General features: G+C 51.0%; 7 protein-coding genes across 8 annotated transcripts; 4 read left to right on the forward strand and 3 right to left on the reverse strand.

Annotated features, from left to right (window-relative positions):
- Window positions 1-2434: 2434 nt before the first annotated feature.
- On the forward strand, window positions 2435-18698 carry Cpne7 (copine 7). The gene is made up of 15 exons (XM_051168632.1): window positions 2435-2696; window positions 4545-4727; window positions 9973-10047; window positions 10253-10327; window positions 11111-11194; window positions 11877-11966; window positions 12268-12366; window positions 13012-13098; window positions 13390-13449; window positions 14116-14249; window positions 15186-15240; window positions 15703-15754; window positions 15822-15955; window positions 17555-17791; window positions 18429-18698. Exons 1-15 carry the CDS (start codon window positions 2529-2531, stop codon window positions 18564-18566), a joined length of 1671 nt encoding a protein of 556 aa, XP_051024589.1. The 5' UTR covers window positions 2435-2528; the 3' UTR covers window positions 18567-18698.
- A 9357-nt stretch (window positions 18699-28055) lies between these two features.
- On the reverse strand, window positions 28056-42174 carry LOC127209181 (sulfotransferase 2B1-like). The gene is made up of 6 exons (XM_051168764.1): window positions 42013-42174; window positions 33681-33895; window positions 32781-32907; window positions 32535-32629; window positions 28903-29083; window positions 28056-28286 (listed from the first exon to the last, which is right to left on the reverse strand). Exons 1-6 carry the CDS (start codon window positions 42152-42154, stop codon window positions 28171-28173), a joined length of 876 nt encoding a protein of 291 aa, XP_051024721.1. The 5' UTR covers window positions 42155-42174; the 3' UTR covers window positions 28056-28170.
- A 21714-nt stretch (window positions 42175-63888) lies between these two features.
- On the forward strand, window positions 63889-76571 carry Dpep1 (dipeptidase 1). Its single transcript, XM_051168978.1, has 11 exons — window positions 63889-64530; window positions 71778-71956; window positions 73931-74063; window positions 74267-74399; window positions 74511-74661; window positions 74839-74908; window positions 75124-75300; window positions 75384-75468; window positions 75549-75624; window positions 75790-75925; window positions 76230-76571. Exons 1-11 carry the CDS (start codon window positions 64522-64524, stop codon window positions 76395-76397), a joined length of 1317 nt encoding a protein of 438 aa, XP_051024935.1. The 5' UTR covers window positions 63889-64521; the 3' UTR covers window positions 76398-76571.
- Window positions 76572-81769: 5198 nt separating this feature from the next.
- On the reverse strand, window positions 81770-89002 carry Chmp1a (charged multivesicular body protein 1A). Its single transcript, XM_051168787.1, has 7 exons — window positions 88821-89002; window positions 86082-86101; window positions 84999-85076; window positions 83875-84021; window positions 83459-83587; window positions 82365-82552; window positions 81770-81969 (listed from the first exon to the last, which is right to left on the reverse strand). The coding sequence occupies exons 1-7, from the start codon at window positions 88825-88827 to the stop codon at window positions 81948-81950; spliced, it is 591 nt and encodes a 196-aa protein (XP_051024744.1). The 5' UTR covers window positions 88828-89002; the 3' UTR covers window positions 81770-81947.
- Window positions 88998-102628, forward strand: Spata33 (spermatogenesis associated 33). The gene is made up of 3 exons (XM_051168788.1): window positions 88998-89138; window positions 89224-89391; window positions 102390-102628. The coding sequence occupies exons 1-3, from the start codon at window positions 89102-89104 to the stop codon at window positions 102599-102601; spliced, it is 417 nt and encodes a 138-aa protein (XP_051024745.1). The 5' UTR covers window positions 88998-89101; the 3' UTR covers window positions 102602-102628.
- A 2773-nt stretch (window positions 102629-105401) lies between these two features.
- On the forward strand, window positions 105402-114608 carry Cdk10 (cyclin dependent kinase 10). Of its 2 annotated transcripts, none has more exons than XM_051169003.1 (13): window positions 105402-105460; window positions 108215-108287; window positions 108964-109035; window positions 109556-109658; window positions 109788-109869; window positions 111140-111207; window positions 111757-111809; window positions 111958-112027; window positions 113046-113105; window positions 113386-113509; window positions 113584-113723; window positions 114102-114154; window positions 114405-114608. In XM_051169003.1, the coding sequence occupies exons 3-13, from the start codon at window positions 109017-109019 to the stop codon at window positions 114500-114502; spliced, it is 870 nt and encodes a 289-aa protein (XP_051024960.1). In that variant the 5' UTR covers window positions 105402-105460; window positions 108215-108287; window positions 108964-109016; the 3' UTR covers window positions 114503-114608. The 2 variants fall into 2 exon arrangements, with proteins under 2 accessions (XP_051024960.1, XP_051024959.1); XM_051169002.1 differs by having other exon boundaries at window positions 105408-105498; window positions 114405-114607.
- Window positions 114609-115870: 1262 nt separating this feature from the next.
- On the reverse strand, window positions 115871-119080 carry Spata2l (spermatogenesis associated 2 like). The gene is given in 4 exon segments (XM_051169001.1): window positions 115871-116277; window positions 116280-116996; window positions 118329-118632; window positions 118970-119080. Coding segments are annotated over 3 exon segments (1281 nt in total). The 5' UTR covers window position 118632; window positions 118970-119080; the 3' UTR covers window positions 115871-116016.
- Window positions 119081-124501: the final 5421 nt, after the last annotated feature.

Here is a 124501-nt window from a genome sequence, read left to right on the forward strand (position 1 = left end):
TCGGCTTCTCTCTTCTCTCTCTCTCTGGTGGGGGGGGGGGAGGCTTTTTGAGACAGGGTTCCTCTGTGTATCCCTGGCTATCCTAGACTTGCTTTGTAGACCAGGCTGGCCTCAAACTCACAGTGATCCACCTGCCTCTGCCTCCCAAGTGCTCCTGCGCCACCACCGCCCAGCCTGGCTTCTCTTTTTTAAAAAATGAACTAAAACGAACTTTTTATTTGTAAATTCATCCCTCTTTCTGTGTGTGTGTGTGTGTGTGTGTGTGTGTGTGTGTGTGTGTGTGGTGTGTGTGTGTGTGTGTGTGTGTGTGTGTGTGTGTGGTGTGTGTGTGTTTGTGTGTGTTGAATGTGTGTGTTATGTGTGTGTGTTGTATGCGTGTGTGCTGTATGTGTGTGGGGTGTGTGTGTGTGTGTGTGTGTGTGTGTGTGTGTGTGTGTGTGCCTGTACACATGGAACTCAGTCCTCTCCTTCTACCATGTGGGTTCTAGGACAATGTCAGGCTTGGCAGAAAGTACCTTGGCATGCACTGAGCCATCTCATCAGCCCAGGCTAAGCTCTTTGTTGTCTCTTCCTTTAAAATGGAGCAGGTGGACGTCAGTGCCTAGTCCAGCAGCATGCCTAGCCACCGTGTGTCTGAGGGACTATAGAGCAGCGTCCTGAACAAAGGGATGGACACTCAGCGATGGCAAGGCAAGAAGTCTGGCTGGGGAACTGGGAACTGCCCAAGGGCAGCGACCTTGAAATCCTGTTGGGGAGACCAGGGGCCCTGCTGGTACTCCTGGTCCTTTGAAGCAGCTGAGTATCTGCTTTGAGCCTGGTCCTTTGCTTGGATCTCTCCCCCTCCCTCCCTCCCTCCCTCCTTCGACACGATTTCTCTGTGTAATAGCCTTGGCTGTCCTGGACTCGCTTTGTAGACCAGGCTGGCCTCGAACTCAAATCCATCCGCCTGCCTGGACCTCCCGAGTGCTGGGATCAAAGGTATGGGCCACCACGCCGGGCCTGGATATCTCATTCTTTTTGCTATGTTAAGTGCTGAGAGGTCAAGGAGTTGACCGAGACCCAGAATAGAGGAATCCCAGGGGACCAGGCCTTGGGAGGACCAAAGGGCCCTGTGAACAGAAAGCCACACCCACAATCCCACAAGCAGTTGGTGGGCTAAAGTTGGGGGTCTCTCAACCCTGGAACATCTGTAAGGCTGAGAGGCCCAGAGCTACACAGGCTGCACTCCACAGAGGGAAGAGCCCTGACTGGGGCCAGCTCTGGAGAAGCACAAGACAGCTGGGGAAGAAGGAAGGTAATAGGTGAGTCTCAGGAAACGGAGCTTGGATGCTGGAGCCCCATGTTCAGCCCACAAGAAGACATGCGGCTTATGGGATAGACATAACAAGCCCGCGGAGGAGGCATTGTCTCCAGCATGCCCTCCCGCCGGTACCTCCCACACTCCACACCCACCTCCCACCACCCTGTATATCCTGTCTTGAGGTTGACACCCTTTTGACACCCCCCCCCCGAATCTTCTGGAGTCTTATTTGTTGACGCTGAACACACCTCCGCCCCACCTCCGCGTGCACACACACTCACACCCAGCCCTGCGCTCCGGATCTCTCGAATCTCTCGTCCTCTCCACCTCAGTCCCCGTCCGAAGTCTCAAGGTCTCCCTTGCCCTCCTACTGCCATGGCTTTTGGCCAGGTCTCTGCCCTATATTTAGGCAGAAATTGGCAAAGAAAATGGGCTGGGAGGTGATTTCTGTCTTAGCCAACACCTCCTCTTCCGAGTGCCTTTCTCTGGGGAGGAGAGGAAGGGTACAAAGAGGGAGGGGTAGTGAAGGTTCCCTTCCGCCTGGGGGATGGTTGTGAACGTGCCAGGTAAGGGCACTCCTAGACCCCCTCTGGCCCCCAGCCGTACACCTGAGACTGGTGAGGTGCTCTCATTACCTGGCCCTGGCCTACAAAGTCGGAGAACAGGGACACCCTTTCTGTTCCCAGCTCGCACCGGGCAAACAGTGAGCTCCCACTAAGTTGCTCGTTGATTCAGGTGATAATCCCAAAAGGGGCGCAGGGCTTTGGTGCGACCCTGGGGTGGGTTGTGCCTCTCTGGGGGCGGTGGAGGGGGAGGGGTTGTCTGGACGACTGAAACCTGGCGCCTAGGTTCGAGCAGTGCGGAGCCTCCAGCACTGAATGAATCCTACAGGGATAGCACAACCCAAGAGCTTCCGCGCAACCCAGACCCTAGCTCTCAGCTCCAGTGAGGGGGATCGAAACCCAGCTTCAGGTGCCCGGGTTCAGCTGCAGGGCTATCTGCTCCCGGCTTGGTCCCTGTGCTTTTCTCCTGTGGCCCCACCCCGGCCCCGCCCCTTCGCGGTCCCCAGCATCCCTTCCCCGCTACATCGCCGCCCTACAGCCCCCACGCTGTGGCGGCCGCCCGAGACACGTGTGCCCGCGCCCGGCGGGCGTGCGGGGGAGCGCGGCCACGCCTGGTCCGGCCACCATTTCTCGGCGCCCACCCTTTCGAGCGCGGAGCCTGAAGCATGAGCGGGGACTCGGAGCGTGCGGTGGCCCCGGGGGTGGTGCCTGCACCCTGCGCCTCGAAGGTGGAGCTGCGCCTGAGCTGCCGGCACCTGCTGGACCGGGACCCATTGACCAAGTCCGACCCCAGCGTGGTGCTACTGCAGCAGGCACAGGGCCAGTGGCTACAGGTAGGGCAGCTAACGTCCTGGAGCTGGGCACCTGAAGACCTACCTAAGTGTGAGTTGAGATTTGGGGTGCTGGAGCTACTAGGGCAAAAGAGGAGGTGTCCACCTGCTGCGAGGAAGGGCAGGGCCACAAGGGAGCCGCGGCAGAAAGGAACCTTGGTGGAAAGTGTTCCCAAGTGCAGCTGAGGGTCTCAGCTTGAGGTTGTAGAGCAAGAGGGAAGCTCCCAGGCTAGACCGAAGAGGGAGTGAGGCTCCGGAGTGGAAACACTGCCTGAGGCAGGTATAGGGGCTGTCTTAGGTCACAGGGTTCCCCCTCTATTGGCTGCAGTAGCCATGAGCTTTTCACCCATGAAGCAGGGTGACCAGTGGCGTTAGGGCTGCCAGCTAGACCTTCCTGGTTGGGTAGAATGGAGATGGGCAGGGCTGGACAGCGACTCCATAGCTCAGATCAAGACGTCCTGATTAGAGGACTCGGCAGCCTAATAATACCTGTCTCCTCACTGGTTAGGGGAAATCGCAAATTACATGCATGTGACTCCAGCTGAGGACTGCAAGCCCCTCCCCACTCCTTAAAGCCCCCTGCGAAGCCAGATCTACGCGCCTGCCTCCAGCACGGGGCTTTTCCCAATGGACACCCATAAACCCAGGCTCGCCAGGGCCGTCAGGAAAATGGGCTTCTCTGTAGTCACCAGCTCCCTCTAGCCCCCAGATCTTGGTTCTGAGCCAGTGTCAGGACACTGCCCGCCGGCACTCTGGGCTGCACAAACACCTTTTCAGTTACCATCTCCCATGGGACACCGGCTTTATCTCAGGAGTGAGAAACAGGGGCACACCTTAGTTGGGAGGTGTAACAAAGACTTGGACCCGAGTTCCTACTCAAGCAGGAGTCACCCCACCCCACGGCTTGGCTGTGGCAGTCACGTGCAGGAAACAGGGAGACTAGACAGCCTGTGACTATAGTGGGGGTAGCCAGGGCGCCTAGGATGTGCAGATCCAGGGAGTGAAGGGGAGGACAGATCATGGGGACCCACAGTTGATGCATGGCACCTCACTAAACACTAATTCTGTGTAGTCCATCTGTCAACTCTGGGTATTTAAAAGTCTCTAGGGCTGAGAAATCTCATGGTTCAGTGCCCTAGAAGATAAAGGGCCTTCCCCAAACTATAGGTTCAAGGCCCTAGAAAAAAGTGGGGGGCTGTGCCACTCCAGGCTATTTCAGGATCATCTGTGACCCAGGCGCTCCCATAGCATTATGCTGCTTGGTCTGATTCCTGCCTGGTGCACATATTCCTGGGAAGGGCCCAGACTCTTGGTGAAGGCACTTAACAGTCTTCTAGCTACATTTTGCCATTGGTATATGTAGTGCAGGAGGGTGCTGAACTCAGTGGAGGAGACTGGCGAGCCCACGTCGCTCCAGCAAGCAGAGCCCTTTGCTGAGTGCTAGGGGCGGGCGGGGGTGGGGGAAGGTCTCCACATCAGACTTGCCCCGCCCAGGGCTGGAATCTGCTTCTCTCCCTGGCATCTTCGTACTTGAGCAGGGCCCTGCTGGCCTCTGAGCCTCGTCTGCAATGCTGGCATAGGTAGGCAGTAGCGGCCACAAGACAAGAGGATGCAGGGGAACTTCAGCCTGTGACTGGCTGGGGGAAAGATGTGCTTTTCACAGAAGTGCCATTGGCCTATGGAGTGACCCTTCCAGGCCTCCAGCCTGGTACACACGGTGGGAGCCGGGCCACGTGGATGAAAGCAGGCGTGGAGTGGCACAGATGAGTGGGAGAGGGGATGGCAGGAAGGCAGGTAGCTCTGTGGAGAGGTCCCCCTGTGGGGTTGGCTCACAGAGGGGGCTTGTTGCAGATGGACAGAACCGAGGTGGTGAAGAGCAGCCTGCATCCTGCGTTCTCCAAGGTCTTCACTATCGACTATTACTTCGAGGAAGTGCAGAAGCTACGATTTGAGGTGTATGACACCCACGGGCCTAGTGGGCTGAGCTGCCAGGATGATGACTTCCTAGGGGGCATGGAGTGTACCTTGGGTCAAGTGAGTACCCATCACCTTGGAAGGGGGTGGGGAGGAGTAGCTTTGAGGGCAGCGATGCCCTGGCCTCAGGGATTCTGTGGGGGATGAGCTTCTGGCTCCGCCCACCTCCACTTCTCTTTGAGACTGCCAGAGTCTGCACCTGAAGTTGAGATCCACCTGCCTCAACCTCCTGAGTCCCGCTGTTACAGGAGTGTACCAGCATGCTCGCCTTTGTTTCTTAGTTGTTGTGTTGTCTGTTTGTTTTAGACAATCTCATTAGTAGCCCTGGCTGTCCTGAGGTTCATAGAGATCCACCTGTCTCTGCCTCCCAGGTGCTGGCATTAGATGTGAGCTACCAACCCTGACCCTTTTCAGTTTTATTGTTTAACAATTCACTTATTTATACGTTTGAACGTTTTTGGTTTTTTTTGTTTGTTTGGTTGGGTTTTTTGTTTGTTTGTTCTTGTTTTGGCTTTGGCTTTTCAAGCTAGGGTTTCTCGGGCTAGGCATGGTGGCGCATGCCTTTAATCCCAGCATTTGGGAGGCAGAGGCTGGCGGATCGCTGTGAGTTCGAGGCCAGCCTAGTCTACAAAGTGAGTCCAAGATAGCCAAGGCTACACAGAGAAACCCTGTCTCAAAAAAAAAAAAAAAAAAAAGAGGACAGGGTTTCTCTGTGTAGCCTTGGCTGTCCTGGAACTCTCTTTGTAGACCAGGCTGGCCTTGAACTCACAGAGATCCCCCTGCCTCTGCCTCCCAAGTGTTGGTATTGCAGCGTGCACCACCACGCCCAGCGTATATGAACTTTTTGCATGCAACTAATATGTCTGTGTGCCACATTTATTCTGTGTCCTTGGACCTCAGAAGATGGTGTCAGAACCTCCAGATGGCTGTTAGCCTCAGTGTGGGTGCTGGGAGCCAAACTTGGGTCATCTTGCAAGCAGCAAGTGTTCTCAGCTGCTGGGCCATCTCTGCAGCCCTCAGATGTTTTATTTGTTGTTGTTGGTTTTTTTTTTTAAGGAAAGAGAAGAGCTGGAGAGCTGGCTCAGAGGTTAAGTGCACTGCCTGCTCTTCCAAAGGTCCTGAGTTCAATTCCCAGAAACAACAAGGTGGCTCCCAACCATCTATAATGAAATTGGTGCAGGCCTTATATGCAGGCAGAACACTGTATGCATAATAAATAAAAATAAACAAATAAATTTTTAAAAAGGAAGGAGAGAGGTATAAAAACAGGATGCCATATAGCTCAGGCTGCCTTGATCTCCCTCTGTAGCCAAGGATGACACTGATTTTCCAATCCTCTTGGTTCCATTTTCCAATCGCTGAAATTATAGGCATACAAAACCATACCAGTTTTAGTTAGTTAGTTTGTTTTCCCGAAACAAAGTTTCTCTGTGTAGCCCTGGCTGACTCACTCTGTAGACCAGGCTGGCCTCTAACTCACAGATTTGCCTGCTCAGAGGGGGGATTAAAGGCGTGCACCACCGCTTCCCAGCTCAGTTGGAGTGTTTCTGGACTGGGTTATATGCTCCTATGTTCCCAGTAGGCCCGTTCTAGCATGTCTCCCTCCAGCTGCTGTCCAGTCCCATCGCCAGGTCTTTGTGCCCATTCTAGAGACCGGTTCTCACATGAGTGAGTAAACACACAATTTTTCCTTAAGAGTAGCTCGGTAGGAATGTGCCCCACTTAATACAATGTTGTGTACAAGCCCGGGTTTGATGTCCGCAATACCACACAAAAGGAAGCAGAAGCAGGAGGATCAGAAAGGTAAGGTCACAGCTGGGCAGTGGTGGCGCGCACCTTTAATCCCAGCACTCCGGAGGCAGAGGCAGGCAGATCGTTGTGAGTTCAAAGCCAGCCTGGTCTACAAAATAATTAAGATCATCCTCAGCTATCTGGTGAGTTTGAAACCAACCTGGATTACATGACATTTTCATTTAAAAAAGGGGGGGGGGCGCTAGAGAGATGGCTCAGTGGTTAAGAGCACAGCCTACTCTTCTCAAGGTCCTGACTTCAATTCCCAACAACCACATGGTGGCTCAACTATCTGTAATGTGATCTGATACCCTCTTCCAGCCTACAGGTGTATATGCAGGCAGAGCACTGTACACAGAATAATAAATAAATAAATCTTTTAAAGAAATACCTTTAAAAAAAGGGCCAGGCGTGGTGGTTCATGCCTTTAATCCTAGCACTCAGGAGGCAGAGGCAGGTGGCTCTCTGTGAATTTGAGGCCAGCCTGGTCTACAAAGAGTCCAGCACAGGCAGAGCTGTTACACAGAGAGGCCCTGTCTTGAAAAAGGAGAAAGAACCTGGGAAAACAGCTCACCTGTTAAGAGTTCTTGTTGCACAGACATGAGGACATGAGTTCAAATCCCCAGCTCCCACAAGCTCTGAGAGGTAGAGACAGGAAAATTACTGGAGCTTGTTAACCAACAATCTAGCTCCAGGATCAGTGAGGGACGCTGAGAAAGGTGGAAAGTGACAGGACTCCTGATGTCCTACTCTGGCCTTCATGCACCCACATTTACATGCATACACACACCCACATCTACATGCACACACACACCCACATCTACATGCACACACACACCCACATCTACATGCACACACCCATCTACATGCACACACCCATCTACATGCACACACACATACATACATGCACACACCCACATCTACATGCACACACACATACATACATGCACACACCCATCTACATGCACACACACATCTACATGCACACACCCATCTACATGCACACACACATCTACATGCACACACCCATCTACATGCACACACACATACATACATGCACACACCCACATCTACATGCACACACACATACATACATGCACACACACATCTACATGCACACACACACACCCATCTACATGCACACCCACATACATACATACACACCCACATCTACATGCACACACACACACCCATCTACATGCACACCCACATACATACATGCACACCCACATCTACATGCACACACATACACCCACATCTACATGCATGCACACATATCCACTCCCTCCCCCAAACCAGGCATGGTAGTACATGCTATGATTACAACATTTGGGAGTTGAAGAAGGCAGGAGGGTCAGGAGTCCGAGGTCATCATCAGACAGACACATATCAAATGTGATATGTTTGAGCTGCTTGAGATCCTGTCTCAACAAAACAAGAAGAGGAAGAAGAGAGGAAGAAGAGAGAAGAAGAAGAAGAAGAAGAAGAAGAAGAAGAAGAAGAAGAAGAAGAAGAAGAAGAGGAAGAGAAGAGAAGAAGAAAGAAGAAGAAGAAGAGAAGAAGAAGAAGTAAGAAGAGAAGAAGAAGAAGAAGAAGAAGAAGAAGAAGAAGAAGAAGAAGAAGAAGAAGAAGAAGAAGAAGAAACCCAAGCAAGCAAAAAAGAAAAAGAAATCCACAGTCAGAAATCCACAGTCAGAAATCCACAGTCAGCTCACTACAATCCCAGCCCTCAGCAGGCTGAGGGGACAAGGGCTGTCACTCACTCCACAGAAGCCTGAGCAGCAGAGTAAGATCCTGCCTTAACCACCCCCCAGTTCTCCTCCCTTATCCCCCCCCCCCCCACACACTGTTCTGCAACTTGTTTTGTTTTGTTTTTTCTCTTCTTGATTCTTTCCATATCTTCCCGAGCTGACAGTGCACAGCTCAGTGGCAGGGTTTGCCTCTAACACCTGTGGTTCTAACCCACACAAGGCAGGGGGAAGTCTCCGTGTTTCTCCCTGCAGGGCGTGGGAGGGGAGTTAGTGCATGGGGCTATCTGGCCTAAGGGACGCCTCTGGCAACCAGGAGCCACTGCTCTTGCCTTTTCTCCTCTGTGGCCCATGTGACCAGCACGTTGCTGCTACTAGTGGCTGTGCTTCTGCACTGAGCTGCGTGCTGCACCCTTCTTGTGATGTCCTTTATATTAAGGGCTCTGAGACAGACAGTTTCATGTGACTGTCTCCTGACTAGATGTCATTTCTGTCACCCTGCAGGCTGCCCTTTCCTGCCAGTCCCTTGGCTGTTTCTGTTCTTAAGTTTCCTCTGTGTGGACCACATGGCACGTTCTCAGTGTCTGATTCTCCGTTCCAGCATTCTGTGTGTGACTCATGCCCACCGCTGCCTGGTCAGGGCTCTTTCTCTTTAGATCTTTTTGCCATCCCTACTTTTGCATAACAAAGGCAGGGATGAAGTGGGGCACAGTCCCTTCCAGGTTCCCACGGAAGATGGAAGATGGCACAGGCACAGAAGTACGCAGATACAGGCACGGACACCTTCACATACATGCACACATGCACCACAGTCCAGGCAGGACTGAGCTACATGAACATATATAGACATTCAAGGCCACATGCTGATACATGTATGGCCACATACAGGTTCTGTGCTTGAAACACATCTTTGTGCACTGTCTGCACTGCAGTCAGGTTGGCTGACTCATCAGATGCCACAATCTCTTTTTTTTGTTTGTTTGTTTGTATTTTGTGTTCAAGACAGGATTTCTCTGTGTAATAGAGCCCTGGCTTTCCTGCACTCACTTTGTAGACCAGGCTGGCCTTAAACTCACAGAGATCCACCTGCCTCTGCCTTCTGAGTGCTGGGATTAAAGGTGTGACTGCCTAGCTGATGCCACCATCTTTAGCTCTTTTTACCACCAGCCAGTAATAAACGTGAGTCAGAGGGTTCTCTTAGGTGTCAAGGTGACAGCTACCCTGTAAACAGAACCATCCTGGGCCTTCCCACACAGAGAGCCACTGATTTTTCCAGGGAGATGTGAAGGCCTGTTTCAGACTAAGACATGCTACCCAAGAGGGTTAACTCCATCTTGCCCCTTAGACTCTGTTCCGTACTGGGCAGGTGATAAGCCACGTGCAGCCCAGGCCTATGTGATGTCACCTCCTTCCTTAAGTTAGGGGTGCATTGCTCTATGGATGAGCTATCTACCCAGTGGGACAGGCAAGGAGTTGAGTTCTCCAGGATCTGAGCATTGGGGCCCACATCTGCATGGCTCTTTTAAAGCAGGCACCTGTGCAGAAAAGCCAAGTGTCCTCCTTCTGCCATCCCAGTGCCATTCTGACTCATTTCGGACAGTAGGGGTCCAGAGCAGGGCTCAGAGCTATTCAACCAGCCACCCGACCCCAAGACCAACAAGTAGAATCAGGCCAGCTGACTAGTGAGATCCTGGCTAAGGGTTGATGTCCTAATGCGTCTGTGTTCTCTTTCTCCTTTCTCTCTGCCTGACTTTCTTGGTTTCCAGATTGTGGCACAGAAGAAAATGACACGCCCACTGCTGTTGAGGTTCGGCCGGAATGCTGGCAAATCCACCATCACGGTGAGGCCTAGGGCTGAGGTTTTCCCTTTCCCCTCGTGGCTGCGGGGAGGGCTGTCTCGGGAGGAGGTGAGTGAGGGTGGCACCAGTTGGTGTGCTGCTGTGTAGCTGCTGGGAGAAACCGCAGCCGCCTCAGGGTCAGTGGCAGCTGAGGCAACCGGGTGAGACTGGTGGCCTGGAGCCCATGAGTCCCGTGTGACACACTCAGGTGATAGCAGAGGACATCTCTGGGAACAACGGCTACGTGGAACTCTCCTTCCAGGCCAGGAAATTAGATGACAAGGTGAGGCTAAGACCCACTGCATGTTGGACTCCGAGCCGCCTGTGAGCTGGCTCACTGGGGAAAACCTACTTCCCGTCCAGCACTGGCCTCCAAACTTCAGAAAGCAAGTGACAGAATGGCTGTGTGTGGAGTCCGTGGCATGCTGCTGTCACAGTCTTGGCTTAGACACTATGTTCATCGTTACTGTTGCATTTTACAGCCATCACTGTCATCGCCGTCACACTCCCAGCTATGTACACTTACATTCTCGCTGTGTGGGTAGAAAGCTTTTGTTTTGCACCGCAGCATGGCATGCGATCATCAAAGGACCGCTGGCAGAGTACACGTTAAGTGACAGGGAGATGGCCCCGGAGAGGACAGGAAAGTCACGGTCTTAAAATGGGACCGAGCCTGGTGCACTGGTTCTTCTCCTGGGGTGGGAACGGACCCTGCATAAGTATCTGTCTCCCTTGAGATATTTAAGCCTGGACAAGCAAGGGTGGGTGGGGTGTGACCAACTGTTTAGACATCAGGCAGCAGGAGTGAGGAATAGCAAGGGCGGGAGGCAGTAAAAACACACCTCCGGAGAGGCCAAGGGCGAGGCACATCAGAAGACAGTGTAGGATTCAAATGGTGAGTCCTTATCACTGAGGCCTCTCAGGGAATGTTTGCGACTTATTTTATGGCTGGGGAAATTGAGGCTGTGGGGAGGGGGTGAAACACTAAACTGTAAGGGATGGATGGAGCCAGCCCCAAGCCCAAAGTTGGCTAGCCCCTTGGCCAGCACACCCTCTGCTGCCCCAGGACCTCTTCAGCAAGTCGGACCCCTTCCTGGAGCTGTATCGGGTCAATGACGACAGCAGTGAGCAGCTGGTGTACAGGACAGAGGTGAGGGTACCGGGGCCTGATGACAGATGGCTTCTGGGGTCAAATGAAGTGGCCAGACATGCACCCAGCATCCTCCCAGACCGGGGGGGGGGGGGGGGCGCGGGGGAGGGGAGAATGGGGGGACGGGAGGTGGGGGGAATACCCTGGTCCTCTGGCTGTGCGGCCTTTACTCCCAAGACCTCCTCTACTCTCTTTCGATGGATGGAATGGCTGGGTGGACTTGGCTCTCTGTTCGCCCAAATTTAGCGTGGCAGCTTTGTTGTCACCGGTCCTATTTTTAGGGATACCTGCTTCCTCCTGCAGGGAAACAAGATTTTAGTTACAGCGGGGAGAGAGTTTTCTTTTTGAGACAAATTAATTTGAGTGAAAAGAATCTATTTAAGGTGCCCAGGTGGCTGGAGCGAGGCAGGCGATATTTGGGTCGGGGGTCGGGGGGTGGGAGGGTCGGGGGGGGGGGGGGGGGGGCGGTGGGGGGTATAGGGGACTAGGGGAAGGAGAGTGAGAACGTCTGTAGCAGGCCTGGTCTCCTGATACTCTAGTCTCCATGGGGCAGGATACAGGCTGCCACCCACGTGCCCCTTCACTGCTGTTTAGCTCAGGACCTATGACTTAAGGACTCCAGAGCTCCCTGGGTCCCAGCTCCTTTGGGGTTCCCACCCGAGCCGGTCTTTTTGGCTCACAGGTAGTGAAGAATAACCTTAACCCAGTGTGGGAACCCTTCAAGGTGTCCCTGAATTCACTCTGCAGCTGCGAAGAGACGCGGTCTCTGAAGGTAGGGCGGGATGAAGCAACGGGCAGGACTGGAAACGGGGTCAGGGTTAGGGTGGGTGGAGGACTAGGGACTTGGCCGTGGGGGGCGGGACCAGGGCCCGTGGGGGCGGGGCCATGGCCCGTGGGGGCGGGGTTAGGGCCCGTGGGGGCGGGGCCATGGCCCGTAGGCAGGTGTCCAGTTCCTCCAGACCCACTGAGGCTTTGCAGAGTTAGGATTTGTGGATGAGGGGAGACCCAGGAGGGAAGTGATGATAAATGACAAGGCCGGAGGAGCAGCCCACTGAGAGGCCTGGGCTCTCCAGTGCCTGGTCTGGGACTATGACTCCCGAGGGAAACATGACTTCATTGGCGAGTTCACCACCACCTTCGCAGAGATGCAGAAGGCCTTTGAGGAGGGACAGGTAAGTTGCTGGCCCATCTCGGGCCACAGCTTTTGACTTGTTCTACTGGGTCTCTGGGAGGCTAGCCATTCTACCCCACCCCAGAGAAGGCATGATGGTGACAAAGTGCAGTGACACCTGCCACGTGGCCAGAACAGGGGCCTGCAAGCAAGTGACCGTGTAAGCAACCATGTGCATCTCTGTGTCAAGATGGGAGGGGCACCATTCCTGGGACCTGCCTGACCCTCTGTAGCTGGGTGGGTGTGGTGGGAGAATTGCCCTGGGTTCCTTCTTGGGCCCTGGTGTCCTCCAGGAAGGACTACAGGTTCAGACTATGGCCGACCTACTGTGGTGCCCAAGGCTGCAGTGTGTGCACGAGCCGAGCTGGGCCCCTACCTTGCCTCATGTTCTCATCTACATGACTCTGTTCTATTCCACTGTGTCCTTGACTGCTCCCTTGTGAAATGGGCATGTCCCCCAGAGAGGCCATCCTGACCTCCATGGCCAGCATGGGCTTGTGCGCATGGCTGGAGACAGTCTTGTGGAGGGTGAGGTCACCAGCAAGATGGGGACTTCCAGGGGCTCCTGGCCCCACTGCGGGAGGGACCTGAGCACTGCTGCTCTGGGTGGGGTTTCTGCCTGTCCCTGTCCCTGTCCCTGTCCCAGGCCCAGTGGGACTGTGTGAATGCCAAGTACAGACAGAAGAAACGCAACTATAAGAATTCTGGAGTGGTGATCCTGGCAGACCTGAAGGTGAGCCTCGGGCCTGCTCGGAGCCCTTAGGGAGATGGGTTGCTGGGATTAGCTTCTCTGTTGTCGGATGGTTTTCAAGGGCAGAGTTCTGGGGTCTGGTGGGCTTCACTGTCGGGTCTTGAAATACCCGGGAAGACTGAGGGAGGAGGCATGGGGAAGATGTCCCCACAGACTGCAGTGCCTAGGGGAGAGATGCCCAGTAGGCTCCCGTTAACACGGGCCTGCTTTTCTGGGCGGAGTGGGGCGGGGTCAGGAGTCATGAGTGGCTTTGCCAATGGCATTGCCTGGAAGCTCCACAGGGTTCACTCCTTCCTGGATTACATCATGGGTGGCTGTCAGATCCACTGCACGGTAAGCCCTTGGTCCTGCCACGCATGCTGCCCGCAGCCAACTGGTCGGGGACTGCCGTCAAACCCCTGAGCGCCAGCTGATAAGGAAAGGATGCAGAAGTTCAGGACCAGCCCGGGGCCACCCTCCCATGGCAGCTTCCAGGCCTTACCTTCTATAAAATTATAGGGACAGGAGGGGGGGAAATTAAAGAGAAAAGACAGGAGTGAGTGCTTAGCTAGCAAAGGCTGTAGAGCCCAGTTGGCTTAGCCTTAGGCAGACCACAGACAGTAGTAGGCTGGACAGATGGTCCATCACAGACTCTGCTGCCTGTGTTCATGCACAGCTATGCTGGGCGGCTGAAAGAGCCACGCCCAAGGTGGCCTTGAGGGTGGTGAGGTGGAAGGCATAGAGGGGACCACAGTAGTTAAGAAAAGTGAGCATTTCCATACCTTGTGTCTCTAAAGGGAGCTTGGCTCAAAGATTCTCCTAGAGGACAGGGCCCAGTCGGCCTGGGATTCCAGGGGACAGTGAACAGTCAAGCTTGCTTAGAACTAGGGAAGCTGTGATGCTAAGTCCTTGGCATCAAGCTGGGCTTGGGTACCTTTTGCCTATCTGTTGTGGTGGGGGTTGGGTGGGGAGTGGGAGGGCACGGGTGTACAATGACGTTCATCGACCTGGACGTTGCAGGTAGCCATCGACTTCACGGCCTCCAATGGTGACCCAAGGAACAGCTGCTCCCTCCACCACATCAACCCTTACCAGCCCAACGAGTACCTGAGGGCACTGGTGGCAGTGGGCGAGGTCTGCCAGGATTATGACAGGTGTGGCCCCAGCCATCTCTCTGGGCCAAGTGGGGCTTGGGGGCTCTTCTGAAGTGAGACTATGATTGACACACAATGTGCCAGAGAGGTCATCTCAAGCAAGAGTGGGGAGGATCTCCACAGCAGTCCGCCAGAGGCAGACAGTTTACCCAGTAGACACATGCAGCTCAACTGACCCCGGCAGTGGGTACAGAACCTTCAGGGGATGGGTGATGTGTCGTCTCTAACATGGCCACACACATCTTCACCATGACACAAACCTGGCATCAATTGGAAACCGGTGGTTTGTTTTTGTTTTTTTTCCTGAGACAAGATTTCTCTGGGTAGCCTTGGCAGGTCTAGACTTACTTTGTAGACCAGGCTGGCCTCGAATTCACAGAGATCAACCTGCCTCTGCCTCCCGAGTGCTGGGATTAGAGGCCTGCGCCGCCATGCCCAGCCCTGGAAACCATTTTATCGAGCAGAAGACAGTCATAGAGGTTGGGGTGACTGGCTAGGCAGGGGCTGAGAGCAAACCCAGGTAGTCTGGCCTCTGAGCTCCTTACTATGGCCCAGAGCCCCCACCCAGAGCCACCCCCTGCCTATGGAGCCCTCCCTCTCTGTGGGAGAGCAGAGGATATGGTGGGAGGAGGGGCAAAGTAGGTACTCTTCAGTAGATACAACCTTGTGTCAGGAAGCCACCTAAGCAGGGTCTTCAGGCCTCGAGGAAAGACGAGGGAGCAGCTCCCGGTCTTCTACTGTCAGCTCTACCTTTTCCCGCCTGTGCTCATGGGTGACCTCCCATCGCAGTTCCTCGGTTTCCCCTACGTAGCACACCTATGATCCCTACTCCTGACCCAGCAAGGCCCAGGCCTCCTAGTCTCTCTTTAGTGCCTACCGTGACTCACTGTGGGGGCGGCCAGGTTCCTGAAGCCAGCAGTTTTGCCTCTTTTCCAGTGACAAGCGATTTTCTGCTTTGGGATTTGGAGCCCGGATCCCTCCCAAGTATGAGGTAGGAGGGTCCTGGGCTGGGCCCCTACCCCTATACCCACCTATCTCCCTAGACCTCCGCCCTCCCCAGGAAGGAATGTCTTGGGTACAGGAACCCTGGGTGCCTCCATTCCCTTTTGGGAGAAGGACGGAGGGAGGGGAGATCCTGGCCTATAGGCCGGAGAACAACTGTTGGCTTCTTGGGGGATGGAGCTATAGGCACGACACATGCTCTAATCGGAAGACCAGTGACAAATCAGTATAAAGAGATGGTGCTGTCTAAAGAGAGAGGGCTTATTGGTTAATGTACTTTAGAAGATGCAGTCGCTGTTGGGTCCAGGCGCTAAAGTAATTGCCCAACATTAGTCTGGATGCCTGTCTGCCTCCCCCATGGGCCCCAGAAGCTACCAACCAACTTCTCCCACTGTAAGTGGGAATTGAGTGGTTCCTGGGAAGGTCCTGGCTGACTCTTGTCCCCACTCAGGTGTCCCATGACTTTGCCATCAATTTCAACCCTGAGGACGATGAGTGTGAAGGTAGGAGCTGGAGGTGGGTTTGGCATACCACTGCGTTGGGCCAGGCTCACCCCTCTATCCCCTACAGGAATCCAGGGCGTGGTAGAGGCCTACCAGAACTGCCTGCCTAAGGTCCAGCTCTACGGCCCCACCAACGTGGCACCCATCATCTCCAAGGTGGCCCGCATGGCAGCAGCTGAGGAGCGCACAGGGGAGGCCTCTGTAGGTGACTGGGAACAGGGGCTGCATGCATCCAGCTGTGGCACCAGTTAACTGTGTGTGTGTGTGTGTGTGTGTGTGTGTGTGTGTGTGTGTAGTAGCAGTGAGAAGCTGGGGGCGTGGTTATCTGGAGGTGCAAAGGCAGCCAGGCAATATGGGGTGGCATGAGGGAAGAGCTCAGCTTGTCAGCTATGGCTCCCTCAAAGCTCCAGGCAGTCAGTTTTTATTTTGGGCAGAAGACTGAATTAATCATTCAAAGTCAGCCTTTGGCTATCCAGGACAGACACTGGTTTACCTCAGTTTCCCTGCCTTGTGTCCCCTCAGACCAGACCACAGGTGTCATATAGCTTTTTTTTAGGCATCCTCGAAGTGCCTTAAAACGTTTCCTTAGGATTGCATTCTGCTCTTTGTAGCCCTGTGTGTATGCTGCTGAGACACAGCTGGCCTGTCGCTTTCTCTTAATTTTTCATTTTGGAAAAAAAAAATCGAATTTACAAGTGACCAGACTAGTGCACACCTTCTGGCTCTCTACTTGGTCATAGTGTCTGCCAGTTTGCCACTCTCCTGTCCCTCCCTCCACCACTGCAGGCTAGCTTTGGGTGAGTTCTTTCAGAGCAGATTGTAACTTGACCCCCAGACACCAGCCTCTCACAGGCACCAAGCTCACTCTCTCAGGAGCATCACCCTCAGGAACTTCACTTTTATTTGGTATTGGGGCACTGAGCCCAGTTTTCACACAGTAGGCAGAAATGTAAACTTCATTGCTAGACTAGGAAAGTTTTATTTTGTTTTTAGTGGTTTTGCTTGTTTTTTAAACAGGTCCTCACTCTATATATATCCCAGGCTGGCCTGGAACTCACTATGTAGTCTAGGTTAGCCTTGTACTTGCAGCAGCTCTCCTGCCTCAGGCTCCTGAGCTGCCACCACACAGTTTCTTTTTTCTTTTTTTCTTTCCTTTCCTTTTCTTTTCTTTCTTTCTTTCTTTTCTTTTTTTTTTTTTTTTTTTTTTTTTTTTTTTTTTTTTTTTTTTTTGGAGGCAGGGTTTGTATAACAGCCCTGGTTGTCCTGGACTCACTTTGTAGACCAGGCTGGCCTTGAACTCACAGAAATCCTCCTGCCTCTGCTTCCCAAGTGCTGGGATTACAGGCATGTGCCACCATGCCCAGCTGAAGTTTTTGTTTATTTGTTTGTTTTTAGGATTTGTTTATTTATTATGTATACAGTGTTTTGCCTGCATGTGTGCCTGCACTCCAGAAGAAGGCACTAGATCTCATTATATATGGTTGTGAACCACCATGTGGCTGCTGGGAATTGAACTCAGGACCTCTGGAAGAGCAGGCGGTGCTCTTAACCTCTGAGCCATCTCTCCAGCTCAAGCAACAGTAATTTACCATTAGGATTGTCATGAGTATTGTGTTGTACTTCAGCAAAGACAGTTTTAGCAAAGCATGGCTGCTGCAGAGCTACACATGGAAGGGGCTCCTCCAGCAGGAGGACTGGAGCTGGCTATGGTGTGTGTGTGTGTGTGTGTGTGTGTGTGTGTGTGTGCGGCTTTGAGAGAACCCAGGGACCAGCACCCTGACTTCTTCCCTCTGTCTCTAGCAATACTACATACTGCTGATCCTCACCGACGGTGTGGTAACGGATATGTCAGACACTCGAGAGGCCATTGTGCGTGCCTCCCATCTGCCCATGTCCGTCATCATCGTTGGGGTGGGCAACGCTGACTTCACGGACATGCAAATCCTGGACGGAGACGATGGTGTCCTGCGTTCCCCGAGGGGTGAGCCTGCGCTCCGGGACATCGTCCAGTTTGTGCCCTTCCGTGAACTCAAGAACGTAAGTGGCTGGAGAGCGGGGATGGCATTGAGAGGTGGGCCCTCCATGCATACATGGCTTCCCTGCTAGGATGTGGCCCCACCCTGTTTGTGTCCAGCCAAAGAGCAGCCCCTGGGGACAGCTCCCTAGTTAGGCTGAGCAGTGGGCTTCTGACCCTAAAATCTATGACATAAAGAGAGCAGTCGGGGGTGAGGGATGGGAGGGGGTGGCGGGCTCTGTGGACCTAGCACTCTGCTCTCCATGCCCACTTCACAGTAAACACAACACACAGATTCTCTCTCACACACACACTGCATGTGTGCATAAGGGAACATACGGATGGATAGCTGGGCCTGGTGGCCCCATTTCACCTTCAGCGTGTGCCGTTTCCTACTTACTGTACTGGGAGAGATGAAAGGGCTGGGTGGGGACCCCAGCAAAGACATACTTGGGACAGTATGGACATCTCCATCGGCTCTTGTTAGGACAGTCTAGGGGTTTAGTGGTTGCATTTTCAGTCTGCGTCCTCAGAAGCTCAACTGACTGCTAAGTCACGTGTCCCTTAAGTAGATTTGAATCCTGTGTCTGTGACCCAGATAGGAAGGAGGCCGAGGATATAGAAGACCCTCAGATGTAACCACGTTGTCTCTAAACCCAGGCGTCCCCTGCGGCTCTGGCCAAGTGTGTGTTGGCTGAGGTGCCAAAGCAGGTGGTTGAGTACTACAGCCACAAGGAACTGCCTCCACGCAGCCTTGGCAACCAGACTGGAGAGGCTGGTCCCAGCTCAGCACCATGAGGAGGCCAGGCGAGGGGCTCTGAGCAGCATGTGTGCCTACAGCATCTCTCGAGCCCCCAGAGTTCCCTCCGAAGCATCACCCAGCCCAGGCCCCAGCCCTGCTCCTAGGATTTGCTGGCCTGGGTCAGTGGCCTGTTCCCCAACACGAAGACATCCAGGCCTTTTGGAATGGCAGAAATGAGAATGAGCAGCCACCCCTCCTCCCCTTTCCCCCTCCCCCCTCCCCCCATGCCTGGGCCTCCCTGCACCCAACAGGCATGGAGCAGGGTGTGCTGAGAACTGGGGGGCTCCTATGGCAGGGGTAGGGGTGGAACTGGAAACTTTGGCCATTTGATCCCATGGGAAGAAGCAGCAGCCCAATCCTTGAGGACGCTTATATCTAGACACTTTGTCCCCGTAGGTTTCTCTGTCCTGTCTGGTGCCAGTCCAACCTGTAACCATACCTGAGACCCTGAGGCCTGTGGGGGTCTGTGGGAGGTGGCTTTGGGTGTATAATAAAGTAACCCCAGATCCTCATAGCCTTGTGCCTTCTCCATCTGGTGTGACTGTCCCTAGAACTGGGCTCACCAGGTCACACACACACACACACACACACACACACACACACACACACACACACACACCCCAGTAAGGATTGTGGGTCTGGTCTCAGCTTCTGCCCTGAGTGACTATGGCTTGCACTCAGGACTCACCACACACCGCAAGCTGTCTGCCGAGGGCAGCTTCCACCTGTCTGAGTGGGGGTGGATTTCTAATTGAGATTTCCTCTCAATTATCTTGTCTGAGAAAAACAAATTGTCCCAACTCCGAATCAGACCCACCCATCTATCAATCTATCTATCCAGTCCGGGTCTATTTTTAGCTACTGATTCATCTGCTGTTAAGCCCAGATAATAGGCATCACCATGGCAACCTGGCTACGATTCCGGAAGGGCCGGTGGATGTTTGCTTTCTTTGGGGACAGAGAGGACAACCAGAGAAATGTACTATCCGTAGAACCCCAGCAGGGCGGGAAGTTCTACTGGGTCTGACCCAGTCCCCACAGTGCAAGAGCCGGACAGTTCCCAGAAGCCTTTGCCATGGTTCTTTACTGATGAAGCCAAGGTGTCTGGGATCCCAGCAGCAGCAGCAGCAGCAGCAGCAGCAGCAGCAGCAGCAGCAGGTGGCAGAGAGTCGGGGAGGGCTAATGCATATAGGAGAGTCAGTGTGGAAGGCTTGGGACAGCCACTGCGCTGCCCTGAGGGGTGAGGAAAGAGAACCATCGTCCTTCCAAGAGCTGGCTCAGATCTCAAAGCAAAGAGGAAGCGAATTTCATTCAGCACTTGAGAAACCTGGGCCAGACATGTGTCCCAGGCTCTTGCTTTCCAAAGGAATCAAGGCTCAGATCAGTGGAGGGGCTTCTCTGGGTCAGACCCTGATGGCAGCAGGGCCAGGACTTGCTCTGCAAAGTTCCTGTTTTCACACCTTTTGCTACATTAAAGTGTGTGAGCCATGTGATTTTGGAATCCAGAGGAGCTTGTGTGAAATGAAGCCCTGAAAAGGCAGATAGAATGTGTTCTCAGATATTTAGAATCTTCCAAGGGTAGGGCGTGGTAGCGCACGCCTGTAATCCCAGCACTCAGGAGGCAGAGGCAGGCAGATCTCTGTGAGTTCGAGGCCAGCCTGGTCTACAAAGCAAGTCTAGGACAGTCAAGGCTACACAGAGAAACCCTGTCTCAAAAAACCAAAAAAAGAAAAAGAAAAAAAAAAATCATCCTGCTTAAATCGGAGGCCTCACTCTTGATCATGGCAAGACTCCAGGGTGAAGAGTTTCCAAGTTGAACTATGGGCCCTTGAATGGCCAAGAGCCACAGAGCCCACCCCACTGGGACGTGCCCAGGAGGTTGACTCCAGAGTGCTGTGGGACCAGGTCTCCTCTACAGGCTTGGAGTCAGGCTAATAAGCTACAGCTTTTAAACACCTGTGGGCTTTCTTTCTTTCTTTTTTGTTTTTTGAGACGGGGTCTCTCTGTGTTAGCCTTGGCTGTCCTGGACTCGCTTTGTAGAACAGGCTGGCCTCAAACACACAGTGAATCCACACCTGCCTCTGCTTTCCAAGTGCTGGGATTAAAGGCATGCACCACCACGCCCTGCCACCTGTGGACTTTCAACAGTGGTTAGCCCAAGATGAGAGGGAGCGGGCCCCTCCATGTGAGGGTGTCTGATCCTTGCTCCTTGTCTGTTAGAGATGAGTATGGCTGCTTACTAGGGTTTTGAGTTTATCCCACTGAGAGCTGGGCTTACATTCTGTCTTATGACCTTGGGTGGTCATGGAGTCCAGTGTTACTTCCACAGCTAGGTCATAAAAATACCAAGTGTCAAGTGGTCCCAGAGAGCAGAAGCAGTCGATCTCTGTAAGTTCAAGGCCAGCCTGGTCTACATAGTGAGTTCAAGGTTAGCTAGGGCTACATAGTGAGGCCTTGTCTAAAAAATAAAACAAATGTTGGGCTGTGGTGGTGCACACCACTAATCCCAGTACTTGGGAGGCAGAGGCAGGAGGATCTCTGAGTTCAAGGCCAGCCTGGTCTACAGAGCTAGTCCTAGGACAGCCAGGATTACACAGAGAAACACTGTCCTGAAAAACAAAAACAAACCAACAGGCACAACACCCCCCACCCCACCCCCCCAACAGACACACACAAATACCAAGTACCGTCTTGCCCAGTTGAGATATTAGCCCTCAAGAGCAGCCCATGGCCTGTGTGATGAGAATAAGCCTGTGGGCCCAGTAGGCTCCAATCCTGCACTCAATATATCACAAAATGGGCAAATGGCCTCAGAGACCCCCCTGTGGCTTCCCCCTCCCAGCCAGCTAAAGCTCAGCCCTGACAGATGCCACTGTTGACAGAGGAAAGACCGCAGACAGAGCCACACAGCTGCGCAGGCAAGACTCCTGCCTTACAGAAAGTTGATTGAGAGGATCCATGTTCCTTATACCCAGAGCACTGTGCTTCAGCTTGACCTCCCAGGCACTCTGACACAACAGCTAAAGCCTTCTGTAGGAGGCTGGGTGGGTGGCATTCAGTCTGGTCTCTCAGTCTAAGGGACAGCTAGCCAAAGTTCTGTCCTTGGAGTTCTAAATGTGCTCCCACCTCACTGTCTGTCCCCCTCCTGTGGTAGAGCATGGGGCCTGGGAGGCCAAGCTCTGCCTGGCTGGCCTGTTCCTTCCCCGAGCTAGGAGGGATGGAGGGGGTGGGAAAGATTAGCCCGTCAAGGCTGTTCTTTCTCCTGCTGCTGCTGAGAGGAAGTGCGGGCAGGAACCTGTGACTAAGTGCCTGTAATTGGTGTGGGGGCTGCAGAGCTGTCAGACAAGCCCCACGCAGTCCGGCCAGTCGCGCTAGAGCTGTGAGTGAAGCTGTTTTCCTCCACCACCTGCCCCTCGCCTGTCCTCCTGCTGGGTGGATACCCTTCACTGTGGGCAGTCGGCTGGCCCTGGGGGGTGGGGGGGGGATGTCCTCCCTGCTCCCTCTCCTCTCTTTTCTCCCCTCCCCCTCTCACCAGATCTTGCACCTGTACACAATGAAGTATTCCTCTCGTCTCAGTACTCTGTAAGCTTTTGTTTGAATTCCCACAGCAGCCCCACAGGATGGCCTACTATGAGTGCGCTTCATGGGACAGGGAGTGGGGAGGCTGAACTCAGAGAAATGTAGCAGTCTGGGCAAGAGTACACTGCAGAATCATGAGCTGGGCCTTCCAGGCTGCAAAGCCTTGGTTATGTGTGCATGTGTGTTTAGACATGTGTCTGTGCGCATGCAAATATGTGCATGTGTGTTGCTGTTTCACAACGTGTCCGAGTGTGCGTGTGTGCATTTGGGAAGGGCCCCAGTCTTTGGTTGCTTCGCCATCGAAGCCTCTTGGCAAAACTCTCCCAGCCACACCTGGGGTTGGTCTACTCTGTGGGGTTTTATTCCAACAGCAACATCCAGATATAGAGAGTGCTATTTGCAGGGTCTAGGTGAAGCCTGCTTCTCTCTTGAATAAGTATGTCATTGCCCACGGTTTGCAGATGGGCACTGGCCTCTGGAGGCCAGTACAAAGAAAGAGCATCAAAACCAGGGATTAGCTGGGTGTATGGAGTTTGCCCTGGGTAGCCTCAACCCCAGAAGGTTCCATTTCAGAACTAAAGACAGAATCTCAGCCAGAGGAGGTAAGGTAAGAAGTCATCTGTTTGGGGTGCTAGGAGTTACACATCCTTTTGGGCTGGCTGGCTGCCTCTACTGTGGGGTAGGGGAGCTGATGGTCAGGGGCTAAGGACTAAATCCTCTTAGCACCACTATGTTGCACTGAGAAATAACCTCGGCATAGGGAAAGGAGGTCCCTGTGAGGCAGGGGTCGGGAAGAGGCTCTTCCCTTGTTCTGGACTCCATCTTTGAGGGCATCTACTTTAGCAACTAGGATGAGACTTGGGGACATAGTCCTACCACACCTCCACCCCCTTCTCAGTGCCACTCTCAGCCAGGGTCACAACCCTGACCCTGTGCAGTCCTGAGGCCTAGACTTCAAGGCAATCTTTGGTGAGATTTCAGGATGATAGAAACCAAGCAGATCTCAGGCATCTTGTGAGCGATGCACCAGGTCTCTTTCTGACTCAGTGTTTTCTCTTTCCTCCCAAGACTAGAAGTGGTCCAGGCATCCGGCCCCCAAGTGAGAGTCTGGCACAGGGTCAGTGTGTCCTTTGAGACTCCATACCATTCCCAATTCCAGCCTATACTACTAAGAGAATCTGCTCTTAGTGGCTCGGCACCATCCTAAATCCTTGCTGGACTCATCCAAGAAGGCCATGGGTCCATCCTCCATCACTAGCTATTGGGGCCCGAGACAAGTATCTATGCCTCTTTGTGGCTTGGGAGCACTTCCCTAACTGGTCACAAAGTGCACCAACTGTTTTCACTAGGCTTTAGGTCTTGTTTTTTGTTTTTGTTTTTGTTTTTGTTTTTCGAGACAGGGTTTCTCTGTGTAGCCTTGGCCATCTTGGACTCACTTTGTAGACCAGGCTGGCCTCGAACTCACAGCGATCCGCCTGCCTCTGCCTCCCGAGTGCTGGGATTAAAGGCGTGCGCCACCACGCCCGGCTTAGGCTTTAGGTCTTACATACATGGGGTCATGGTGCACTCACTGCCCTGCGGAGACCAGCGTGTGTGTCACTCCTTCCCACTGTGGGCAGGTCTCTCCTGTTGTCGCATCTGTGTCATGCATCTTTCTGTAATTAGGGGGCTGCTCTGGACATCCCCGAACTCAGTTTTATCAAGCTGACCTGTTGGCCCCGGAGTGAGCCCAATTCATTCAGAAGAGCTACCCTTCCAGAACACTTGCTGCCCTTTGTGCTCTCATCCCAGCCCTTCTGAGCATGTGGCAAGTCCTGGGACTTGGCTTGCTTTTTTTCTCTGCTGCTGAGGTCCAGTGCTTGTAGGCCACTGGGGCCTCCTTCAACTCCCAAAGATCCACCTGCCTCTGTCTCCCAAGTCCTAGGAATAAAGGTGTGCTCCGTCACTACAGGCTGTCTCTTTGGTTTTGAGGCAGGGTCTTATATAGGCTGCTTACTGGGGGGGGCGGGGCGGGCTGGAAAGCTGTGCAACTGGGGGAGCCTGTCTGGAGCAAGAGTGAGGTCCAGAGGTGCCCAAATCCTTGAAATCATGTCCTGAGACTGGCAGGAACAGGACAGCTTCTTCCCTGCTCTGGGCTTGCATGTCCTGGCACACGCAGCCTTGAAACCCCTACCTCTGCCATCTTTGAGGTCCCTTGGTGGCCAGGTTACAGGTTAAACTTCCTTTCTCCTTTTTTTTTTCCCCCCCTGGTTTTTCGAGACAGAGTTTCTCTGTGTAGCCTTAGTTGTCCTGGACTTGCTGGCCTCGAACTCACAGTGATCTACCTGCCTCTGCCTTCCCAGTGCTGGGATTAAAGGCAAGCGCCACCACAGCCTGGCCAATGTTTGCAGCCATTGTAGAGAGCATCTGTAATGAATCTGGGAACCCCTCCCTTGGCTATGGCCAGTCAATAGTTGTTTGAGTATGAGGGCTTGGGTTGTTAAGGGCAACCCTGTGGCTAGGACCGGTCCTCCTTGGAGCTCTTACATACTTATCTTTCTTTTGTCTTTTCTTTCTTTCTTTCTTTCTTTGAGACAAGGTCTCTCTACATAACCCTAGCTATTCTAGAACTCACATGTAGACCAGGCTGGCTTTGAACTCATATCCACCTGCCTCTGCTTCCTTACTGCTGGGACTAAAGCTGTGTGCCACTATGCCCGGTTTCATGCAGTTGTCTTAATGGTTAGACAGTGGAGACCCTGCTCTCTACTGTGTGGGGGGTGGGAACACATTTCTGCCATACCTTTCTGCTTGCTCTAAGCTCTCTGAAAACGGCTCTTCAGGAAGCTGGGGAGATGGCTCAGTTGGAAAAAAAAATAGCTTGCTGCACAGGTATGGGGCATGTAGCTTGGATCCCTAGAACTTGAATAAAAAGACAGGTCCACTTGTGGGCATTTCTAATTTCAGCACTGGTAGACAGAACCTGGTCATGGAACTCCAGGTTTAGTGAGAAACCCTATATCAAAAAATGAAATAGAGATGCTGAGACATAGCTCAGCAGTTAAGAGCACTTGATGTACCGGGCATGGTGGCGCACATCTTTAATCCCAGCACTTGGGAGGCAGAGGCAGATGGATCGCTGTGAGTTCAAGGCCAGCCTGGTCTGCAAAGCAAGTCCAGAACAGCCAGCCAAAGCTACACAGAGAAAAAAGAAAAGAAAAGAAAAAAAGAAAGAAAGAAAGCACTTGCTGCTCTTCCAGAGGACCCAAGTTCAGTTCCTGGCACCTAAGTTCGACAGCTTGTAACTGCCTGAAACTCCAGCTCTGGGGATCTGATACCTTCTTCTGGCTTCCAAAAGTACTCACACGTGTGCATACACATAAATAACACATAAGTAAAATATTTTTCTTTCTTTTTTTAAAATTTATTTATTTATTTATTATGTATACAATGCTCTGCCTTCATGTACACCTGCAGGCTAGAAGAGGGCACCAGATCATATTATAGATGGTTGTGAGCCACCATGTGGTTGCTGGGAATTGAACTCAGGACCTCTGGAAGAACAGCCAGTGCCCTTAACCGCTGAGCCATCTCTCCAGTCCAAGTAAAATATTTTTCAAAGGCTTATCTTAAAAAAAAAAAAGGGTAAGGACTGATTGAAGAAGATATCTAATGTTTTGTTGTTGTTGTTTTGTTTTTAATCTAGACAGGGTTTCTCTGTGTAGCTCTGGCTGTTCTGGACTCACTTTGTAGACCAGGCTGGCCTCGAACTCACAGAGATCTTCCTGTCTCTGCCTTCCGAGTGCTGGGATTACAGGTGTGTACCATCATGCCCGGCGAAGACACCTGATGTCTCTGGCTTCCATAGGCATGGACATATAGTGCATACATATTTATATGCACATGCACACACATACAGACACACGCAAAGGGCTCTGTAGGATGGGACATGCAAGGTTGAATCAAAGAAATCAGGAATAGAGTGGACCTGTGGGATTCAGGTTATGTGAAGTTCTAAGGTAGGGGTGTGAGAAAGTCTCGGCTGTAACAGGACCCCAGACCTTAGCACAACTGAATCCATGATAGAAGAACCATTCAGGGCCATAAAACTCAGCATGTAGACAACACACCAAAATGAAAACAAAGACCCTAATCCATCGAAGCCCGCAGTTTTGGTAAAGTCTCTAAATGCACTAATCTTGCTTTTTGGCTTCTGCAGTTCTGCTTCTGGCTAGCTGTTCATATTAACTAAAGTATGTGAACCTGGCATTCAGTATGTAGGCCAAGCTGGCCTTGAACTCATAGAAGATCCATCTGCCTCTTCTTCCTGAAGGCTGGGATTAAAGGTGTGTGCTGCCACACCCAGAAGATATAGAATTCTTGCTAAGCATGAGTGAGTCCTTGGCTTCAGCGCCCTGTGCTGCAAATCAGCCTTGCTTCCCCTCTGCAAGGTGCGTTTGATGTCTCCACCCTCAAGCTCCATTTACCCCTGGTCATTCTGGGTAGTGTAGTCACTCTGGCCTCTTTTTTTTTTTTTTTTTTTTTTAAGCGTGAGGGTGTCAGAGGCATTGGAACTGGAATTACAGACAGTTGTGAGCTGCCATGTGGTTGCTGGGAATTGAACCTGGGTCCTTTGGAAGAGCAGACAGTGCTCTTAACCACTGAGCCATCTCTGCAGCCCCCCAGTCACTCTGGCCTCTTGGCTGGACTGGCAAGCCTACAAGGATTTGCATCTAAAATTTCACCCAAGAAAACAGAGAAGCAGGGCTTGTTCCTTCCCTGCCTCTCCCATGGCACTCTCCATTTTGCCCCTGAATTTCATTTCCGGGCTGTCTTCCTTCCCAACTCTATTGATGGCCCCTGGGCTTGACTTTTGACACCAAGACCCTGAGGGAGACAGCTGGCTGGTCACAGTACTCTAGCAGCCTGCCTCAGGCCTGGTACATCCCTGCTGGGGTGCACGGCTAAGGTTAAGCACTAGGCACATGTGCCACAATGTCCAGGATGCCAATTCTTGGCATCTGGATGCCTTCGTGTCCTTCCATGCTGGCACAGGCAAAAGTGGTGCAGCTTCCAGCCCTGCACTCAGACCCTGAAGGGTCCCCACTCTCTTGTGGCCTCATAGCTTCTCTTGGCTGAGCTGTCGCCTGGAGCAGGAAACTACCAACATCACACTGCCCTATCCCGAAATAAAAAACAGGGATCCTTTCCAGTCGTTGAGCCAAGGCCAAAGGTCTAGAGAGGGTTGATCTCATTGCGGTGTGTGAGCAGACAGCTTGTAGGACAGGCTCTAAATGAAAACACGACTGAGCTCTGAATCAGTGTGTACTGGAGCCAGCTACTTGGAAGAAGGCTCTCCTTGGCTTCCAGCCAGGACTGGCTTTTTGTCATATTGCCATTAGTGTATTCCATGGAACGGAGGCAGACGGGCAGCAACGCGGAGGACTAGAAAGGACTTTGCTGGCACCACTTGGGCCTGGTTATGCCCAGGGCTGCCATCCCTCCTTCCCAGAGCAGAAGCTGGCTGCTGCGCACATGTGGCTAGGACAGCAGATATCCTGGTGAGAGCCCCAGTGAGTGGGCCGAGATTCTCCCATTACTCGGGTTGGTTGGTGTTTGTTCCCAGTGTTGAAATGACTTCTCTGGTCTAGACTAGGTGTCCCAGGGTACCCCACAGGTGCTCCCTATTTTCTATATCTTTACTTTTACCCTCTAGAAGAATGACTCTGGGGTATAAGGTCTAGGGAAGTCATGTGTAGAGGTTCTGAAGAAAGCTTTGGGACTGTAGCCCAGTGAAGGGCTGTGCTCTTGAGGTAAAAAAAAAAAAAAAAAGAGGGTCCTGTGGGTGTACCTCAATCTTCGCCCTCAGGTCCCAGGGTAGGGATGTAGGACACAGATTTGGGTGGAGCTGAGACAGAGTCTGCACAGCATGGCCCAGAGCTTTTATTGCTAGACCAGGGAGTAGCCCAGGAGGACAATGGGCCAGCGGGCCAGCGGGCCAGGGGGCCAGGGAGGCAGGACTGTGGGAATCGGTCAGAAGGGTCAGTCCATGTGCCAGGGCAGGCAGAGGCCAGAGTCACCCATCTCGGACTGGTATACAGCGTTGAACCTCTTATCCAGCTCAGGAGTAAAGTGTTCCTTCCAGCTCCCCACAACACCTGGAGGAGTAAGAGCAGACGGCATGAGTCAGGCAAGGAAAGGAGATGACAAGAATACACCACAGCCAGCCCCTGAGAAACTGGCTGCTGTCTCTCCATCACCATATTCGGAACTGTGTCCTGTAGGAGGCACGTGCACCATCTACCTGCTACCTGGGAACATGACTGGACTTAGAAACCGGGGTAAGCGGTGATGATGGTGCCCTGATCTAGTGTCCTGGGAGAGCGTGGGAGCAGAGCCCATGCTGGTTTGAATAGGTAAGATCCCCATAGACTCAGGTGTGTGAGTGCTTGGCCCATAGGGAGTGGCACTATTAGGAGGTGTGGCCTTGCTGGAGTGGGTGTGGCCTTGCTGGGGGATGTGCGGCCTTGTTGGAGTGGGTGTGGCCTTGCTGAAGGAAGTGCATCACTGTGGGGCAGACTTTGAAGTCTTTTATGCTAAATCTACGCTCGGCGTGTGGCACACAGTCTCTCCCCAGTTGGCTGTCTCAAAGAGAATCCAGGACAGCCAAGATAACAGAGAAACCTCTTGAAAAACCAAAAAATTGAAAAGTGAATGTTCACTGTTCCAAGCTGGGCCCTTGGCACGTGGATGGAGGCTGGGAGGGCGGCCTACCTTTCCTCAGGAACTTGCTCTGGCTCTGGTCCATGATCTCCTTGCCCAAAAGGCTGTAGTTGACCATGTTGCTCTCACTCATGAAGGAGAAGCTGCAATGCTCCAGTATGGTGTCCACCTCTTTGGGCCCCAGTGTGCGCCCCAGGAATTCACTTAACTTCTGAATGGTAGGGCGAGGCTCCTGGGCCCAGAGGAATGGACACATATTGAAGACATAAAAATAATACAAGTAGGGACTAGAGACACAGCTCAAAGGTTAAGAGTGTATACCGCTCTTGCAAAGGTCCCAAGTTCAGTTTCTAGCACCCTGTAACTCTAGCTCCAAGGGATCCAAGGCACAAATATCCACATATATGCATACATATACACGTGCATTTAAAAAAAAATAAACTGGGCAATCCCAGGACTCAGGAGGCAGAGGCAGGTGGATCTCTGTGAGTCTGAGGCCAGACTGGTCTACAGAATGAGTTCCAGGACAGTCAGGGCTACACAGAAAGGCACTGCCTCAACTCTTCCCCCCCCCCCAATATATATTTATTCCCCCCCCCAATATATATTTAAAAACAGTACAAGTAACTAGAAGTGTGAACAGTCATGCTCAATTCAATATCATCCATTATAGGAAGAATTCAATATTATCCATTATAGGAAGAATTCAATATTATCCATTATAGGAAGAATTCAATATTATCCATTATAGGAAGTAGCTGGAAACAGCATAAAATCCAAACATGAAGGGAATTATTTTAGCTATGTCTGTAGCACAGAATATTTCCTAGTCATTAAGAATGCATAGGTGGACACCAGGCGTGGTGGCACATACCTGTAAGCCCAGCACTCAGGGAGGCAGAGGCAGGCATATCTCTGTGAGCTCGGGGCCAGCCTGGTCTACAAAGTGAGTCCAGGACAGCCAAGGCCACACAGAGAAACCCTGTTTCAGAAAAGAAAAAAAAAATTGGCTTGCAGGCAAAAAGGAGGAGTTTTTTGTTTTTCTTTGATTAATGATTGGTGTGGGAGAGCCCAGCCCATTGTGGGACACAGAAATTAAAGCCCAGAGAGACACAGAGGGCACTGAGGGTGGCTGGTCTCAGTTCCTGCCAGGAGCCTTGCCTGAGCAGTGTCCAATCGGGCCAGCACCACCAATTCCCAAGGACTGGAAGCAGGGTATAAAAATCTTGAAAAATCAAATCTCACGCATTAACATATTTTTATGTTTATATTGAGCTTAAGAAAAAAAGAAAACTGAGCTTTAATTTCTGTGTTTGTATTTATTTTGTATTTTTGTAAACTCATTTGGTTGCAAACGCCTAAACCTATTGATAAAAATCTATTCATGGTCATCTTTGTTTTTCTTGTTCTAATGTCTTAAGGCCAAACCAGCGCTGTCTGCTGGGGGCAAATGTGTACAGTTTCTAAGACCCAACAGATCTTCAATTCCCAAAAATCCCTTGGCACACACCACCTCAACAGCTGGAGCCAAGGCTGCAAGGAAGGAAAGGTCAGCCTTGTGGATGTAATTTAAAACACACTGTGAAGAAGTGGATTTCGCCTTGTTATTCCGAGTTTAAAAATCTTGCTGTTTACACATAATATTGGAACAGCTCAGAGAACTCAGGGTTCTCCAGCACCGGGCATGCCTCTGCTGGCTGTGCCAGGGTGGGGGGAGTAAGTGGAAGGCCTGTCTGTTCCTTTAGAAAGTGCAGGGGCTGAAGGGAGAAGCAAATGGGGGGGGGGGGGGGGGAACGGGGAGGGGAGTGTGTGCATGCGCCAGGGCTGCTCAGAGGAGCCTACCTAAATTTTCAAATGCAGTCAAATACGAATCAGAGATTACTTTGAGGAATAAACACAAAAAAATCACATTAATAGACTGAATGTACAGCTTAGGGCCCAGGGGGAGATCAAAGAGGACAGTTAGTGCTCTACTTCCACCACGTGGGGTTCAGGGATCGAACCAGGCCAACAGATGCCGCTATCCACTGAGCCAGCTCTCTGGCCCCCTACATGTTTTGTGGTTGTTGTTTGTTTTCTGGTTTTCGTTTCTATTCAGTGTGTGTGTGTGTATGTGTGTGCATTTAGAGGCCAAAGGAAAATCTCAGGTGCCATTCCTTAGAGAAGCCCATCTTGTTTTTTGAGAAAAGGTCTAACACAGGTGTTCAACTCACCAGACTGGGCTGGCCAGGCAGTGAACCATTGGCATCTGTTTGTTTTGGGCTCCCCAACATGTGTCACTAAAGCCTGGCTTTTTAATGCGGGTTCTGGGTATCAAACACAGATCCTCATACATGTTCCAGGAGCACCTTAACAACTTAGCTATTTCCCAAGTCCCACACTATTAAAATTGTAAATGTACATCAGAAATTCTTGGGGCTGGAGAGATGGCTGAATAGTTGAGCACTTGCTGCTCTTCCAGAGGATACAGGTTCAAATCCCAGCACCCACGTCAGGCAGCTCAGAATTGCCTGTAAGTCCAGCTTCAGGGGATTCAGTGTCTTCTTCTGGTCCCCACTGACACTGGAAGATGCATACACACACAAATAAAATGAATTAAAAATTCTTGAAATTTAGCCAGGCATGGTGGCATATGCCTTTAATCCCAGCACTCGGGAGGCAGAGGCAGGCGGATTGCTGTGAGTTCAAGACCAGCCTGGTCTACACAGCAAGTCCAAGACAGCCAAAGCTACAGAGAAATCCTGTCTCGACAAAAAAAAAAAAAAAAAAAAAAAAAAAAATCTTGAAACTCATGTTGGAGAGCTAAGAATACTCATTTGTAGAAACTGGAGAGGTTGCTCAGAGGTCAAGAGCACTGGCTGCTCTTCCAGGGGTCCTGAGTTCAATTCCTAGGAACCACATGGTGGCTCATAACCATTTATAATGAGATCTGGTGCCCTCTTCTGGTGTGCAGGTGTACATACAGGCAGAATACTGTGTACATAATAAATAAGTAAATAAATCTTTAAAAAAATTTCATTGTAGCCAGGTGCAGAGCAGCACACCTGTAGTTCCAGCACTCAGAGAGGCAGAGACAGGTGGATTGTTATGAGTTTTCTCTCTCTCTCTCTCTCTCTTTTTTTTTTTTTTTGAGACAGAGTTTTCTACCTGTAGCCTTGACTGTGACTGTCCTGAACTCTCTCTGTAGACCAGGCTGGCCACGAACTCACAGCGATCCACCTGCCTCTGCCTCCCAAGCGCTGGGATTAAAGACAAGCACCTCCGGCTTGCTATGAGTAGTTATTATTCTTGCAGAGGACCTGGGTTTGATTCTCAGCACCCACATGGAGGCTACAACTCTCTATAACTCCATTTCCAGGGGATCTAATGTCCATTTTCTGGCCTCCTTGGGCAGCAGGCACACACATGGTACATAGTCATGTTATATATATGGAGACAAACACTCATCACATAAGATAAAGTAAGATTTGCTTCAAAGTCCTACCAATATGTCTTACGAGGGCTGTTACTTTCGGAAAGCTGAAGGCAGGAGAGTTATGAAAGTGTCAGTATCGCTGGCAGTCCTGTCTTAGGAAAACAAGCCCCACAGAATGTTCTGGAAGAGCTGGGGATGCCAGGGCTTTCACTGAGGGGGAGTTGGCTGTAGGTGGTGGCCTGTGGGATATGTGGAGGGGGCAACCCACCTGCTTCAGCTCCTCATAGGTGATAAAAATCAAATTCAGGTCTTTCTGGAGGCCCAGCCATCCCTTCACGTGGTCAAACCAGGAGCCGAAGAAACCTGAGGAGGGAGGAAACGGAGGAGGCGCTGCAGCTGCGGAAGCTGGGCTGGGGCCCAGGTGGAACAGGGTGGCCTCTGAGGCACTGCCCGTCAGGTGGGTGATGGGGCGGGGCGGGGCGTCTCTGAGAGCCCCTCAGTGCCTGAGACCCACCTGTGCCCTCGAGAAACTCGTCCACAAACTCTTCAAAGGAGCCGGGATTGGGCAGGAAGCCGGCTATTCTGTGAAAGTGGTAGTAGGAAACCAGAACGTCCTTAGGGTTCCGTGCCATGTACACCACCTGGCGGGCAGAGTCGTGAATCTCAGGGCTCTCTGAGGTGCTCCGGACTTCCCCAGCTGAGCCCTGGGTTAGAAGTGGGGCATGGGAAGAGTTGCACAGCGCTGTCCTGGAGCCCCCAACACAGCAATGAATGGTAAAGTGGATGCCAGGCATGGGCCACACCCAGTCACTGAGTGGCAACAGGCTGGGGTCCTGTCTGGCTAGTGAATGAGTGCCTTCTGGGGGCATATTTTGGTTTCTTTATTATTACATTGAAATAGTTTTGTTTTTAAATAGAATGACACTGTTATTTTATTTGAAATAAAGTAGCGTTGTTATTCGTTCCCTCTGGCTCCAGGCAGCTTGTGGCCCCCATCTCCCAACAGGTTTAAGGGGGCCTTTGCCTACCAAGGTTCCACTGCTTTCCACTGTTAGGAGGGCGGGTGTAAACCTGTGTCTGAAAGACCTACTTGGGTCTCTCTGGCTCCTTCCCACCAAGGGGACAGGGTAGGAAGAGCCAGCCACTAGGTCAACATGGGCTACTCTGACAGTCACTCCACCTGGGCCAGGAGCTCTGGCTCACCCCACCCCCTCCTTCTGGCCTGGAAGAGGCTTCCTACTGCACAGGCTACCTCAAGTCTAGCCTGGCTCTGACGCTGCTGTGATCTCTACTCACCTATGCTCCACGCTCTTCACCCCAGGGCGTGAAGGTAAAGTCTGGATCCTTCAGACCCTTTTGACCCCATCTTGACTCTTATGAAACGCTTAGGAGCCAGAAGGCGCCTGTTCCTTACCCTGGCCTTGGACTTCATCAGAGCTGGGGCCAGGCCTCTGGCATTGATGTGGGAGGTGAACAGGCGAGGCCAGGAAGCGTTAAGATTGGACAGGAAGCTGCTGAAGGAGACATGCTCTATCCAGGGCACTCGGGCCCAGTTGGGGAGGTGGTGGATAGGCCATAGGTCGCCCTCACAGAAGATCAGGCTCAGGATCTGCTGCATCCATGTGGTACCTGCAGGGCCGTGGGTGGGAGTCGGGGTGGGGCAGGTGAGGGGGCGTGGCCGCTTCTGCATAAGACAGTCACACTTTCTCATTTTCTCCTCAGAGTAATAGATCTATCGGATGCATTTACTTACTTATTTTGGTTTTTCCGAGACAAGGTTTCTCTGTGTCACCCTAGCTGTCCTGGACTCACTCTGTAGACCAGGCTGGCCTCAAACTTGGAGACCTGCCTGCCTTTGCCTCCCAAGTGCTGGAATTAAAGGTGTGTGCCACCATGCACAGCTGGTTGCATTTTTAAAATTTTTATTTATTTATTTATTATGTATACAGTTCCCTGCCTGCTTGTATCCCTGCAGGCCTGAAGAGGGCACCAGATCACATTGTAGATGGTTATGAGCCACCATGTGGTTCCTGGGAATTGAACTCAGGACCTCTGGAAGAGCAGGCAGTGCTCTTAACCTCTGAGCCATTTCTCCAGCCCTTGGGTGCGTTTTTTAATGGTGTAAAGAGGATGGTGAAGATGTTTTTGTTTTTGTTTGTTTGTTTGTTTTGTTTTGTTTTGTTTTGAGACAGGGTCTCTCTATGTAGCCTTAGCTGCCCTGCACTCACTTTGTAGACCAGACTGGCCTCAAACTCACAATTATCCGCCTGCCTCTGCCTCCCGAGTGCTGGGATTAAATAAAGGCGTGTACCACCATGCCCGGATAGGATGGTGAAGACTCTTAAGCAGGTCTGGTCCTGTACTCTCAGTCTATCTTCCACAGACCACAGAACCCAGAGCTGAGTGCTCTGCCACTCTTTTCCATGTTCCTCATCCCAGCTTGAGACCTTAATCAATGCTTGTTTGTTTGTTTGTTTAGACAGTCTCTCTACATAGCCTTAGCTATCCTAGAACTTACTCTGTAGACCAGGCTGGCCTTGAACACAGAGCTACACCTGCCTCTGCCTCCCGAGTGCTGGGATTAAAGGCGTGCGCCACCACACGTGGCCTTCTGTCGAGCTTTTATCACCTGTATTTCTGCTTTCTGTACATGAGCACTGGGAGTTTCCTAGCCCCCCCCCCCCCCCTTCTCAGCCACAACTAGGCAACTCCAATACAGGGGTTTTCTAAAGAGCTTGGGCTTTCTACACAACCCCCCCCCACACACTTACATCTTTTCCCTTCCTCCCTTTCTTGGGGTCCTACAGGTGGAGCCCTGGGTTAGTATGAATCAAGTGAGAACTCTACCACTGAGCCAAACCCCAGCCGCTGCTTCTTTTTTTCTATGTCTTCACCACAGAATTGTCTGCTTGTGGCAATGCAGGCTTTTCTTAGCAAATCTCTTCCATGCATTCTCACATTTCTTTTAGGTATTTTTTATAATAGAACCCTAGTTTTTAGTATGAATTTCTATCTTACAGCCCTAAAACATTATTAACAACCATGTTTTGTTTTGGGCATAGGCTCAGTAGAAGATCATGAAGCCCTAGGTTTTAGTCTTTGTGCCATGGGGGTTACGGGGGTGGGAAAGTAAGAAAGGAAGAGAAAAGAAAAGCATGGGCTGGAGAGATGGCTCAGAGGTTAAGATCACTGGCTGTTCTTCCAAAGGTTCTGAGTTCAATTCCCAGCAACCACATAGTGGCTCATAACCATCTATAATGTGATCTAGTGCCCTCTTCTGGTGTGCAGATGTACTTGCAGACAGATGTACTTGCAGACAGAACACTGTATATATAATAAATAAATCAAAAAGAAAAGAAAAGAAAAAAAGCATGCTTTGGAAGAAAATCACAAGTCTTGGAACTGGAGAAACAGTCCAGTGGTTAAAAGCACTGGCTGCTCTTCCAGAAAATGTGGGTTCAGCTCCCGCATGCAGCTCACAGTTCTCTGTAACTCCAGCTCCAGGGTGTGTGACCACCTCTTCTGGCCTCTTCAGCACCAGGCATGTATGTGTCATAAAGACAAGCATGGTGGGGCATGGTGTCACTCGCCTTTAATCCCAGCACTTGGGAGGCAGAGGCAGGGGGATTGATGTAAGTTCGAGGCCAGCCTGGTCTACAGAGAGAGTCCAGACCAACCAAGACTACACAGAGAAACCCTGTCTCAAAACAAAATGAAACAAAACAATAAACCAACCAAACAGAAAAGACAAAGTAGCTGTCTACATAAACAAATCACAAATAATGCTTTTCTTTTCTTTTCTTTTTTTTTAATTGTTTATTATTTATACAGTATTCTGCCTGCATGCCAGAAGAGGGCACCAGATCTCATTACAGATGGTTGTGAGCCACCATGTGGTTGCTGGGAATTGAACTCAGGACTTTTGGAAGAGCAGTCGGTGCTCTTAACCGCTGAGCCATCTCTCCAGCCCCCAAATAATGCTTTTCTAATGCTGGAGAGATGGCTCAGTGGTTAAGAGCGCCACCTGCTCTTCCAAACGTCCTGAGTTCAACTCCCAGCAACCACATCTCGGTTCATGACCATCTGTAATGTGATGTGATTCCATCTTCTGGCCTGCGGGTGTGCATGCAGGCAGAACACTGTATACATAATAATAAATAAATCTTTTTTAAAAATTAAAAACAAAAAAGAAGAAATCAGTTGTCCTCATGCGCCCCACAGTAGCAACTTTGAGGTGTAACAGTGGAGAAAAGCCTACTACAGCAGTGACAGAGACCAACAGGAAGGAACGGAAAAACAGTGTGGGAAGAGTGTTCCCGCCTCTGTGAAGATATGGGGGTGGGCTGGGCAGATGGAGAATTCTCTGTCCTTAGACAGGATGTCTTAGCAAAATAAACCGACCAGTTCTCCCATGTTAATCTGTAAATTAAACACAATTCCAATAAAAATACCCTCAGGTTTCAACAGTTAGGCAAATTGGTGCTGAAATTACACTGAAAAGAAACACACGGCAGCCGGACCTCAGAACACAAGTGGAGCTCAGTGGGGAACAGCACGTGGCTCCTGTGGCAGCCAAGTGACAGACACAAGTGTGGCCGGCAAGGGGCAGCTCAGAGCTGTGGTCCAGTGTAAGCCCTCTGGCTCCCAAAGTAGCCATTTGGCAAAGACACCACACGGGTATAAACTAAATGTGAAAGCTGCAAACAAACAGACAACTTCTTCAGTATTTGGTGTTTTGGTGTTTTGGACAGGGTCTCACTATGGGGCTGCAACTGTAGCTGTTCTGGCACTCAGTATGTAGACCAGGCTTGCCTCAACCTCATGAAGATCCACACGCACTGCCACGTTCAGTGGCAAATTCTTTTAGCACGTTCCTACAAAGCAAAATATCACTGACCCCACTCAGACTCAGGCAAGCAAGTCTGACAGTCCTTGCTGGCCAGCACAAGAGCTCGAGTCTAAGTATCTCTGAGAGGCCTGTGTATTGGCGGAAGGTGGGAGGCTAAAAGGACAGAGACTGCAGGGAGGTCTTTGGGTCATGAAGGGGTGTCCTCTGAGAGGACCCCAGTCTTTTCTCCTTTCTTCTGAGATGAGTCTTGTGTTAAGCTTCTGGTTTCCGTGCCTCCATCACGTGAGTGCCTGAGTGCTGGGATTACAGACACGTGCTGCCATGCCAGCTTGATTTGTTGCCAGGCTTCAAACTCTGAGCCTTGCCCACACTTGTGAGCATTCCTTCCAACTTACCTGTGGTTTTTTTTTTTTGTTGTTGTTGTTTTGTTTTTGTTTGTTTGTTTGTTTTTGAGACAGGATTTCCCTGTGTAGCCTTGCCTGTCCTGAATTCATTTTGACCAGGCTGGCTTCAAACTCACAGAGGTCCACCTGCCTCTGCCTCCCCAGTGCTGGGATTACAGGCATATGCCACTGTGCCTGGCTTTTTTGTTTGTTTGTTTGTTTGTTTGTTTGTTTCAAGACAGGGTTTCTCTGTGTATCCTTGGCTGTCCTGGCCTCCCTTTGTAGACCAGGCTGGCCTCGAACTTACAGAGATTCGTCTGCCTCTGCCTCCCGAGTGCTGGGCTTAAAGGCGTGCGCCACCTCCCTCTTATTTTTTGCTACTTGGGATGGATCTCGGCGCCTGTGCATGCTATGTGAGCCACTGTGTTGCTAGGCCACACCCTTGTCCCTTCCTCTTCTTCCTTTTCACTTCTCAGTCTTTGCTTTTGTTTTTTTGTTTTTCGAGACTGAGTTTCTCTGTGTAGCCTTGCTGTCTTGGACTAGCTTTGTGGACCAGGCTGGCCTCGAACTCACAGTGATCCACCTGCCTCTGCCTCTGCCTCCCAAGTGCTGGGATTAAAGGCGTGTGCCACCACGCCCGGCCTTCACTTCTCAGTCTTAAAGAGTGAATTTGCTCTGCCAAGCCCACTCTACCACGATGCTGCACAAGACCAAAGCCAAGGACATGATTGGGATCTCTAGTAAACCGGCTTTATAATCTGATTATTGTAGATGTTTTTCAGAGTGAAGGAAAGCTGACTCATTCATTCATCAACTGCTAGCTGGTCAATGCAGAATGATGATTTAGAACATCTCTGCTGGGCTGGAGAGATGGCTCAGAGGTAAGAACACTGACTGCTCTTCCAGAGGTCCTGAGTTCAATTCCCAGCAACCACATGGTGGCTCACAACCATCTACAGTGAGATCTGATGTCCTATTCTAGCCTACAGGCATACTTGCAGGCAGAACACTGTATATGTAATAAATAAATAAAATCTTTAAAAAAAAAAAAAAAGAAAAGAAAAAGAAAATCTCTACTGCCTGGAGTAGTGGAGCACAACTTTAATTCAAGCACTTGTGCAGGTGGAGGCAGGAGGATCTCTATGAGTTCAAAGCTTGTCTGGTATATAAAGCAAGTGTCAAGACAGCCAGAGCTACATAGTGAGACCCTCTCTCAAAAAATGAAAAAAAGATAAGAAAACAGTTTTAGTGTCCTCACAAGACATTTTCTTTCCTTTTTTTAAAAAAAATTTTTTATTTAATTTTAATTTATGTGCACTGGTGTGAGGGTGTCAGATCTTGAGTTACATACAGTTGTGAGCTGCCATGTGAGTGCTGGGAATTGAACCCCGGACCTTTGGAAGAGCAGACAGTGCTCTTAATCACTGAGCCAACTCTCCAGCCCATAAGACATTTTCACTGCAGTAATGCCACAGTGCTCATGTCGGCAACACTAAAGTAAGGCAACTGTAACAATGAAGCAACAACGCTCCCCAACAGGGCCATGTGAACACATTGTTATAAAAGCATCTTAGGCCGGGGCATGGGGCACATGCCTTTAATCCTATCAGAGGCAGGTGAATCTTATTGAGTTCTATGCCAGGCTGAGTTCCAGGATAGCCATGGCTACACAGACTCTGCCTCAAAACAAAACAAAACAAACCCATAAATAAATAAACACATTTAAAAAAATCTAAATAAGCAGCCTGGTCTACAAAGTGAGTCCAGGACAGCCAAGGCTACACAGAGAAACCCTGTCCTGAAAAACAAAAAAACAAAAAACCCAAAACCCTAAATAAGTAAACAAACACACCACATGCCAAGATAAATGGAAACACGCAGCCATCAATCATTTCTTCCATCTATAATTTAGTGACTTTTTTCTCTTTGTGTCTCACCTGGTCCCAGGCTGGGGACCACTGCTTGTTTCCCACGCCAACAAAGGCTACTCTGTCCCTTTATTCTGGGAGCAGTGGAACTGGGAGGGGGGGAGCTTGAGGGGGCACAAGCCACCCTGACACCACCCCACCCCCCCACCTCCCCACCCTGACACTCCCAGCCTTAACACCCTTTCCATGTTGCCTGAATCCTGACCTCACTCTGTGCCAACAGCAAAGCTGGCCTGAATTGCTTTCCCTTCCTCATACTTTCACAGATTTGTTTTTTCCACAGACCTTGGCAACCTGAGATGACTTTGGCTTTTCCTTATTAAGTTGAAAATGCGCCTTTTTAGGGAAGGAAGCTCTTTCTGGCTTCTCTGGCTTGGACAGCATCATTGCTCATGCTTTGAGGCTTGAGGGCAACATGAATTCTGGACTCTGTGGCCATGGATTTGATAACTGGGAGCTTTGCTAAGAAATTAACAGGGGGGCAGTGACTTATGCAGCGTAGATACAACGGAGAATTCAAATTCTGGGTTGGATGAAGCAAGCAGTGTGAAGTTTTCATAGCACAGTTTAAAACAGGACTTAGTGATTTCAAGAATTTTCCCTTTAATATTTTTAGACATTACTGAGTACGGGTAACTGAGATTACAAATAAGGTGGAGCCATTGTGTGTATGACCTGACTATACCAAGGAGATAGGATGGCTATAAAAGGCCTCACTGAGGGCTGGGCATGGTAGCACATGCCTTTAATCCCAGCACTCAAGAGGCAGAGGCCGGCGGATCGCTGTGAGTTCGAGGCCAGCCTGGTCTACAAAGTGAGTCCAGGACAGCCAAGGCTACACAGAGAAACCCTGTCTTGAAAAACCAAAAATCCAAACCAACCAACAACAACAACAAAAACCAACAACAAAAAGAAGGCACCCTTTGCTGGGGTCACCTTCAGGGATAGCAAATCCTCTAGGGACCTCCCTGGGAATGGGAAGGCACAGGGCTTTGCTTCTCTGGCTTCCAGGATAGGGAGGGAAAGTGTGCCACCTTTTCTAAGTCAGACAGAAGCAGTCTAAGACAAGCCAGAAAAAGACTCTTCAGAGCAGACATGGCTCCTCTCCCTCTTCTCTGCCCCCCTGCACCCCCCTGCATCCTGCCTGGGCCTAGTTGAAGGACTGGTGACAAGAGGCAGTATTGTAGCCTACTTCAGGCCAGGGTCAGCTCTGTCTGGATCTGCTCATGCAGCTTCTGGTGCTCTGTCCCCTCCCCTCTCCCCCATACAGGGACGCTGACCCCTCTCTGACCCCCTGGATCATAGACTCAGAGCCCGTAGCTCTGCAGCTCTGCTGCCCTATCCTGTAGGAGAATAGAGAGGGAACTGTAGGCACAGCCTAATGGATCCCAGCCCACCCACTGCATTCCTGCTGGTGGGAAGCCCAGCCCACAGACCAGCAGGTGACAGGAGGGGTCTGATCCAGAGAGCAGGGGGGCAGGGACAGGGCAGCTGGGAAGTGGGATAGCTATGCGAGTGGAGGGGTAGCAGGGCTGATGAAAGAGGAAGAGGCCGCAGGAATGTGGAGAAGGGGTGCTTGGCCCCTCTCTGCTGAACTGTTGGTCATTGGTAGGTAGCCCAGGTGGCCAAATCATTAGGCGGATCGTGATTTTTTTTTTTTTTTTTAAGACAGGGTTACTCTATGTAGCCTTGATTATCCTGGACTTGCTTTGTAGACCAGGCTGGCCTCGAACTTACAGCAATCCATCTGCCTCTGCCTTCCATGTGCTGGGATTAAAAGGTTGCGCCACCACCGCCAGGCCCCAGATCTTTTTTTTTTTTTTTTTTGAGACAGAGTCTCTCTGTGTAGCCTTGGCTGTCCTGGACTCACTTTGTAGACCAGGCTAGCCTCGAACTCACAGCGATTGGCCTGCCTCTGCCTCCCGAGTGCTGGCAGGCCACAGACCTTGCTCTTAATGGATATTGTGCCTCCACTGGGCTGTGCTCAGGAGACAAAAGCAAGCAAGCTCTACCCTGGTGGGGCTCCTCATCCTGGGTGCCTGGCTTTATTGCATTCAGGATGAAGAGGGTAGCCGTGCAGAACCACACTGGTACCCTGACCACACTAGAGAGGAAAGAAGACCAGGTTATCTTATGGTACTAAGGGGTTCCCATCCCCACTTAAACATACTTCTCTGGGCAAGGCAAAGCTAGTCCCCCGAAGATCACAAGCCTAAAGCACTGTAGATGAAATCCAGTTCTCAGCGCACACCCCACATCATACCCCGCATTCTTCTCACAGGCTAAGAAACGTGTTCAGGCAAACGCAGAGAGATTAGAGAGATTATGAGGAGTTGGGGGTGACAAAGGAATGGGGAGGCGGGGACTGCTGGTGCCCAGCGTAAGAACACTGTGCAGCTTCTGAGGTTACCAGGTGGAAGAATGACTGGCCAAGGAGGGGGGCTTCATGGAGCTGGTGGGGTCAACAGGCAGCTCTACATCTCACCAGATTCCCAGATTACAGGGAGAGGCCCCAGGCTCTCCACAGCAGTCACTACAGTGCCCCGGGCTCTACACAGCAGTCACTACAGTGTCCCAGTCTCTCACCTGACTTGGGGAATGTCACCAAGAGGATGTCCGTGTCCTGGAACTGGAGAGAACAAGCCGCTCTCAGGGACTCTGAGGTGTGCATGAAGCCCGGGAAGCGGATGCCATCGAAGATTTCAGTGGTGGTCATGCGTTCGGTCATGCTGGTGCTGGCAGCGGTGAGGCTGGAGATGAGAGTCGGTGACCCAGGGCCAAAAGCTTTACAGCAGGTGCAAGCCAGTCTGCCTTTCTGAGAGGATAAGAGGCCTAAAAGATTTTTTTTTAAAAAATTCGCTAAACCCTGATATAAGAGACAAGCAGGGCTGGAGAGATGGCCCAGAGGTTAAGAGCACTGTCTGTTCTTCCAGAGGTACTGAGTTCAATTCCCAGCGACCACATGGTGGCTCACAGCCATCTATGATGTGATCTGATGCCCTCTTCTGGATGCAGGTGCACGTGCAGATAGAGCACTCACATACATAAAAGTAAGTGAATAAATATTAAAGAGACTGACAGACAGACAGGCATACTGCACGTAGGAGGGGGCCGAGCAACCCATTCATTTATGGTGATACCAGATTGCCTCTACCCCCTGCTGGGGAGAGACCTCCTAACTAAATTAGGAGCCCCATACACACATTCTCCTCAAATGGCATCGAAATTTTTCTTTCTTTCTTTTTTTTTTTTTTTTTTTTTTTTTGGCTTTTCGAGACAGAGTTTCCTCTGTGTTAAACAGTCCTGGCTATCCTGGACGTCGAAGTTCTTGACCGACAGGGGACCCCAGTTCGCATCCTCACCACCACCTTAGCAGATAAATACAGACTTCTCAGTCTAGCTGTAAAGCCAGACCAGCACAGAGAAGCCTGGCTGAAAGACTTCCCCCAGGCAAGGGCAGAGATGAGAGGCATAGGTCTGGCAAAACACAAAACACTGGATATAGCCGAATTAAAACCAGGCACGGATCCAGCCAGGGTTCAACAATATCCGATGCCCTTAGAAGCTAAAAGGGGGATCACTCCTCATATCCAGTGGCTGCTGGTATTGGGAGTCCTCAAACAGTGTCAGTCAGCCCGGAACATGCCCTTGCTGCTAGTCAAGAAGCCACGCACAAATGACCTGTACGGGACCACAGAGAGGACAACAAGCAAGTGAGGGACATTTATGCAGCAGTGGCCAATCCGTACACTCTCCTGAGTGCCCCGTCCCCAGAATATCAATGGTATACTGTCTTAGATTGAAAGGCTTTTTCAGCCTGCCTCTTGCCCCAAAAAGTCAAGAATACTTCGCATTCGAGTGGCATGATCCAGAAACTGGAGTGAACGGACAATTGACCTGGATGAGGCTGCCACAAGGCTTCCAAACCTCCTGAGAATCTTCGATGAGGCCCTGCATGAAGGCTTGAGTGAGAACAGAGAACAGCACCCCCAAGTTACCCTCTTACAATATGTAGGTGACCTGCTGATAGCAGCCTCAGATCAAGAAATATGCCTATAAGGGACAAAAGACCTGCTCCAGACACTGGGAAAACTCCGATATAGAGCCTCTGCAAAGAAAGCCCACTTATGCAAATCAGAGGTGGCTGTCAGATGTCCTGCAAAGAAACAGTCCTTAAGATCCCAGCCGCTAGCCAGGCATGGTAGCGCATGCCTTTAATCCTAGCACTCGGGAGGCAGATCTCTGTGAGTTCAAGGCCATCCTGGTCTACAAAGTGAGTCCAGGGCAGCCAAGGCTATACAGAGAAACTCTTTCTCGAAAAATCAAAAAATAAGTAAATAAATAAATTAATAAATAAAAATATGCCACCCCCTAAAAACCCAAAGCAAGTGCGGAAATTTCTGGGATCAGCTGGACTCTGTAGATTCTGGATACCAAGTTTTGCAGAGCTTGCAAAGCCTAGACTAAGAGCTCTTTACAAATCAGGTCGTCCACCAGAACCTCATTGGTTCCAACCAGGAGATTGAAGACATCGCCAGGGGTCACTGGAACCACATTGGAAGGGACCATATGTGGTATTGCTGACAACTCCATCTGTATTGAAAGTCAACAGCATAGCTACGTGGGTCCATCACACGCATGCTAAGATGGCCAACTCAAGAAGTCCACTTGACTCCTGCTGCGACAGAACAGGAAGCAAAAAAGGGACCTTCACCACTCAAACTAAAATTATCACGTTTGTGATAGGAACGTTAACAGTATGTACCACTGTTGGGAATCCACACACCCCTATAAATAATACCTGGGTCCTGTGGGACAAAAATGACAATGTTTTAGCTATGGCATCTTGGGTAGTTCCTTCAAACACTTGGTTCCCCAAGTTAAGCTTCGTCCTGGCCCTCACCACGCCATCAGAGACACGAGTAAGACATAGGGCTGAAGGCTCCAGGGTACATTTTTATATGTGTCCTTCCCCCTTTGATTCTCCTTGGTGGTAGGGACACTGTGGGACCGTGGTTGACGTGTCCCGTGCAGAATGGGCATGTGAGGAGTATGACGCTGACTGGAAACCTATTTCCACTCTCCTAATTGTTCAGAGACCCCAATATGATAAATATATATGATCAGTCACTGATAACATTCGAAGTAACCCCAAGCCCTGCAACCAACTCATATTTTCTTTTACTGACCAAGGTAAAAGACAAACTAATTGGCTACAAGGCAAAAAATTTGGGTTACGTCTCTGGATGGTAGAACGGCTTGGGGGGATAATATGCCTTAAGCTTCTTCTTTCAGAAAAGGGTCCCAAAGCTATAGGCCCTAACACCATCCTAAAAGGGGCGCTCACAGGCCCCAAAACCATCCTGCATCCCCCCTTATAGGCTCCGCTACTTCCAAAGTGCCCTGAGCAACAGAGAGCCTCAGCTGCCCATATACCCCTTCTCCAAAGCTTTACCAAGACAGGAAACCCCAGTCTGATCCCCTCCGAGAATTGATGCTCAGTTCTTATAAAGCTGGAAATGAGACCTGCCCAGACCTCACCACGTCTTGTTGGTTATGTTATGATGCACGGCCTCCTTTTTATGAACCATAGCAATTGTCAGTAACTACACTCTTGCTGCAGATATGACTGGTTACAGATAGCATCAACTCCCACAGGCCAGACTCACCCTCCAACTGGTCTCTGGAAGCGGAACTTGTGTGGGAACAATCCTGGACAGCCAGGGGAGCCTCTGTAAACAGTCCTTTACCATTGGTGTAGGAACAGACCAATATTTGGTACTTCCTAACAATACATGGTGGGCCTGTACCTCTGGCCTGACCTCCTGTGTGTACAGTAAGCAGCTCTCAGATTCTTACTGCCTGCTAGTACAATTGATTCCCCGGCTCATTTATCACAGCCACGAGGAGTTTCTCTTGGCCTTTTGATCCATTTAGCCAAAGTCACATGAGAAACAAAAGGGAGCCTATAACAGCTACAACTCTCACAGCACTACTAGGGCCTGCAGGGGCAGGAACAGGCATCCCCTCGCTGGCTTTTCAGGACAAACATTATAGTCAGTTAAGGGAATCTGTTGACTCGGGCATCCAACGATTAGAGAGCTCCATTTCAGGTTTAGAACAAAACGTTGATTCCTTGGCAGAGGTAGTTAGTTCTTCAGAACAGAAGGGGGCTCACTTGGTGTTCTTACAACAAGGAGGCTTATGTGCAGCACTCAGAGACGAATGCTGGGTTTTTGTTTTGTTTTTGTTGTTGTTCTGTGTTTTTAATATATTTTATTAATTTATTCATATTACATCTCAAGTGTTATCCCCATCCCTTGTATCCTCCCATTCCTCCCTCCCTCCTATTTTCCCCTTACTCCCCTCCCCTATGACTGTGAATGAGGGGAACCTCTTCCCCCTGTATATGCTCATAGGGTATCAAGTCTCTTCTTGGTAGCCTGCTATCTTTCCTCTGAGTGCCACCAGGCTTCCCCATCCAGTTAACCCAGAAGCAGAAAGACTCACATGGTATATACTCACTTATATCTGGACACTTGCCCAAGGGACATGGCCCATGAAAGCCTTCACTTACCAGGAAAATGGGACAGAGGGGAGGACATCCTATTGGGACTCTAGGTGAGAGAAGCATGGGAGAATGGGGAAATAGAAGGATCCAGAGGGTCCTAGAAAACTACAAGTAGAACATTATGACAGGCAGATCTGGGCCCAGGGGTCCTGCTCAAACTATGGCACCAGCCAAGGACAATACAGGCGGTAAACTTTAAACCCCTACCCAGATCTAGCCAAGGGACAGGACATTCTCCACAGTTGAGTGGAGAGTGGAGTCTGACTTTCACACGAACTCTGGTGCCCCATATTTGACCAAGAATGCTGTTTTTATGTCAGTAGGTCTGACCTTATAAAAGAGTCCTTGGCTACAGTCAGGGAAGGTCTAGGGAAGAAAAGCCAAGATGGGTTGACACTTGGTTTAGTGCTTCACTTGGCTAACAACTTTGATATGCACCCTCCTGGGCCCATTAATTATTCTACTACTGTCACCTTCAGGCCATGCTTGCTAAATAAATTATTAACACGTATTAAACAAAGGCTGAGCACCATTCAGCTAATGGTGCTACGGTCATATAGCCAGAGACTGGCCCCTGATGAAAGTGTTCATGACCTCTACACATTGCTAGTCTCCATACTCTCTGGAGTATGATTCTGAGAGCTGCCAAGAGATGCAAAATACTGGACCCCCCCGACCTCCCGAGGCTTGAGAAAAAGAGGCCAGCCTGGCAAGATTACGGCTGCACCTCATCCCCAGATGAAAACCTCCAGCCCTCTAACCCCCAATGACAACAACCCTATGCCAGCATGGAAGCAGCTACGGAAGACGAGACCTCCATCCATATTCCCAATTAAAGGACTAAAATAGACTAATTGAGTGCATCTTGAGCAGTCGAGCTAAGTTCCCTCTTAGAAAGGGGGAATGAGAGAATGAGAGGCCTAAAAGATTTTTTTTTTTTAAATTGGCTAAACCCCGATATAAGAGACAAGCAGGGCTGGAGAGATGGCTCAGAGGTTAAGAGCACTGTCTGCTCTTCCAGAGGTCCTGAGTTCAATTCCCACTAACCACGTGGTGGCTCAGGACCATCTATACTGCTCTCTTCTGGATGCCGGTGTACACGCAGATAGAGTACTCACATCATAAAAGTAAATAAGTAGTATTTTTGAGAGAGAGAGAGAGAGCAGTTAGATAGACTCAGGGAGTAACCTGGGGGTGCATTCCCTCCTGAGCTAAGGGGATACTGTTCCCTAACAAACCACCTGGATGGCCATTAAAACCAAGGCCACTGGAACCACATATGGCCTTGGCACCAATCTAAGAGTCACAAAGTTCTTTGAAGAAACAGACTTAAAAGGTAGGAAAATGGATAACAATTGAGTTGTAATCTGAATAAATTAATAATAAAAAAAGGTAGGAAAACAGCTGTAAGGAGATTTGAACTCACAACTGCTAGGAAGAGCCCCACCAGAGATAGCGTTACCTAGCAACTGACCTGAAGGGCCCCACCAGAGATGGGATTACTAAGAAAATAGACACTTCCCTGGGCACAGTGGTGAACAAAGAAAAGAAAGAAAGTTAATCCGTGGGTGATCTTGGTGCCTTTCTCTGTAGCCTGTCACCTTTTGGACATTAGACTCCCTGTTACTCAACCAATAGATGACTGCCAAACTAGGATTCCCCCTGTTTTAGGGACATTGGGAGGAAAGGGACTTATAAAAGGCCCCCAGATCAACGCCCCGGGGTCGCTTCTTGATACTGTTGATTTGGTGTCGGGTGTGATCCAGCCCAGTGCCAGCTGAAATATTAAAGATTCCTCTTGCATTTACAGTGGTTTCAGGTCTTTCTGGTTCTTTTTTTGGGGGGTCTCAAGGTCTGGGCGGAACAATTCCATCACTAAAATGTGGAGATAGGTCCACACGAGGTGGCTGCTGGTTTTGCTCTCAGATGTCACTGCAGGACCATCTCACAACTTTGGTCAAACTTGCCTGTCATCTGGGCCAAGGAAGGTCCAAGTCCCATCAGAGGGTATAGATCTCTGTGCTCTGGCCTTGGACTAGCTAGCAGTAGCATCTATCTGACCTTGAGAGTGTGGCCCATTGCTTGGCAGAATTCTGCCCTAGCCACCAGCTCTTGGCCACTTGTACACAGGGGTGCACCTCAGCAGCGGACTTGTGTGGTTGCGACATACTGTGAGCATCCTTGTGGACTTGGGAGCTGCTTGTCTCAGCCCCAGGGCAGTAGTGAGAATGGTCCAAACGCCCCATCCGAAGGCCCCATCCAGCAGCCAGACAGTTCCCACCCACAGCCCCTCTTCAGTCTTCCTACACAGCTGCTCAGCCTCGGCTGACAGGAATGTTCTTACAGAATCCTGGAGCAGGGTTGTGACAGGAGCCCCACCTCCCCCGCCCCCAACCCGGTCCCTTTGGAATTTCCTACTCACCACAAAGTCTTTCTCTGCAAATTTTGCTTTTCTCTTTGCACGCAGGCCAGTGCTAGAAAACGTGGCTCAGGCTCTACTTGGGCAGCTCTAAAGAGGCTCCACCCTGGCGTTGCAGGGCCCTGGGGTAGATGACTGCAGGGTGCCCCGCCCCCAACCAGACCCATTTGGGGGAGGGGCTGGGAAAAGAGTGCGTGCATAGGCAAGCAGTAAGTAATGTTCAGAACCGAAGTAATTTTTGAGCAGACCAAGTTGCAGTTTAACAGTGACTAGGCATAACACAAATCTGCTGTTTCAAAATGCTCCCCTTATGGAGGCAGGGGCCAGGGAACAGGGCAGGAGCAGGGCAGGGCAGCATCCCTTTCTGGTATTCTGACAACAAAAGAGGGCAGCTTTCTCTGCCGCCCTAGAAACCATGCTGTTTGCGTGACTTTGACACTTGTGGTAAACAGGAGACACACACAAAGCAACTAGAGAGCTCTAACAAAGTGTGTCCATAAGGACTTCTCCATCCTCTGCCACCAACAGCTCCAACTACCGAATCCCTGGCCTCACAGTCTCACAGGGTATCTTACTGCCTACAGTGCTACTTGCAACAACCAATGTCCCGGAGACTTGTATACAGCAAAACAAAACTTCCATCTGCTCAGGAGATTGGTTTGTCTGGGTTTTTTTTGTTTGGTTTGGTTTGGTTTGGTTTAGGGGGGTATTGTTTTTGTTTTGATCCGTTATGCTGCAGGGCACTGAGTACCTGGGCTCCACCCTCTTTGTCTTATGATGGTATACACTGACCTGGTACCCACTTGTCCTTGCCTTTCCCTTAAACAGTAACTCCATCTAGCCGGGCGTGGTGGCGCCTGCTTGTAATCCCAGCACTCGGGAGGCAGAGGCAGGTGGATCGCTGTGAGTTCGAGGCCAGCCTGGTCTACAAAGCAAGTCCAAGACAACCAAGGCTACACTGAGAAACCTTGTCTCAAAAAACAAAAACAAACAAACAAACAAAAGAGTAACTTCATCTCCGATGCCTCTTTTTAGATTTTAACAGGGAGAAATTCACTCAGAATCTCAAACCCAGAGAGACAAAAGCCATGTTCTCCAAAGGTCCAGTTAAGCAGATTCACTCATTCACATACCATGTGATTACCACGTGCAGGACTGAGACACACGACAGTTCAGAAACCCCCCTTGGCCTCTTGACACAAACCTGTGTCCTCCCTATATAACAAGGAACACAAGCTTGTCACCATCCCTTGCTTCATTTGTTCCTTTTTTTAAAAAAAGATTTATTTATTATGTATACAGTATGCGTCAGATCACATGTGAGCCACCATGTGGGTGCTGGGAATTGAACTCAGGACCTCTGGAAGAGCAGTCAGTGCTCTTAACCACTAAGCCATCTCTCCAGCCCCCCCCCCTTTTTTCTAAGATTTATTTCTTTTTCATGTACACAGTGTTCTGCCTGCATGTGTGCCTGCAGGCTAGAAGAGGGCAGCAGATCTCATTATAGATGGTTGTGAGCCACCACGTGGTTGCTGGGAATTGAACTCAGGACCTTTGGAAGAGCAGTCAGTGCTTTTAACCTCTGAGCCATCTCTCCAGCCTGGTTCATTTGTTCGTGAACCTCACATGAATGGGCATACAGGCGCACTCTCTTACGTCTGGGTTTGTTCCCTCCACACAGCTTCTCCACATGGCTGTACTGTATTCCGTTGGGCAGAAACTTGTTCACCTGCTTATGTTGTGGTTATGGGCACCAGGGCTGTTTCTGGTTGTAGTAGCTTTGTTGATTCATATAGTGGACTGCGGGATGGAGCTCAGTTGGAAGAGTGCTTGCCTGGTGTTACACACACGGTGACACACGCCTACAATCCCAGCACTTAGGAGGCGGAGGAAAATAAAAAGTTGAAGAAAGCCTGCGGTGGCGGCACACAGTCATCAGCCATACAGTGAAGTGAGTTTGAGGCCAGCCTGGGCTACATGAGACCCTGTTTCAAAAGAGGTATGGGATTAGAGAGATGGCTCAGCAGTTAAGAACACTGACTACTGTTTATTTATTTCTTTATTTTGGTTTTTTGAGACAAGGTTTCTCTGTAGACCAGGCTGGCCTCGAACTCACAGAGATCTGCCTGCCTCTGCCTCCCAAGTACTGGGATTAAAGGCATGCGCCACCACCGCTTGGCCGTACTGACTACTTTTGCAGAGGACCTGGCCTCAGTTCCCAGCACCCACGTGGTAGCTTTACAACTCTCTGAACCCCACTTGCAGGTTTTGTTTTGTTTTGTTTTGTTTTTTATGGCTAGGATTCTCTTCTGGTCATCAAAGTTACTGCACCCAGAAGGCACAAATACATATGTACAGGCAAAACACTCACACACACACACACACAAATAAATTTAAAAATTTTTTAAAAGATTTAATTAATATAACTTCTGTTATGGAATGAATATTTGCATCCTACCCTCAAATTCATATGCTGAAACCCTAAATTCCCATACGATGGTACCAGAAGGTGGGGCTTTGGAAGGCTATAGCTGTAGGTGTGACACCCCCTTGTGTCAGTTGGGAACGGGATTACTGTATTTATTTGCTTCTTTGTTTGTTTTCTATCTTTTCTTAGTTTGTGGTTGTGGTTTTGAAATGGTGTCTCCTTATGTAACCCTAAAACTCACACTCCTCCAAGGAAGTGCTAGGATGTTTTCGTTTTCGTTTTGTTTTTCGAGACAGGGTCTCTCTGTGTAGCCTCAGCTGTCCTGGATTCTCTCTGTAGTCCAGGCTGGCCTTGAACTCACAGTGATCCACCTGCCTCTGCCTCCAGAGTGCTGGGATTAAAGGCGTGCGCCACCACCGCCTGGCGGAAGTGCTAGGATCACAGATGTGCACAATAAAGCCCGAACACTAGTGCTCCTTTAAGAAGACGCACGGGACCTTCTGGCCCCCCCCCCCCCCCCCCCCCCCCCCCCCCGTCCCCCCCCCCCCCCCCCGTCCCCCGCAACACTGCAACAAGAAATGGTTGTTTGTAAACCAAGAGGTGGGTCCTCCTTCTAGGCCCTTCTAGCTCACGCAGAGCTTGAATTTCTCAGCCCTCAGAAACAGCTAGGCACGATGGTACAAGCCTGGAATCTTAGCTCTGAGGAGACGGAGGCAGAAGAAAGGTAAGTGCAATGTTGTCAACTACGTAGGGAGTTTGAGGACAGCCCGGGTTATAAAATACCCTGTCTCATCCGGGCATGGTGGCGCACTCCCGTAATCGCCGCACTCGGGAGGCAGAGGCATGAGGATTACTGTGAGTTTGAAGCAAGCATGGTCTACAGAGTGAGTCCAGGACAGCCAAGGCTACACAGAGAAACCCTGTCTTGAAAATTTAAAAAAAAAAATAATAATAATAATAATAATAATAATAAATCATTAAGAGACCCTGTGTCAAATAGGGACTAGAGAGATAACTTAGCAGTTAAGATCACTTGTTGCTCTTGGAGAGGGCTAGGGTTTCAACTCCCAGCACCCACGTGGTGGCTCACAGCAGTCTGTAACTCCAGTTTCAGGGTGTCTGACATCCGCTTCAGGCGTCTGAGGGCAACAGGTGTGCACGCAAAGCGCATACACGCATGCAGGCAAAACACTCACTCACATAATAAAATAAACGAGCCTTTCAAAACTGTTAAGTACATTATATAATATATGAAAATGTCATAATAAAGACCATTATTTTGTGTAGTTAATGTATGTTAATATATGCTAATAGAAACACAAAGAAGGTCTGGGGAGATGGCTCAGAGGTTAAGAAATGAAAAAACTGAAAAATAAGCACACTGCTCTACCATGGCGGTTAGTTACAGCCACTCAAGGTAACCAAGACAGAGGCTTAGGAGCTCAAAGTGTTTCTACATGAACAATACTTGAAGGCTGAGGTTTTAAAATTTTTCTTCTTTAAAAAAAAAAGGGGGGGGGGAGGGACCTGGAGAGATGGGACAGTGGTTAAGAGCGCCACCTGCTCTTCCAAAGATCCTGAGTTTCAATTCCCAGCAACCACATGGTGGGTCATAACCATCTATAATGTGATATGGCGCCCCCTTCTGGCTTGCAAGAGTACATGCAAGCAGAGCACTGTATACATAATAATAAATAAATCTTTAAAAATCTAAAAAAAAAAAAGAGTCATGATTTGGGTGCCTTAAAAAAAAAAAAAAAAAAAAAAAAAAAAAAAAAAAAAACACACAGGCCAGGCGTGGTGGCGTACACCTTTACTCCCAGCACTCGGGAGGCAGAGGCAGGCGGATCGCTGTGAGTTCGAGGCCAGCCTGGTCTACAAAGTGAGTCCAGGACAGTCAAGGCTACACCCGGGGCTGGAGAGATGGCTCAGTGGTTAAGAGCACTGCCTGCTCTTTCAAAGGACCCAGGTTCAATTACCAGCACCCACATGGCAGCTTACAACTGTCTGTAACTCCAAGATCTGACACCCTCACACCAAAGCACATAAATTAAGAAACTAAATTAAAAAAATATTTTTTAAAAACCACAAATCTTTTTTTTAAAAAAGGATTTATTATGTATACAGTAATTTGTCTGCATGTACACCTGCATGCCAGAAGAGGGCACTAGATCTCATGGATGGTTGAGAGCCACCATGTGGTTTCTGGGAATTGAACTCGGGACCTTTTGGAAGAGTAGCTGGTGCTTTTAACCTCTGAGCCGTCTCTCCAGCCCTGGTTTTAAAATTCTTTTGGCACTTCTGCAAATTGTCTCTGATCTGGTTAGACCCAGAGTCTGTTTATAGAGTACATACCGAGTTTGTAGATAGTCTATAATCTGAGCTGGCAATAAGACATGAAAAATGTCCACATTGACTGACTACTACTGAGTAAGTCATGAGGAATTTAGTGACTGTGCATCCACTGCGTGTGATGCAGTGGAACTCGGGAGACTGGTGAATGCAGTAAGATTGGTGATGTTGCTGGACAAAGCAGTACAAAAAAAAGAGTGAGCTCAGAGATTTGAATTTCCAGCTCAAGCAATATACGAATCCCAGCACTCAGGAGGCAGAGGTGGGAGAATCTAGCCTAGGCTACATAAGAAGTTCCAGGCCAGCCAGAGCTACATAGAGAGACCCTGTTCCCCTCCTCCGACAAAAACTGATTTAAAGGCGTGTGCCGCCACCACCAGCCGGCCCTTTTTTTTTTAAGATTTTTTTTTAAAATTGTTTACACACAGTGTTTTGCCTGCATGTGCCAGAAGAGGGCACCAGATCTCATTATAGATGGTTATGAGCCACCATGTGGTAGCTGGGAATTGAACTCAGGATCTTTGGAAGAACAGACAGCTCTCTTAACCTCTGAGCCATCTCTCCAGCCCACCCTTTACCTTCTATACCCAGTCTCAAGGCATACAAGTTCATGAGCACACTGACACTAGTTAATTAAATATTAAAAATAAGAGGGCGGTAGATGGGCACTGGAAACAGGGAGACACAAGAGGATCACGAGTTCAAACCCAGCATGGGCTAGCAGTATGACCCAGCGTATTTGTTTGTTTACTTGAGACAGGATCTCTCTATGTAGTCCTAGCTGTTCTGGAACTGGGTTTGTAAACCAGGCTGGCCTCAAACTCACAGAGATCCTCCTGCCTCTGCTTTCTAAGTGCTGGGAGTAAAGGTGTGCGCACCACACCTGGGTCAAGACCCTGTTTAAAAAGAAAGAGCAATAGGAGGCATCTGTGAGCGCCTAGGAGTGCTGAGGAGACTCTTACCTACCGAGGGCAGACATTGCTAAAGGTGAAATCCGGACTCTAGGCCTTTGAGGGAGGGAGAATAGGGTCCTGTGCTGAGATGGGAACATGCAGAAACACTCTGTAAGCTGGGGGCGCTGGGCTGCTAAACTGGGACTCTTCCTGACAAGTGAGGGGCCAGGTCTTTCCACTCCCAGTGGGATTGACCTTTAATCGGACGTTTCACTGCTGTGGCAAAATGCTGAGAGAAACAACTCCAGGAAAGAAAGATTCAAGAGCAGTTTCAGAGACTTAAGTCCATCAGAGTAGGCAGGTATGGAAGAATAGGGCAGCACACACCATGACAGCCAGGTCATGCACATGTGTACACACCACACACACACACATACACACACCACACACACACACACCACACACACATACACACACACACACACACACCACACACACACACACCACACACACATACACACACACACACCACACACATACACACACACCCATACCACACACACACACCACACACACACATACACACAGACACACACACACACCATACACACACACACACACACACACACACACACGGAGGGACTGCTGGCCTTGACCGCCTGCTCTAATGGGTATTCTTCAGTTTTCTTTTTATTCCACGCAAGCTGTCAGTCTGTGGGATGGAGCTGCCCACTTAGGATGGTGTTTGTCTACTTAGTTTGACTTCCCTGTAACTAGACTTCAGTGCCAGAAAGAGACAAAAGAGGCCCCACAAAGGCACATCACAGTCCCGAGGAACCCCTGAGTGTGGATGAAACAGTGACCCACGATGGAAAAGAACAGGTCTGCTTTGATTTAGGGAGGAGAGACCCACACGCATCAGGCCACTGGCATGTCAGTGTGCAGTAGTTATGCAGGTCCTTGGTTACACACTTGGAGAGGCTGCAGAAGACATGCTGGGCTCCGCTGCTCTACGAGGGATAAGTCTGAGTACAGACTCACAGTCTGAAGAGCCCCAGTCACTGACTGGTCTAGGAAGGGTGAGCAGGAAGGCAGAACTGTGTAGACACAGGTCATTGTATTGGTTTGGGGTGTTTTTTTGTTTGTTCGTTTGTTTGTTTGTTTGTTTGTTTGAGACAGGGTCTCTCTGTGTTAGCCTTGGCCATCCTGGACTCACTTTGTAGACCAGGCTGGCCTCGAACTCACAGCGATCTGCCCACCTCTGCCTCCTGAGAGCTGGGATTAAAGGCGTGCGCCACCATGCCCGGCTTGGTTTGGGGTTTTTGTTGTTGTTGTTTTGTTTTTGTTTTTTTGAGACAGGGTTTCCCTGTGTAGCCTTGGCTGTCCTAGACTCACTTTGTAAACCAGGCTGGCCTCGAACTCACAGTGATCTGCCTGCCTCTGCCTCCCGAGTGCTGGGATTAAAGGCGTGTGCCACCACACGCCCAGAGACACAGGTCATTGTAGAGGACAGGTAGGCGGGGAAAACAGTGTGGACTCTGGTCATTGTAAGGAAATTCCTGGCTGAGGGCCTCGAACCCTTCACCATAGAAGGTTAAAACTATAATGTCAGAATCTGGGCCATTTTGGGTAACTCGTGCTCGTTCAAGAGCAATGCCTCAAGGGCAACTGGGCTATGCTCCTGAACACTCCATGGCCTGTGGCCTTGAACAGACAATCATACGGCCTGAACTTTATCCTTCAGACACAGTAGGTAGCAGCTGTGCAAAGGATGGGATTTCTCTAGGGCAACAGGTTTTCTGGCAGCAATAATTAGAAACACCCCATGTGGGTGGGGTAAGGTGACACAGAATTTTAATCAGTCAGGAGGCTAAGGCAGGGTGCCATAACAAGTTTGAGTCCAGCCTGGGTTACAAATGAGAACGTGCCTCAGAAAACAAACAAAAGGTGCTGGACAGATGGCTCAGTGGCTAAGAGCACTGTCTGATCTTCCAAAGGACCTGGGTTCAATTCCCAGCTCCCACATGGCAGCTTACAATTGTCTGTAATTCCAGTTCCAAGGGATCGGACACCTTCACACCAATACACATAAAATAAAATTAAATAAATTATTATTTTTTTTTTTTTTTGAGACAGGATTTCTCTGTGTAGCCTTGACTGACCTGGACACGCTTTGTAGACCAGGCTGGCCTCAAATTCACAGCCATCCACCTGCCTCTGCCTCCAAAGTGTTGGCATTAAAGGTGTGAGCCACCACCACCCAGGCGAGCAGTTTCTTTTCTCAGCCCAAGACATCTTGTCTCTACTTGGGGCAACACTGAACAGTACTGCTATAAACATGTACAGTATCCATGTGGAGCTGCACATGTGTTTTAAATACCCCTGTGTACACACACTGTAGTCCCACAGTTAAAACATTTACTACAAAGACTGAAGAAGGCTTGCCTGTCTTTATGTGGCTCAATGCTAAGTTCAACTGGCAGACCAAGGCTCCGACACCCTAGGAGGAAAATGCCGAGCGCAATGCTGTCTGAAAGACCATCTGAGGTATGGCCACGGGAGGTGTGGAAGCTCATGAGAGTGGGTCTGTCCTGGGCCGAGGACTGGTACTGTAGTGTGTAAGGAGGGGACAGGAGCACTAGGTTCCCTTCCCTGTCACCTCTTCTTTCTCCCTGGCCCATGCGCATGCCTTCTCTTTCTACCCCTCCTCCCCAGCAAAAGAACACAGGGCAGAAATGGGGCTAGGAGAGGTCTGGGAGGAAAGGCAGGTGGTGGGGGTGGAGCCAGCATCTCAGAGGCCCGAGGAGCTGCGGAGGCTAGGAAGGCCTTTCTGGGACAAACCTGTATATTGTTGGGGTGAGTGGACTGGGGGGCTCAGAGGATGGGGGGAGACTCAGGGCACTGCCCTAGAGAGGCATTGTCTGGAGGGGAGAGTTGTTCCTGTCAGCAAGGCACTTGTTGGAGCCTAGAAACAGATGTGCAGGGAAGGGCTACCCACTGACCACCGGTTCCAGGCAGTGGGAGAGCCGGTTCGGCGCTCGCCTCTCATAGTCTGATTGTCTTTACATCGGTGAGTCCTGAGCTCTTTCTTTTTTGTTTTGTTTGGAGTTTTTTAAAAAATTGATTTATTCAGATTACATCTCAGTTGTTATCCCCTCACTTGTATCCTCCTGTTCCTCCTTCCCTCTCTCCCTCTTTCACCTTATTCCCCTCTCCTAGGCCTGTGACAAAAGAGTCCTATGCCCTTTGGCTCCATGGCTGCCCTAGACTCTTTTTGTAGATCAGGCTGGCCTTGAACTCACAGCAGTATGCCTGCCTCTGCTTCCTAAGTGCTGGGATTAAAGCATGCGCCACCACACCCGGCACCTTTTTTGCTCCCTTTGGATTCTCTAACTTGTCCCTTTGTTCCCAAAGCCTTCCTGAAGACATGGTGAGGGCCAGGTGCGATTGTCACTCCTGTTCTGGAATGTTCTGCACAATTACCTCTCTTTCTTACCCGACCGGAAGGCAGGCCCTCATCCTGCCACTACGGTTTGTTCATGAGGAGCTGTTTGTCGGACGTGGGGGTGTTTGAAGGGAAGAAATCAAAGGGCTGTTAGCTGTGTGGAGTCTCGCTGGGCTCAGAATGTTCCGTCCTCCTGGCAGCAGTAGTCCTGCAATCGCAGTGGCACAAAACAGCATCAGGCACATTCAGGGGACCTTCCTTGTATTGAATGTAAAGGGACATCCTCTGCTGTGCCTTCCTTGACATTCCAAGCCTAAAGACTTAGGCCCCGACATTTGTAGCAGCCTGGGCCGGTTCTGGTCTAGACTGGCTCTCTGGGTGCTTCTGTCTGTCGTCTTCAGGCACAGCTCATTCAGGGTAGGCTTTAAGCCCAGCTCTCAGGAGGCAGAGGCACGGGGATCTCTATGAATTTGAGGCCAGGCCACCCCAACAACAGCAAAGAGAACTCCAACAGAAGTAACCACCCAGGACGAGGACGAGGGCTGGAGCGCAGTGGAGGAGTGTGTGCTTAGCTTGTGTGAGGCCCAGAAGGATGACCCAGCATGATGGCCCTTCAAGCCATGATATATAACCTCAGATTTGATTTTCTTTGTTTCTTGTTTTGTTTTGTTGTTTTGAGGCAGAGTCTCTCTGTGTAGCCCTGGCTGTACTCCCTCTACAGACTGGGCTATTCTGACCTCACAAAGGTCAGCATGCCTCTGCCTTCATAATAAGTGGGCTACCATGCCCAGCTTTAGATTTGCTCTTTTTTTTTTTTTTTTTTTTTTTAACCCCCAAACAGACATATTATATTTTTCTTTTCTTTTCTTTTTTGGCCTTGTTTTTGCTTTTGTTTTCAAGATAGAGTTCTCTGTGTAACAGCTCTGACTGTCCTGGGACTCGCTTTGTAGACCAGGCTGGCCTCGAACTCACAGCAATCTTTGTGCCTATGCCTCCCGAGTGCTGGGATTAAAGGTGTGCGCCACCGTGCCCAGCTTCCATATTATCTTTTTCTTCGATAATTTAGCCATCTCTTTTCTTTATATGCTAAAAGGAAGGTAGAGACCACATCCCAAGTGTCCACAGAACATTCTAGAAAAAAAGGAAGGAAGAACAGAAGACAGACAGACTCAGATCCAAATTGGGTCTTGGGGAAGATCCTGCTGACGCACCATAGCCACATGTAACAGAAACTTCAGTGTGGGGCAGGTCAGGGCATCTCCTCTGAGAGGGGATAAATTGTTCCCCCAAGACGGATGAACTGCTGCCCGTTGGTGCTGGATATCTGTGGCTTGGTTCCTAGGCAGGAAAGGCACCAGGACATTTCCCCAATATTTGAATAGCACTTTGTCATGCTCTCTCTGTGCCTCTCAGGGCCTCCTGTTTGTTTTTTTGGGTTTTGTTTTTATTTGTTTATTTATCTATTGGTTTTTTGAGACAGGGTTTCTCTGTGTAGCCTTGGCTGCCCTGCACTCGCTTTGTAGACCAGGCTGGCCTCCAACTCATAGCAATCCACCTGCCTCTGCCTCCTGAGTGCTGGGATTAAAGGTGTGCGCCACCACGCCCAGCGGGGTTTCCTGTCTTTTAAAGGAAGTGGCTTGCACTGAGGGATCTTCATGGAGTCCTCGGTCACTGTCAGCTCTGAGCACTAAGGACAAAGGAATGGCTGAAGGTGAGCATCAGATGGACGCTGACCACAGTCCCCACAGGGTGATGGCTGACCTTTTAAGAGTCAAGTTTTCAGTTTGGTATGAGCCAGGTAGAGAGGAGGCATTAGGAGTTAGGGCTTTTAGTACTGTGTCCCCTTCTTCCTCACACAGTCCTGAGTTTCCAGGTCAGGAGACCAGCCACGGGGGCCCAGGAGAGAGTTTAAAACCCATGGGACACTGAGAGAGAATGAATCAAGGCTCCTACCGCCGTGGCTCTGTGCTTTCATTCCTTGCTTTACAGAGTTAGGCAAGAGGGTAACAGCAGGGTTTGCTGCCAGGGAGAAACGATATGACTTAAGAAGTGAGGCTTTAGCGGGCATGGTGGCGCACGCCTTTAATCCCAGCACTCGGGAGGCAGAGGCAGGAAGATCTCTGTGGGTTCGAGGCCAGCCTGGTCTACAAAGGGAGTCCTTGTCTCAAAAAAACCAAAAAGAGAAAGAAGTGGGAGCTTGGAAAAGCAGCCGTGGCACCAGGCACATGGCAGGCCGTCCTGCAGTCCTCGAGTCTGTAAACTGAGCCTACTGTAAGCGATAAGGGATAGGTTCCCTTACTTTTCCCCTCAGACACCGAGCAGGACCATCTAGGAGAGCTGGTAAGGACACAGCCAACAGAGGGCAGCACCTTCAGTAGCCTGGGGGATGTGTGTGGTGACAGGAGTGGGTGTAGGGACAGCAGCTGTGTGGCTATGCCTGTCTCCGTGTCTGGAGTTCAAGCCTGGGCACTTCCTGAGACTGGCCTGAGTGCCTGGCCTCGCTCCTGAGTGCTAACCAGCCTCAGCCTCTCAGACGAGAAGCTAAAAGCGGAGGAGTTATGGAAGGAATGCTGGGTCTCCTTCCGCACAGAGTTCCCTCCTCCCCGTCTCACAGGCCACACACACAGGAGCCCCAACTCTGTTCTATTCTCCGCCCTGACCCTGACTCTGTTTTCTGGCATGGAGTGTGGAAGGCTGGCTCCTGAGGTCAGGACCAAGGATTTATTATGAGACTCGCTGACGAAGCAGCAGAGATAAGTCAGCAGATAAACTGGACACGCCCCATGCAGGGAGGAAACTTCACCGGGGCGCTGCTGCTGCTGCTGCTGCTGCTGCTGCTGCTGCTGCTTCTTCTTCTCCTCCTCCTCTTCCTTCTCCTCCTCCTCCTCCTCCTCCTCCTCCTTCTTTTTGAGACAGGGTTTCTCTGTGTAGCTTTGGCTGTCCTGGACTCGTTTTTTAGACCAGGCTGGCCTCGAACTCACAGCGATCTGCCTGCCTCTGCCTCCCGAGTGCTGGGATTAAAGGCGTGCGCCACCACCGCCAGGCTCCACCACGGTGCTTCTTTAACAGCATGTCTCAGAGGGCCACTAGGACTTACCCAGGGTCCCGCCAAGGATGTGTGTGCTTAGATGCCCCCAGGAACTTCATAGGAGCCAGAGGCACAAGCACTTGAATCTCCTCACGGGATCATGGTTCAGAAACTGAAGCTATGACCAGAAGTGGACACTAGGAACAGCATGGAGGCTCACAGATAGGCCGTCCTGGGGACAAACCACTCTTCTCCCCTCCCACTAGCTGCTCTGGCTGACTCAAAACCAACTGAAACTCCCGGGCATGGCTGTGGACCCTAGGCAAATATGAAGAAAGGCCAAGTGTGGAGGCCGCGATGGAGCCAGGCTTTGGATGAATGGGCCTTGGAACGCTTGGGTCTGCGTTTCACCCTTTGACCTTTCATGCTTCACCCTTGGCTGGAACACACCAGAATGAACAAATCTGACCTCTGGGGTCAGGGACGTCTCCCTGGGGGGAGAAGCAAACAATGTGTAAGCCCCCAGCAATCTGCAGCTGCTAGATGCTGGGGAGGCCTAGGACGCAGGATACAATGCTGAAAGAGGCTGGCCATGAGGGTGCCTGTACAGGAAGTGGTAAGGGGCCTGCACAGGAAGTGGTAGGGGGCCTGCACAGGAAGTGGTAGGGGGCCTTCTGAACAGGACGTTTAGGTAGATGCAAGTGTCCTGTGGTCTTTGAGCATACCTGGAGCGTTAGAATGGACCAGAGAGATGGGGTGGAGCAGAGGTTGTGGTGTGAGGTTGACGCTGCTCATATGTCATGAGGGGCCATTTGTCATGGAAGGTCCGCTAAGGGTCCCCAGGGAGGCAGAACTGACAGAGGGTGTGGGTAGTGTGTGCAGCTTTGTTACTAAGACTGGGGTCCAGAAGTAGCAGGCGAGAGGCCGGGAATGCTGGGGTACCAGCTCCAGCTGGTGCTGAGGTCGGGCGAAGGCAGTCCTACTTGGACAGCAGGAGGAGGAGCATGTTTACACTTAGGAACCCCACGTTCCAGTCAGACCCTCAATGGCACCCAGGAGACCCAGCCTCCTCAGAGGTATCTGCTTCCTGAGGCTAAATGAGAGATTTCATCTAGAAACACTTCAGATACTCCAAGAACAAGTGACTGGCTGTCTGAAGTCCTGAGGGCCTGTCACTCTGACATAACATTAACCATCCCACTGGGCAGCAGTGGTGGTACAAATGGCTTTAATATCAGCACTCAGGAGGCAGAGACAGGCAGATCTCTGTGAGTTTGGGGCCATCCTGGGCTACAGAATGTGAGTTCCAGGACAGCCAGGGCCATACAGAAAAACCCTAAGTTGAAGAGAAAAAAAAAAAAAAAAAAAGAACTTGCAGTGATATTTTTGAGAATTCTGGAATTTTGATTTCTTTTTTTTAAAAAAAACACAAATATTTTTCCCCCTAAGACAGGATTTCTCTGTGTAGCCTTGGCTGTCCTGGAACTACTCACTCTGTAGACTAAGCTGGCCTTGAACTCACAGAGATCCACTTGTCTCTGCCTCCTGAGAAACACAGAAATATAAGACTGCTTTTGTTTCAATCCCAGGTGCAGGGATGTGGGGCTGCTGTGGACTCTCTGCCGCAGCTGACTATGATTTGCCTCGTGCTCTAGCGGAGTCGTGAGTCTGCCAGCTGCAGACAGTTTCTATGATTGCGTGATGTTTGGAATTCTGGGAACTTTTCAGAGGGTACATAAATGCTAGCGCCTCATAGACGTGGTTGGTGGTGGTTTAGGGCGGTCGGTTGTAGCTTGCTGGTGGCCGTGGTCAAAGAAGAGAAAAAAGGTAAGCAATTAGATTAAGAGATTTTCCTAATTCCTCTCTCCCCTCCAGCCTTGTTTCTCTCCTATCTAGTGTTAGGGGGTGAAACTGGGAAGATGCAGGTGGGGAGAGAAGAACCCACAAAGTAGCAAAGGCCAGCCACAAGAACCATCCCATGGTGAGGAGATGCTTTAGAGGCCCTGGAGAAGCTGGAGCTTGAAGGAGGAGGGAAGGCCACGACGATGCAGGGTGGGAGAGAGGATGGATTGAGTTGAAAGTTCTCTCTATCTGCCGGGGCAGTGGTGGCGCACACCTTTAATCCCAGCACTTGGGAGGCAGAGGCAGGCGGATCATTGTGAGTGCCAGGTCAGCCTGGTCTATAAAGCGAAGCCAGGAGAGCCAAGGCTACACAGAGAAACCCTGTCTCGACAAAAGAAAACAAAATATCAAAGATAAAACAGAGACTCTCCCGGTGGTGGTAGGGCTTTGAGACAGCTCTGAGCTTCCTCGTGCCTCTGACCTTGAGCACTGCTGTCTCCATCCAACAGGCCATGTGGGCGCTCTCTCACTCAAGCAGGTAGTAAGCCCCCTGCAGCCTCATCCCCAGAGGATCTGGGGTTTTAGTACTGATCCTGGGGCCACTTGCTGTGGCCATTTCTGAGGTGCTCCTGATTTAGTGACGTGCTGAGATGTCTCTCTGGGGACTATCAGAAGGACCAGTGAGCTTCCCTGAGGTACCAGCAGAGACATGAGGGCCAAGGGCCAGCAAGGGTTCCTAGCCCAATTGTTGGGGTGCCTTCCCAGTTCCTTACTGTGCAAGGAGAAGGCCCCCAAGGGAGAAGCAGGGTGCTTGGAGATTTCACCTGACAACCCCTAAATGAACTAGGAATTCAGCAGGAGGCAGCTAGGACCCCCAAAGCTACTCAAATGTGAACTAGATCCATTTGCTGGGCCCTTATCCTGCACCCTTACTTCCTCCAGGACAGGGGCTCTCGCAGCCTCTTCTCCCTGGTCCTGGTCCACCCCTGTACCCCATCAGAGTAGAGTCTGCTGTTGGTCTTTACCCGCCTGCACTGGGTGGCCAAGGGAGAATTGATTGACTCCAGAGGGAGAACAGGGTGTGGTTTGCCCCTGTCCGTGTCCCATGACCCCGATTCTGGCTCTCAGGCTCCTCCACAGTGTCTGGCCCCTTCTGCAGCTTGAGGTCTGAATGCCTTATGGCATCAATAGATAAGTAAGTTGCCCTCATCCACATATGAGATGACAGGAGCTCTGGGAGGGAAGAGCTTACATTCGATAACACAGCCAGGCCAGGGGGTGGGCCAGAGTAGGAGCAGAGGCCCCACTGGTGGAGCCTGGCTTTTCCTTACATCTTCCAAAGCCCACCAAGGAAGCTTTGCCACCACAGAATCTTAAAGCCACAGTGCAGCCCTGCCTCCAGCTCACCGCAAGTCACCAGACCCTCCCACAGTGTCGAAAGGCCTGTAGTGCTGCCAGAGGACATTCCAACGTGAGGTTGCTTTTGTTTCCCCTTACGGTGAGGGTGGAAAGAAGTCAAGCCTCCTTGTTGGAACAGAGGGTCCAAGGGCTCCCGAGGTTGGCCCTAGCAGGACTGATCCATTCCTAGGCTGAGGAACTGGCTGTCCCGGCTGGACCATACTTCAGTGAGAAGGGAAGTGATAAGGGGGTCAGAAGATGGAGGAAAACATGTGCCTCAAAATCCCAAGGCCGCCTCAGGACTCTGAGTCCAACAGAACAAACCCAACAATGTGTCTATACCCTGAGACTACAGGCGAGAGTCTCTGGCTTCCTAACTCAACTCGATGCCGGTGCTGTGACCTCTGAGGTGGAAAGCTCAGGTTACTGCCTGTTGCCCCAAAGGCTTGGTCATTCTACAGACTTTCAACCCAGAGACCCTGACCCTACCGGATGCTCCGAGTTACTGAGGGCTTGCGTGTCTTTCAGAGACGAGGAACAGCTGACATGTGTGAGGCATTAGCCCTGTCTGCTCTCCTTGGCACACTGTGGAGCCCCAGGGAGTTTCCCTTTTAAAGAAGTGGCCCTTCGAAGCTCGGGAGGACTCAGGAGCAGGCTGCCTGTCTCTCTGGGTTTCACTCGAAGGACTGAAGCCACATCTGTACCCCCCTGACCTGCGTATGCTTGTGGTGAGTGTTGGGGTGCTGGGAAGTAGAGCTGGGTGGAGGCCAAGTGATAATGAGGTACAGAAAGTCCTTTCCATTTCTGGGTAGAAAACATCATTTGAGCGGCGGGGGAGGGGGGGACCTTATGGATAGTGAGCAATGCGTAATTGAGAATGACATCACGCGACATCTTGAACGAAGAGGGTCTGCAAGGCGAGAGCTTTCAGATGGTAGACAGAGGGCTTTCATCAGCCCCAGGCAGAGTATGGTGTCCAGGAAGGGGAGGATGAAGCTAAAAGCGAGACTTTTTTTTTTTTTTTTAAATGCAGCAAGGGCATGCAAAGTTGGGGTGATGACCAAAGATGAGAAAGATGACCTTGTGGGGGCAGCTAACAGGACTCCCGGGCAGGATGAGAAGAGAGCTGAAGAAGTCACCAACCCGAGGGTGGGCTGGAGGGGAGGAAAGCAAGAGCCATTCAGGTGGCCTGAGGGGATCTCTCTTCACAGAGGTCAGCCAGGTATGCAGCTGGGAGATAGGCTGGTCGGCTGAGCCACCTGTGACCCAGTGACAGCCTCCCGGGGAGAGGGGATGGGGGGAGGCATAGGGCTAGACAACACGTGAGTCACCGCTCCACATGCAGCTTTCCAGGAAGCTTGTTTGGGGGGACCCTAGGTCCGAGAATCCACAAGAAGTCAGATAAAGCTGAAGGCAGCACTCGGGGTACCCGAGTGGCTGGGTGCATGCACCCTGGGCCACAGGTAAGTGTGGCAGGGGCTGCATGCGAAGTGTGTGAGCTGAGAGGATGGTAGGCTTCTGTGGGCACATATATAGCTTTGTATAGTGGTTTAGACATGTGAGTATCTGTTTGCTAAATATATATAAAATGTTTTCACACGTGCTGGGCGTGGTGGCGCATGCCCTTAATCCCAGCACTCCGGAGGCAGAGGCAGGCAGATCGCTGTGAGTTTGAGGCCAGCCTGGTCTACAAAGCGAGTCCAGGACAGCCAAGGCTACACAGAGAAACCCTGTCTTGAAAAACCAAAAAATAAATGTTTTCACACGTATTCTAAGGCATGTCCACACATCTGACCTGTTTGTTTGGGGTATGCCCAAGTGTTTCTGTCTATGGTGATCTGTGCAAATTTGTGGGACCTGACACATCTGTGTTTGCACGGATCCCTTTGCACAGAAGGTAGCATTCGGATATGGGTATGTGTGTCCATACATGTCTACTGCAGATGGCGTTTATGAGGGAGTATACTTGGAACATGTATATGTTACATGCACATAGAGGTCTGTGTTTTTGCTGGGTGGGGGTGTCACCCATGTGATTCAGACGTCTCAGTGTTTGGATGTGCCCTGTGACCTGTGTTTACGGAGGGCATGCAGCCACAGATCTGAGATCTCCATACTGCTGTGCAGTTCTCTCTAGTGCCCCATGGCAGGGGCAGGGGCATATGAACCCCTTTGAGTCTCACATTACAAGGGAAATGTGGAGGCAGCTTCCTAAGGTCCCACATCATAACTTGCCTTGGTACAAAGATCTGTGATAAGCTTTGGCTGCTAATTCATCCTGGGGCCCTTTGGTCAGAACTTGTTAACTCCGGGCTCATCAGAGTGCCCCAGCTCAGGGCGGTACATTTTCTGGCTTGGGAAATGGCTTACTGATCCACTGTTGCTCTCTCTCTATGGCATCCTGTCTGACTCTGGTTGGAACCGCATAGAGGTGTTTAGGTATTGTATGTTTGTTCTTACTGTGTTCCTCTGCTTTGGGTAAGTAAGCATGCTTTTCTAATGAATACCACAGTCCTGAACACAGAAGACAGGGCAAGATTCAGAGCCAACTGTCACTTTGAAAGCAACACTTGCGGCAAGGTTTGAGTGGGGATTTCCTGAGAAATGATTACCAAGGCAGGCAGAAAGCAGTGTCTGAAACACACACACACACACACACACACACACACACACACACACACACACACACACACGCACACACAGCTACACACACAGACGAAATAAACTAAAATGTAAAAAGCAGCCAGGTGCAGTGGCACACACCTGTAATCCCAGCACCCAGGAGGCAGAGGCAGGCAGATCTCTGTGGGTTTGAGGCCAGCCTGGTCTACAAAGTGAGTCCAGGACAGCCAGGGCTACACAGAGAAGCCCTGTCTCCAAAAACCAAAACAAACAAATCAAAATGTAAAAAGAAAAAGAGCTGGATGACCTAAGGAGCCACTTGGCCTGCTGCTGTCCATACGTCAGGGCTGTCAGCTAGCCCTTCACCTGCTGCTGTCTATATGTCAGGGCTGTCAGCTAGCCCTTCAGTGGAGCTGTTCAACATCACACGGTGACAAGGGACTGCGAAGGGACTGTCAGGGGAGCTGCCCAGGCCAGCAGATGTTGCAGAGAGCTGGAGTTGAAGTTGGTTGACATTGGATTTTGGAAATGTCCAGGATGAGATGAGAGAGAAAAAGGTAAGAGACAGAAAGAGACAGAGACAGAGACCCAGAAAAAGAGACACAGAGAGAAAACACACAGAGGGAGAAAGAGAACTGGGCTGGAGAGATGGCTCAGTGGTTAAGAGCCCTGTCTGCTCTTCCAAGGTCCTGAATTCAACTCCCAGCAACCACATGGTGGCTCACAACCGCCTATACTGAGATCTGGTGCCCTCTTCTGGTGTGCAAGCTCACATGTAGGCAGAACACTATAAATAATAAATAAATAAAACTTTAGGGGGAAAAATAAACAGAACTATAACCCAGTCAAGGCAGGAAAACAATAAGAGACACCCTTGAGACAGAAATCTTCCAGAACCAGGACAGCTTTTCTCAACAATGCTTTCGATTCACTTTAAGAATGCTGCTGTTAGCTGGGCACGCCTTTAATCCCAGCACTGTTGAGGAAGAGGCAGATGCCTCTGTGAGTTCAAGGCCACCTTGGTCTACAAAGCAAGTCCAAGACACATAGAGAACACAAGTAACACAGAGAAACCCTGTCTCGAAAAAACAACAACAACAACGACAACAAAAACTAAGGCTGTTGTTAGCCGGGTGTGGTGGCGCATGCCTTTAATCCCAGCACTTCAGAGGGCAGAGGCATGTGGATCACTGTGAGTTCGAGGCCAACCTGGTCTACAAAGTGAGTCTAGGACAGCCAAGGCTACACAGAGAAACCCTGTCTCAAAAAAAAAAAAAAAAAAAAAAAAAAAAAAAAAAAAAAGAACCCTGTGAGAATCCCACACAGCACAGCCCACTTTGCCGTTGCACTAGCCTTAAACATCAAGTAGGGAGCAACAGGGATCGCTAGCTGTGAAATGGAAGGCCCAGAACACAGGAAAACAGAGGCTGGAGCTCATTCAGCAAACCAAGAAACTCAGTTCACTACAGAGGGCTATGGCTTTCATAACCAGAGCAGGATGCCAAGGGGAAGAACAAGAAGGCAGTCTTGGGAACTTGAATGTATAATTTCTGAAATAAAACATGAAGACAAAGAGAGGAAGTCACTCAGCTGGGCATGGTGGTGCATGCCTTTAATCCCCGCATTCGGGAGGCAGAGGCAGCCTTGAGGAAGTCACTCAAGGCTCAAGGGCACAGAAGAAGTCACACACACACACACACACACACACACACACACACACACCTCTGAAACAAGGCGGGGCATTGTGGGTGATCTTAGCAAGAGTACTAAAAGTTCAAGGCCAGCCAAGGCACTGCCTCAAGATGCAAAGCAGGGTGTGGGGAGATAGTTCAGTAGGTAAACTAGTTGCCACACAAGCCTGAGTGCCTGCGTTTGAGCCTTAGAACTCATGTAAGAGCTTGTGTGTAAGAAGCTCAGACAGGCAGCTCACCGGCTGGCCAGCCTAGCCCAATGAATCGGTAAAACCCAGGTCCCGAAGGAAGAGACATCCTGTCTCCAAACCCTTGAGCCTGAGGAATACCACCAACAGTCTGCCTCGGGCTTAGTGTGCACACATTTCAGAAACAAAATGGTCTAGTCTGGTGGGCTACTCCACGTGTATACACAATGTATCCCTGCACATACAAGCCCACACCTACCCTTACATGCACACACCCACAAGAGAGGTGGAAAAGAGGGCTGGGATGGGCAGTGGGGCAAATAAGGATAAAACATAACATATGTACGTATGAAAATGTCTATAAAGTGAGGAGCCAGACATGTACCTCGGCTGGGTGGGTCCTTTCCGAGCATACATGAAGCTCCAGGGCTCTATTCATTCCCGGTGCCACATATGACCAGGTGTGTTAGCACACACCTGTAACCAAACACAGGCACAGCGGAAGGCTGGAGGACCATAAATTCAGGGTCACTCTCAACTAATAATTTGGAGGATACATGAGACCTTGTCTTTAAGAAAACAAAACCAAGGGCCTGGCATGGTGGCACATGCCTTTAATCCCAGCACTCGGTAGGCAGAGGCAGGCAGATTACTTTGAGTTCAAGGCCAGCCTGATCTGCAGAGTAAGTCTAGGACAGCCAAAGCTACACAGAGAAATCTTGTCTTGAAAAACCAAAAAACCAACAAAACAAAAACAGCCCTCAAAGTCAAGCATGTCATTCATTGACAAATCACAGAACCATCAAAAAAGAAAAAGCATGCCCTCTGCAAAGGACTGGGATAGTAAAATATTTTATTTTATTTTTTTGAGGGGGGAGGGTTTCGAGACAGGGTTTCTCTGTGTAGCCTTGGCTGTCCTGGACTTGCTTTGTAGACCAGGCTGGCCTCGAACTCACAGAGATCTGCCTACCTCTGCCTCCAGAGTGCTGGGATTAAAGGCGTGCACCACCACTCCCAGCTATATTATTTACATATCATTACCCGACATTTCTGAGCCATGACTTCAAGTTCATGGGAAAATGGTTTACAGCCCAGACCTGCACATCCAAACAAAACTGTTGGCCTGGTGTGAAAGCTAAATCGACGTACGACAGGCTTGCCAAAGCTCAGACATGTTGTCTCTCCACACCCACTGCCAGCAAAGGTTGTGAGGATTCCTCCTAATCAAGTGAGAGGCAAAGCCAAAAGAGGAACAGTGAGAGCGCAGATAGCAGAAAGGAGCTTAGCTCCCAGCTGGCAGCCAGGGATCCCAGAGGAGGCACAGTCGGTGAGAGCGTCTTGGGGGAGAGCAGGCTGTAGTATCAGGAGCCTGGAAGACTGTAAGAATGTCCCATTGGCACCCAGCGGGAGAATGTGAGGCAGGCAGAAGTTCAGAACAAACGGCAAGACACATGGGTTTGTTTGGTTTGGGTTTTTGGTTTTTCCAGAAAGGGTTTCTCTTGTGTAGCCTTGGCTGTCCTGGACTAGCTTTGTGGACCAGGCTGGCCTCGAACTCACAGCGATCCTCCTGCCTCTGAGGTGTACATTCTCGTTCTTACTGCATGGGTCTGTCCACCCCTCCCTATTGCTTCCAGCACCACAGCAGTGCCTGGGCCATTCTGGAAATGCTGTCTGAGCTCTGGTCTCCGTGCCTGGGAACAGCTCTGTCTATGCTTCCCCAGGAAGGGCTGAGCCATCTGTTTAGACCTGCTTGGTTCCAGATGATGCACTTCTTCCTATGTGTGAGCTTAAATTCATTCAAATTTGTTGTTACTGAGACAGGGTCTCCTGTTACCAAACTGGCCTTCAACTCTTTTGCTTTGTTTTTCTTTTTTGTTTTTTTTTTTTTTGAGACAGGGTTTCTCTGTGTAGCCCTGGCTGTCCAGGAACTTGCTCTGTAGACCAGGCTGGCCTCAAACTCATAGAGATCCACCTGCCTTTGCCTCTCAGGTGCTGAGATTAAAGGTGTGTGTACCAACACTGCCCAGTTTGGCCTTGAATTCTTAGCCTCTTACCCCCATAGCCCAAGTGCCAAGATTATACAAATACAATACTACACCTTACATAGATTTTGTTGTTGTTGCTGTTGTTTGTATTTTTTTTTTAATGTGCTTTGGTGTTTTTCCTGCATGTATGTCTGTGTGAAGGTGTCAGATCTTGGAGTTACAACAGACAGTTGTGAGCTGCCATGTGGGTACTGGGAATTGAACCCAGGTCCGTTAGAAGAGCAGTCAGTGGTCTTAAGTGCTGAGCCATCTCTCCAGCCCCCCATGGATTGTTAAAAACTACTGTTAAGGGGCTGGAGAGATGGCCTAGAGGTTTAGAGCACTGTCTGCTCTTCCAGAGGCTCTGAGTTCAATTCCCAGCAACCACATGGTGGCTCACAGCCATCTATAATATGATCTGATGCCATCTTCTGGCATGCAGGTGTACATGCAGGCAGAGCACAGTATACATAATAATAAATAAATATAGCCAGGCGTGGTGATGCATGCCTTTAATCCCAGCACTAGGGAGGCAGAGGCAGGTGGATTGCTATCTACAAAATAAGTCCAGGACAGACAAGGCTACACAGAGAAACTCTGTCTCAAAAACCCAAACCAAACCAAACAAACCAACCAACCAAACAAACAAACAAAACAAAACACAAAGACACGATCACATTGCAAACCCAGGGGTGTGTAGAAGCTGTCAGAATAGGAGGCCTCCATGCCCCTACGGCTCAAGGGCCTGAGGGTGACCTAAGATGACCCAGATGCCACAGAGGTCCATGGGTCATGGCACTTTTTGTACAGGGTTCTGGTCCTCAGGATTTGTGCACAGAGACAGTGGGAGCTATGACGGTGGCATGGGTGTGGCTCTTCTCTGATGAGACACACTGACAACAGCCACATGACCTGGGCTCCCCAGCAACCATTTGAGGTGCTATCAACAGGAGGGAAAGTGAGGCTCAGGGGCCCAGGCACCTGCTAAGGAAATATAGCTGACTATGACCTTTCTTCTCAGGTTAGAGGTGGGGTGGGGGAAGAGAGGCCTTGGTGCCTGGAGGTGGGTAGGCACCCTTATTGGATACTGCAGTCTTGGCCTGGCAGAATTCAGGCACTCATAGTGAACTTACAGTGGGCCCCCAAAGGGCAGGTCTGAGTAAAGGTAGCCTCCAGGACAGCTGTGCCAGCAAGCCAGAGGACAAGCCCCTTCCCAGTGGCTCTCAGGGTCTGGAATCCTCTCCCTAGTCAATGCAGCAACGCCCAGTATGGGATCATCTTTGCTACTTACCCTGAAAGGCAATGGGATGGTTACTCATAGAATATTGGCAGTTGTAAACAGGACTCACAGTCTTAATTACCTGGACCAAAGGCCTCTGTCCTTTCTCCTGACAGGCACAGCAACTCCCTCAGGTCCTTAGACACTATTTTTTTTTCTCCCTGCGCATAGGCCAGCACAGAAGTGCCAAGGCAGCTCTGGAAGCAGATCACTGGGAACTTTGGAATGTGTCTGTCTAGGAAACAAATGTTGATCCTCTGGTGGCTCTGGCCTCTACTGGCCATCTGTGCTTCAGACTTATTCCGGGACACGGCAGAGAGAATCATGAGGGACACACCGGTCATCGATGGGTGAGTGGAAGCTTCTACACCTCTGCTGGGCGCTCACTTCCCCGCTGTACCATGGTTCTTGTCTTCCTCTGGCCTCAGTTTCTCAGTGGAGTCTTAGGACATGAAAGGGGCTCTATAGAGGGACGGGAAAGGAGTTAGTGTTCCAGCACCAGCTCCCAGGCCTCTGGGAGCCCAGGGTTGGGTTGGGTCTGGGGGATTCTGAGGTCTCCCACCTCTCTAGTCAGATGTCAGAGGGAGGGAAGTCCCCTGCCTGAATCTCAGCTGAAAAGCTGAGGTGATGACGGCTTTGCCCCAAGAAGGTCCCCTTCTGGCTGTCCTCCGTCTCGCTACCCAGTGCCTCTCTTGTTTCTTTGTGGAGGTCACAGTGAGTGTGGAGGTACTGCAAATGTTCATCCCAAACTGCCCCCTTCCCCCTGACACCACTAGAAGACCTCTTGCCTTTACCTCTCAGTGGCCGAAGCATGGTCACTCCACTTCTAGCTATTGCTTCCGCTTCCTCTGCTGGCCAATCACGTGCCCATTGGGCTGTTATGAAAGCCTCTGGTGGACCTTGCACCAGCACACTTGATCCGTGAAACACACACAGGCTAGAACTGCAGTTTGGCCTGGCAGAGATGGCTCTGTTCCCTCAGGAGACAGGAGTCTGGTGGTCCCGTTTTGTCTTCCCATGGAGGGTGGAGAGAGATGAGGAAAGAGTTGGGCAGAGTGGCTGTAAGGATAGTGAGGGGCTCCTGGGCTATCTAGGGCCCCCCGCTCGAGTGTTTCACCTCTCCCCAGCACCTACAATGAGGATGAGCTTCCTAGACAGGCTGCAAGTGTCCTCAGGCAAAAGTCCCTTCCCTGGAGCCTGCCTAGCCCTGCCTCAGGGAGCTGGCAAGGCCGCCTTGGCTGCCCCGTGCCCATTCATTTATCCATTCATTAAATGTATCATGATCAGCTGGGCATTGGTGGCGCACGCCTTTAATCCCAGCACTCAGGAGGCAGAGGCAGGCAGATCGCTGTGAGTTCGAGGCCAGCCTGGTCTACAAAGTGAGTCCAGGACAGCCAAGGCTACACAGAGAAACCCTGTCTCAAAAAAAAAAAAAAAAAAGTGTATCATGATCAGTCTGTGCCGAGTGCAAAGGGTGAGGTAAGAGGGGGTGACAGTCCAGCCCATTCCCCGAGCCTCTTCTGGGAATGATAGGCTCATTGCCAGAGACTGAACCTTGTAACCCTTTGCTGAAGGAATAACTGGGCACCCGCCCTAGGGAGGGGCACGTTCCCTAAGCTTTCCAAAGGAGCTTCCTGCATTGAATAGCTTTGGAAAAGCCATTCCTGGGAGTGGATGGAGTCAGGGTGAAGGAAAACAGGTAGGTGGTAGGTGACCCAGCACATGGACTTAACAAACCCGAGTCAACTATCACTGGGTGAGGATGGGTGTAGCTGCTTCCGCTGCCCTTGGGAAGCTGAGGCTAAAGGCTCATTGAAGGGTTAAGGCCAGCCTGGATCCCATAATGACCTCAGAGATGCACTGGTCAACCATGAGCCGGGGTTTGTTATGAGAGACACCTCACTCCCCAGAAGCGAGGCCAGGCTACTCCCTCCAAGTCATGGCTTTCCCTGCAAGGGACAAATTCAATCTCTGAACTGAAAATGTCATATTCCGTTATGGTGCCTGCCATGGTTCCCTGGCCAAGCCCCAGGAGATTTGGCAGCAGAGCAGAGGCCTGTCCTTTCCTCCTGCCTGGTGGTGGGGTTGGGTATGAGAAGGCCAGGCTAGCCATGCTCCGCTCATGGTCACGTGGCCTGGAGTGAAATTAGGGAGTTCACCTGTGTGCCGGGTGCGCTCAAGTTAGAGGCAGTCCATCTCCGAGGCCTGCACGTTAGCCTTGAGCTGGGGAATTTTGAACCAGCCTGCAAACCAGCTGGTTCAGGGCCTCCTGACCCAAGCCGACTTCCCAGTCCATTTTGGACCCCTCCCTGGTTCTTCCCCAGGCACAACGACTTGCCTTGGCAACTGCTGACTTTGTTCAACAATAAGCTACGGGACCAGAAGGCCAACTTGAACACACTGAATGAAACACACACCAACATCCCCAAGCTGAAGGCTGGCTTTGTGGGGGGCCAGGTACATCCTCTGGCCTCTCATTTGCTCTCTACTGGGGTCTCCCCTACATCTCCGTGGGACTGGTTAAGTATGGCCTACCTTAGTTGAGGCATGTCTCATGGGCCCTGGGGGGATTCTAAAACAAGAGAGCAGACCCATGTGTACACCATGGTGGGCTCAAGTATCAGTGGTCTGAAAAATCAACTATTCCCCTCGGCCCCCAGTTCTGGTCTGCATACATGCCGTGTGACACCCAAAACAAAGATGCCGTGAAAAGAATATTGGAACAGATGGATGTCATCCACCGAATGTGCCAACTCTATCCCGAGACCTTCTTGTGCGTCACCACTAGTTCAGGTAGTGTCCCACCAAGGCCTTCACATCCTCCTGCCAGGGTTGGCTTTGAGTAGGGGGCGGGACTTTGAATCCGGAATGTCCAGCGCCAACACTCTCTCTTGTTTTCTGGAGATATCTCACGGGCTTTCCAGGATGGGAAAGTGGCCAGTCTGATTGGCGTGGAAGGGGGCCACTTGATCGACAGCAGCCTCGGTGTCCTGCGAGCACTCTACCATCTGGGTATGCGGTACCTGACCCTCACCCACAACTGCAACACACCCTGGTAAGGGGTCCCCGTGAAGACCCTGGGATGTGATCAGAAAAGGAAACCACATGGCCTCTGTCATGCCCCAGAACCCTGGCCTCTCCTGAGCTCCGGGCCAGGCCTTGTTAGCGGGGCAGGTGAGTGTGGGCTGAGGCTACTGCGCTGCTCCTGAGACCCACGTGTGTCTTTCTTCAGGGCAGATAACTGGCTGGTGGACAAAGGAGAGGACAAGGCTGAGAGCCAAGGACTGTCAGACTTTGGGATGGTAAGGGGGAAGGGTCACAGTCCCCAAAGGACAGGACAGAGGGCTAGGAGGGTTTCAGTACAAAGTGTCATACCTCAGTGGACTTTGGTGCCCTCCCGGGTAGCACAACCTCCAGCCACTAAAGGCTTCATTGACGTCTAGTGCTGCCTTTCCTGTGCCTCAAGTTCGGAATGTCTGGAAAGTGTATCCGATCGTACCCCTCCCCCACCCCCCAGCGTGTGCTGAAGGAGCTCAACCGCCTGGGTGTCATGATTGATTTATCCCACGTGTCTGTGGCCACCATGGAGGCTGCTCTGCGGTTTTCCAAGGCCCCGGTCATCTTCAGCCACTCCTCTGCCTACAGCCTGTGTCCACACAGGCGGAACGTACCTGACGACATACTGCAGCTGGTGGTAAGGGGTGGAGAAGTGAAGGGGAGCCCTTTGCCTCCTGTGGGTCCCTCTCCAGCGTTCACCTCCAACCTCTCTCTGAGCAGAAGACCAAGAAGAGTCTGGTGATGGTAAACTTCTACAGCGAGTTTGTATCCTGCTCAACGGACGCCACCTTGTCCCAAGTGGCTGGTAAGTGGGCATGACCACACAGTGGCCAAGTAGGGGAGGGCCACTTAGGGCTCAGGGCTCACAGCTGCTACTCCCTACAGACCACCTGGACCACATCAAGAAGGTGGCAGGCCCTGAGGCTGTGGGCCTTGGAGGAGATTTTGATGGTGTTACCAAGTAAGAGTGACATCTTGTCCTATTTGTGCGTCCTGATGGGCCAGGGGAGGGAAAGTGTGTCCTGAGTCCAGTGCAGGGCATTTTGCTGCAAGCCTGCTCTTTTGGCCTGCATCTGCATGGAGAGTGCCCCATCTACAAAGCCTGGTCTTCTTGGTCTTGGCACAGGCTGCCTGTGGGACTGGAGGATGTCTCCAAGTACCCAGATCTGATAGCGGAGCTTCTCAGGAGGAACTGGACAGAGACGGAGGTCAAAGGCGTCCTAGCTCAGAACCTGCTGCGGGTCTTCTCTGATGTGGAACTGGTGAGGAGACAGGGGCCACCTGGGTGAGGAGACAGGGGCCACCTGGGTGAGGAGACAGGGGCCACCTGGTGAGGAGACAGGGGCCACCTGGTGAGGAGACAGGGGCCACCTGGTGAGAAGATAGGGGCCACCTGGTGAGGAGACAGGGGCCACCTGGTGAGGAGACAGGGGCCACCTGGTGAGGAGACAGGGGCCACCTGGGTGAGGAGACAGGGGCCACCTGGTGAGGAGACAGGGGCCACCTGGGTTTCCTGTCCTTCCCCCGACCCACGAGGCAGGAGGCCTAACATGGGTCTGTCTGCAGGTAAGCAATAGCATGCAAGCTCCTGAGGAAGACTCTATCTCCCTGGACAAGTTGGATGGCTCCTGCAGGACACACCATGGCTACTCACAGGCCCCCAGCATTCACTTCCAGACAGGGGCCCTGCTGACCTCCCTAGCCTCCCTGCTCCTCAGTCTGCATCTTCTGTGACATCCTAAGGACCAGAACCTCCTTCCATGCTCCCAGAGCTCAGGGAAGACTGGACAAGCCCAGAGTCTCTGTTGTCATATAAAACCACGCCCTCTCCCCAACAAGCAGTGGGCCTCCCTGGGGACAGCTCAAGACACAGGCATGCAATAAACGTGACACCCCTGTGAGCACTCAGTAGGTTTGCTGTCAGTGTCTTGGCCCTGGAAGGTTCTCCGACCATCAAGAGGACAGATTCTGTGACATGGGACACGGGAGTGAGTACCTGAGTTCTTGGAGAAGGCTAGGAGGAACGCAGAGGTCTGCCAAAGGTCTTGCGTGAGCATCGGCTAGTTTAAAAATATCATGGTTCAGGTTCCAGTGGCTACCTTCCCCCACCACTGTGCAGGTACCACATGTACATGAGTCCCTACACACACATGTACTGTGTACACACAGCCCACACACATACACACCCAGATGCACGTATGTCATACATGGGCACATGTACTCTGACTCATACCATACAAAGTCACACATAGACCCATGTGTATCTGGGTTCTATAGTGCTGGGAAGGGACCCAGGAAATCTGAATTTGGTCTAGCCTTGAAGGGTAGGATCCCGATGGGATGGGTACTAGGGCTGTCACACAGCTAACAGCAGCTCTTTCCAGATTCACAGGGCAGAGGCAGTACCATGTGTTACCTAGCATGGCTGCCAATGTGAGGTGAGCATCAGGCCTCGCAATGAGGGCATTCAAGGATGAGCCTTGTGAGCAAACCTGAGAGGGGTAGCATGGAACAATCCTGCTGAGTGGCCAGTGACTCCTTTCTGGTCCATGATGCTGGGATCCTCCTCATGGACATGGGCAAGGTGCCCCACCCCACAAAAGGGTGAAGGTAGCACTGTCCGAGCAGCTGAAGCCTCATGGCCATATATTTCTTTCAGCTCTACTTTCCCTGAATGAAGACCAGGTAGGTGATAACCACAGCCCATGGAGACTGGCCATAGGGCCGTCCACCTGGTGTGTGTGTGTGTTTTCTTGAGGCAGGCTCTCATGTATTCCAGGTGGCCCTCCAACTCACCATGCAACCTTAGATGATCTTGAACTATTTCTTTTTTGGCTTTTCGAGTCAGGGTTTCTCTGTGTAGCCTTGACTGTCCTGGACTCTATAAGAGTAGGCTGGCTTGAATTCACAGGGATCCACCTGCCTCTGCCTCCTGAGTGCTGGGATTAAAGGCATGTGTCAGCACTGTGCAGCGATCTTGAACTTCTGATCCTCCTGCCTCCACCTCCCAAGTGCTGTGATTACAGGTACAGAGCACTTCACTTGCTGCTGAGGATCAACCCTGCGACTTGGTGGACTCTGCGCAAGGATGAACAACTGAGCCCACCCCAAGTTGGCTTTCAGAGTCCTCCATGACCCCACTACCCATTTGCATGTGCCACCAGGGAATGGAAGGACAGGCCTTCCACCCCACCCCCACCCCAAGTCTCTGGGTATTAGCACAGAACAAGACTTGGTCCTGTCCCTCGGTGTGTCACAACATGGCCCAAGTAGTATCCTTCTTACTCTGGTCTGTCTTGAGGGACACCCTCTGACTGCAGGGAAAATGCTTAGGAAATGTTTCTGTGCCCACTGTCTGGCCAATGCAGTGGAAATAGTCCCCCTGGTGTATTTCCAATGTATTACACTTCATTTTGCCACCTGGGAAGTAAACCGGCAGAAGTTCTAAAATAATCCTAGACCTTGGCTCTCTCAGGGGCTGAGGCAAGAAGGCTGTGAGAGCGAGGTCAGCCCAGGCTACATAGTAAGACCTTGCCTTGAGGCCAGAGTTGGAGGACCTTGAATTCAAAAGCAGCTTGGGCTACGTAACAAGACCCTGTCTCAAAATTTCTAGTTGCTTAAAATAATCTGTTGTTGTTGGCAGGGTCTCCGGTAACTAAGAGTGGCCCAGGATGATTTTGATTCCTGAAGCCTAAAACAGTAACTCTCACTGCAGCTCCCGCTGGGGTGACACATCTCACCTGGTTCTCAAGAGTCCTTCCTGCTTGACGAAGTTGTTTTGTTCACCAGTCCCCTTTTTCTACTTTGGGTCACCATCTTTCTCTTTTATTTTAAAACGATGAGGCTGTGCATGGTGGCACACAGCTTTTATTCCAGCACTCAGGAGGCAGAGGCAGGTAAATCTCTGTGAGTGGTGGTCAGACAGCTAAGGCTATGTAGAGAAACCCTGTCTCAAAACAAACAAACAAAAACGTGTGTTTGTGTAAGTGGGCACAAGCATACCACGACTTTTGAGGGTTGTTCGTCTCCTTCCATCATGGGGTCCGTGAACCTCAACTCAGCAGGATTAGTAAGGAGCCTTTACCCACTGACCATCTTCTTGTCCTAAGTGTCCACCTCCTGCGACACCCAGCCTTGCCTGGGCACCTGAGGCCAGGGATTGATTCTGCAGCAGGGTTCACAGAGGGGCATGAAGCTGGGGACAGCCGCAGACGCAGGTTCTAATCTTGATGTACAGCAAGATATCTGGGTTTTCCTCTGTTTGTCTAACACAGATGAGTAAGGCAGTGCTTTGAGATATCTGGACCAGGGGCTGGAGAGATGGCTCAGTGGTTAAGAGCACTGCTTGTTCTTCCAAAGAACCAGGGTTCAATTCCCAGCACCCATATGGCAGCTTACAACTGTCTGCAACTCCCAAGATCTGACACCTTCATGCCAGTGCACATGGTTCTAAGTGAGGCATCCCCAAAAAACCCAGGTACACTGAGGGAGCAAATGAACCTACCAGAACCACATATCCACCTTGAACAGTATAAACACACACACACACACACACACACACACACACACACACACACACACACACACACACACACACACACACACACACACACACACACACACACACTTGGTGACTGGATACAGTCAGTGTTCCAATCCCTCCCCTGGAGCTGAGGAACAAACCCAGGGCCTTGAACTTGCTAGGCAAGTGCTCTACCACTGAGCTACACTATCCCACCCCACAGTGAGTCAGCCTGAAACTGCCCTGGGTACAAAAAAAAAAAGAGAGGAGTCCAGTCCCCAGGGCAGCAAGCAATCAGGAAGGAGAGGAAGAGGTGAGAGCCAGGCTTCTCTACTGAAGGCAGTGAATGTGGAAGGTGGGTGTGGTGCCCAAATAGAACCTGACCTCTTCAGTGGAAGGACCTTGAATTCAAGGCCAGCCTGGGCTACAGAGCGACATTCCTTCATTTTAAAAGTTTTTTGGGTTTTTTTTGTTGTTGTTTTGGTTTATTGAGACAGGAGGGTTCCTCTGTGTTAGTAGCCTTGGCTGTCCGGGACTCACTTTGTAGACCAGTCTGGCCTCAAAACTCACAGCAATCTGCCTGCCTCTGCCTCCCAAGTGCTGAGATTAAAGGTGTGCGCCACCAACGCCCGGCTCCCATGTGGGCTTTTTTCCCCCTTTTAATTATTTATTATTATGTATATAGCGCTCTGTCTACATGTACACCTGCAGGCCAGAAAGGGGCATCAGATCACATTATAGATGGCTGTGAGCCACCATGTGGTTGTTGGGAATTGAACTCAGAACCTCGGGAAGAGCAGCCCGTGCTCTTAACCTCTGAGCCATCTCTCCAGCCCCCCCATGTGGACTTTTAAACATGAGTTCTGGGGAGTCAAACGCATGTCTTCAAGCTTGTACAGCAAGCACTCTGCCAAAGGAGTCCCCTCCAGGCCCACAGTTTCTAAGCACTTGTTCCCCTCTCAAATGAATCAGGGATGACCAGGTGCCAAGGCAGAGAAGCCATGAGGAGCCTGTGTACCCCAGTGCAGGGACACTGGGAAGGAGAATCTGATGAGACCAGAGAGAGCAGGCTGAGGGGCCCAGAAGCCAAGAAGCAGCATCTCAAATGGAAAATAATCTATCAATACTTTTAACATTTTAAATAAACCATAAGCCTGACTCTGAGTCCACTATGTGTAGCCTGAGACTCTTCACCCACCCACGCCCTCCCTTCCACCTGACTGGCCTCCAGGGACACATCCCTTCCCATGCTGACTTCACTGTGAGGCGAGGCACTGGGTAGTCCACACAGGGTCTAGCCCATAGTTCATCAGCCTTACCCAGAACATCAAAGCAAAGCTTCAGAAATTCTCCAACAATCAGTTTATTTACTTACGATAGCATTTTAAAGGCAAATATGCCCATTTTGATGAACCCAGCCCAACATTCCCAATCCTACTAGTATTCCACAAATTCTGCACCCTCCAAGACCCAGGGAGCTCACAGGCTGTCCCCAAAGGCTGCAGCTACTCTCAACACCTAACATGTAGGTTGGTTTCAGGAGCCTTGAGGGGCCCATGGTTAGACTGTACCTTGGCCCCACACCCAGCCCCCGCCCGCAACATCAGCTTGTAATCTGGAGCGTCCAGGGCCCCAAAGTGCAGAGTGGAAGAAACCAGAGAGTCCTGGTAGTCTCCAAGTTTGTGTGTAAACCTGTGGGCAGCACTGCGATGCTCAGCCTGTGGAGAGGCCTGGGACAAACACACCCACCCACTGTGCTTTCTACTTTGGCAAAAGAACAAAATCACCAGGAGTTTTAAAAACACGAGTAAACTTCAGGAGACAGAAAAATAAAACAGCAGCCTGTATGCACAGCCTTCAGGCCACCCGTCAGCATCACTAGCTGTTTGCTGCCAAAGGTGACTGTCCCAAGTCCCCTTTCGTAGCCACCCTGGCTTTCCCTTGGAGAAGGCAGTAGCCTGTAGCTAAGATGACAGGAAAGGCAGGGGAGCTCTCAAGAGAGGCTCTAACAAGGCCTGGGAGGCTGTGACACTGGAGGACCTGTCAACATCAGACAGACAGCTCAGCCCAAGCGGCCCTAAGTTCCTCCATAGGGAGCTGCAGAGTAAGGTTTAAGAGTCTCTTGGGAAGGCCGGGACTTGCAATTGCAGGGTAGCCCTGTTCCTGAGGATGGGAGGGGAGCTGAGGGCGAAAAGCCTCAGTAGGCTCAGCCAGCTGGCAGTGATCGCCGAGACCTCAGCCCTGGGCAGGTGGAAGACAGTCACCATTTTCAAAAGCCCCAGGTCAGTGTTGGTGGCACTGTACACCTTGGTACATCAAAGTCCACAGGAACCTACTCAGGGCTGTCACACAATGGGATTTCCTGTCTGCAGAGGTGGGGGGAGAGGCTTCCAAGAGTTACCTGGCAAAGGAGGAGTGGCTCTGACCCTCACTAACCACAGCAAACAGCGGATGCACAGTCACTGGAATCTGAAGGCCCTAAAGCACGGAGCTCAAGTCCACGCACATCTGCTGGCCAAACCCTGTCAACTCCACATAGGCAGAGGACAAAAGAGAGCTTGCCACCTTCCAGCTGTGGACACACTTGTGCAAATTCAACACCAGGACAGAGCCCGGCTGCCCAACCTAAGGCTCAGTTCTAAGGCAGCAGCCTGACAGGTTGGAAGAGAGCCAAGGCAGCTAGGAAGGGTTGGAGAATTGAATGCAGAGTGGGGCGGAGGCCTCCAGTACATCACAAGGGCCAGGGAGGCAGCAAGGGCGTGCTAATTCCTCAGGGCAGCCAACCTGGAGACCAACAAGAGAGACTCTGGTAAGAAAGGCAGAGGGCAGAGGGTGCCTGCAATACTGCGGACAAGGGCTAGTCATGAACCTAGAAGGGAAAACACACTTAAAACTCGGGTTTTCAAAGCTGTCCTGGGATAACGGTGAAAAGACACCAGAAACAGCCATGTACTGTGCCATCCTTAGGAAGGGCAAGAAAGTCCCTTCTACAGTGAGCTGCTGGCTATGAGGGACTGACCGCAGTGCTCTGATGCAAGGGGGAACTGTCCCTTGCACAGGGGATTTCCCACTGCTCCCAACAGTCCATCAAGTGAGATAGGCCTTAGGATCCCCAACTCACACTCAAGGACAGGACACTAAAGCAACTATTATGACATTTCGCTCAGGCAGGATCCTACCTCCGAGACAGCTGGTCCTCCTGGCTGCGCACAGAGCTTTCACCCACAGCAGAGGCTCCCTCTGGAAGCTGGCTAAGTTGGTCTAGGACCTCCAGGCCATTTTCCTCAGCAATCTGCACAATGAGGCTGTCGACCTGCTCCTGAGGTGTGGTGAGTGTGGTGGCAGAGCTCACAGAATCCTCCATTACCTGAGGAGAGGTTCATTCTGGGCAGAATGGCCATGGCACCATGAAGCCCACTGCAATTGCTTTTTTGTTATGGAGCTATGTGCTGTACACATTTGCTCCTGTCAGGTGTCTTCCCAATACTGTTTTCTACAAAGTGGTTTCTCACTAAACCCAGTGCTCACCCTTTCAGTCAGGTTGGCTGGCAAGGTCCTGGGGTTCATCTATCTTTGGCCCTCAGCACTAAAGGCTGCCAAACACCCAGCCTTTTCTCTGTGTAGCCTTGGCTGTCCTGGACTCGCTTTGTAGACCAGGATGGCCTCGAACTCACAGAGATCCGCCTGCCTCTGCCTCCCGAGCGCTGGAATTAAAGGTGTGCGCCTCCAAGCCTAGCTCACATTCAGCTTCTATGTGGATGCCAAGACCCCCACACTCATGCCTTCAGGCTTGTACAACAAGCACTTTACCCAATGAGCCGTCTCCCTAACCCCCACCGTGGGTCTTGCTCACTGTCTCCCACACTACTTTCTTTTTTGGGGGTTTTGTTTTGTTTTGTTGAGAAAGGGTTTCTCTGTGTAGCCTTGGATGTCTTGGACTCGCTTTGTAGACCAGGCTGGCCTCGAACTCAAAACAATCCCCCTGCCTCTGCCTCCCAAGTGCTGGGATTAAAGGCGTGCGCCACCACGCCCAGCCCCACACTACTTTCTTTCACAGGTTCTCTCTAGGAAGCTTTCCTGGCTCCTTTGGCCATTCCTGTCCCATATCCAGCCAGTGCCACGTCCAGGTCCACCTGGTTCAGGGGCCTTCCTGAACTTCTGCGTGCTCGTCTGTCATGTGGGCATCCCACAAAGCACTGCTGTCCCATCCCCTCCTCTGCCCAGGTCCTGGCCGTGTGCAGCTCAGTGCAGCCACAGCACCGCAAGCACCTACCGACGTGTGCACATCCAGGCTCTGCACCTGCTGCTCAAACCTGTCCATCACTGCAGACACCTTCTGAAGGTCCATGGCACTCAGGGCCTTGTCCAGAGCTTTAGTCACCTGTGCCATGTTCTTAGTCACCTGGGGTAGGACACAATTAGGAGCAGAAAGAATTACAGGTGGTCAAGGGCTGCAGACCAGGGATTGGTCACCAGGACTCTGAGGGGACCCCAGGGCCTCAGCACAGTTACCCCGAGGTTGGGATGTGGGACGGTGGGCGCGATGGGATCCAGGCTCTGGTGTCCAGCACTCCCTGCTGCCTGGGCTCTTTGCTGGCCCAACTTCCCTCTATTCTATGGCTGTTCCCGCTCCTGCCACCAAACCCCACAACACATGCTGGCCACGTGACGCCGTGGTCTAGCACTTACCCCCTTCATGGTCACCGCTGTCTGCACCTTGGAGGCTACTGCATCCACACGGGACGCCATCCGGAGCCAGTTTACACCCTCATTCTTCTTGCGGATGGCATTTTCAGCATACACGCGGGCACACTCCACGTTTTTCTGCTGAAGGGCCTACAGTTCATAAGGGAATGGAATGTCCATGGAGGAACGTCTGTGAGCGGCCTGGGTACCTCTCCAGGTATGCTTTAACCCCGGGATCGTAGGCAATTTCAGTTTGCCGCGGGTGTACTCCTCAGAAACGCGCTAGCTTTGTAAGACTGCAATGCCACAGTCTGGAGTCTGATTATACAGACAGAGCTGGACGGCACAGACCAGCTCACGGGGTCCCTACCACTGCTGCTCCTCCAGAGCCACACTTGCGCAGGAGAAAGGTGGCAAAGACCAAAGGAACCACAGCTGGCAAAGGTGCAGAGCACCGCCTGGGAGGCCTGAGCAGGCCGCCATTGCCAACAGCTATGGCCCTTGGAGCTCAAGGGCTGCACACACGTGTGGCTGAAGGTGTGCTCTGAGGCCAGTCACCCTACTCTGCCTTCTGCTGTCTATCTTTAGGACACCTCCCTGGAAAAACTCGGTGAGCTTCCACCTCTGCCCAACGCTACAGAGCCCTATCCCTCAATCAATGCCTCTCCCCTGACCGATACCCTGGGCAGCAGCCCCACACAGGAGAGCCAGCTGGAATGATGACACTGGAGCAGGGACAGCCAGAAGGCCACACCCTGTAAACCCAGGACATGGGCAGGGAGGAAGGAGGAAGGAGTGAAGGCCATGCACTGTCCGCTCGGACACCGCTGTGGTGGGGAGGGTAGGAGGGCTATCACCCTCCCCTCATGCAGCAGAGCAAGTACAGCAGTCAGTGAGATTGAATCACCAGGTAGGAAGTGCCTTGCACAAAAAGAAGACATTAGACTAACACAGAGGGAAACAAGGCTGGGTGTTGTGGTGGCTCCCACCTGTAATCCCACCAATGGATTGAGGTTAGCCTGGGCTACACAGTGAGTTCGAGGTCAACCTGGACTACAGTACTCAATCTCAAAAGTGAAATGAAAAGAAAAGGGGCAGAAAAGGAGGCCAGCCGGGAGGTCACCCACCTTCTTCACCTTGGCCTGCTCAGCCTTGGAGTCCTTCTCGGCCTTCTTGGCCAGCTTCTCTAGCTGCTTCGCTGTGAACTGAGTGGAAAGCATGACAGCCTCAGACGCACAGATGGCGCCCACCCTCCAGCCCTGTGTGTCCTGCCCCCGCCTGTCCTTGGCCGAACCCTGTGCTAAGAAGTCCTGACGGCCACTGTGAGGCTGAGAAACTGCAAGAGCCCCAGGGATGAACGCCCCAAAGCTCCACCCAGTTCTGAGGCCCCGTGTGCAAGGGAGGCTACAATAGGTCTCCTTACATGCTCATCCTCCCCGCAATGGAAGGCCAGCAACGGGACCAACCCTGCCCTGCTCATCAAGGGCTTTCAACCCACACAAAACACACAAGAACCTCCTTCAAACTACTCAAGCAGTGCATGAACTCCTAAAGGTGTTTTCTGCATAGAACCCTGCATCTGGCTTCCTCACTTCGTGGCCAACAAGAAGAGATGATGTCAACATACCCATGACCTCCCCTGAACAGACTTCAAGGGTTGAAGACCATACCCTGGCCACCAGCAAAATGAGGCTCACACAATGCCCCCCTTCAAGGCATTAGCCCACATGCCAGCACCTGACCACCTCAGTGTGACACAAGTGTACCAGAGCCACGTTCACCTGCCTGGTACCTGAATCCTGCCCAGACCCTCGGAGCCAGGGAGAAAGAAAGAAGATAAAGTTAACCCTGACTGTCACTTGTGAGGCATCTGAGAGAAAGGTGGCAGAAACATGCTGTGGATTATCAGGCGGGTACATAGCCTCCAATAGAAGGCTCTTTCTATTGCCCAAAATACTCTCCCCAGCTGTGTTTAATGAAGATAATACGCTCAGTCTTCATGGACAAGCCGGAGTGATCTACTTCTACTTAGCCAAAACAAAGAACCATCCTGTGTCTGGCCAGCGTCTGGGCCCAGTGTGGCTGCCATCCAGCTACAGTAGTTTTCCCATGATTCCGGGTGTCTGGATTCCGAGTGTTGCTGCCGCTAATTCTTGTCGTTATGTGCCAGTATCCAGGACAGGACTGGGGATGGGTGGCAGTGTACAAACCTTCAACTGGAACAGGGTGTCTGCAAAGACAGAGGAAACAGCTTAAGAGCTTTAAGGTAACAAGTGGCACGTCTAACAGGCAAGCGGGCTGAGCGAGACCCTTGTCTCACATCAGACAGGCCCAACTGTGCAGCTGGAAGACAGCCCCACATTCGACACAGGGCTCCAAGCCGACAGACACCCTCACTAACCTTGTCTGTCGGGACAACCTCATAGGGTCCCTTCATGGACGGGCAGGGTGACAGCTGCAGCTGCTGGGCGTGGTCAGAACATTCACTGAATGGTCTGCGCTGCATGATCTTTTCCTTACCTTCTAAGGCACATAGGCAAGACTGGTCAGGAGGTGAGCCTTAGGCCACCAGAGAGGCTACTCCGTGACAGATGCCATGCCTAAGCCACCATGAGGTCCAGCGTACGGTCCCTACTGTGAATGTAAATGTCTATGTGTGTGTGTGTGTGTGTGTGTGTGTGTGTGTGTATACACGTATGTACGTGTATGGATGTAAATGTCTATGTGTGTGTATTATAAATGTACGTGTATGGATGTATATAACTAATTGCTAACCAAACCTATTAATTCACAAACTTCAGACATGTAAACTCAAATTTTCTTTTATTTATTTTTGATGTTTTGAGGCAGGATCTCGACTCAGGCGCACTAGGTAACCAAGGATGGGAGTACTTGGGCCTTCTAATTTTTCTGTCTCCATGTCCTTCGAGCTGGCAATTCAGTTGGAGCCACCATAGCAGGTAACTGACTCTATTTCTGAATCTGCAGAGGGCTGTGACATTTGATTCCTGAAAAGGCTTATCCTACCAGTCCAGAGTGAGGACACTGAGGGTCTACAGATTCAAAACAAGACCCAGCAGAGACCTGCAGGGTGCAATGAACCGTGTGCATCTACCACCACTCAGTGCAGGTATTAGTCACGCCAGACAAACCACCCTTGACTGGTTCTTGAGGAAAAGTCACGTGACACAGTGACAGGAGGAACAGTGTCACTCAGGTGTGGCCCAGCTATCTCACTAGAGTTAGGACACTGGTCAAGTCTCCCCATCTCAGCCTGTATTTTCATCTAGACTCTAGGAGGACTGGACTCAGAAAAACAGAGACTGGTGTGAGCTTAAGAAAAATTCCGCCGGGCATGGTGGAGCACGCCTTTAATCCCAGCTGTGAGTTTGAGGCCAGCATGGTCTACAAAGCCAGTCTAGGACAGGCAAGGCTACACAGAGTGACACACTGTAATCCTAGCACTCAGGGAAGCAAAGGCATGCAGATTCCTGTGAGTTCAAGGTCTACAAAGCTGACAGCCAAGGATACACAGAGAAACCATCTCACAAAAAAAAAAAAAAGAAAGAAAGAAAGAAAGAAAAGACAAAAAATTAAGAAAAGAAGAAAAAAAAAGTTCCCTCACAAGACTATGATCCCAGCACTCAGGAGGCAGAGGTCTCTAAATTCAAGGCCAGCCTGGTCTACAATGTGAGTCCAGGCGGCCAAGGCTACACAGAGAAATCCTGTCTCACAAAAATAAAACAAGCTAGGCACAGTTGGCATGTACAGCTGTAATGGGAGTTTAAAAAACTGTTCTCTGAGGCTCCACACGCCTGTAATCCCAACACTCAGGGAAGCAGAGGCAGGTGGATCTCTGTGAGTTCAAGGCCAGCCTGGTCTGCAAAATGAGTCCAGGACAGCTAAGGCTGCACAAAGAAACCCTGTCTTAAATAAAACAAAACTGTTCTCTGAAATGTAGAAAGCTATACGGCTATGTCATTGTCATAGAATTCTATCCTGGAGCGAGATGTGGTGGCACTCCTTCAATCCAGCTGGGATTACAGGCGTGTGGAGCCTCAGAGAACAGTTTTTTAAACTCCATCCAGCTGTACGTGGCGGTGGTGAAACACCTTCAATCCCAGCAGTGGGAAAGGCAGAGACAGACAAATCTCTTGATTTCAAGGCCAGCTTGATGTACATAGTAAGTTCCAAGCCAGCCAAGGCTACCTAGGGAGACTGTCTCAAACAAGCAAAAACTCCATCACACCACCCCATTAAACCTGCCTGAGCTCGTTGGGAGTCGAGAGCTCCAAACACTGACAGGTAGAAGTGAGTCACACTACCAAGCACGGCTCCTCCTAACCTGTTACCCTAAGGGACATGTAGCCCTCATCTCAGGGAGCTACTAGCAGGGAGCCCACACGCTGCACGGTACTTGAAACCCTTTGTATCTGAATCACTATTTCTCAGGCATCAAAATATGTAACTAACACCTTTGCTGGTGCCTTCTGACCACGTTTCAGGGTCCCCAAAGCAGAAAACAAAACAAACAGGGAGAGAGTAGCTAGTGGAAGGGCTTGGATCGGAGGTCATTAGGACAAAATTCAGGGTTTGGGTCGCGGGTTAAGGGCCCGGGCCTGGGGAATTCTGGGTAAGGAACCAGAAAGATCCAGGGGTAGGTACTGGCAGGGGTCTGGGAGTCAAGAACCGAGAGCTAGTTCCTGTTGGGTTGTGGGATCGAGGCCCAGGAGAGAGTTTCAGCTAGGGTGTAAAGGTTCAGGCACAGGGCAGGTCCTAGTCCGGGTCTCGAGCTGGGGCAAGGGGCGGGTCTCGGTCCGGATGTAGGGTCCCAGGCCCGGGAGAGGATATGGGGCTGAAGCCCGGGACGGGTCCGGTTGGGTTTTGGGGCTGAGGCCAGGTGACCGCAGAATCCCGCTCCGAACCCGAAGTGGATGACAGCCCCTTACCGTCCATGGCCAGTCGGGCAGCACACCCCTCAGGGCGGAGCAGGGGGGGTGAGATCGTATGGACTAGTTGTACCCGTGAGGACTTCCGGGGTCGCGGCTGTTTCCGGTCGCGCGGCCTGATCTCGCGAGAAGACGGCGCCGGGCTTTGGGTGGGGCTTAGGCAGGGCTCGTGCGGCAAGCGGTTGCCATGGTAATGAGCGCCCAAAGCCGAGTGTGGGTTTTGTGAGTCGGTCGGGTTACTGGGCCCCAAGGCCGCCCGGCCCCGGGCGGCGGGGTCACCTATGGGCCTGTCGAAAAGCAAACCCAAGGAGAAGAAAGGTAAAGGGCGCCGCCTGGCGGCGAGGCCCGCCCACCGAGCAGGCATCGTGGGCTGTAGGTCTAACTGATTATCCGTGTGTTTCAGTTGAGGAGCCAGTGAGCCCCTCCGCCAGTTTAGTTTCAAAGTCTAAGGAGAAAGTAATGGAGAAGGAGAGCAAGCAGCCTGACAAGGAAGCCTTGAATCATCCTGCCGACAGCATGCTGTTCACAGCAGGGACAGCCAAGCACTCAAGGCCTTCCTCTTCCTCTGAAGGTAGGAAACCCGAGGAGGCCCGCTCTGGCAAGGCATCTGGGATGGGGCCCGTTTCTAAGACTAACGAGACAGGAGGCAAATCCTCAGGATTCGCGGTGCAGTGAGGTCAACACGAGCACAGGCAAGCGTGTTAGTGTGAGTCCAGTCTAGGCTCTAGTAGGAATTTCAAGGGCATCTTGTGTATTTGGAGACCCTGTTTCAGAAGGAAAAAGTTTTAAGAAGAAACTTCTTGAATGATTCATACAGTGTCCCCAAAGAGGGTTGGGTGACCTCTGGTTCCACTGTGATTCCTTCAACATGTTAGAGCTTGAAACAGAACCTTGGTTGATTATCCAGGCAGGGGTGTGACTCCTCGTCTCCGTCAGCCTGGGCACAAAGGTGGGAGGGCTTCTGAAGAGGAAAGCATCGCCAGCGGGACAAAAGCGTTTCTTTTCATACAATTCAAACACAGCACTTGGCAGACACCACAAAGTGACAGTTTGCTGCCAATTTCACTTTTCCTTGAGGCAAACAGCTTGGCGTGATTATTCATTTTATAGCCGCTGAGTGCCGTCACACCTTTGGTGTGGCATCGCTAGAGATGAGACCACAAAAGCAGGACACAGCCTAAAGACATAGTCCTCCATCGTGATATCGCCCCGGTTGTGGGAACTAGAGCTGTTAAGTATTTAGAACAAGAAAGGTGTTAGGAGCTTCTTCTGACCAGTATGAAAACAGACCCCCCCCGGGGGGGCGGTCTACCCCAGGCTCATTGCTGTAATGTGGCAGGAACCAGGGAGCATTTCAGAAAGATTAGAGGTAGAAAGCGTGGAACCTCTCAGGCGAGAAAGAAGATGGGCCCGGGCCCAGGCACGGGCTGTGCTGGGTGGTGCAGCACAGCAGGAGGCAGTTTAAAATCCAGGCGTTGGGCCCCAGAAAGAGGTCTAGCCTTGGAACCTAGGGGCCTATCGCGTGAGGATAGATAAAGGCTAAGCAAAGGCTAGGAGGTGTATGTGATACTTACCCCTGGGGTGCTTTTAGCTGATCACAGAAAAGCCAACTAAACAAGATCTTAGCACCAAGTGGTCTGACATCTCACCAAGGAAGGCTCAGAGATGGCATCCACTCTGGGTACACAACAGCATGGCACTGGCATCAAGGACTCTGCCACTGTGCCACCTTCAGTGTCCGGAATGTTTTCCTTCACAATGCCGAGGTACCTGGAAGGCTGAAGGTGTCATGGGCTCACATGACCACGCTGACTCTTAAGAGGTTTTGGGTCTTGCTTGCTATTGGCAAGGAAACCTTTCTGAGGTCGGCTTCACCTGGGCCTCTCTGAGTTGGGGTCAGCTCTCCATTTATGAAGTGCCGGAGGAGCCTTAATGTATCAGAGTAGACAAGGCCTTTGCCAGCAAGGAACTACCCATTTGAAAGCCACCTGTGGCACCTGTCACACAGCGTCACATGAGGAGATGAGGAGACACCAGGCGAGGATGATGTCAAGACAGATAACGGAGCAAGCTCAGCAGCCACAAGGAGCAAGCCACTGGCACATGTGACCCTGGAGGGACCCTCAGGATGTGATTTCGAGGAAGCCAGGTGTAAATGCCCATCTCTGTCATGACTTCCTTTGTCTGAAATGCCTCGAACTCACCTCAGTCCTTTCTCTTCAGCTCCCCAAGAACTCGTATTGCAGTAATGAGCTGTGTCGTGTCCATTTAGAGGTGACTGTAAAGCTGTGGGCAGGCTGCGCATGCAGTTGTACTGCCGGCTTCTCAGGAGACTGAGGCGGTGAGACCCGTGTTCTCAGAGCCCTGGGGAGGGCTGGGGCTGTAGCTCTGCTGGGAGAGTGTCTTCAGTGCAGAAGCACTGCATAAAAGCAGGTGTGGTAGGCTAGGCCTGTCATCTTAACACTTGAGGCAGGGGGAGCATGAGTTCCAGGGAAGCTGTCATTGCATGGCGTGTTCGAGTCCAGCCAGGGCCACAGGAGACCCTGTCTCAAAATAAGAGTGGGGCTGGAGCATGGGCTCAGCAGTTAAGAGTCCTTGCTGTTCCTGCAGAGGGCCAGGGTTCAGTTCCCAGCACCCATTTGGTGGTTCATGGCCATTTGTAACTCCAATTCCAGGGGGCCAGTGTCCTCTTCTGACCTCTGTGGTCACCAGATGTACACGTGGTACACACACGCACACGCACACACGCACACATACATACATGCATACGTGCATGCAGGCTGGCCCATGATTGCCCACCTGTGAAGCTCTGAAGCTCTGTGATGCACTGTAGTTGAGTTGGACCTTTGAACAGTAGATAGATGATTATAGGGTCCTGCCTTTGAGGCTTTACAACCTGGTGCAGCACTTGCCGCCCAGATAAGTCTTCAGAGGACACAGCCCCAAGTCATCCAGCTCACCTACCTGTGAGGCTCAGGTGGGAGCTCTGCAGGCAAGCCTGGCCTGAGCTCCTGACCCACATCGGTGGGAATGCGTTTCTAGTTTTAAGCTGCCAGGGTTTGGATTGGTTGTTACACAACGGTAATAAACCAATGGGTCAGTGGTAGAAGGGAGAGGAAGTTCGGCTCTCAGTTACAGAGCTGCTGTCATCCCAGAACCCAGAAGGCCAAGGCAGGAGGGCCATGCACTCCAAGCACTATGAGCTGCACACTAAAACTTTGTTTAAAAAAGAAAAAACCCTCCAGAGCTAGAGAGACGGCTCAGGGGTTAAGAGCAGTGCCTGTTCTTCCAAAGGTCCTGAGTTCGATTCCCAGCAACTACATTGTGGCTCACAACCATTTATAAAGAGATCTGGTGCCCTCTTCTGGTATGCAGGTGTACATGCAGGCAGAGCACTGTATACAGAATAAATAAATAAATAAATAAATATTATAGATCATTGTAAGCCCACATAAGGTTTCTGGGATTTGAACTCAGGACCTCTGGAAGAGCAGTCAATGCTCTTAACCACTGAGCCATCTCTCCAGCACAAACTGGGTTATTTTTAAAAGAATCAGTTCTGATCTTAGATGATAATAAGGAGTTGACTCTTGATGGCAGAACAGTTGCCTAGCATGCTGAAGGCCCTGGCTTCCATCTCCAGCCCATTCAAAACCAAAACCAAAACGTGCTGAGTAAAGAGCGACAGCCTCCAAAGTCTCACATTCTGTGACTCCCTTAGGAACAGTTTCCAGATGGCAAAATCATACAGATGGAGAGCAGACTTGTTTGCCAGGTGTTTGGGGCAAAGGAACAAGGAGAACAGATGTGACCCAAAGGGCCACCAGGAAGCAGTCTCTGGTGGAAGAGCCCTGCGTCCGTTCAGACGGAGCTGCAGCACGTACGTGGATGGGCACATGTCTGCACACTCGCTGGACCAGTGCCAGCTTCCTGGTATTGATGTGCTAATGTAGGGTGCTACCACTGGAGAAGCTGCGTAAAGGGAATATGGAACCACTTCTTGCCGCCTTTGTAACTGTCTGAATGGATGAGTAGTTTTAAAAAATTAAAAATTAAAAAATATACAATGTTATAATTTTTGTTGTTGTCTTTTTGGTTTTTAGAGACAGGGTCTCTCTGTGTATCCCTGGCTGTCCTGGACTTGCTTTGTAGACCAGGCTGGCCTCAAACTCACAGCGATCCACCTGCCTCTGCCTCCCCGTGCTGAGATTAAAGCCCTGCATCACCATGCCTGGTTTACAATGTTATAATTTAATTATAGTCCAGTATAAGAAAAACAGAAGCCAGGCATGATGGTACACGCCTTTAATCCCAGCACTCAGAGACAGAGGCAGGTGGATGGCTGTGAGTTCGAGGCCAGCCTGGTCTACAAAGCGAGTCCAGGGCAGCCAAGGCTACCCAGAGAGACCCTGTCTCAGGGAAATAAAAAAAGTTGGGCTTGGGGGAAGCTGGGAGATGGCTCAGCAGTTAAGAGCATGGGCTGCTCTTCCAGAGAACCAGAGCTCAATCTCCAGCATCCACATGGCCTCCTGTAACTGTAATTCCAGTTCCAGGGGACCCCATGCCCTCTCTGGCTGTACGCATCCGGGCAAAATAAGCATACACCTAAAGTTATTTATTTATTTATTTATTTGGGTTTTTTTTTTTAAGATTTATTATTTATTATATGTAGAACATTCTGCCTACATGTGTGCCTGACTCCCAGAAGAGGGAAATAGATCTCATTACAGATGGTTATGAGCCACCATGTGGTTGCTGGGAATTGAATTCAGGACCTCTAGAACAGCAGTGTCCTTAACCTCTGAGCCATCTCTCCAGCCCTCCCCCCCCCCATTTTTTTTTGAGACAAGGTTTCTCTGTGTAGCCTTGACTGTCCTGGGCTCTCTTTGTAGACCAGGCTGGCCTCGAACGCTCAGCAATCCCAAGTGCTGGGATGAAAGGCACGTGTCACCATGCCTGGCTACATACACATAAATGTAAAAAAGAAACTTAAGTGGGGGTTGGGTGGAGTTTGGTAGTGCAGCTCTAATCCCAGCACTCATGAGCAAAGAGGCAAGTGGATCATTGGTGAGCTTGAGGCCAGCCTGGTATAAATGGTGAGTTCCAGGCCAGCCAGGGCTACATAGTGAGAACTTGTGTCAGAAAACAAAACAGAGTGAAGGTTGAGTTTGTGGCTCGGTTGGTAGACCACTAGTTCTGGGGTCCATCACCAGCACTGCATAGAGCATTCCTGGTGCTGATGTGTGTAGTCCCAGCACTTGGGAGGTAGGAGGAGAATCCTGAGTTCAACTCATTGAATTTTATTTCTCAGGCTGGAGAGATGGCTCAGTGGTTAAGAGCACAGGCTGCTCTTGCAGAGGTCCTGAGTTCAAATCCCACTGACCGCGTGTTAGCTCACCACCATCGGTAATGGAATCTGAATCCCTCTTCTGGTGTGCACGAAAACAGAGCGCTCATATACATAAAATAAATAATTCTTTTTTTTTTTTAAGATTTTATTTCTCAGTGAGGAGCATCTTTCTAAATCTTGAATGAAAGAAAGGCATTGCTAAGAGACACTGAAGGATGTGACCCCATTGACTGTAGTGCAGCGTCTGTAATCTCAGCAGTTGGGGGACAGAGGCAGGAGAAGTCTCCTGACTTCAGGCCAGCTGTAAGTAGATCCTATCTTAAGCAAAACAAAATGTGGGCGCGTGCACACACACACAGACACCACAAAAAATCTCTCCAAATACTTTAGACATTATGAAATTCTTTCAGCCATAACATCAGCCCAGGCCACATAATGACCCCATTTCCAAAAAAATTAAAAGCAATGTATATGAGAGGCCAGGGTAACATCTCAAATATCAGATCAGATACTCTGAGACACTATAGGGGAATCTTTTTTTTATTGCATTTTTATTTATTATTTATTATTTATTTTTTTGGTTTTTCGAGACAAGGTTTCTCTGTGTAGCCTTGGCTATCCTGGACTCAACTTTGTAGGTCAGGCTGGCCTTGAACTCACAGCGATCCGCCTGCCTCTGCCTCCCGAGTGCTGGCATTAAAGGAGTGCGCCACCACGCCTGGCTTATTGCATTTTTAAAATGTTCTACTATTTGTATTTTTTAAAGTGATTTATTATGTATACAGTGTTGTGAGCCACCATGTGGTTGCTGGGAATTAAGCTTAGGACCTTTAGAAGAGCAGCCAGTAAGACTATACTTTCAGGGATCATTTCTATAGTTGAATAATGGGAAAATGGCGGGGGGGAGGAATGGGAGGATACAAGGGATGGGATAAACATTGAGATGTAACAAGAATAAATTAATAAAAAATTTAAAAAAAAAAAAAAGAGCAGCCAGTGCTCTCAGCCTGTGAGCCATCTCTCCAGCCCCCTGACAGTATCTTTTCTTCTTTTTGTTTTTGTTTGTTTGTTTGTTTTGAGACAGAGTTTCTCTTGTAGTCCTGGCTGTCCTGGACTCTTGTAGACCAGACTGATCTCGAACTCACAAAGATCCACCTGCTTCTGCCTCCCTGAGGTCTGGGGTTAAAGGTGTGTGCCTCCACACCTGGCTGGGTTTTGGTTTTTTGAGACAGGGATTCTCCATGTGGCTCTGGCTGTCCTGGAACTCACTTTGTAAACCAGTCTGGCCTCAAACTCAGAAATCTGCCCGCCTCTGTCTCCTGAGTGCTGGAATTAAAGGTGTGTACCACCACCACCTGGCTACAAGTACCTACCTTTCTTGAAGGTGGTTTGACAGTGTGATACAACTTCTAAATCTCTATCCTCTGCTGAACAGCCTGGTGTGATCTCTCCCTGAGTAGGGTAGGACTTGCCCAAAGGAAAAGATGTGGTTTCTGTGCCTAGGTTTTTAGTTGACTTTAACTTAGTCAGAATGGAGATTATCTGGTTGTACCCAACCTAACCACAGAAGCCTTTAAAAAGTCACAAGCTGAAAAAAAAAAAGTCACAAGTTGGTGAGCGGGGCATGGTGGTACCCGCCTTTAATCCCAGCAGAGGCAGAGGCAGGCAATCTCTCTAAATTTGAGGTCAGCCTGGTCTACGAAGTCAGTCAGGGACAGCCAGGGCTACATACAGAGAAACAACCCTAGGAGTGGGGAGAAAAGCCACAGACAGACAGAGATGGGGAAGATGGGTAGATAAGCTTGGTGCCACGCCTGAGAGCAATCCCTGGCCCCACAAAAGGGAAGGAAGAGAAGCAACAGCTAAATGTTGCCCTCTGACCTGTCCAGCCACAGCATGACCTGTATGCTCCCCCAAACACACATGCGCACACAAAATACAACTTTAAATGTTTCTACAAAGTTACAGGCAATCTGGGTCTGGTAGTGCACGCCTGTAATCCTAGCATTCTAGATGCTAAAACAGGAAGATTCCCATGAGTTTAAAGCCAGATGAAACTACACAGAGAAACCTTCTTCAAACACCAAAACAAACAAGCAGACACAAGAAGTCACAGGCAGAGCTTGTAGGTCTCTGGAAGCTCCAGCAGCCTCTGAGCGTAGCTGTTAGGGACTTCAGCAACTGGGCCACGAGGAAACCTGGGCCCTGATCCAATCTGTACATGAGAATGTAGCCTCGGTCCCTGAGTATAGTCCTGGCCAACCTGTGCCTGAATTCCTGGGCCACCAAGACTGAGAACTGATGAAAAGCCACCAGTTTGAAATACTTTGTCATGCAGTGAGGAAGTAGTTCAGGTGGCTCAAAAATAAAATGACTGCCTAGCACTCGGGAGGCCTGAGATGCACTCCTAGCACTCGGGAGGCCTGAGATGCACTCCTAGCACAGAGACACAAAGCCAGGACACAGGCTTGGTGGTGCATGCCTGTGATCCCAGCCACCGGGATGCAGAGGCAGGGATATTGAAACTAGTTCTAGGCCAGGTACTGCTACATAGTAAGACCCTGTCTCAAAAACTAAGTAAATAGTGCAGGTGCTGTGCTTCAAGAACCCTGAGTCAGTTGTTACATCTACATTCCCAGCATTCCCGAGGCTGGGACAAGAGACAGCCCGGTCTATGTGGGTAAGGCCTTGTTTCCAAAACTAGATTAGATAGATGGGTGGAGGGAGGGATGGATGGGTGGAAGGATGGATGGAGGGGTGGTTGGGTGGGCGGGGCTTAGATAAATAACCCCAATGGTTAGGGTGTAGCTCAATGGTAGAACACTTCCCAGAACATGCATGGCAAAACCAAACAAAACAAAGAAAAAAAAAAGAAAGAAAGAAACACCAGCTGGGCGTGGTGGCGCACACCTTTAATCTCAGTACTCAGGAGGCAGAGGCAGCAGATCTCTGTGAGTTCGAGGCCAGCCTGGTCTACAAAGTGAGTCCAGGACATCCAAGACTACACAGAGAAGCCCTGCCTCAAAAAACCAACAAAACAAAACAAAACCAAAAAATGAAAAAGAAAGAAAGAAAAGAAATACTACTGCTAGAGAAAAATAACACTAAAAATGAGGCATGATGCCCTCTCGCTCTGGGTCTGCTTGCCTCTGCCTCCTGAGTGCTGAGATTAAAGATGTGTGTGCCATCACACCCAGCACATGTTTCTAAGTCAGCAGTTCTCAAGCTGTGGGTCTCGACCCTTTGGGGGTAGAATGACCTTTTTATAGGGGTCACTACCAGATATTAACATTATGACTCATAACGGTAGCAAAGTTACAGTTACGAAGTAACAGCAAAAGTAATGTTAGGGTTGGAGGTCACCACACCATGAGGAGCTGCGTTAAAGGGGCCACATTAGGAAGGCTGAGAAGCGCTGTTCTAGACGGAAAAGTTAGGGCTAGCAAGGCTGTGTAGCACATCCTGAGGGTCCAGACTGTAACCCAGCGACCCACATGGCATCTGACTTCCACACCTGTACACAAACATACATGTAAATCAATGTAAAAAAATTAAAAGGGCTGGAGAGATGGCTCAGAGGTTAAGAGCACTGTCTGCTCTTCCAAAGGTCCAGAGTTCAATTCTCAGCAACCACATGGTGGCTCACAACTATCTATAATGGGATATGGTGCCCTCTTCTGGCCTGCAGACACACAGGGGGGGGGGGGGCAGAATACTGTATAAATAATAAACAAACTCCTTTTAAAAAAATTAAGACACTTCTTTAATCCCAGCACTCTGGAGGCAGAGGCAGGGGGATCTCTGTGCGTTTAAGGCCAGCCTGGTCTACAGAGTGATTCCAGGACAGCCAGGGATACACAGAGAAACCCTGTCTCAAAAAAAAAACAAAAAAACCCAATTTCCTATGGCCAGGCAGTGGTAGCATACGCCTTTAATCCCAGCACTTGGGAGGCAGAGGCAGGTGGATCTCTGTGAGGTTTGAAGCCAGCCTGGACTACAGAGTGAGTTCCAGGACTGCAAGAGCTGTTATACAAACCTTATCTCGAAAAAACCAAAAATTAAAAAATAAAAAGAGAGAGAGATTTATGAAAACAATGTTTTGCCTGCATGTATGCCCAATCACCAGAAGAGGGCACCAGATCTCATTACAGTTGTGAGCCACCATGTAGTTGCTTAACCTCTGAGCCTTCTCTCCAGCCCTAATTTTCTCTGTGTAGCCTTGAACTCCTGGACTCCCTCTCTGTTAGACCAGGTTGGCCTGAAACTCACAGTGACCTGCCTTTGCTCCCCCAGAGTACTAGGATTATAGGCGTGTGCCACCACTTCCTGGCCTAGACACACATTAGTACACATAGAAATCTCATAAAACACAAAACTAAAACCATGGTTTTCATTGTTTTGTTTAAAAAGAAAAAAGAAGAGAGAGAGAGAGAGAGAAGCCCTGATAAAAGTGTTATGAGGCAGAGAACCTCCAAAACTGCCATCGAGTTGACTTGGTGTTGGCCGTCTACTGAATGGCCTCATGAGTGGTCTGTATATCCAGTGAGACTTCGCTGGAGAAAACTAGTCTTTGGTTTGCAAGCAGGTATCAGTTGAGATAGATTCTGGGTTAAGGATGTGGCTTATGTCTACTCTCAGCTCTGGGACCTCCAATGGCTCTGTGCACGCTGTCACAGGCTGTGCGCGCTGTCACAGGCTCTGTGCAGTTATATGTGCATTGGTCCTGCTGTATTTACAAGGCTGTGTTTCCTTGAGTGGTCTCCATCCTCTCTGGCCCTTACAGTCTTTCTGCCTCCTCTTTTGCAGGGTTCTCTGAGCCTTAAAGGGGGCATTTGGTGGAGGAGTGTTCCAGTATCTTTCACTCTCTGCACAGTGTCCGGCTGTCTCTGTATTTATTCCAGTTTACTGCAGGAAGACGCTTCTCTGAAGATAAAGGAGCAAGGCTGATCTAGTAGTAGAGCAGAATGTTTGCTGCCCTGTGCTTAGGAGAACAGTAGTGTTTGATTTTCCCCTAGATTCCTGGCCCGTGTAGTCTCAGGTTCTTGGCGACCAGAGCAGTGTCAGGAATACGCTCCATCTCATGGAGTGCGGCTTAGATCCAGCCAGATAGAGGCTGGTTACTTCTCGAGCGATGTGGCACCATTGCACTAGCTCTTCCCGCAGGTCACCATTGTTGATCAAATTGTCTCCAGCATAGTGTTCGCCTTTCTCCTTCAGTCCTGTGCAGAGCACCATCTGGTCCCATGGAGAGTTAACGGGGCTCAGGGCTCCAGGCAGGCACACACCAGCTTGATTTCTCCGTGTCCAATTTTCTTGATTGATTGACTGCTACAGGGTCTTAACTATGTTTCCCTGGCTGGCCTGGAGCTCTGTGTAGACCACGGTGTCCTTGAACTCATGGAGCGCCTCTTGTGTTTGCTTCTCAGGTGCTGGGATTACAGAGGGGTGTGCTGCCACAACCAGATTTTTTTGTTGTTTTTTTGAGACAGGGTTTCTCTGTGTAGCCTTCGCTGTCATGGACTCGCTTTGTAGACCAGGCTGGACTCAAACCCACAGCGATCCACCTGCCTCTGCCACCCAAGTGCTGGGATTAAAGGTGTGTACCAGCGCGCCCTGCATAACCAGCCATTTTTGTTGATATGACTTTGTATGATGGGAGTTGATCTCATGTATGCTCAGGGTGCATTGTAGCAGTGAATATTTTGAGACAAGATCCTGCTATATACTCCTGCTTGGCCTGGAACTCTATGTACACCAAGACAGCCTTGAACTGGTAGTGATCTGCCCGCCTTTGCTTTCCCCAAGTTCTTGGACAAAAGGTGTGCGCCACCACACTCCTGGATTAACATGTTTTTTTGTTTGTTTGTTTGTTTTTGTCTTTTTAAAACATGGCCTCTCTACCTAGTTCTGTTTAACCTGTAACTCACTCTGTAAATCAAGCTACCTTCAAACTGACAGAGATCCATCTCCCGCTGCCTCCCAAGGGCTGGGGTTACAAGCATGCAACACCACACCTGTTTTTGTTTTTGTTTTTAAGCTTTATTTATTTAAAGATGTATTGATTATGTATACAGTGCTCTTGCCTGCATGTACACCTGCACACCAGCAGAGGGCACCAGATCTCATTATAGATGCTTGTGAGCCACCATATAGTTGCTAGGAATTGAAATCAGCACCTTTGGAAGAGCAGTCAGTGCTCTTAACATCTGAGCCATTTCTCCAGCCCCTGGTGTTTTATTTTTAATTGAAAGCACTCACAGCTTTTAAAATTGTCTTAATATATTTCAGTATGTACCTTTTATAGTCAATGGGAATAGCACACCTGATAATTTGACATTAATGTTAAATATGATGGAGTGTAATTTTTGATTTAATGATAAAAAGGAAGGGCACTGTGCTGCCTAGTATAGGTCATGGGTGATCTGAGAGTGCTTAAGATAAGTTGGCTTCAGGCTGGAGAGATGGCTAGAGGTTAAAAGCACTGGCTCCTCTTCCTCTTTAGGAAGTTCAGATCCTGATTGAATTCCCAGAAACCACGTGGTGGCTCATAACCATCTATAATGTTATCTGGTGCCCTCTCTGGCCTGCAGGTGTACGTGCAAGCATAGCACTGTATACATAATAAATAAATCTTTTAAAAAAAAAAAAAAAAAAAAAAAGATAAGGCCGGATGTGGTGGCACATGCCTTTAATTCCAGCACTCGGGAAGCAGAGGCAGGTGGATCACTGTGAGTTTGAGGCTAGCCTGGTCTACAAAGTGAGTCCAAGACAGCCAGGGCTACACAGAGAAACCATGTCTCGGGAGGAGGGGGGAAGACTCAGGAGAATGTACTGTCCAGTACTTGTTGCTCTGAAGCTGTCCTGCAGCTCATGAAGTTTAGCATCTACTCTGACTCCTCCTGGCAGGGTATATCCAGTGCTCATAGCTGTCCCAGGGTATATCCAGTGCTCATAGCCCGTCCCAGGGTATATCCAGTGCTCATAGCTGTCCCGGGGTATATCCAGTGCTCATAGCCCGTCCCGGGGTATATCCAGTGCTCATAGCCCGTCCCGGGGTATATCCAGTGCTCATAGCCCGTCCCGGGGTATATCCAGTGCTCATAGCCGTCCCAGGGTATATCCAGTGCTCATAGCTGTCCCAGGGTATATCCAGTGCTCATAGCTGTTCCAGGGTATATCCAGTGCTCATAGCCCGTCCTGGGGTATATCCAGTGCTCATAGCTGTCCCAGGGTATATCCAGTGCTCATAGCTGTTCCAGGGTATATCCAGTGCTCATAGCCCGTCCCGGGGTATATCCAGTGCTCATAGCTGTCCCAGGGTATATCCAGTGCTCATAGCCGTCCCAGGGTATATCCAGTGCTCATAGCTGTTCCAGGGTATATCCAGTGCTCATAGCCGTCCCAGGGTATATCCAGTGCTCATAGCTGTCCCAGGGTATATCCAGTGCTCATAGCCCGTCCCGGGGTATATCCAGTGCTCATAGCTGTTCCAGGGTATATCCAGTGCTCATAGCTGTCCCAGGGTATATCCAGTGCTCATAGCTGTTCCAGGGTATATCCAGTGCTCATAGCCCGTCCTGGGGTATATCCAGTGCTCATAGCTGTTCCAGGGTATATCCAGTGCTCATAGCCCGTCCCGGGGTATATCCAGTGCTCATAGCTGTTCCAGGGTATATCCAGTGCTCATAGCCCGTCCCGGGGTATATCCAGTGCTCATAGCCGTCCCAGGGTATATCCAGTGCTCATAGCCCGTCCCAGGGTATATCCAGTGCTCATAGCCGTCCCAGGGTATATCCAGTGCTCATAGCCGTCCCAGGGTATATCCAGTGCTCATAGCCGTCCCAGGGTATATCCAGTGCTCATAGCCGTCCCAGGGTATATCCAGTGCTCATAGCCGTCCCAGGGTATATCCAGTGCTCATAGCCGTCCCAGGGTATATCCAGTGCTCATAGCTGTCCCAGGGCATATCCAGTGCGCATAGCCTGTCCCGGGGTATATCCAGTGCTCATAGCCCGTCCCGGGGTATATACAGTGTTCATAGCCCGTCCCTCTGAGCTGTGTATGTTTGAGTGTTGGAATCTCACTAGGACAGTTTGTTTTGCTTTCTCTTGCTGGCCACCAATCTGTTCCCTTTACTGTGAGCTAAGACAGGCCATGTCTTCATTATGGAAGAAGTTCCCACACCCCCACTAAATGGATCGATGTTTTCTTCCCTCTAGACAAACCTGATACAAAATCAAAGGCATCCAAGAAGAGAAGTGTCATTCCGCAGATCATCATCACCCATGCCTCAAACGAGACACTAATCAGCTATGGTGTCCCTGACAGTGACGAACAGAGGACCATCCGGGAGCATGCTGACTGGGGCCCTTACTACCGACACAGGAGCCCCAGCACGATAGCAGCCTATGAGACACAAAGCACAGAATAAATGAGAGCTCCCTGGAGCTGTGATGGTTTACTGTGCCCACAGTGTCAACTAACTGAAAGAAGGGCCAGCCTCCTGTGCTGGAGCTCAGCGCCCTCCTCCAGGCTTGGAGGTCCTCTGTCCCAGTCAGCATCAGCTTGATGGGGGAGAGTGGCTGGCCCAGAGAGGAAATCTGGAGGCCCTGAGGGTCTCACTGGCATATGTGTGTCGGAAATAGCCAGCTGTGGGGTGCTAGACAAGGGGACGCTGCTCACACTGTGACTCAGGAGAGCATTTAAAATCCTCTCCACAAGCCGGGCATGGTGGCACACACCTTTAATCTCAGCAACTAGGGAGGCAGAGGCAGGCAGATCTCTGTGAGTTCGAGGCCAGCCTGGTCTACAAAGCGAGTCCAGGACAGCCAAGGCTACACAGAGAAACTCTGTCTAGAAAAAATCAAAACCAAAACCAAAATCAAACCAACCAACCAAACAAACAAAAAAATCCTCTCTACTCTTTTGCTTCTGAAGGTGTGGTGGAAACACAAGTTAAGTCAGTGGCATGCTCCTGTGTCTGGGGAAAAGGCCAGTGTGAGAACTCACTGGTAAGATGAAGACAAAGAGGCCTCAGGGCTGGTGGGATCCTAGCTCTGTCGGTATTAAAGACTCAAGAGAATGTAGTGCGTCTTTGAGCTGAGGAGGGCAACAGGGCGCCTAGGCCTTTGGCAGTAGCCCATGGGTGTTGTTTTCTTTTCTGGACCCATGGATGAAGGGTCTTTACAGCGAAGGGCCACTAGGAATGCCAAACATTGCTGGCTGTAGGACAGCTGCTCAGCTTACTCCCCCATCAGGAGCAAGCTTCAGGTCAGGTGTGTCTTGAGAGAATGCCCTGGCCAACATCGTTTCTCACTTGTGGCCTAGCAGCAGTCTATTATCTTCACTAATTGCAATATTGGTTGGCCTCTGTGAGCTAGCCAAAGCAGACACAGCGGTATGCTCCTCAGGATCACAAACAGCCTCCTCCTGTGCTAGAGCGAGGGGATCTGTTGCTCATTGCACATGCCAGCAAGTTCTAATATTTACATCAGACTATGTAGTATATACAATAAATACTGCCTTACCTAGTACATACCTGCAGGCTTGACAGTGTGCGTATACACACACACACACACACACACACACACACACACACACACACACACACACATCTGCCCTTGCAGGTGTAGTGCTAAGGAGTGAGCCTAGGACTTTACACAGTGCTAGGCAGGTACTCTACCATTGAGCATGGTTGTTTTTGTAAGATTTATTTGTTTACTTATTTATGTATTTATTTATAATGTATACAGTGCTGTGGCTGCATGTGCCCCTGCAGGCCAGAAGAGGACATTAGATCACATTATAGATAGTAGTGAGCTACCATGTGGTTGCTGGGAATTATTGTTGTTTTAAGTTTTTAAATTTTTATTTAATGTATATGAGTGCCCTGTCTGCATGTACACCTGCAGGCCAAAAGAGGGTATTAGAGGGTATAGATGGTTGTGAGCCACCATGTGGTTGCTGGGAATTGAACTCATGACCTCTGGAATACCAGACAGTGCTCTTAACCGCTGGCCATCTCTCCAGCCTGCATGTTTGTTTTTTAAAGACAGGAACAGGGTCTCCTGTCCAATTTAGTCTGGACTGGAACTGATCATATAACCCAGGGCTGCCTTGAACACACAGCCATCTTCCGACCTCAGGAGCCCGGCTGCTGGGATTACAGGGGTGTGACAATATGCCCAGACAAAAACTGAATTTAGATCCTCCTCCTCTTCCTGCCCTTCCTCCTCCTCCTCGTAGACACTGGCTACTGAAAGCCTTCTTTTGTCTTGAGACAGCCAGGCTATGCAACCCATTCTAGTTTATAACGCAGAATCTCCCAGCCTCAGCCTCCAGAGGGCTCTGATTACAGGGATTACAGGCATGTGCCGCCCTGTCCAAACACCGACTACATCCTATTTAGCATTGACCCATTGACCTAAGTATAGTGCCCACATGGGCCTGGGCTCTGGGCACTTGGCAGCAAGGACATTCACTTTGCTAATCTATATAAACCCTCCACGGGTTAGAGGCAAATGGTGTTCTGTGCTCCATTACACAGTACACTTGTTGAGTGTAGCCTTGCAAAACCTCGTGGGCTAGAGTTGTTCTCCGGCAGCCAGGACATTAATGACTTCCCGGGAGTGTTCTAAGCTAGGCAACTCTCCATGACCCAGAAGACAATGTGGAGTGGAAAGCGAGAACAGGAGATGCAGCTTTTTATTGCTTTGTGTATGATGCGACCCCACTTGCTGATCGCTGGAACTGGTCTCACTTAGATGGGAAATAGGAGAGTGGAACATTTTCTTCTTTCCTCCTCCTCCTTTCTTCTTCTTCTGAGACAGGGTTTTTCTGTGTAGCCTTTACTGTCCTGGACTTGCTTTTTAGACCAGTTTGGCCTCGAACTCAACAGCGATCATCCTTTTTCTGCTTCCCAAGTGCTAGGATTAAAGACGTGTGCCGCCACCGCCTGGCTGTAACATTTTCTTGTAGCTGATCAGAACCAATGTGAGTCTTCCGCAGGTCTGGCTAGGGATGGCACTTTGAGCAACTTTGTAGGGTTGTGTCTACACCTAACGCTCGCCTGCGCAGATCCCACACTCCAGGAGAGGCTTAGGTGCCGGGTTAATTTTTTAGTTTTGGTTTTGTTTTCCATTGTTTGCCAAGTGCAGGACAAACCGGAAGTGTATTCTGCGCCTGCGCAAAGGGGGCGGTTTTACGCCTGCGCGCTCGAATGGGCGGCGGGGCGACTTGGGCATGGCGGAGGTGGACCTCGAGTCTGATCAGATCCGACTGAAGTGTATCCGTAAGGAAGGTTTCTTCACCGTGCCTCCAGAACACAGGGTGCGACGACAGGGTGCCCGCTCCTCGGGCTGTGTGGCAGGGACGGACTGAGGCGCCCTGGGGCTCTCTGTCGCGTCAGTCCTAGAGTTCGCTGCGGCGTGTGCAGCCAGGAGGCTGGGGCCGGGGCTCGCGGGTGGGACACACGAAGTGTGAACTCTGGTGAGGCGGCGGGGTGTGGGGCGTGAAAGAGTGGGAGGTTCCCGGTGGCGCCGGCAGCCGGGAGTTCTCACCTTGCTTTCCCCACATTCTCGTACCGTCCCTTTTGTGTGATGGGAAGGTGAGCCGTAGGGGTGATTGCTGCTTCAGTAGACAGTTAGTGGGAAGAGGGTTTGCAGCAGCCCACGTGTGTTTTTAACTTACGCTTTGCGAGGCCAAGGCGCATTAACTTAAGTATTCTGCCTAAGAGCCTCAGAGCACTGCGCTGGAAGCTGTGGTAACCAAATCCGCTTTGTTGGTTGGTTGGTTGGTTTTGGTTTTTCGGAACAAGGTTTCTCTCGGTTTTGTTTTGTTTTGTTTTTTTTCTTTCTTTTTCTTTTTTGGTTTTTCTATACAAGGTCTCTCTGTGTAGCCTTGGCTGTCCTGGACTCGCTTTGTACACCAGGCTGGCCTTGAATTCACAGCGATCCGCTTGCTTCTTCTGCCTCCTCGAGTGCTGGGATTAAAGGCGTGCACCACCATGCCCGGCTGGTTTTTGTTTTGTTTTGTTTTTCTTTTGAGACAGGGTTTCTCTGTGTAGCCTTGACTGTCCTGGGCTCACTTTGTAGACCAGGCTGGCCTCGAACTCACAGAGATCACCTGCCTCTGTCTCCCAAGTGCTGGGATTAAAGGTGTGCTCTACCACCGCCCGGCTCAGGGTTTCTCTTGTAGTGCTGGCTGTCCTGGACTGGACTTCATTGTAGACCAGGCTGGCCTCGAACTCACAGAGATCTACCTGCCTCTGCCTCCCAAGTGCTAGGATTACAGGCTTGCATCCCCACACCCCACTCAGAATTTTTTTTTAAGATTATATTTTACACTTGAGTGCTCTATCTGCATGTACACGGGCATGGGCATCAGGTCCTAGTACAGATGGTTGTGAGCCACCAGGTGGGTGCTGGGATTGAACTCAGGACCTGTGAAAGCGCTCTTATCCACTGAGCCTTGAAATCAGCTTTTAAAGGGGGAGGAAAAATGCCCATGTGCAGTTGTTGGTTCCTTAGGACAAGACACTTGTAATCCCAGTACTCAGGAGGTTGAGGCAGGATAATCACCCCAAATTGGAGGGCAGCCTGGGCTACAGAATGAGACCGAGACTCAAAAACAAGCAGAAATACAAAATATTAGAGATTTTGGAGAAAAGTAGTATATTCTGTAGGATATTGTAGAAGAAGCCAGGCGGTGGTGGTGCACGCCTTTAATCCCAGCACTTGAGAGGCAGAGGTAGGTGGATTGGTTTGAGTTCAAGGCCAGCCTGGTCTACAAAGCAAGTATAGGACAGCCAAGGCTACAAAGAGAAACCCTGTCTTGAAGAACCAAAACAAACAAACAAACAAACAAACAGAAAAGAAATTGTAGAAGAGTTGACATTTGTTAGGACCAGGAAGTGTAGCCAGAATTTGGGCAAGTCTGTCAAGGAGCGGCATGCCGAACTCCAGTGGGGGCACACAGTCAAGGTGAGGGGACATAAACAGGAAGCCTTGGAGAGGAAGAAGTGGGAGGAGCCAGGTTAGAGAGTGCATCCTGGGGCACTGTGAGGGAATCTGATACCCTCTTCTGGCACGCAGGCATACATGCAGTAGAGTACTTACATGCATCAATAAATACATCTTAGAACTAATCTGATAAAATAATCTTAACAGAAAAATAGCACTTGGGAGGCAGAGGCAGGTGGATCGCTGTGAGTTTGAGGCCAGCCTGGTCTACAAAGCAAGTCCAGGACAGCCAAGAGTACACAGGAAAAACAAAACAAACAAAAAAAAGTGCATCATGGGTCAGCAGTCACCTTTAATTCTAACAGGCTAAGGCAGGCAGGTCTCTGAGTTTAAGGCCAGCCTGGTCTACAAAGTGAGTCTAGGACAGCCAGGGCTACACAGAGAAATCCTGTCTGGAAAAACAAAAGAGGGGGTCATGGAAGGACAGAAAGTCACAAAACCCAGGACAAGGCTGTTGAGAGAAAGGAAGCCAGCTGGGAACCGGCATATATTAGAATCCTGACCTTGCTGGGCTCCTTTTCTATCCAGGAAATGCTTAATTATGATGTCCTAGGTTACAGAATTCCCAATAAGACCCCCGAATGCCATGGCTCCAGCAAGCTGTTTCTCTGACCTCTCAAAGCTGCTTGCCATAGATGGGCTAACCGTTCCGTTGTGTTGCTTCACTTGGCCCTCATCCTCATCCCAGCCTGCAAGAGGAAGTGGATCAGCTAGCTTCCTTGGTCTGGAAGTCCCTTCTCCCATCTCATAATCGAGTACCCGTGGATAGGCTTCCTCACACATAGGCGATGAGACTGGCTCCTCCTCCACAGAGAGGCTGCTTTGTGTGGCTTGTGGCCATTCGTCAGTGGACAGCAGACAGCAGGGGCAGCAGGTTGGGGGATAGTCAGGCTCCCTCCCAGTGGCTTCGTCCCCTTTTCCGCCCTCAGAAAATTCCAAGTATGAGGTTGGTCTTTTTTTGGTGACCAGGTGTGGGTGACTGTTGGCTTCCGGAGCCTCACACTGGCTACGCCTTTGTCTTTCAGCTAGGAAGATGTCGGAGCGTTAAGGAGTTTGAGAAGCTGAACCGAATTGGCGAGGGCACCTATGGCATTGTGTGTGAGTGCTCCGCACAAGGGCACCTAGCTACAGCAGGGTTGAGACTGGAAGGCTGGCACTCTGTAATCCAAACCAAGCCAAAGCTGACTCCCAAACTTTAATTCCTGGTGTGATTTCCACAAAATTTACACCATGACTTGATAAAACACAACCATCAGGTTGTTAATGTCAACAATGCGAAGATGTAGTTGTGGAGTAGAGAGACCTGGTCAGCAAAACGTCCAACTTCCAAAAGCTGCTTGCAGCTCCATGGCTGTGAGTCCTTTTGCCAAGGATTTGGAAGTTGCACAAATCAACAACGTGCTTTGTAGTAAGCCAGCATCATGTTGAGGAAGTGCCCTGCCCCATAGAGTACTGCAGCTGGTGTTGGAACAGTGCACACGTGAACACAGAGCAGTGGGCTGCATGTGGGAAACAGCGCTTGGAAAGCTGCTTGCTGAGTGAGTTTCTGGTGGCAGGTTTCAGCTTAGAGCAAAACCGGAAATTCCCAACCCAGCTCAAATGAGGATTCCCAAGCTCACCTTGTGGGAATGCAGGAAGGGCTGAGTGTTGTTGGGCATTCAGATGTCAGAGATGAAAAGGAATCCCAAGAAGCTCACCAAAGAGGCCCCGGTGTAGCAAGATGGGGCTGTGACCAGGTAAGGTAGGCACTGTTGTGTGTGTGCTGCTGTTTCAGATCGGGCCCGGGACACCCAGACTGATGAAATTGTTGCCCTGAAGAAGGTGCGGATGGACAAAGAAAAAGATGGTGAGCTGGTCGCCAGGTGCAGGCCCACCCCTCCCACCTGGAGGCCAGGTGCAGGCTCACCCCTCCCACCTGGAGGCCAGGTGCAGGCTCACCCCTCCCACCTGGAGGCCAGGTGCAGGCCCACCCCTCCCACCTGGAGGCCAGGTGCAGGCCCACCCCTCCCACCTGGAGGCCAGGTGCAGGCTCACTCCTCCCACCTGGAGGCCAGGTGCAGGCCCAACCTTCCCACCTGGAGGCACTGAAGCAGGAAGGGGTAGAAAAAAGTCACCCCAGTGAGGGTTCTCAGGGCTCACTGCTGTGGAGGGCGTGTGAATTGTGGTTAGGGGCTGGCCCAGCCTGTCCCTGCAGCCAGGGCTTGCAGCCTTGCCCACCTTGGCCAGCTGTAAAGTTCTGCATTGTCTACAAACCTTTCGCCCTAGACTCAGGGTGGTGCTGGCATCACTGTTAGGAGAGGACCGTGGGGGGGGGGGGGTGTCCCAGGTGGGTTGGGCTGGGGTTCACTGAGCTCTTTCGTTTACAGGCATTCCGATCAGCAGCCTGCGTGAGATCACACTGCTCTTGCGTCTCCGCCATCCAAACATTGTGGAGCTGAAGGAGGTGGTTGTGGGCAACCACCTGGAGAGGTGTGTGCTCCCCAAGCCTAGCTATCCCACACAAAAGGCTCCCTTCTGGGGCTGCCCTTCCCCCGGCAGGCACAGACTGCTTTACCTCCTGGGGAGGAAATAGAAGCTGCATGTGTTCTTTCCATCCAGCATCTTCCTGGTGATGGGCTACTGTGAACAGGATCTGGCCAGCCTACTGGAGAATATGCCAACGCCCTTCTCCGAGGCCCAGGTGTGTGCGGGAGGTGCGCCATGTGCCCTGGTTGGTGGATAGCTGCAGTGAGGTGAACCCGCTGTTCTTGCTCAGTATCTAGAGCCTTAACGAGAAGAATTCCTGCTTGTGGGGTACTGTGGGAGCTGGGAACCAGGGTCATCTCAGCCCATGTGAAGCTAGCCTGCCTATAATCTGAGCATTAGGGAGGTAGCAGAGAAAGAATTTTTAGGCGAGCTGACTAGACCAGCTAAATTTGGCCAGTCCCAGGGTCAAATGAGAGATGCTTCCTCAATCTATAAGGTGGAAAGCAATTGATCCCAGCCTTTTCTCTTTACACATGCGCACTCTCACACATATATTGTGCACACGCACCACAATATATGCTCCCTCCTCCCCTTGTTGTTGTTGGTATTAATTTGAAAGTATGGTCTAATACTGTTTATTGTTATTATTAGGCCTATAATTACTTGGGCCGAATTATCTGACCCGTTTTCACAATCAGTAAAGACACAGCCATGGGATAGATTTTAGAATAGCCCTATTTCACCTGGGGCAGGGCAGATATTACGTCCAAAGCTACCTTCCATATCTCCCCGCCTCTATCCCATGCTGTCTGCTTTAATCGTTTCTGTCTGGGCTACCTCCCATCCATAATTCCATAGCTCCTTGCTTACCCTTAGCTGCTTCCTCCATCCAGCTGATGTGGCCATGTCTCCTCTCTATGCGAACCCATCCTGCTCCCTTCTTTCTTCCTTCTCTGATACCTAAAACTGTCACCACCCCTACTTTCCTCCGGCCCTGCCCAGGCATCAGCTTTATATTGGTCAAAACAGGAATAATTTCTTGTTTATACAAGATTTATATAACAAGTACAGTAAGCCACGCATGGTGGCGCACACCTTTAATCCCAGTACTTGGGAGGCGGAGGCACAGGCAGGTGGAGTTCTGAGTTCGAGGCCAGCCTGGTCTACAAAGTGAGTCCAGGACAGCCGGGACTGCAAGAGAAACCCTGTCTCAAAAAACCAATCAACCAACCAACCAAACCCAACAAGAAGGGCAGGTGTACATGAGTATGTGTTTGTCTGAGCAGCAAGTAGATCTTGGGAGCCAATAATTAGCATCAAAATACATAGCACCACACAAACCTCCAACATTCCATATACATACCACACACACACACACACACACACACACACACATACACTAAACAAGTCTGCTGCAGTACTGTCTTAGTTGTGCAGGACACAGCAAAAGGCTGTAGTCCAGCCTGTGCCTCTGAACCTCTCAGGTTAAATGCATCATGCTACAAGTGCTTCGTGGCCTTCAGTACCTGCACCGGAACTTCATCATCCACAGGTGAGCGACAGCCTGGAGGAAGGTTTGCTGGGGGTGTCTGAGGGCTGGCAGGGAGTGGGCCAGGAATAACTTTGATTTCCCATAGTGCCTCATTCTGAATATCTTTAGGAGAGGAGCAAGTACCCAGTAGAAATGTCTGAAAGCTCCCAGGCAAGGCTCTTGATTCAAACAAGTCTAAGCGGCCTTCATGCATGCAGGAAATAGGTGGGTGGGTAGGTGGGGAAGCAGCAGCCAGAGACCTTCAGAGATAGCACTGCCAACAGTGAGTCTTAGACCCGGAGCTGGCTGTTGCTAGAGACGCCTGTGAGGCTTGGAGTCCACTTGTTTGGCCTGTGTACTGGGACTGCTGTGGAAACAGACTGGGTGAAGGAAATGCGGACACTTTCTGTTGTTCAGTCCCTGAGGTTCTAGGCATCCCAGCAGCCCATTCTCTACCTCTGCCTACCCTCTTGATTCTAGAAAACCCCAGTTAAATGTCAGGAACGTGTGTTGGGCTGTGGTGACAGCCTGGTTGCCCTTTGGAAAATCAATGCTTGCTTTCTGACCCAGGGACCTGAAGGTATCCAACTTGCTCATGACAGATAAAGGCTGTGTAAAGACAGGTGGGTGCTGACCCCTATGTGGAGGTGGGTTTCCGTGAGCATGCCTTTCAGGGTAGGGATGTCAATATGACTTTGAAAGCCAGAGATGACTTGTCTTCCTAGCCCCAGGCCTCACTGAACGATGCTTTCTCTCCCCCCTCTGCTGCAGCGGATTTTGGCCTGGCGCGGGCCTACGGTGTTCCAGTAAAGCCAATGACTCCCAAGGTTGTTACCCTTTGGTAAGTTCCTTAGAGTTATGGTGGCGCACACCTTTAACCCCGGCACTAGGGAGGCAGAGGCAGGCAGATCATTGTGAGTTCAAGTTCAAGGCCAGCCTGCTCTACAAAGTGAGTCTAGGACAGCCAAGGCTACACAAGGAAACCCTGACTTCAAAAAACCAAAAACCAAACCAAAACACCAGATGAAATCCTATGCTGGGCATTGATGGTGCCTTTAATCTCAGTACTTGGGAAGCAGAGGCAGATGGATCTCTGAGTTGAGGTCAGCCTGGTCTATGAGGGAGTTCCAGGACAGCCAGGGCTACACAGAGAAACTCTTGTCTCAGAAAAAACAAAAACCCCAAGAAAGAAATGCCCATTGAACACTGACATGGCTGTAAACAGCCTGGCTCAGTCTTAGGAAGGGAAGGTAGCATTCTGCAGGGTTTTGTTGGGTTGGAGTTGATTTTAGTGTTTATTGATTTGATGATTCTTCTTCTTCTTCTTCTTCTTCTTCTTCTTCTTCTTCTTCTCTCTTCTCTTCTTCTCTTTTCTTCTCTTCTCTTCTTCTTCTTCTTCTTTTTCTTCTTTTCTTCTTTTCTAATTCTTCTATTTCTAGTTTTTTTTTTTTTTTGTTTTTTTTTTTTTTGTTTGTTTTTTTTTTTTTTTTCAAGACAGGGTTTCTCTATGTAGCCTTGGCTGTCCTATACTCACTTTGTAGAGCAGGCTGGCCTTGAACTCGAACTCACAATGATCTGCCTGCCTCTGCCTCCCAAGTACTGGGTGTTTTTTTTTTTTTTTTTTTGAGACAGGGTTCCTCTGTGTAGCTCTAGCTGCCCTGGACTCACTTTGTAGACCAGGCTGGCCTCGAACTCACAGCGCCTCTCAGAGTGCTAGGTGTGCATCACCATGCCCAGTCTCCATTGGTTCTTATAATATAGACATGGTAGCTCTCTCAGGCTTAGGGTAGAGGGTAGTAGAGCGAGCTCAGACTGAAGGAGAGGAGCTGAGTGGAAGTAAACGGGGCCTTTGTCTGCAGGTACCGAGCCCCAGAGCTGCTGCTTGGAACTCCTACACAGACCACCAGCATTGACATGTGGTAGGAGTGCTTTCTGCTCCTGGGGCCTCGCCTCACCTGGCCCTGGAGGTCAGCCCTGGCATGGGGGGAACAGGGTTGGTGCTCTGCTGGCAAGCCTGACCTTGGAACCCAAGGGGAAACATGAGAGCATGGCTGGAGAGCTCACTGGCCTCTGAGAGCACGGCTGGAGCCCTCGCTCACTGCCTCTGACACTGCAGACCCGGTGGGAGGGCCTGTGGCCATTTGCCTACTTCATGGGTATGTTGATACAGTGCTAAGCAGAGACTGGCTGCTTCTGCAGGGCTGTTGGCTGCATCCTGGCCGAGCTGCTGGCCCATAAACCCCTTCTTCCTGGCACTTCCGAGATCCACCAGATCGACTTGATTGTACAGCTCTTGGGTACACCGAGTGAGACAATCTGGCCGGTGGGTGTTTGGGACAACCCTCAGACTCCATCAATGCCCGGTGGTTCTGTTGCTCCAGCCCCTGCCTCTTACAGGGCTTCTCCAAGCTGCCGCTGGCCGGCCAGTACAGCTTGAGGAAACAGCCCTACAACAACCTCAAGCACAAGTTCCCATGGCTCTCAGAGGCTGGACTTCGTCTGCTCAATCTCCTCTTCATGTATGACCCTAAGAAAAGGTACAGAGCCCTCGTATGGGCAGCTCCACGCACCATGCCCTGCAGGAGGAGGGGGCCCTGCCTTGTGCAGGGCTGGAAGGACACCTTACACCTACGTCCTTCCTTCACTTGTGGAATGGGGATGGGAGCTGGGGCCTCGCACATGCCAGGAAAGCAGCCTAGCACTGAGCTATGAATTCAGCAACCCTTCCAAAGATGATTTCTCACAACACAGGCTGTAGGTGCTCCCTCCCCACACATACATAGACACTGTGCCAGGTGCCAAGTGCCTGTCAGTTTCTAGGCCTCCAGTCTCCGTTTGTTGGATGTTGAATTAGGCTGTTGAGATTGTGTTTTGAGTGAAATAGTCCTGAGGCCAAAGTCACTGTCTCTCTCCAGGGCAACGGCGGGAGACTGCCTGGAGAGCTCCTACTTCAAGGAGAAGCCCCTACGTGAGTCCACAGATCTCCATGGGTTTCCTATGGGGGACTGACAAGCCCTGTGTGCCCATGTTGGGTGGATTCCCTGGGCAGGTGGGATGTAGGCGGGCTCAGGCTGTACAGACTCCACAGGTGGGGAGGAGAGGAGCAGATGGCGGCTCAGGGCCCCCTGATGTGCGGAGTCCCACTTAGACCTGGAGCATGCCCCACCAGGAACCCCTTCTCCAAGCCAGCTCTGAAGCTGCCCTTCTCCTGCCTGCAGCCTGCGAGCCAGAGCTCATGCCCACCTTCCCCCACCACCGCAACAAACGGGCGGCCACGGCTGCTGCTGAGGGGCAGAGCAAACGATGCAAGCCTTGATGGTGGGCGTGCCCATCCCATCCCTACACATCCTCATGGATCGTCAGTCAAGGAGGAGGAGGCCCCTGCAGGCCGAGATGCCCTTGACTCCTCCAGCTGACCGTTTCCTTTGCCTGACTCTTACCCTGCTGTTTCCTTTGTGTCCAGACACGGTGTTGCTGAGTTGGGTACCCAGGATGGACTGGGCTGTGGTAGCACCATCTGGTGGCCTGCTGCGCCTGGCAGCTTTGTCTGTCAGTGAAGCCCTGCTTCTGGGGAGACAGTGCCGTTGCTGAGAGGCCTGAAGGCCCCAATCAGTGTAGTGCTGGGACTAGAGCTGGGCACTAGCTGGATTGAGCAGGCCCGGGACAGACAGGCTGTAGTGAGCCTGGGCAGGGCTGGTGGGGCTCCCTGTAGGAAGGAGGGAACAAGTATTACATGGGGCCATAATAAGATACTTTTGAGACTTGTCAGAATGAGAGCCCTTGGTGGATGTGGCTGGCACTGATGCCCAGGGAGAGACTGGTAGACTCCGTTTCCAGGGATGGAGCGATAAAAGGCCTTTCCAGGAGACAGTTTGACAGTCCTTTAATGTACTGTGGGGTTTGATCCATGCAACATGGACAGTGTCCTCTGAGGAACAGGCACAGGCTTGCCTGAGAGGACCTTCGCACAACAGTGAGCACTGCCCAGGCCTCCGTGTGGTTGATGAAAACCCAGTTCTTCGTTATCCCTATCCTGAGCATTGGTGACTTAGGGACCCTGGGGAAGGGTCCTGGGCTACCCCCTAGGGAAATGAGGGCATGCTTTCTCCCTGGTGATCTGTGTGCCTGGAATGCGCGAGCTGCAGGGGGCAGTGACGTGCTGTTTGGCAACAGCCCAAGGAGTGGCCCACATGAGCTCACCCCCTCTGCCTGGGAGAGAACCACTCCTGCTGGATCGCAGTGACAGCTCCTCCCACTGCCTGCTTTTTGCAGCTCTGTACCTCCTAACCAACAAGGGTGCAGGGGTCCTCACACCTAAGCAAGCTGTGCCCTTTCACACCCTCCCACACAACCCAGATTTAACTCAGGTATCTTAGTGTCACCTGCAAGCTCTGGAGCAAGCCCTTGGGTGAGGATTTCTCAGCACACAGAGAGGGGGGCCATATCCTGAGCCGTAGACTGCAGGGAGCAGCTGGGAGCTGTAGGCAGCTCAGAGGGTGGGGTCCTTGGAGTGAGTTTGGGTACTGTAACATGGACAACCTGGACTCTTCTGCCCAGCAGGTCTGGGCGTGAGGACAGGGAATGAGGGAAGGAGGATCTTGTTGATTCAGCGCGGGGCCTGCCGCAGCCAAGGCTGAGATGCAGGCTTGTCCTCAAGGAGGCTTGCCCTGGCCCGAGGCAAGAGCACTCCACCCAACGCTGCCCTCTTCCAACTGCAGGGCCTGGACTCCCCAGGGGAGCAGGATGGCCTGGCAGTTGGTGGCCTAGGCCCTTTTCCAAAAGGAGCACCATGGAAACTGTCTCCCCAAAACACTTGGGGTCCACCTGGGCCTAGGGATGGGCCCCAGGACTGTCATAGAGCAGGGTGTCCACCGGTGCTCGTTGCAGCCACAGGCGTCTCTGGTTGTCACCAAGAAGTATTCGCAGTGAATGAGTCGGGCGGCAGGCAGACAGGGCAGTGCAGTGGGTAGCGTGTAGTTGGCGACAAGTGTCACAGCAGAGTGTGGGCAGGTTGCCTGGGCTCAGGCAGCTGTGTGCCTGGTAGCCCAGGGGCTCCACAACAGGCCCATAGGCTGAGCCTGCTGCTCCTTCTCTGCCTGCCTGTGTCGGGGGCTGGCTTGCCCAGGGCTCCCAGTGCCTTCAGGGGGAGCTAAGTCCTCTGACCGACTCAGCTCACGGCGCAAAGAGAGGAAGGAGAAAGCAGAGGGTCCTGGCTCCAGCTGCTCTTCCAGAGCCCCATATGGTGGGCTACTGGCCCCATGCAGATTGTCATCTGCAGGTTCCCAGGGCTGGTCCCCAGAACCCCAGAGTTTGGCACTCTGCTCCCAGATTGGTGGCCTATATGCCAGATCCACAGGAGGTGAGTCCAGCCCTGGGGAAGGCTCGCCATATAGACTGGCTTCTGAGCTCTCATCCTCCTGCACGTCCTGATACAAGTCCACTGGGGTCCCATAAGCAGCAGGTGTGCCCCGGGGGGGCAGGGGTGGTGGCTCCTCATCCTGGGCCAGCCGCTGCTGCAGCCAGGCTACACAAGAGGCGACATCCCCGCTAGCCCGTCGTGCTCGGAGCAGCTCCTCAGCTGGTAGTACACTTGTACCCAGCTGGCTCAGCACCTCACTTAGGATCTCGCACTCGAGCCGAAGAGCAAAGCAGCCGAGGGCCACCTGTACCAGCTGGCAGGCTGGGGGTGGGGTAGTCACCATTAGGCGGTGGTTATCCCTGCGTACGTAGCCCATCTTCTGGAAGCTTCGAGTCAGGAGTTCCTCAGAGAGTACGCCTTTCAGCACATGCACATAGCCCCCCGAGAAGGTCTGCAAAGAAGGGCCCTGGTCAGACCCTGCTCTTCCACAGTGCAGCCTATATGGACTCAGTCCTACCTTGACCTTGGTCTACTTCTGAAGTTTGTGTCACCCTCTGAGACCCTCTGAGACTGTTTTCATCTGTCTGGAGTGAGCTTGGATGCAGAGATTTGCACCTCCTAACCTAAAGCCTTGTGCATGCTAAGCAAGCATGTGTCACTGAGCCATGTCCCTAGCTCTGTAAGTAATTTTGATACAAAGGTCTTCAACTTGACCCTAAACTCAATCATCCTCCTGCCTCCACCTAAATTCTATTCTGATCTTTGTCTCCTCCCATGAACCCTGGAGATCTTTCACCATCAGACCAGGAGCTGCTGTTTGACTGCCCCTTGCTGTGGGGCATTCCAGAGTCGATAATGCGCCGCTGGATGAGGGGCATGCTACCACTTGGGAACATGCCTTCTAGATAAAAGCGACATAAGTTTGGCTCTTTCCCAAATGTGAAATCCTACAACAGCCCAGGCATCTTTGGAGCACTTGGAAGAGGGCATCTACACACAGGAGCACTGGCCACAACACCCTTCTTGACTGTGAGGAGGTAACTTCGCTAAAACCACACAGCTAGGAGGATCTTAGCTGAGCCTGCTCCGCCCCAACACTATCCCTAAAGTAGCCTATTTCAAGGCCAAGCCTGTCTGCCTTTGTCCTCTGGGGCTGGTGGGCGGGCCTCTAGCCTGAAAGGATGAATGGAAAGTCCCGGGATCTCAGGTGTCCCCGTGGAGCAGCGGGCTGGTGGGGTAGGGATGGAGAGGGGTGTGGAGGGAGAAGACGCTGCCATGACAACCAGTGGAGGTTTACCTCGCCCACGTGCTTACTGACGTCATTGCCTTCCCACTCAAAATTAGCTCGGAGCGGCCCTACCCCCTCCTGGTGGTCTGCCAGCTGACCTAAGGACCAGGCCAGCCCTGGACCTGACCGCCTAACCTGGACCCGGGCAGGAGCAGCGTCCGTGCTTCTGTCCCCAGTATGCTGTTTTCTTCCTGGTCTTAGCAGCCTCCTTTTACAGATGGGACCAAGCCACATCCTGGAGGAGTTAGGATGGCCATGGGACATCAAGTACCTCCCTCACCCACCCACCCACGTCTGGCCTAGAATTTCCATGGCAACTAGGGCAGTGAGACTACTTTGAGGACAGCCATTTAAGTTCTAGGTGAATGAGTCTGGTAGGCATGTATTCCTACACGCCCACGACCCCTCAGCACGGAACCCTACCCTGAAGGGAGCCGGCAGCCCCCAACAGCCCGGACGAGGAAGGGATCGTGAAGGAGCATCCCTACCCCATACCTTGATGATGGTGAACTCCTTTCTCCAGGGCAGCAGGTAGAGGTGCACAGCAGCCAGCTCCAGGAGCTCGAAGGCGCGGGCCAGATCGCGGAGGGCAGGCGCCAGGTCAGCACGACCCCACAGGCCGTCGGTGAACAAAGCCAGTGCGTCGTCCTGTAGCGCCCCGTGCAGGTCAAAGTCCTCCACCAGAATCTGCCAGAGCACCGCGCGCAGCGAGGGGTCCCCACAAACGCTCGCGCGGCCCCGCCGCAGCTCGCGCTCCAGGCACAGGCGATAGTCCTCTGACAGCGAGCTGCTGCCCATCCTGACCGAGCGCGGGACAAGGTGTCAAACTACAGGCCATGTCACTTCAGCTGTGAGACTCCCGGGCCCGCACCCAGTAATCCCAGGGCCCCTCCAACCTGGAAACAGGGACCTTGCCAAACATAGCGAGCCTCGAAATCTATGGTCCCCTTCAGCCAGGCGATGTGGACGCCAACAGCTGGGTGACCACGGTATCTATAGCCTCCCCTCCCAAGGAGACCTTCAGCCCTGATTGCTGGGCACCCTTCTCCAGTGGATACCCGCCCCCGCCAGCTGAGCCTCTTGCTACCAGGGTCCCTCTCCCACTGACAAACCCCGCGGGCGGGCGGCGGTGCTACCTGCTAGTCCCCAGCGGTCCCAGAGAGCTCCACTTGGGCCTGGGTCTAGCCTCGCTCTTCCGCAGAGTCAAGCCCGCCCCTTAGCCTTAGTTGTGACGTTGAGGGGCGAGGCTGGAGTCTGGTGCCGCCCTTTCGGCTAAGCAGGAGGGTGGCGGCGTGGGAGTGGCCTGGCCGCAGCTAGGGTTGGTCCCGCTTTGCTTCTCACCTTTTGAGGTCTTCTCAGATTTGCAGTTTCCAAGTCCCCAGTCTTTCAACTACTTCGAGGTCGTTAATCGCCTCGATCCGGGCCAGGGGGTGGGAGCACACACAGGGCATAAAACACAGGTCGCCAAGATGTGCCTAGCGGACTCTCATCAGTACTGAACCAGGCTGGGCTCTGGCTCCTCAAAGTCAACTGGCAGAAAGGCCAAATACCAGCAAGTCAAGGCAGGGCCTGTGTTGGCTGGTGGATCCGGACCAAAGCAGCTCAAATACAAGCATTTAAATGCAATTTAAAACAGGTGGGGGTGGAAGAGTGCTCGCTCGGTGGGTAAGAACACTTGCATGGCAGCTGGCAGCCGTCTTTAGCTCCAGTTCCCAACACCCACTTCTAGCCTCCGCACCTGACACACATTTGATGCACATACACACGTGCAGGCAACACACACACACATAACAACGAAACAGGAGTGGCCTCGGAGTCTCCCTCTGCAGACTTTGTTTCCTAATCTCCCGTATTTCTTTTCTCAGTCCATGAGAAAAATGGTTAGGGAGCCGTTGAGGTAGGATGAATGTATTCATCCTCCAGGACAGGGTGCTCCTTAAGTGTGCGACCTACAGGCCTTTCAAACTGACCCGGGTCAGGTATTCAACAAGAATCAGTCTGGGTGACGTGAGGAACTGTCCCCAACCTTGCTGTGACTTTATGTGCTTCACTCACGTGAAGTTTGTGGCCTTCAGAATTATACTGTAATTTCCCATTGTTTTAAGGTCCCTCCCCCATTTTGTGGTGATTTTTAAAACAATATTTATTTACTTTTATGTATATGAGTGCTCTACCTGCATGTACACCTGCAGGCCAGAAGAGGGCATCAGATCCCAGTACAGATGGCTGCGAGCCACCATGTGGTTGCTGGGAACTGAACTCAGGACCTCTGGAAGAGCAGACAGTGCTCTTAACCACCGAGCCATCTCTCCAGCCCTTGTGGTGATTTCTTAGAGCAGTCATAGAATACTCAAGTCCTAGCAGTTCTGGCAGCTTCAGCTTAGGTCCGAGTTAACCATCAATCAGCACTGACTTCAGACAGATCTTCAAGTGCTAGAGAGGTGGCTCAGAGGTTAAGAGCACCAACTCCTCTTCCAGAGGTGCTGAGTTCAACTCCCAGCAACCACAGGGTGACTCACAACCATCTATAATAAGACCTGGTGCCCTCTTCTGGCCTGCAGGTGTACATGCAGGCACTACACTATATGTAATTAAAAAAAAAAAAAAAAATTTTAAAAACCTGGTCTACAAAGTGAGTCCAGGACAGCCAAGGCTACACAGAGAAACCCTGTCTTGAATAACCAGGAAAAAAAAAGGGCTTATGTATCTGAGCTGGTAAGGTAAGGAAGCCTGCTTTGCATCTGTTTCTCCGTACCTTTCTTGCTTTCCTAGGGTGCTCTGCACATCCTCCATGGATGGATTTGGAAGGAGGCGGCCATTCATACTTATCTTGCCTAGAACAGTAAGCAGCTTCTACGTGGCGCATGCAGAGCTGTGCCCTCTCACACCATCATATACAGTATTGTCCAGTCTCCAAAGCCTTTCCTCAACCTAGTGCGTGTGTACTTGTTACTGCTTTAACTTCCATTTAAATTTTTTTCTTATAATTTATTTTTTTATAATTTATTTACTGTTTTAATTTTAATTTTATGTGCATTAGTATGAATGTGTTAGATTTCCTTGGGACTGGAGTTACAGATAGGTGTGAGCTGCCATGTGGGTGCTGGGAATTGAACCTGGCTCCTTTGGAAGAGCAAACAGTGCTCTTAACCACAGAGTCATCTCTCCAGTCACCAAAAAGATAATTTTTAAAATTTGCCTTTATTTATTTGGTTTTTTGAGACAGGGTTCATCTTTGTAGCCTTGGCTATCCTGGACTCGCTTTGTAGACCAGGTTGGCCTGAACTGAGATACCCACCTGCCTCTACCTCCCAAGTGCTGAAATTAAAGGCATGCACCACCACACTTGGCTTGATGGTGTTTTTTTGTTTTGTTTTGTTTTTAAGATTTATTTATTAATTACATATACAGTGTTCTGCCTGCTTGTACACCTGCAGGCCAGAAGAGGGCACCAGATTCCATGGTAGATGGTTGTGAGCCATCATGTGGTTGCTGGGAATTGAACTCAGGACCTTTAGAAGAGCAGGCAGTGATCTTAACTTCTGAGCCATCTCTCCAGCCCTCTGATTGTGATTTTTAACTTCTTTTATGCTGGTAGGTATTGTTGTTCTCTTTAAAGGGTTGGTCTGTAGCTCAGCAGGTCTCCCCACCCGTTAGCTTCTGCCTCCTGCCTATAATGAAGGCAGGAACCGCAGGAGCCACCTGCTAGGTCTGCTTATTGCTTGCTTTTGTTTGTTTTGTTTTTTCCTTTATACACAGCCTAGTAGTTGTTGTTAACTGTTTTTGTAATTTTTGGTTTTGGCTACTTCTTGTTACCATATAGGATTTTCGGTGGAAAAGTTGCTATTTACCCCTCTGCTCTATGGAGGAACCGTGGTTTAGACACACCTTGGTGTTCCCTTCAGCTACCACAACATGACAAGCTCTCCACAAGGACAAGGTCATGCTTAGTCAGATCACGAAGCCCAGTGGGAGGAAGTGTGAGGAGGGAAGGCGTTCCAGTCAGGCACCTCCCGGGCACTGCTGGGACCAAAGAAGCTGGGCTTGAAGGCCTGGCTGTGGAGCTCAACACCACGCCGGGGAAATCGAGGTCGGTGCTGGGAAACATGTGACAGCCGCTCCAGCTCAACTGGAGTCTTTCCAGGGAACACAGGCCAGCTGCTGTATGCTAGAGGAACAGTAGGGATGCCTCGCTGCTGAGAACTCGGCTTACACCAACCTGAGAAAGCAGTGTGTAGAATAAGCAAGTGCCTCAGAAGGAACGGGGCGATCCTTGGAGACACTGTCTTCACACGCGACACTGTGGGCAGCAGAAGCGGATGACAGCTGGCTCATTAAGGTTCATGTGGGAGGCTAGGGCTGTGGATCAGATGTGAGCGTGCTTGCCTCCTGTGTAGAAAGCCCTGGTTCCACTTACAAGACAAAAAAAACCCACATGGTAGCAGAGGCCTGTGCTCAGAAAGGAGGAGGCAGGAGAATCAGAAATTCAAGGTTGGCTTTGCTATGCAGCAGCTAGAGGCCAGCCTACGACACCTGCGACTCTGTCTCTTAAAAAAAAGAGGGTTCAGTTGGGCCTTTGTGGTGCCTGCCTTTAGCCCCAGCACTTGGGACAGAAGCAGGTGTCTTCGGTGAATTTGAAACCCGCCTGGTATACAGAGCTGGTTCGAGGACAGCCAGTCTCAAAAGCCAACAGAACAGAACACAGGCTGAACAGCCTTCTGTCTGTAGGAAATTCACAGGCAAAGTTCATTTTGACCTGTGAGTTTGTACACAAGAATGACTTGCACACGCACACTAGCAGCCCCTGAACATCAATCTGCCCCATCTCAGTGCTATGGGCAGCTGAGCAGCACTGCAGGCTCATCCCCACCCAACGGGTGCCCTCAGAACCAGGTGCTCCCGCAAAGTGGGGCCTGCAGCAGGTGCACTAACAAATCAAAAGGCCCATAAGTTACCTGGCATCCTGTCCACGGTCTGCGTACTTCACAGGGCCATGAGCCTCTAGGAGACCACAATGCCAAGAATCCAAGTCAGGCGAGACACAGGTTTTTGTTCATTCTCTCTCTCTCTCTCTCTCTCTCTCTCTCTCTCTCTCTCTCTCTCTCTCTCTCTCTCCCTCTCTCCCTCCCTCCCTGTCTTTCTCTCCCTCATCTCTCATCTGTTTTTTCAAAACAGGGTTTCTCTGTGTAACAGCCCTGCCTGGCTGTCCTGGAACTCACTATGTAGACCAGACTCCAGACTGGCCTCGAACTCACAGAGATCTGCCTGTTTCTAACTTCGGAGTGCTGAGGTTAAAGGTATGTGCCACCACGCCTGGCTTTAACCTTTATTTTCATGTGTATGGGTGTTCTGTCTGCATGTAAGAAGTGCCCATTGAGCCAGAAGAGGGCGTTGGAGCCTCTAAAACTGGAGTTGCAGATGTCTTGTGAGCTGTTGGGAGCTGAAACCTGGTCTTTTCACTGCTGAGCCATCTCTGCAGCTGAGACACAAGTTTCTGCTTCAGGAGCAGCTGGGCACGGGGTTGAAACCTCCCGGGGTGAGATAGTGAAAGTTAGCACCAGCCTGTCTATTCCTGATGCCGGATGGGAGGAAACTGCCAGGAGCTTCTGGCCCAATCCCACTCTACACAGGTCTCTTATACAGGTCAAGTGCCCCAGGAATGGGTTGCCTGCCCCAGTGAGCCCACCACCTGCTCTTGTTTTTTTGGGGGGGGAGGGGGAATTTTTTCTTTTTCCTTTTCTTTTTTTTTTTCTGTGTAGCCTTGGCTGTCCTGGACTCGATTTGTAGACCAGGCTGGCCTCGAACTCACAGTGATCCCCCTGCCTCTGCCTCCCGAGTGCTGGGATTGAAGGTGTGCACCACCATGGCTGGCCCACCACCTGCTTTTGGTGTCATGGTCTGAGGCTTCTATTGCACCATTTGCAGACTGGACTCTGGAGTCAGCCGACCATATTATCTATTTCTTTGTGGGGTCAAAAAAGTTACTCCCCACAGGTTTGGAATACAAGTGTTGAATAAATGTCCGATAAATAAGCTACATATATCCTTACCCCCCAAATCCCGAACCACCCCACTGCTTCTGGTGGTCTGGGACTGACATCTCCCTTCAGTGTCCTGCTACCTACCTCCTTACAGAAACCCCAGTTGCATGGGTGCATGGGTGCCCCCTGGGTGGGGGCAGCTTGCCTCCCTGGAAGATGCTGCCTGTGCATGGATGCTAACCACCTCCTAGGGCCCCAGTGGAATCACAGGGCGTCACTGTATGTCCCTACATGTAGATGTACACATCGTGCAGGGCATTCCTATGTGTTTGAGTGGGATGAAGAGTCCTCAGACACCATCAGTGGACTGCTGTGGCCTCAGAACTGCAGGGGTGACTCCATCCTAGCTCCTAATGCTACCCTGCAGACCTTTGATATCCCAGGGGGTGAAGTCCACACTTCCCTTGCTGGGAGCAGCCCTGGAAAGATGCCGCTCCTATGCAGAGGGTCTGGGATGGGCTGTGGCCCCTCATTGCCCTGTCATCTGTGACCTCTGGGAGTCCCACCTGCCCAATAGGTGAACAAGCAAGTCACATGGACTTAGATGAGTGACTACTTTATTGTAGGCTGAGTTGCTAGCCACTTGGGGGCATATAACAGTCAGCATGCTGACCCTTGGACTCTGAC

This window comes from Acomys russatus, chromosome 26, assembly GCF_903995435.1.
Source record: "Acomys russatus chromosome 26, mAcoRus1.1, whole genome shotgun sequence".
Taxonomy (NCBI): Eukaryota; Metazoa; Chordata; class Mammalia; order Rodentia; family Muridae; genus Acomys; species Acomys russatus.

What these genes read in the sequence shown, in the direction of transcription:
- Cpne7 (XM_051168632.1), top strand. Translation starts at nt 2,529, where the DNA reads ATGAGCGGGGACTCGGAGCGTGCGGTGGCCCCGGGGGTGGTGCCTGCA. An exon ending in CCAGGAAATTAGATGACAAG is followed by an intron (nt 10,328 to 11,110) that starts GTGAGGCTAAGA and finishes CTGCTGCCCCAG; the next exon opens with GACCTCTTCAGCAAGTCGGA. An exon ending in TGATCCTGGCAGACCTGAAG is followed by an intron (nt 13,099 to 13,389) that starts GTGAGCCTCGGG and finishes ATTGCCTGGAAG; the next exon opens with CTCCACAGGGTTCACTCCTT.
- LOC127209181 (XM_051168764.1), bottom strand. Translation starts at nt 42,154, where the DNA reads ATGACCGAACGCATGACCACCACTGAAATCTTCGATGGCATCCGCTTC. An exon ending in GGTGACATTCCCCAAGTCAG is followed by an intron (nt 33,896 to 42,012) that starts GTGAGAGACTGG and finishes ACGGCCCTGCAG; the next exon opens with GTACCACATGGATGCAGCAG. An exon ending in CGAGTTTCTCGAGGGCACAG is followed by an intron (nt 32,630 to 32,780) that starts GTGGGTCTCAGG and finishes CTCCCTCCTCAG; the next exon opens with GTTTCTTCGGCTCCTGGTTT.
- Dpep1 (XM_051168978.1), top strand. An exon ending in GTGCGTCACCACTAGTTCAG is followed by an intron (nt 74,400 to 74,510) that starts GTAGTGTCCCAC and finishes TGTTTTCTGGAG; the next exon opens with ATATCTCACGGGCTTTCCAG. An exon ending in CACCTTGTCCCAAGTGGCTG is followed by an intron (nt 75,469 to 75,548) that starts GTAAGTGGGCAT and finishes TACTCCCTACAG; the next exon opens with ACCACCTGGACCACATCAAG.
- Chmp1a (XM_051168787.1), bottom strand. An exon ending in ACACCCTGTTCCAGTTGAAG is followed by an intron (nt 85,077 to 86,081) that starts GTTTGTACACTG and finishes CTTTCCACTCAG; the next exon opens with TTCACAGCGAAGCAGCTAGA. An exon ending in GAGGACCAGCTGTCTCGGAG is followed by an intron (nt 81,970 to 82,364) that starts GTAGGATCCTGC and finishes GTTGGTCTCCAG; the next exon opens with GTTGGCTGCCCTGAGGAATT.
- Spata33 (XM_051168788.1), top strand. Translation starts at nt 89,102, where the DNA reads ATGGGCCTGTCGAAAAGCAAACCCAAGGAGAAGAAAG. An exon ending in CAAACCCAAGGAGAAGAAAG is followed by an intron (nt 89,139 to 89,223) that starts GTAAAGGGCGCC and finishes CGTGTGTTTCAG; the next exon opens with TTGAGGAGCCAGTGAGCCCC. An exon ending in GCCTTCCTCTTCCTCTGAAG is followed by an intron (nt 89,392 to 102,389) that starts GTAGGAAACCCG and finishes TCTTCCCTCTAG; the next exon opens with ACAAACCTGATACAAAATCA.
- Cdk10 (XM_051169002.1), top strand. Translation starts at nt 105,412, where the DNA reads ATGGCGGAGGTGGACCTCGAGTCTGATCAGATCCGACTGAAGTGTATC. An exon ending in CGCCCTTCTCCGAGGCCCAG is followed by an intron (nt 109,870 to 111,139) that starts GTGTGTGCGGGA and finishes TGAACCTCTCAG; the next exon opens with GTTAAATGCATCATGCTACA. An exon ending in TAAAGGCTGTGTAAAGACAG is followed by an intron (nt 111,810 to 111,957) that starts GTGGGTGCTGAC and finishes CCTCTGCTGCAG; the next exon opens with CGGATTTTGGCCTGGCGCGG.